Consider the following 144,179-nt stretch of genomic DNA (forward strand, 5'->3'; position numbering starts at 1 on the left):
AGGCTTGCCCTTTCTTCTTAAATATTATATCTTCAAATGGCATTCCTGTCTTTCTTGTTGAGGGTTACAAATACTTCAGAGAGCTTTCATGGGGCTCTTCAGCTTAAGAGACAAGTGCCCGAGTGATGTTACTGCCAACATACCAAGGCACTCTGTGTTCAGTTCAGGGTAGGAACTGTACTGCTTTGGAGGCAGTACAGCGATTTAAACATCTTCCTAGAAGTTATTTGTAATTCAATAGTGCCATAAATGGCCCAAACAAAACTGCAGATATCACATGACCACATAACTCTTTTCACATGACATTTCTTTTCTTTTCTTTTTTTTTTAAAGATTTATTTATTGTGTATACAATGTTCTGCCTGCATGTATCCCTGCAGGCCAGAAGAGGGCACCAGATCTCACTACAGATGGTTGTGAGCCACCATGTGGTTGCTGGGAATTGAACTCAGGACCTCTAGAAGAGCAGTCAGTGCTCTTAACCTCTGAGCCATCTCTCCAGCCCCTCACATGACATTTCTGTCTGAACACTATTCCAAGACCACCCAGTGCACAGTGGGCCACCCAAATCAACCCTGGAGGTCAACAGAATGCCATGGGATAACACCCCACTTCCCACTTGTTCTTATGTCCAGAGAATTAACCAGCAACAGAACTTCTGGAAGAAAACAAACTGTAGGGATTAGGCTTTTAATTGAATATATGAAAAAAGATAATATGTAGTAGTTATTGATCATGGTTATTGGTAAAATTCTTAATAAGATGCAATACAATAGATTAAGTGAATTTTCTGAGAACTGACTTTCATTCATCACTTTTAATATGTGATAGCTTTCTTTGCTGCTACAGTTTAAAAAACTATAGCATGTATAAGATATCTACTGGAAATTATTCAGATAAGACCCCTTTAAACATTACAATGATTTAATTAAAAGTCACTTCTATATTTTATGTATATGGGCATTTTGTGTGCATGTACATATGCACACTAGAAGAGGGCACTGGATCCCTTGGACTCTAGTTATAGATGGTTGCATACTCCATGTGGGTGCTAAGAATTGAACTTAGGCCCTCTGGAAGAGCAGCCAGTGCTCCTAACTCCCGAGCCACCTCTCCAGCCCCTGACAATGATAATTTAGTTGAAGTGGAATAGTCCTTTCTCTGCCAATGGGGAAAAGCAGACTAAAGCTGAAACTGAACAGAGAATTTGTGTGGTACATGGAGTTAAGCCACTGCCAGGCATACCCTGGAATGGAACAAACCCTGGGTTAATAAGTACTGAATGAATAGAACATGTAAGTTTTGAGAAATGCCAGAATGCTGGTCTTTGGACTTCCTAATGGAAGGCTGCATCTGGACTATCCCATGAGCACATGACCAGACCCTGATAGAGTCCTGGCAGGTTGCCAGCATGTGTCTTTTCTGAAGTTCAGCTACAACTTGTTCTACAATCACAGACCTTGCTGTTTTGTGGTCAATACTGCTGTTGCAGCCTTTTCATCCTGAAATGGAGTCTGCAAAGACCTCATTATGCAATAAGGTTGCTAAATCCTGACTCCTGTACTCAGAACAGACTCAGTGGTAACTAAAGTTCAAACAACAAGCCAAACAGATGGCAGTTCTGCAACCAAGTCTTGTGGAATGGTGCTGTGAGGTCCTGAGGGATGCCCTGCCTGGCCAGGGAGGCTTTTATGCCTTTCTTGGTGTTGACAGCACACAGGGGTCATAGTATTGCCTCTGTCATATTCACACCCACTTAAACCAGCGGTTCCTGAAACACTTCTCTTCACTGGACATTGTTAATCAGCATCCTGTAGAAACACAGGAATAGATATGTAGGTGGGATACCATAGAGACCGGTAGAGCCAAAGTGAACTATAAACTTCTGGATCATGGCAGTAAACTGTTTTAATACACCATAAATACAACTACCAATTTACTCTACAAATCTGTATTTAATAGACAGGTACAGGCTTGCTGGGTGCAAACTTTTAAAACTCTTGATAAAAATACCAGCTTTGATTATCTTTGTTTATGGCAATTTGACTAAGTGAACAGAAATTAGTTGAGTGTTAAATCACATCTGTGGTGATGACATTTAACAGCTTCCTAAAGCAGCCCGTGGAACCATAGTTCCCGTTTTCACAAGCAGGGCTGTATACTCCTGTACAACCCACGGGCTGCCTCACACTGTCTCAATTGTGGTCTGAAGGCACCCCGTTCGAACGCTTGGTCTCCAGAGGGTGGTGCTGTTGGGGAAGACTGTGGAACCCGGAGGAGGTGGGGCCCCTCTGGAGGAAGGAAGTCACTGGGGATGGACCCAGAGACCTGATAGCTGTTTCCACTTCCTGTTCGATACGCCTCCTGCTCCCATGCTTCCCTGCCTGCTGTCATGTCTTCTCTAGCAGGGTGAGAGATACTGCTCTGGAACTCTACACCAAAATAATCCCTCCTGTACACCGCTTTTGTCAGGGTGTATTCCTGCAACAACAGAAGAGAAATAGACACTGCTGCAGCTCTGGGGAAGCTGTGCCAAAGTTAACTTCTTCACTGATGAGCAGAAAGCCCTGCTGTCTGTGCCTGAGGGAAATGTTTGCAATGACAAATGATTGACTGACAACCAACAGCGGATGGTAGCCATAATGCTGACCCATGGAGGGACTCGGAAGAATACAATAGATGCTGTCTCAGAGGCCATGAGAATGGGAGCTGAGAGGGGAGATGATGGGTAAGGAGCGGCAGTTTAAATCACTAGAACCAGCTAAGCCCGAGGCCACGATGTCACTATCCTTTTAGTTATATGGGCTGATCTAGTTTTCCCTTTTGCATAGACCACTCTGAGTTGTGCTTCTAACACCCAAAGACGGACATGACTAACATATCCTTTCTTTACATACTTTTATGTAACACAAACATTGTACACACACACACACACACACACATACACACACACACACACACACACTGAAAGGTACATGTACTTTGTTGCTGTGTTAATTGGCCAGTTAACTCACATTGGATGCCAAGGAATGCTTATTCTTTAGGCAGTAATGGACTTGGAAAATCATAAACACAAGGAGATTATCATCCCCTTTTCGAGAGGATGGAGGGGATGGAGCCAACAAGAACTACACTTTCAGTTGGAGAGTGAGTGGGCCAGCACCACCTTAGAACTCAGGGAAAAGTTTGTACAGTCTTATGGACCAGCAAAGGACACAGGCCAAGAATACTGCAGCAAAAAGAACAGAGGATTGTGGTGATATATTATGAACCCTAATAAAGCTTGCCTGAGAATCAGAGGACAGAGCCAGCCACTACATTAGACATAGAGGCCAGACAGTGGTGCACACACCCTTATTCCTATCACTCAGGAGGCAGAGATCTGTCTGGATCTCTCTGAGTTCAAGACCACACTGGAAACAGAGCCAGGCGGTGGTGGCACACACCTTTTATCCCAGTACTGGGAAGCACATGCACATTTAATCCCAGGAAGTGACAGCAGGGCAGAGAAAGGTATATAAGGTGTGAGGAAACAGGAACTAAAGCAGTTCAGCTGAGATCCCTTTGGGTGAGGACTCAGAGGCTTTCAGTCTGAGGATTCATGGAAACAGGATCAGCTGGGGAGTTGGCTAGGTGAGGCTGGCTGGGGCTTCTTGCTCTGCTTCTCTGATCTTTTGGCATTCACCCTGATATTTGGCTCTGGGTTTTTTATTAAAAGACCATCTAAGGGGGTTGGGGATTTAGCTCAGTGGTAGAGCGCTTGCCTAGCAAGCGCAAGGCCCTGGGTTCAGTCCTCAGCTCCAAAACAACAACAACAACAAAAACATCTAATATTTGAACAACAGAGGATACATTAGAATTAAGAGTGAAAGGGCCTCCTTCCAGAATCACATCCACAGGAAACTTCCCTCACAACCAGGGTCTTAGTCTCCTCACAACCAGTGTCTTAGGCTGCTACAACAGAATCTCACAGACTGGATAGCTTAAGCCTAGGAATTCTGGAGGTCAAGAAGGCCAAGATCAAACACCCTCTCCCCCCAACTGCCAGTCAAGACTATCGTTCCTAGAACAGCTGTTCCAGAATGAAGAAAGGATAAAGGCTTTCCCAACAGAAGATGAAGGAGTCATCTCCAAGAAAAGACACAAAAGCATAAAACTCACAGGGAAGGTAAGTAACACACCCAATTGAGAGCCCGGCTGTGTGGTATGTAGATCTGTTACTGCCATTTACTTTCACTTTAAAGGTTTAAAGATAACACTATTAAAATGTTAAACATTTACCACCATTGGTTAAAAGATGCACAATATAAAAACATGTCAGGTATGGCATTAAAATACAAAATGTGGGAGGAAGAGGATGTTTTTATAAGTGTCAGAGTGTCTCTGGCTTATAAAACAGCCTGCAGTTCACATGACTGCTGATGGCCTCCGGGTGAGCACAAGTCCAGATGTCTGGTAGATACACAGAGGATACCACTGAAGACCATCACCTGCTCACGCGGGACGTGCTGAGAAGTCAAAGGGACAACACATCTGCTGAACGACCAGAGCCACACGGAAGGAAGTCCTCACCTACCAGTAATGGGGCCTTTTAGAAATGTGCAAAAAATGTACACATATTATATTCCCGAACAACTAATGAGCCAAAGGAGAAATTAAGGAACTCAAATTCCATGCAGTGGGAGACTAAAGTTGAACATGTCTGCACTAACACCATGATCTGCAGCTTCAATGTAATCCTATGAAATTCCCGGTGCTGTTTTTCCCAAGGATGTTTTTCTAAGAAATAAAAGCAACCTTACTATGTACATGAAACCACAAGACTCACACCAGCCGAAGACATGCTGGGCATAGAAACAAAATTGGAGTTATTACTGCTCTCTAACTTCAAGATATACTACAAAGACATAGCAATGAAAATGGCATGGTGCTAACATAAAAACAGATGCATAACCCAATGGAAAAGAACAGAGACCCCTCCCCCCAACCTCCCCCAAAATAAACCTACACAGGTGTGGTTAAATGACTTGACAAGGAAGCCAAGAACACACGTGGAGAAAGAGCTGTCTCTTCAATAAATGCTGTGGAAAAAAAATGGATGACCACATGCAAAAGAATGAAGTTGGACCCTTATCTTACAATGTATAAAAATCAACTAAAGGGCTGGAGAGATGGCTCAGCAGTTAAGAGCACTGGCTGTTCTTCCAGAGGTCCTGAGTTCAATTCCCAGCAACCACATGGTGGCTCCCAACCATCTGTAATGAGATCTGGCGCCCTCTTCTGGCATACAGGCATACATGCAGACAGAACACTGTATACATAAATAATTTTTTTTTTTTTTCTGGAGCTGAGGACCGAACCCAGGGCCTTGCGCTTGCTAGGCAAGCGCTCTACCACTGAGCTAAATCCCCAAGCCCATAATAAATAAATCTTAAAAAAAAATCAACTAAAAATAGACTGAAGATGTAAGCATAAGTTCTTACTCCATAAAAGTATTAGATAAACGCATGGGGGAGTGCCATGGCATTGGTTAGAGCGATGGTTTTTCTGGTCAGAATTTCAAGGACAAAAGCAACAAAAAATGCAAATAGGCCCATCAAACTGCTTCAAAATAAAAGCTCTATAGCCAAGGAAATAGTCAAGAGTCAGACTGACTACAAAACAGGAGAAAATATTGATAAACAGTTACTATCTAGAATATGTGGTATTAAAATTTGACATCGCAATGAAATAATTCAATTAAAAAATGGGCAAAGGACTTGAACAGACATTTTTCAAAAGAAGCCACAAAAACGATCAACGGGTATGTGAAAATATACTCAACAGCATTAATCATCAGGGAGCTGCAAATAAAACCATGAGTTAGCACTTCAAATCCATTAGCCTGGTCATTATCTAAAAGATAGAGGTTAGGACTGGTGAGAGTATGGGGGGGTGGGAGTACACACCGCTGGAGGCCATGTACATGTAAGGACACTACGGAAAATAGTATGGAGCCCTCTAGAAAATCAAAAAGAATGTTATTATGACCCAGACATTCTTCTTCTAGGTACGCATCCAAAAGAATTAAACCAGTATGTTGAAGAGACACCTGTACCAATATTCATTTCAGCATTATTCACCAAAGCAAAGGTATGAACTCTGCCTATTGTCTAGTGTCTATCCATGGCTGAATCAATAAAGAAAACAGAAGGTGCATGTGTCTACACACAAATATACTATTTGTGCCAATATGGGTGAACCTTATGGACATTATGTTAAATGAAAAAGCCACACACAAAAGAAAAATCACTGTACAGTCTCATATGTCTGAAGTGAAATGCACACAGCAGTAATTACAAGGCGCTCAGACAAGCATCAAAATAAAAACGAAGCAGTGGAGAGTCAGTTATGGAATAAATGGGAGAAAGTATATCAAGCTATACATGAAAACATGAAAGAATATGGGATTTCATGCAGGAGGAAGGAACTTAGGTGTTCTGTGGTACAGCATGGTGACTGCTGTTAATACCTATACATTATATATTCTTTTAAAAATATTTTCTTGGAAGTGTTTTCACCACAAAGAATAAGTTTGTGAGGCCTAATTCAGTCACTCTACAATGTTTACATATTTAAAAAAATCATGTACAAAGTACAATTTTTACTTTTCAGTTAAAAAAATTAAGAGATAAGGCAACCCCTCCCCCAGTGGAAATTGTAATCCGTAACAGAGGCACTGGCTGGTCTGAAGTCAAGGCTCGGGGGTCAGGCCATGCATAGAATTGCTTGTGTAACATCCTCAGATCTAGTTCTCATACAGACTCAAGGAAACCAGGCTCCTGGTATGAGAGCCAAGGAAATGGTGGTGGCAAGCTAGTCTCTAGTGAGAAAATAAGGTGTGTGTGTGTGTGTGTGTGTGTGTGTGTGCGTGTTTGTGCACACATACACTCCGACATGCTCTCAAACAGCGTGGGGATGGATGATTTATAGTCTGTAGCATTTTGTTACAGCAACCTGAGCAGAACAAGACACTCCATGAAATAATTCCAGCTATGAAAATGAGTGAACAGATGATTTTAGGACACCAAGAAGCCATGATTTGCTCCTTGCTGCTGCTGCGACCAAGGCAGAAGGACCCTTCTGGTCTCCTGCTCGCCAACAGGCAGCGCGCACGTGGCTCCTCGACACCCCGTCTGTGTCTGCAGCCCCCACACAGTGGTAGGAACAGAAGGCACGAAGGCCCCTCAGGGCTCCTATGGCTCAGTGTCACAGCGCTGTGCTACATTCCAACAGAACTCAATTCCAAAGCCAAAACATTTTCATGAAAATATATTTAATCTTATTCAAATTAGAAATCCCGTCTCTCTCCCCAGTTACTTTCAAACAAAGGCCCCCCTCTCAAATGTTGAAAATGGTAGGAGACGATCTCTCTCCTGTTGATTGGAAGGTACATAATCAAACACTTCCGATGGCTGACCATCCACCAGGTCTTTGCTCACCAAGAAGGAGGGAGGACATCGCTGCTACGGTTGGAAGCATGAAGAAGTTCTTACCTATGGCAGTTAACACTGGTGTGATGGAGAGAGGAACGGACTCTCGGGGGAGGGTTTCATTGAGCAGAGATGAACAGAGAGTAATAAAAAAGGGGAGGAGACACTTCTGAGGACACTGGCTAGTGTTCAGCTGAAGATTAGTCGGTGAAAATCAATGTCCGGTGATCAGTAACTCAAAGACAAGGTAGTTCTCTTTTTGGTACTACTAACTTTCCCATGATCCTAGGTTCCAAATTATAGAAAAGGATAAAATGATTAACAAATCAAGAATGTAGACACTCCTGGCTCTGTGCCTCCAGCAATGGCAGTGCCCACTTGCTCATCTTGGCAGCACCCTCATTAGAGGTAGAGGTGGCTGCTTTACCAGGCCTCTGCCAGCTGGGGCCTGGTACCTCGTTGGGTCTAGCACCAACGGTGGGTCTCCTGAGAGGCCAGCACCTACTGGGCCATCTTGCGGATCATGTAGTTCAGGATGCCTCCATTATGGAAGTAAGTGAGTTCCACATCAGTGTCGAACCTCATCACGGCCTGGAAGGTCTTCCCAGTGTCCAGCTGTAACGGCAAGGAGGCAGAGTGCTGCTGAAGGAGGGGTCGAGACACCTGCCTCAGGGAGAGTCCACCTGGCTGCCCACTAGCTTCAGTGAAGGTGTGGTCCATATGCCCAGGGCCAGCAGCATATGGAACCCGTGGTCTCTGCACTCAGCCAGGCCTACTGGATTAGCATGTGTATTTCAACAAGACCCCTGGGGATTTATGTGCCCACTGAAGGTTGAGAAGCACTGCAGAATTAATGATGTGGGTAAGAGGCATGTGGGAAATAAGTAGTCTCCCAGGATAGCAGCTTGAGTGACTGTGATGCTTTCTCCTAAGTCTTTTCTGGACATGCTCTAGGGGTCATTCTGGGCTCTCAGCAGCTGCCTCTGTAGTGCTGTCCCCTTGGGACTCTGGTGCTGGGCACTTTATTCTTGCCTCCCTAAGGACGTGTCATCACCTCCATATTAGTTACTTCCTGTTGTTGGGTCAAACGCCATGACCAAAGCAACTTAGGGAAGAGAGTTTATCTTGGCCTGTGGTTCCAGAGGGATAAGACATCAGGTGGGGAGGCATGGCAGCATGTGGCAGGCATGGCTGCGGGAGCAGGAAGCTGAGAGCTCATCTCCTCGACCACCCAAGTGCCAGGCAGAGAGAGGGAACTGTAATTGTGAGACTCTGAACTCTCTGCCCCCAGGAACACATTTCCTCCACGAGGCTGCACACCTGAGCTGCCCAGGCACCCACTGGTTACCCAGAGTTCCAGTGCGGGAGACTGGGGGACACTTCTTACTTAAACCACAACCACTGTGCTAATTAAAGCTTGGGGCCTCAGATGAGGCTCATGGAAAGAGTGCATACAGGATCTGTTGATCATATTTTCATTAAAAAAGAAAAAAAGGGAAACGTTTAGATAACAGGAAAGTGTTACCTCTGAACTTTGATCACTATTTGGGCTGAAAGAGACTGAGAGAATGGGGCTAGCTGGGGACAGGAGTTCAGAGGGAATCGATGAATACTGTGACATAGGAAAACTATGATAATCAGCAGGTATTACCTATGCTGTGAGGAGGTGGACAGTACCGGTAGGCTTCACATCTAATGCCATCCCCAGTTAACCTCTCTCCCTCCACTGATTTCTTTCTATCGATGGATTATGAACAACAGGCCCTTGCTTCAGGTCTTGCCTGCAGAAGTTCTGCTTACCTTTATCTGAACCTTCATGCGTGGCTTAAGGTTTTCAGGAATGTCAATAGTATACCGTTCCCGACCCGTGAGGCCCAGAGAGTCCGCAGTTTCACCGGGGAGATATTCAAGGGGGATCACTCCCATCCCGACCAGGTTACTGCGGTGAATGCGCTCATAGCTCTCTGCCAGGACAGCTTTGATTCCCTGATGAGCCAAGAGAGAAGTTTGGACATAGTTCCAACTTTTTCTTTAAGAGGTACACAGAAACTTTATAAATTCTTCAGAAATACTCACAGCTAGATTCTCAGTACCTGCTAGTTGTTCATCTAAAATGCTATCTTCTAGTTATCAATAACTTAGTAGTGAGTCTTCTACCCGATTGCCTACAATATACCAGCACTCTATAAGCACTTCCTTGAATTCTCTCCTGCCCTCCACCAACTTGGAGGCCAGCAGATGTGGTTACTGTCCCCTTTTGCTAAGGGAGTTTTACGGTGGGATACAGTATTTGAACCCACATGGTCGGACCATGCATTTAACCACTTTGAGATACAAGAGTCCTCAGCTAATTTGTATCTGCAGCGTATATCACAAAGCAATATAAAAAACCATTTTCTTTTCCTTGGGTTTTCTTTTACTGTGGGCACATATCAGCAGATACCAAGGGTTTAATCAAGAGAGAATGCACTACCAAGCAAATGATTAGTGTGCCTTACTTTCACAATTTCTGTTCCAGGACCAAACTGCACTGAACAGCTTTGCTATGACACTTCCTATGAAGGACCTTTTATCGTTAGGGTGTAATTGGCAATATACAGCAGTAACTAATAGAGCAGAGAACTGGATTAACTAGGCTTTCCTACTAGTTATAAATTCCTCGATACCACCTTGGATCTACTGCACCAGAACCTTGCAGGGGTGTGAAGTGCAGGAGTGTGTGTGTGTGTGTGTGTGTGTGTGTGTGATTTCATCTAAGTTTCAAGAATCTGGTTGTTAAGTGGTAGGTATTGATGCTGCTGCATATTAGAATCACCAGGGGAGGTTTTTAAAATCCCAATGTACAGATCTTTACTAACTGAAGTGGGCTTTCCCAGGAGAATACCTAAAACGTCCCCACATGTATTTCAAAGTCAAGAAACTTTTACTGATATAAACTGTGCAGCCCCTCTGGCGGTGAGACAGTTCATTGGGTAAAGGTGCTGCCATCAAGCCTGAGGTCCCACAAGGCTAGCATCAACTGCAAATTATCCTTCCTGTGACCCGTTGCTGTGTGGGTACTCATGTGTATGCACTATATGTGCACATGAGTGAACATACTAGATACATGTAATTTAGAATAAAAGCACCTACTCTTACTTTAACCCAACTCCCTCCAGCCCCCATCCCCCAGACAGGGTTTCTCTGTGTAGCTTTGGAGCCTGTCCTGGAACTCACTTTGTAGACCAGGCTGGCCTCGAACTCACAGAGATCCGCCTGCCTCGGCCTTCCAAGTGCTGGGATTAAAGGCATGTGCCACAGCTGTCCGGCTTAACCGCACTTCTAAAGAAGCCCAACTCCTCACTGCTCCCTTGGAGTTTGCATTTACTCTTTACATTCACGGAGGACAATAATCTTAATAAATTATGTGTCGGAACATGGTCCAGGAATGGAGTCACGTGAGGAGAGTTCTGAGTGCTTGTGAGAACACTCCAAGAAACAAGAGCCTTGTGACCTCAATTTCTGCTCTTGGACTGTGTTTTTGTGCTCTTCCCAGGTGTATCAGACAGGAGTGAGTTTATTTCCGATTACTCATCATTGCTTTCTCTTATTAGTCAGTTCAATCAAATGTTTAAATTATCCTTTGTCTATCTCTGTGGAAAAACGTGTTTTTGCCACATGCAGCTTGTCCTTGTGGTTGTACACAGCGTGAACTCATGAGAGCTTTACTCATGTGACCTTTCTTCACCCTCACAGTATAAACTCTCTGAGGCTCTCAGGAAGGTTGGCTACTGCATGAGACTTTAGTCCACCTCACTCATTGGCTTCTATTCTCCCAGGTCCCACTGCCTCTAGAGCGGTGACAATTATGAACGTCATGCTATTTTTTCCCTATATATTAAAAAAAAGATAGCTGCATATGCATTTCTGAATGTGTTAGCCCTCACAGGCTTTCCTTCCAAGTTATCTACAGATACCCTCAGAGCTGATGGCTGCTGGTCCCAAGCCCACCTGGCATGTGTGAGCCAGTTCTCCTTGGGCTTGCCCTTTGACGGGAAGACGTCTAGATCTACAGAGCAGCAGGCTGGGTGAATATCACAAGCTTTCCACAATCTGCTCTTTCTTAATGTCTTGGAAATAAAGCCACGGCATTTCTTCCCAAGCACCCTCCCTGCTCCCGCCCCAGTTGAGAGGCGGCCCCACTAGGAAGCCTCTGCTCCATCGTACCAGCAGGAAAGGGCCTTTGGCTGCCCAGTCTCGGGAGCTGCCTGAACCGTATTCTTTGCCAGCCAGAACAATCAGGGGAAGTCCAGCCTGCTGGTACCGCTCCGCAGCATCGAACACATCGAGCTGAGAAAGAGGAGAGACAACTCAGTCAATGACAACCTAAAATCCTGCCCATGGGCTTGCTCTCTCGGCCCCCAGTTAACTCTCATCTACTCATTTCTACCCAGTTGAACTTCACTTCTGACTGAACGTAACCGCTGTCCAGTTTTATAGATTCAAATCCTAGAACATCAGAGGCAAAAGGGGAAGTACATCAGATTTTCTTTTTCTTCTCTTCCACTGACTAAACCATTTGAAAGTTAAAAGGCAAAACCCATGAAGCCTGGGTTTGGGCCCAATACTAGAGGCCCAGCAGTGGTCCGTTCTGAGAGGTAGCAAAACGCAGGGTGCTATGTTTAGAAATGATGTCAAATGCAAAGTCTTCTTGCCCTTCCAGGTGCAAGCCAAGGCAGGGGCAGCAGAAGCATGCACAGAAGCATGCACAGCAGCATGCACAGAGGCATGCACAGAAGCTTGCAGCAACAGGCCAGGAGAGGTGAGCTAGTCTAATAAATGAGAAACATCTTCCACAAACACATTTGCTTCCCACTGGACAGTCTGTCGAGTTGAGAGTTCCCCAGACATCTGATGGGATCACTGGTGACTGTGAACAATTATTTATTCGCAACTAAGTGGAACAGAAAATAAAGCCCCTTAAGAGGGAGTCAATTGAAAGGGGCCCAAGACAAGACTTTAGTTAAACTCTAAACTAGGGTTTAACTCAACATGTTAATAATTCTGGTAATGGGTGGGACTGAGGTTCATTTCACGTTGCCACCTAAATCTGGAAAGATTCTGTATGTCATGGTTAGCTAGGACTCATGAATATGGAAACTGCTATGTAACAGGAAGTGCCTTCCTCTGCCCAAACAAACTGGTGGGATCCAAAGGAAACAACCTACCTGCCACTACAGAGATGGCCATCTGTGTGAACTAACAGTGGGAGTCTGTGTCTTAAAATCAAGACTGTGCACTCAGAATCCTGCAGGAAGCAGCCCCCGTTACTGTAGGCTGCTGCTCCCTCTAGAAGTTCGTACAACCTTTCCTAACTTCTATCTTCATTACAAAGGCTGTGATGTAACAAGGTCTTTGCAATCACGTGGCTAGTGTTCGGTGTGCCTTTCAAAACATACTCCTTGTGTTGTTTCTTAAGGAATTTCCTTCCTCTCTCTCTTTTCAAAGACTTACTTAATTTGTGTGTATGGGCCCAAATGTATGTCTACCACCTGTGTAGAGGGACCTGTGGTGGCCAGAGAGGCGCCTGGCCCCCTGGAAGTGTTGCTGCAGGCGGTTGTGAGCAGCCTGATGTGGGTGCTGGGAACATCCCGGGGAGCAGCAAGTGACATCTCTCCAGCTCCCGTCTCCTTCGCAGGACCTCCCATCAATCAGATGTGTGAGTTCAGTCCATCTTCTTGAACTTCCCTTTCTCACTCTTCTATATCTCCAGAGACTTTCTAAAGAGATCAGCCTTGCCTTTGAATCTTTTAATGTTTTCTTCGTCTGTCTTTTTCTTTAATGAACAAAGATCTTGGCTTGTGATTGCTCTTGCTAAAAAAAAAAACAAACAAAAAAAACCCCAAAAAAACCAAAAACAAAAAAACAAAAAAACCCTCTTCTTGGGGATAATTGTTTTTCTTAACATTTTCTGCTTTTTGCAGTGTCCCTGTGTCCTGCCTCCTTTCCATCTCATCTGCTTGTTACACTCTGTTTCGGACTGTTGTGCTGGTTAATTTTACACCAACTTGACACAAGATAGAGTCCTGTTAGAAGAGGGAACCTCAGTGGAGAAAATGCCCCCACCAGACTGGCCTGTGGGCAAGCCTGTGGTGATCTTCTTGATTCATGATTGATGTGGGAGGGTCAAGTTCACTGTGGGTGTGGCCACCCCGGGGCAGGAGGGCCTGGGTTGGATAAGACATCAGGCTGAGCAAGCCAGGGGGAGCAAGCCAGTAAGCAACATTCCACCATGCCTCTGCATCAGCTCCTGCCTCCAGGTTCCTGCCTTGGCTTCCCTGATGATGATTTATAACCAGTAAGTCAGAAAAACTCTTTCCTCCCCAAGTTGTTTTTGGCCATGATGATTTATCACAATCACAGGAAGCCAGTTATTGAATGTAAGACAGTTATTGAATGGGCCTGTCTCCCTTTCATGTAATGCCTTCCCTTTGGTCTTCAATGTGTTATCTTTCTCATATAATAGCTTATTATCCCCATTCATTGTTCATCTGCTGTCAAGGTCTCTCCACTCTTAGCAGAAGATGGACACCCACTCCTACCCCTGAAATAGTACCTTTTCCACCTTTAACTTAGGAAATTAATCTTTCATTATCCGATAAACGAGCACTGTGACTTTCTCTGAAGATGCCAGGTAAGACAATACTGATGTCCCTCAGGGCCCAGCAATAGTTGCCTCTAGACCTATAATCAGACTAAAAGCTAAGCAGGCCCCTAGTGAGGAGATAGAAAATGCAGAACAGGTGTAACAGCTCCTTCTCCAGCGCCTTGCCTGCCTGCATGCTGCCATGCTCTCCACCATGATGATAATGGACTAAACCTCTGAAACTGGGGGCAGGAACGGCAAGCTGGCCTCACCAGCCCCTGAACAGATATCTCCAACCTAGAGAACATATTGCTGCTGGTGGTGCTTCAGGAATTCTCGGCTGCTGGGTTAGTGCGCAGCCCTGACAACTGCTCCCATTCCATACAGCTGAAGGAAAAAAAATAACATCGTCCTATCACACAAGAATGGAATATCATGGACAAGTTATGTGTCCTAGATAAGTAAGTGTCCTACCAACTACACCTCTAAACTCAGGAACAGGAGTTCTTGAGTTTCATCAGAAAATTTCTGCTGCAACACAGGCCTGCTGAGGTGGCCTGAGGACCCCCATGACAAATGAGCATCTGTGAGATTAGCAGGAATAAGGAAGAGATGAGCTGGCTGTTGGTAAGTACGTCTCATCTCTCTATCTCAAATGAAGTCTTTGAGGCATTCTTCATCCCTTCCCTGGGGAGCTAGGAAATGACTGGACTCCCCTGTCTATGTGCAGTGTAATATAAGTGCCCATTAAATTTCTTCTGCAATTTAGGGAACTCTATCTGATTAGTTGTTTTGGTCAGCTTTAGGATATTGGTCTGAAAAAGGGCCATAAATTCTGTTTTCAATTTTGTTTCTGTGCCTTTTATGCTTTAATATGCCCCTGCAGACTTGCTGAGCCTGATGCTCCAGCTGGGGAGAGAAATGGTTCCAGAGAAGAGTCATCCAACCTCTGAAAGAATTTCAACCTAAGCAAGAGTCTTGACCTTTAAAGACTTGAAGCCTAGTTGGGACTCAGCTAGTATGTGGTGTCGTGTTGAAGGTTCACACGTCTCATCCGACCCCTTTCTTCAGCAGATTCCTTCTGCATTCCCCCCATCAGGGCTCACCCGACTCTAGCTGCAGAGTTTGACATTTGATTCAGAACAGGCTATTAGAGAACTCACTTCCTTGGGATGAGAAGGGACCACTGAAGCTGAGCCAATCATAACCATCCCATGGGTCCAGCTATGCCTGCAGCCCAAGATTCCCCTGGAAGTTCCCATTACACAAGACAGATCCCACAGTTAACAGACTTTGGATTTTAAAGATAACTTGGACTTTGAAAGTGTTGAAAAATGTAAAAACCGGGATTTTTTACATTGGACTGTGTTTTATATTGTGATACTAACATGAGATTTGGGGAATAAGCAAGGAAGGAAAGGTTATGGCTGAATAGTGTATGTTTGTGTGTGAAAGTTGACAATATCATAGTTTTTGCCAACTTGACACAACATACCTGGAAAGAGGGAATATAAATTGAATAATTGTCTCCATCAGATTGGCCTGTGGACGTGTCTATGAGACATTCGCCTGATTAATGTTGATATGGGGAGGCCCAGCCAACTGGGGATGGTGCCATCTCCAGGCAGGTGGTCCAGGGTGTATACAGAAGCAAACTGATCAAGCCATGGGGAACAAGCCAGTAAGCAGCACTCCTCTATGGTCTCTGTTTCAGTTCCTGCCTCCAAGTTCCTGCCTTGAGTTCCTGTCCTGACTTCCCTCAGTGATGAACTTTGTTACCTGGATTTGTAAAACAAAATAAACCCTTTTCTCTCAAAAAAAAAAAAAGGAAGAAAGAAAGAAAGTGCAGAACAGAATGTAGATACAAAGTATAGATAGAATACTTATAATAGATATTTAGAAGTTGGCAGAATTCTCACATTGGTCCCCTGACCTGTGTGAGAGGGCTATTGTGGTTGGAAAGACTAAATGGAAGCCTTTAGAGCTGCCTCCACCAGGGAAAACAGTGACTCAAAATCAGTATTGCATCTCTAGAAAAAATAAAGAAATTAGTGCCACCATCAAGGACTTGAAAGATGCAGGGACGGTGGATCCCACCACATCTCCCATTAATTCTCCTATCTGGCCAGTGCAGAAGACAGATGGATCATGGAGAATGATAGCTGACTATCAAAACTCAATCAAGTACTGACTCCAGTTGTGGCTGCTGTACCAGATGTGGTGTCCTTACTTGAGCAGATGAATACATCTCCTGGTACATGGTATGCAGCTATTGATCTAGAAAATGCCTTTTTCTTGGTACCTGACCATCAGAACCACCGGAAGCAATTTCCTTTCAGTTGGCAAGGCCAGCAGTATACCTTCACAGTTTATCTCAAGGATATATTACTCTCCAGCTCTGTGTCATAACTTAGTTAGAGGGATCTTGAATGTCTGTGTCTTCAATGAACTATCACATTGGTTCACTGTATTGACAACATTTTGCTGATTGGACCAAGGGAGCAGGAGGCAGCAACCACTTTTGACTTGTGCAGCCTGCATAGCATCCTGGACTTGTTGAAGAGCCTTCTTCTATTATTCTAGGCCCCACACAAAGCTAGCAGTACCTATGCACAACAGAGGATGGGAAATGAATTCAACCAAAATATGAGGGCCTTCCACCTCGGGGAAATTCTTAGGAGTCCTGGTGTGGGGCGTGCAGGGATTCCTTTTAAGGTGAAGATAAGTTATTGCACCTGGCCTCTCCCACCACCAAGAAAGCAGCCCAACGTCTACTGGGTCTGTTTGGATTCTGGAGACAGCACATCCCTCACTGGCCCATAGACCAAGTGACTCGGAAAGCTGCTAGTTTGTGTGCAGGCTGGAAGAGGAGAAGGCTCTTCAACAGGTCCCGGCTGCTGTGCAGGCTGGAAGAGGAGAAGGCTCTTCAACAGGTCCTGGCTGCTGTGCAGGCTGCTCTACCACTTGGACCATATGACCCAGCAGACCTGATGGTACTTGAGGTGTCAGTGGCAGAGAGGGATGCTGCTTGGAGCCTTTGGCAGGCCCCGATGGGTGAATCACAGAAGAGACCTTTGGAATTTTGGAGCAAGGCTCTATCATCATCTGTAGACAACCATTCTCTCTTTGAAAAACAGCTCCAAGCCTGCTATTGGGCCTTAGTAGAAACTGAATGTTTGACAATGGGCCACCAAGTTACCATGTGACCTGAGCTGTCCATCATGAGCTGGGTGTTATTTGACACACACAGCAGCAATCCATTAATAAATGGAAGTGGTATATACATGATTGGGCCTGAGTAGGTCTTGAAGGCACAGGCAAGTTACATGAAGAAGTTGCACAAATGCCTTTGGTTTCTACTCCCATTACAATGCCATTTGCTGCCAAGCATGCACCTATAGTCCTATAACTGGTTGACCTGTAGCCCTAAAGAAGACTAGGGCCTGGTTTACTGATGGTTCTGCATGTTAGATACCACCCAGAAGTGGACAGCTGCAGCCTTTTAACCCCTTTCTGGAACAACCATGAAAGACACTGGTGAAGGGAAATCTTCACAGTGGGCAGATCCTTGGGCAATACACATGGTCATATATTTTGTTTGGTAGGAGAAATGGCTAGATGTGCGACTGTTCACCGATTCATGGGCAGTAGCCAATGGAGTGGCTGGATGGTCAGAGACTTGGAAAGAACATGATAAAAATTGGTGAGAAAGACATCTGGGAAAGAAGTATGTGAACAGATCTCTCCAAAAGGGGCAAAGTATGTGAAGATACTTGTGTCTCATATGAAAATGTTCATCAAAAGGTGACTTCAGCTGAGAAAGTTCAATAATAAAGTAGATAGCATGACCTGTTCTGTGGACAGTCAGCCTCTTTCCTCAACCATCCCTGTCATTGCCCAGTGGGCCCATGAACAGTGTAGCCACAGTGATAGAGATGGGGGTTAGGCATGGGCTTGACAGCTTGGACTGTACTCACCAAGGCTGACCTGGCTACAATTGCTGCTGAGTGCTAGATCTGCCTACAGCAGAGACCAACACTGAGCCTCACATATGGCACTGATCCCTGGGGTGACCAGCCAGATGCCTGGTGGCAGATTGATTACACTGGGCCACTTTGTTTATAGAAAGGACAGGAGTAGATGTTTATTCTGGTTAGGAATTTGCCTTTGCTGCACATAATGTTTCTGCCATAGCCACCATCCTTGGATTTACAGAATGCCTTATCCACTGTCATGGTATTCCACACAGCATTGCTGCTGACCAAAGACCAGCATGACAGGGGATCCATGATCATGGAATCCAGTGGTTTTACCATGTTTCTCAATGTCCTGAAGCAGATGGCCTGATAGAAAGATGGATGGCCTCTGAAGACACTGTTACAGTGTCAATCAGCTGGCAGCAGCCTGGAGAACTGGGACAGGGTTCCCCAGCAGGTGGCATATGCTTTGAATCAGTGTCCAATATATGGTACAATTTCTCTGATAGCCAGGATCCATGGAATCAGGAGTGGAAAAAAGAATAGTTATCATTATCACCCTAGTGACCCACTAGGAAAAATTTTGCTTCCTGTTCCCTCAAACTTAAGTACTGCTGACCTAGAAGTTTTGGCTCCAGAGAGGGGAGTGTTCCTGCAGGAGCCACAACAAATACTTTATTGAAGCTTAGACTTCCGCCTGGTCACTTTGGGTTTCTGATGCCTTTAAGCCATCAGGTTAAGAAAGAAATAACAGTGTTAGGAGGGGTGATTGATCCAGATTACCATGGGGAAATTGGATTGCCTCTCCACATGGAGGTAAGAAGGGTTATGTCTGTAATCCAGGAGATCCTTTAGGGTGTCCCTTGGTGCTACCATGTCCTGTGATTAAAGTCAATGGGAAACTACCACAGCCTGATCCAGGCAGGATGACAAAGACCCTTCAGGAATGAAGATATGGGTCATTCCTCCAGGAAGAGAGCCAAGACCTGTTGAGGTACTTGCTGAGGGTGGTGCAAATATAGACTGGGTAACAGAGAAGGAGTTATAAATACAGGCTAGGGTTAGGTGGCCAGCTGCAGAAGTGAGCATTATAAATGACAGTGTTTCTGTTGCATTTTGTTAAGAATGTGTTTGTACAGATATTTGTGTTTTTTTCCTTGACTTTTTTTATATGATGTAACGTAAAATCAATTAAGAGAATATCAGTGGTTGTCATGTTTAAGTTTGAGATACTAAAAGAATGCCCCTCAAGGGAAATGCTACCTATTCTAAATATGTGTGTTTGCAATTTTGGGTGGGATAGTTATATAATGTTAGGTGTAATCATGACTGGTTATTGTTTTCATTTGGAATTTAAGCTTGGCATAAGGTGATATTACTGTGTGTCAAGCTGACCTGGGCTGGACTTGTGATGGGTATTCTTGTGATGGGTGTTCTTGGGATGGGTGTTCTTGTGATGGGTGTTCTTGGTTGTCAACTTGACTACATCTGGAATCAACTAAAACCCAAATGGCTGGGTGCACCTGTGAGGGATTTTTTCTTAAGTAAGTAATTTGAAGTGGGAAGATCCTCTTCTAATCTGGATCTGTGAGGTGGAAAGATAGACCTTTAATCTGGACCACACCTTCTGCTGTCAGCCTATATAAAGGGCATAGAAAAAGGAAGCTTGCTCTTTCTTGGCCTGCTTGCTCTTGCTCTTATTGGCAAATCCATTCCTTCACTGGCATTAACGACTACTTCTTTGGGATTCTGGTGTATACTGAAGACCAGGTGACACATTCAGCCTTGTGGACTGAGTAACTACTGGATTCTTGGACCTTTCATAGACTGCAATTTTTGGACTAGTTGGACCACAGCCTGTAAGCCATTCTAATAAATCCCTCATATATATATATATATATATCTCCATTCTATAAGTTCTGTTCCTCGAACTGGAACTCATCCTTGACACTGGTTGGGTGACCAAGAACCTGAGACTAGATAGTTTAACAACCTGGGGGAAAACAAAATACTGTTCTGCTAAAGAAATGTAACAATAAAATGACTCCTGACGACATTCTGCTGTCCTAAAAGATCAGTGCCTTGCTCAGCCACCATCGGAGAAGCTTCCTTCTGCAGCACATGGGAAGAAATACAGAGGCCCACAGCTGGACAGTGTGCAGAGTGAGAGACCTTGGAACACTCAGCCCTAAATGGGATGTGTCCATCAAATCCCTCCCTCAGGGCTCAGGGAACTGTGCAGAAGAGTGTAAGATCCAGAGGGGCTGGAGGACACCAAGGAATCAAGGCTTTGGAAACACAGCAGGAAGGGACTCAGAGAGACCGGAAGCACACACAGGTCTGCACAGGAGTGCGGCAGGTAGAGTCCCGGTGCTGAGAGGAGACATGTACATCTCTAACCCAGGATCTATCACAACTGATGACCACTTGTGAATGAAGGACTCGTTTTCTCCAATGGAGTCTCACTGGGGATACAAACCAATCTTAAGGGCAGGCCCCATGTCTAGCAGTAGATGGCCAACACCAAAGTAACTCAATGGCATCTTTGGAGGCTGTTTTTTGTCTCATAATATTTTGCCAGGGCATTTTTTTTTTAAATTTACAGGATCCTTTGTGCATATATTACAGCTTCCGTAATATAGGGTTTTATAGGGATCGTGGGTGTGCGAACATTTTTGTCTCTGCTTCTATATGTGTTTCTTGTGCTTTTTTCCTTCTGTTTGCTTGTTTTATTTTCCATTTTGGTTGCTTTGAGACAAGGTTCCTCTGTGAAGTCTTGGATGTCCTGGAACTCACTCTGTAGACCAGGCTGGCCTCGAACTCAGAGATCCGCCTGGCTCTGCCTCCCGAGTGCTGGGATTAAAGGCGTGCGCCACCACCGCCCGGCTGTTTGCTTTGTTCTATTCCAATTTGTCTGTTTTGTGGATCTGGGTGGGAGGGGAAGTGGAGAGGAACGCAGAGAAGTTGTTGTTGTTGGGGAATTGTAATCAGAATATATTGTATAAAAAATCTATTTTTAGTAAAAGAAAAATAGAAGAAAAAAAAGGGAAGCTGGCAAGCTACACTCCTTGGAGACCTGCAGATGTGCTGCCATCCTAGATCTTATAGGCTATCTCATCTTGTAGCCTCAGAGCCACAAAAGGCTGGTACTATTTCTAGGCCACAAATTGACAGCAAGCCCCAGAGAGGTAAATAACTCACCTCAGGTGGCTCTGAGTCCAGAGCCCACCCCACATACCCACATCTACAGACAAACAACTCCAGCATGTGCGCCAGCCTCAAGCAGCTCCTTTAGGACTAGGCAGACCTCAGAGGGCCTCCATGGCCCTTCCTTTTGCTGCGGATGCAGTAGATCAAAACAAATACCAGTGGGGACACACCATAGCTCTTCTCGAGAAATACCCTGAATAATGAGGAACTTAGTCTTTAAGTACTTTAAATACATATGAAATTTCACCAGAGACTTTTTTTGAGCTCAACTTCCACAAAATGAGACTTAGTTGAACTATGGTACCCAACTGCTAAGCAGCAAGAAACTGTAATCTCTACCGGGCTAAATGGCACAGATATGGACACACGGTAAGAACTAGGAAGTCAGGCAGGCTGCCGCTGTGAAGACAAGAAAAGGCACTGTGAAGAGTCAGGCTTCGAAGCCCGACAGACACCGGTTTCTCAAGGAAGAGAGACTGTACTCACTGTTTCTCCTGAAGGAAGATGCACAGTCTGAGGTGCCTGCTTGTTCAGAAACTTGTTCAGCAAGCGAATGTTGGCAAACGTCCCCCGGGCCATGATGGCGTCATTTCCCCGACGGGAGCCATAAGAGTTGAACTCTCGTGGCGTCAGGCTAATAACAGAAGCAGGAGGAGCTCTTTAGTGACGTGAGTAAAGAGGAAACAGCTTACACATAGACAAGAGACTGCCATAAAGCTAGCATGTTACTGAATCTGCCAGGGACGGCTCTGCAGGCTGCTCTCAAAGCCTCAACTGGGAGAGTGAACCAGGGCAGAGAAGGGCAGGAATCAGTACTCTCCAGGGTCAACTCAAGAGTCTTTCAAATCTGAATAGAAAATTAGAAGGAGTTCTACAAGGAGTGTTCACCCTCTTAACTCAGCAGGAAGTTCACACAGCTACATATAGGGTGAAAACTGAATTAAAAATAATAGGGAGGCCAGTCAGAAGGATTGGAGAATGGGAGACGACTAGATATGCTCCATAAACGAAGCAGAAGTAGGCCTGAATTTGTCCCTGAATAATCAGGGCCCCAAGGCAAAGGGAAGCAACACAGTGGCAATATAACACACAGCTTTCCAGAGGAAAAGTCACCGCAGGCCAGAGGCGCAAGAGTGACATCTGCTCCTGTATCTTCCGTGTGAGAGCCAATGAAAGGAACTTTGTATGTCAAGAACAGCATGGCTCAGCAGACACAGCAGCCAGTTCACTGGCCTGTTTCTTACAATCCTGGGGTGAGTGTTAACACGACTGAATTCTTAGACCTGTATTTGGTGGTTAAGAGAGCTTCTGGTTGGGTTTCAGGAGCAGGCAAACATGCCTCAGAACCTCTGAAATCCTAACCAAAGTGTTTTGGGTTTGTGTGTTGGGGAAGAGGGGCATTATAATTGCTTTCATTCATTTCCCTAAAGAGCTCCTATGTCAAGACAATCACCCCTGGAGAAAAAAGTGTTTGTTCTGCTTCTCAGATTTGCTCCGAGCCCCCTCTCCAAGAGAACCGATTCGGAAGGGAGGACAGAAATCAGGAAGTTTTTCGTCCTCATGAGTCTCACGGAAATCAGACCTGGGAACCTCCAAACTCATTATCTGTATTTAGCTGGCAGCAGATGACGACACAGAGGTTCCTATAGATATCGGCATGTCTGATGGGCGAGGGGGGATGGGGGGGTGGGTGGTGGGGGGGGGTGAGCTGCACACTCTTGAGGCAGTTCTGTCCACACTGTCTCAACAGGACATGACAATGAATGTCAGGTTATATCACTGCTGGGTCTCCAGCAGGCTCTCCGTGGCTTGGGAGAGGGCTGACGCTGGAGCCTAAGGCATACGCTGGCTTAGGAAGCTGTCGCTCCTGGTCACTTGTGATTCATGGGCTCTCCTATGGTGCTAACTAGACAACAAAGCAGGAAAATAAACTGGAAAAGAACCTCAGTAAGGAAAGAACACAGTGTGATCCCCCAGGCACCACATGAGAGGAGAAACGCCAGCTGCATCGGGTTTCCTCCCTTGCCTCCGGCCTCCCCGCCTCACCCACACTCACCCTCGGTTGGTCAGGTAGCGAGCAGCAGGACTGTTCCTTGCAATATTCCCCGCCGGAGAGATATGGTCCGTTGTTACTGAATCGCCTAAATTTAGTAGCACATAGGCATCCACTATAGACTTGGGTGGCTGGAGATCTAATGTCTACGGAAGAACGCACAAGCCAGCATTTGCCCAGGTTTCCCAGACAGGTCACCAGGTGAGCTCAACCAGATGAACCAGACTGAGAGCGCTACATCAATGCATGGAAAATTCCACTTAACTGGCTCACAGCAACATTGTTCACAATTAGAAGTAAGGTAAACTGAAAACATTCACATCTGAACCTTGGATAGAAGGTGAAGTATTGGCATTGACCCTCAAAGGCAATGGGAACGCAGATGTAAGGACATTCTTTCTGCACCTCCATATAATTCTTCAGATGCCAAGGACAGCTGGGATGCTGACTTCTCCTCCCACCCATCTCCATAGCAATCCATCATGGAGTGTAAGATTTAAATAAATATGGCAAGCCTTGAGGATATTCTCCTGGACCAGTCCTGCAGACCTTAGTTGGTCCTCATCTAGGTGATGTCTACTCACGAGGATGTCCTTGCACAGCCACACAGAACCTCTGGCCAGAGAAATGGTGCCTACAGCCAAACCTCCCAGCCTCCTACGGCACTCCCAGCATTATCTGCTGGAGAATGCAAAGGTTTTGTTGCAATGGGCGGCCAGCACAAGGCTGTGGGGTAAGACTATACAAGGAAAAACATCCTTTAAAGAACTTACATTAAAAAATAAAAAGCCAGGGGCTAGAGTGATGGCTCAGAGGTCAGGAGCACCAGCTGCTCTTTAATTTCCAGCACCAAATGGTTGCTCATAACTGTATAATTCTAGGTCTAGAGGATCCGATGCCTTCTTCTGACTCCCTCCCTTCTGTACACACGTGGTGCACAGACATACGTGCAGGCAAACTACTCGTACACACACACACAAATGTGAGGCCAGTGAGATGGCTCCAGGTAAACGTTCTTGCCACCAACACCAAGCCTGGTGACCTGAGTCTGACCCTGAGACGCACTGTGGAAGGAGAGAACTGATTCAACAAGCTGTCTTCTGACCTCCACACTGTGTCATGGTACACCTTTGCCATGCTCACACACTAACATCATATACACAGAATAATAAATAAAATTTAAAAATATACTATCTCAAAATACAATAAAAATCATACCAAGTTTTGGAAGAAGGGCGGTGACTTAATGTATGTAGATTTGGGATTCCACGTATACAGCTTTTCTGATGGGGCTGCTAAAGCATTCCAGCTTTTGTTTACAGTCTTAAATAAAAAAAAGGGGGGGAGAATTAATCACATTCCAGGCCGGGAAAAACGTGATATATAAATACAAAACATTCAAAAGAGGTCTACTAAAAGCCACTTTGAGTGAGAGGAGTCTTAAACAAGCCCTGGTAGAAAGGTAGGAGCTTTCTATTCGCTCCATCCCCAGGACTCTTTCTCAGATGACGGCTCCCATGAAGACACAGCCTTCCCACCATTGCTCTGATGGTAACTGTCTACCAGGATGAACTGTGAAGACGCCATGGAGGCAATACTGAGGGAAGCCTCCAGCCAAGAGCCAGTGGGGGTCTGGGGAACTCAGTCCACCGTCCAAAGGTAGCCCTCAGTAGACGATGTCAGCCCAGGTGGGATGAGTTTTGCTTGTGCAGGCTGAGGCCCCTGTTGGGGAATATTATTTTAAAGCATGTTACTTTGGTTTATGCTGCATTTGTTTAACTCTGTGAAGCTGTGTTACTGTCTAAACTGTGTGCCTGTCTAAAACACCTGATGGCTTAATAAAGAGCTGGACGACCAACAGGGAGACAGGAGAGAGAAATAGGTGGCGCTGGCAGGCAGAGAGGATGAACAGACCGAGAATCTGAGAGGAGAGAAGGACCAAGAGAGCAAGGAGGAGGACTTCAGGGGCCAGCCACCCAGCCACACAACCAGCAACAGAGTAAGAAGGAAAGAAAAGGTATACAAGAATAGAGAATGATAACAGCCCCAAGGTCAAAGATAGACAGGATAAATTTAAGTTAAGTAAAGCTGGTTAGCAACAAGCCAAGCTTTATTTGGGCATTTATAAGTAAGTATAAGTCTCCATGTGATGTATTTGGGAGCTGGATGGCAGGTCCCTCAAAAGAGTAAAAACAACCAACAACCGGCCCCTACGGGCTCTGCACCCATAGACACAAAATGCTTTTGTTTTTAATTGCTAAGTTTTAGTTACTTTTATTTCCAATATATGTGTATATATCTTCTTTTTTATGATTTCATATACATGGATACAATGTCCAGGGCATATCCCCCATTATCCTCTCATGTCCCCCTCCAACTCTAATCACATTCCCTTCTTCCCACCTACCACCCCTTCATTTTCATGGCCTTTTCTTTTCCTGATGTGCTGAGTTTCATTAGCATTGCTTGTATGAACACGGGTCAGGTGAGTTACTGGAGCCTGGATACCTATCAGTGGCTACACAACTGAAGGAAATGATTCCTCTTCCCCAGCAACCGTTAACTGAGTGGATGGGGCCTCCTGAGTCCCACCCCCGTTCATGAGGCAACCAATGGATAATGAATATATACATTTAAAATTTGGACTTCGGGCCGGGCGGTGGTGGCGCACGCCTTTAATCCCAGCACTCGGGAGGCAGAGCCAGGCGGATCTCTGTGAGTTCGAGGCCAGCCTGGTCTCCAAAGCGAGTACCAGGAAAGGCGCAAAGCTACACAGAGAAACCCTGTCTCGAAAAACCAAAAAAAAAAAAAAAAAAAAAAAAAAAAAATTGGACTTCGAGTCACATGGACACTAGTGAGTAAAATGACAGCCACTGTGTATTCAAGTTGGCTTGAATTTTCTTCATAGATCCCTTAACTTGATCTTTGCAGAAACATTTTCAGTCAGATGGCCGATAAGCTCCCAGATACTGTTTCCCAGTGAGTAGCTTGTGGAAGGGAGCAATGAGAGAATTCCATGTCCACAGCCCCTGTCCTATAGTCTTGTTCTCGTTTCAAACCACCACCCCGCCAGAAGATGTTGGCCAGCAGGGACGAGTGTAACTGAGGCCTGGAAAAGGGGACTGAACCCCATTCATTTTCTTCATTCATTCATTCATTCATTCATTCATTCATTCATTCAAGGAGACTGAACCCCACTCATTTTCTCTATTTATTTATTTGGAGGCAGGGTCTCACTATGTAACTCTGGCTGTCTTGGGACTCACTATGTAGACCAGGCTAGTCTCCAGCTCCCAGAGATCCACCTGCCTCTGTCTCCCAGTGCTGTGCTGGGATTAAAGGCGTGTGCCAACATGCCTGGCTTTTCTCCTGTTTTAAAAAGTACAACTTTTGTTCTCGTTTCCATAAGTTGGCAATCCTGATTGTAAGACTTTTTTTTACCATTCAAATGACTCTTTGAGAGATGCATTCAATCAACTGACTAAGGTGCACTCCAGTGACTAAATCCAGTGACCATCACGGTGAAACTGCCAGAGAGATGGTCTAAAGACTGCTACTGAGGCTGTGCGTCACATCCCTGTCCTGATCTGTGGCATGTGGGGTTTGTAAAAATGTGAATCATGGGAGAAGAGTACCTCGTAACCCTGCCCTGGTCAGAGGAAGAAAAGCATGTCTCTCTCTGCTTCATGCTCCTGTGGCCTCAGGTCTGCAGCGATGGCACAAAGCAGGCACTTAGCAGTGTGTGTGTGCACAGTGACGCGTCTCACCTCTTAGCAGTGTGTGTGTGCACAGTGACGCGTCTCACCACTTAGCAGTGTGTGTGTGTGCACAGTGGCGCGTCTCACCTCTTAGCAGTGTGTGTGTGCACAGTGGCGCGTCTCACCACTTAGCAGTGTGTGTGCACAGTGACGCGTCTCACCACTTAGCAGTGTGTGTGTGCACAGTGACGCGTCTCACCACTTAGCAGTGTGTGTGTGCACAGTGACGTGTCTCACCACTTAGCAGTGTGTGTGTGCACAGTGACGCGACTCACCACTTAGCAGTGTGCGTGTGCACAGTGACGCGTCTCACCTCTATTTTCTGATAGACCTCCTTAAACATCCCCGGGATGACATACTGCCGTTCCACCGCCTGGATCTCATCTCGAGTTGGCCAGATATCCTTCAGAAATACTTGCTGGCCCTGTGCATTCACTCCTGGGGAAACACGTTACCAAGGTTTTCATTATCACACAGTCAGGTCTGTTCCTCCAGGAGCTGTGCAAACAAAGACTATCTCTTCTCATAGGTCACATTTCCATCAACTGATTAACACATAACCCGGTAGTACGTGCTCTCTAATTTAAAGACAATTATGGACAGTTTGGCCTCCAGCTTACAGGTTTTGTATTTGTTAATTCTGTGGACTATAGACTGAAACAGGAAAAGTGCCCGTGTCGAACACGCTCCCTCTCATCATTCCCTCACAGCGGGCATGCAGCACCGACATCGTCACAGGTGTAGCGCGTGTCTTAGGGATGGTCTGTGCATAACTGAAATACTCTGTCATTTTCTGTTAGGCACTGAGTCACTGGCAGACCCTCAGAGGTTCCTGAAGCCAATGATGCATGAACATGGGGAAGGCTGTATAGTACTGTCCTTAACTGGGGACTCGAGGCCAACAGCACACTAATTCACAACTGAATGAAGCGTGTGTCAATGCCAGGGGCATCACGGGCTTCTTGTGTATAGAACAGTGGACACTAATTCAGTATTATGCTCCAGGGCCATCTAAAAAAGCAAAATCATCACAAAAGAATCACATAAAAGTGAAAAATGGCACTAACTGACTATGAAAAGGGCATTTGTTTACTTACAGACTTACGGAACAAGAAGGCTGCTTGTGACTCTTGTCCGACTGCATCACACTGAATGTGTGATTCTGGGTGATTCAGCTTTCACCCTGTGTTCATGTCCGCGAAGGGCCATGACAACACTAGGAATACTGACTGAGGGTCAAACACATTTTAGGGAGTAGGCATAACCGTAAATGTAGAATCCAAAACCAATGAGGGTCAACGGTATGGCATGGCTAGAGTTCCATCTCTTAAAAGCAAGTCTAAGGGATGCCTCCACATTATCTAGTCTCCTTGGGCTGGAGTGAGGGAGGCATTGAGGGTGAAAGCCCAGGGGAAGCAGACAGAACAGAGCTTTGAACTGAGGGAATTTGACTGGAGTGTGTTCCTACAGGGTGTACAGGAAAGCGAAGCCCATCCCAGGAGGCCAGAAGGAGGCAAAAGGCCTCTGAAGACTCTAGAATGGCAAACTGCTAATATGTTTGGACCTTATATCCTGTTTGCCACCTGCTGCCCCCAAAAGAATCTTGCTTCTTTCCTTTGTGTTTTGGGTGTACACTGAAGAACATTTAAAAGACTTCTCTTGTCTCCTCTTGTGAGAGCCAAAGTTACATTTTAAGTTTTAATTACTATGCTTAAGAGATCCATGAAACAAAAATGCCTCTGATCTGCAAGCCCCTTGCCCAAGGACAGATAGTTCCTGAAATGCTGGAGACTATAGTTTATGGGAGATAACAAGCCACATGTTTTCACTTCCCTAAAGAAGTTTGTTTGACCCATCTGCCCTGGATGTGCTTGATCACATGTGGCCAGGAGGCTCACAGGCAGGAAATACGTCAGGATGTATGCTTGCCCCTGATTGGATGTAGGCTGGAAGTACATCAGGATGTATACTTGCCTCTGATTGAATCTAATACTTTAGTCTCGGTAAACCATGACTCAGGGACAATCCCCCACACCTGCATGAGACAGGGTTTCTCTGTGTAACAGTCCTGACTGTCCTGTAACTCATTTTGTAAACCAGGCTGGCCTTGAACTTACTGAGATCTGCCTGCCTCTGTCTCCCAAGTGCTGAGGTTAAAGGTGTGCGCCACCACCGCTTAGGGGCTGTTTTTTCTGGGAAACCAGAGATGAGTCTGGCCAGAGCCTACCCACCTGTATTTAATTAAAGGTTGCTTCAAATTTGGCTCTAAATTGTGGTAATGGTCTTATTCTCGACCAGTGGGATTAACACTCTCTGGAGTCTTGTGTTTAGAGACAGGGTCTCACTATGTAGCTCTGGCTAGCCTGGAATTCACCTCTAGAGATCCTCCTGTCTCTGCCTTCTGAGTCTTGGGATTAAAGACATGTGCCACCATGCCCAACTCTCAAGATTCTGCACTTCATTTTGTATTAACAAAAGCAGCAAATCCTTCTAGTCCTATTTTTCAATTCATTGGAAAAAGAGAGTTATGAAACCAAAATCTTACCCAAAGGCTCTTTCTCAAAGTCAATCCTGATGGTTCCTGCGATTGCGTACGCTATTACTAATGGGGGAGATGCTAAGTAGTTGGCCCGGGTGTTAGGATGGACTCGACCTTCGAAATTCCTGTTCCCAGACAGCACTCCAACAGCTACGAGGTCTCCCTGTGTGAGGCAAGAGTTCAGTTATCAACAGTTATCAGTTCACAAAGAAGGCACTGCCTAGACTTCCCGTGTCAGACCAGTTTCCACATCATACGGACAAAGCCTTCAGACACCCTTCCCTTACTTCCCCTGCTACAGGGAGGAGGGAAGGGAGGGGTATCCCAGGGGAGATGCTCCACAGGTCAGCATGTAACATCACAGTTTTTGCTGCTGGAGTCTAAGACCAGGTGAGGCTACCCAGGAAGAGCAGAAGCTAACATGTGAAGGACATGTGACATAGTGACAGATCCAGCAGGACTTTCCAGGGTTACAAATCTATGGCAACAGAAACCATGCCAACACCATGAAGTTAACGTTCATTTCTGAGGAGATCGGTCTGAGTTTGAACCAAGTGTCAAATGACCAGCAATACACAATTTTAGAGTCCTTTGTAGTCAAAGGCAGCAAGCACTGACCTTTTGCCTGGGTGCCAGGCACTGCTCAAAGCACTTTTTTACCATCATAATTCTCAAAAACAGGTACCATCACCTCCGATTTATGGTTGTGGAAACCAAGGCACAAAACAGCTAATCTACTTGTCCGGTGTTACACAGCTAGTGATTTCTCCTTGTGAATTTTAGTTCTAAAGAGCATACCCCTGTTACCATATCCCAAATCCAAGGACTGTCTTACAACTTCCAGAATTTGCCTTATGTTATATAAACTCAAACAAGAGGTCTGCAGAACGTAGGCTCCTCTGTCGTTACCTGAGTGATCGCCTCTACTACAGGTTCCGGAAGGGGTCCACTGTTGCCAATGCAGGTCATGCAGCCATAGCCCACCACGTCAAACCTAGGTATCAACAAGGACATGGCTACTCTCAGTGAACGCCTCTGCAGGAACACTTCCCAGAGGCCACAGGTCAGAAACACTGGCAGCGGAGTGAGATTAGGACAGGGCCGTCCCAAAGGGTTTTCCTTCCTAAGAAGGTTGCCACTCACGTTTTTAAACTTGTAACACAAGGAGCTGAATGATCTAGACTATTTAAAAGCTGGAACTAGATGTGTCATTTAGTATCTCCATCTCCTATTACTGTGCATTCCCAAAGGCTTTTGAATTTCATGAAACACATGGAGAAAACAGATGTTATATAAACTAGTAAATAACACGGGAATTGGAGAAACTGTTATGGTGACTAATCACTCATTCGCCTCAACGACTAGAATGTCTGCAGCCACGTAAGTAATTATTTTCGCGCCAAAAGGCAGACTCAATTGCACAGCCACGGCCAGCCCGTTTCTTCTCAGAGCAAGTGAGGACTGGTGCCCTCTTCTGGAGAAGGAAGGGACTGCCACACGGAAGCACAGGATTCACTCTGGTATGATGAACCATCCCAGGGGTCCAACCATCCCAGGTGCCCCATGCACTCAGAAAGCTGGGATTTAAGTCTATCTACGCGGTGATAAAAGGCTGTGAAAGTTCACAGGATCCCGTAAGGTGATAACCGGGACACAAGGACACAGGACTAGGACAATGGCTATGGCACAAACAAACACCCTCTCCCTCACCCTAGCTGGGACAGATAAGGCATGACTCCACTCTCTCGAAGGTAGTAGGTGACCACACCACTTCCAGGAGACAGGCTGGTTTTGACGTAAGGCTTCACGTTCAGCCCCGCTTCCACAGCTTTCTTTGCTAACAATCCTGCGAGACGGTGAACAGAGACACAGAATGGGTGGCTAGATACTCAGATGTTAAGAACACTTTAGGAAAAGGCCTGGTTTTTTCCAGTTACATTTCTTGACCGACAGATCAAAATCTCACTACCTAGAGACAGTTCATGCATGCAGCAAGCCCAATTGAGTCATGGAGATGAAGCAAGAGGCAGGTGGACTTTTGTTCCTCTTAATAAACAAACCCCAGCCTGGCGTGGTAACTTACATTTTTAATTCCAGCATCTGGGAGGCAAAACCTCTGTGCGTTAGACCAGCCTGGGCTTATACAAACAAGTTCCCCAAAACCAAACCAACCAACCAAACAAACAAACAAAAGAAATAAATCCCAAACCACTTAGGGATATCTTATGAGTTTTTAATTTTTGGAGGAAAAATGATCTAAAATTATCTGTTTGGATTCAGATGAAAATTCTAATTGGAAAGGCCTTTTCTGAGATACACAAATTGTGTACTGATTGGAAGGGAGCACTGGCAGCCTACGGCACATCCAGACCACAGATATTCCTAAAGCAGAGGATCAGAGGCCCTAGGCCCCATCAGGACCGGAATAGAATGGTGCATGGTGCATGCTCTGACTCAGGAAGTGTAAGAGCTGAGAGGAAGAAATGAGGCAGAGAGAAGAAATGAGGCAGAGAGAAGAGGGGAGGGCATGAGGATACACGGGCCATGGGCAGCTGCTGGTGTTCCCCGAGAAAACTGGCTTGTTCCAGATAAGTATGGAAAGTTTAGGTGGCAAAGATGAACTCTAAAAAGGTTTTCCATATAGGCCCTTTAAGAAAGAACTATTGACCCTGGTCTCTGGACCCGAGGGAAGCTCTCAAGGTGATTAAACATCAGAACTAAGGAGATCTTATAACACTGAACTCTACATTTAACTATTAACTACCTCACAGCATTGCACAACAGGCTGGCACACTGAGCTTCATCAGCCAGGGGCCTATGCCCTGGTCCAGCTGCAACTGCCAATGCACCAAGACAGTGCAAAGTCTCCCTGCCGGCCTTACAGGGACCAAGTCCATGACAAGAGCTTCTTTTTCTATTCTCTCTCAGGGAGGACTCAGAGGCTAGGCGCTGGCAGAAATCCAGCTTCCTCTGCTCCCTTCTACTTATTTTCTGTGCTAATCACAAAAGGAAAGGCTGTCAAACACTATGAATTCCACTGCAAATATTTTGCTTTGGATGCTTTTTGCTGCGTAGGAATTTTCTGGGCCAATCTGTCTGTACATCTGTAAAATGTAAAATTCTACTCCCACATCCAGGAGACCCAGAGGATGGAAGCAGATGTGCTCACCTGCTCCCAACATCACGGATGGATTGCTGGTGTTGGTGCAGCTGGTGATGGCAGCAATGACCACAGAGCCATGAGCAAGAGTGAATTCGCTGTTGTTGTAGATAAATGTCTTGTGGTCATTGTGATGGTCTGGAGCAACCTGAAAACCCTTAAATCCTTGCTGTGGGAAGGGAAGGTTGAAAATATTACATGCTAGAAGAAAGAAAACAGGGCACACACAATCTGCTATAATAAGAAAAAGTGCCAATTATTAACAAAACAAATACTTCTCTGAGTAAACTTTGAAATGATCCAGAAAATTTAAACTTCTCTTTATGCTTTTTAGATATGCACAAAGGCAGCCGTGAGTCCTGAATCTCGTTCAGGAATGAAGTGAGTAACAACTACTGTCCTCCCTTCCCAAGGATAGGAGACTAAATCTATTCACAGTTCAAAGTTAGCCTGCAAAGTATACAGTTTAGTGGTCGTGGCCTGACCGAGACTACTGATTCTGATCTCATGAAAATCTGGAGAAAGGTGACTTGTATTAACACTGCTTTCAACTAATCTGATCAATAATGTAAGGTACAGTCGAACATCTGGTATCACGCTGATGCCTCATGGATAAACTCCATTTCAACCTCTCATTTGGGAGACACTCACTGAAAATCTGAACATCAGCCTTCATGCTGGGAGCTGTGTAGGCTAGCAGTGATTATGATGCAAATCTTATGTTCAAAGGTACAGATCAGTAAGGGAAATCACACATACTCAAAGAGTGCCACAGAGTTTCAAGTGAGGGAAAGATGATTTCCTGCTAGGAGATGCTCGGGGCCATGTTACAGAGAATAGTATCTGAACAGAACTTTAAGGATTGGACAGAATAGGATGTCAGGGGATGAAGCAGAGGCATGGACACACAGGGAGGCATGAACAAAAGTCCAGGCACTTAGAGCCTGTGTGAACAGGGCGAACAACACTGCAGGAGGGGGCTTACACATGAAAAGGGCATATGCATAAACGGGTTGTTTTTAGTAGGCAGGCATGTGCTGTAGAGAAGCTGCTAGGCCCATAGCCAATGGGGGAATCATGAAGGAGTTTAGGAAGGAGAAGAAATGTCCTTGGTACCAGGCTTCAGGAAGATTCATAACAAGGTGGGGTGGAAGCCTGGGCACAAAGAAGCAAGGTACAGGGTAGAGTCCAAAGGCCCTACCTTGGCTCCAAGGCAGCTTTCAAAGTCCTTTTTCATGTCAGACACAGCAACTTTGTCTTGGGGTCTTTTTGGTCCACTGCAGCAAGGCACAACTGTTTTCAAATCTAACTCCACGACCTGTTCACCCAAAACAAAAGCAATTATAGAATTCATAAAGAAAGAGCACAATCACACCAGAGACCTTAGAACATCCCAACAATCAAGAGTCAAATAAACAAGCTGACATGTTTTAAATCAGGGGCGCCAGTGATCCTTTATCAGGTCAAAAATTAATTTCCCAATATTAAGATGGGCATGGGAGTAGCATGGGGCTGGCAGGGCTCTTTGCTGCCTTAGAGAGACGGGGTAGACACCGGCTGCCTGGTCCTCCACTTGCTGCTCTGTAGAGTAGCTACCACATGGCTTTTAGGGGGAGCCGGCTTTCTACTGAGGGGTGGAGCCACAAGTCATCACTGCAGAAGACAGGTTGTTAACTCAACGAGCTCTTCCTTCCTGGATGATGCAGGAAAACTGGGACCCCAATGGGTCTAGTTTACTCTCTAAACTTTGGCTGCTTACGGAAACATGGATTCAGTTTGTACCCCTAGAAAATAAAGCAAATCACTGGATAAACAGACCCACGGACATGCTCACGCCTCCATTTCTTTCCAGGATTGTAATAATGATATCTAATAAAGTCTGTCATGCATAAGTGTCAATCAGGAGTTGGGGGAGGGAACACTCAACTCACGAAGGTTAGGTCAGCAGTCATATTAAGAAGTTACTTTGATATGTTATGTCCTTCACCTTTTCACTCTCCACTGTTTACCACCCCATTCCCTTATCACGACAACACAGGTACTAACTTCCCAAATTCTGTCACCTGCGGAAAAACAGACACCCGCAACTGCTGCCACAGAAGGCAGAAATGTGTTGTTTGAAGGGCGCTCTCATACCTGAGTGAAGTCTGGGTCTTGAGAGGGATCATTGAAATCTCGGAACATGCCTACAGCCTGAAGATACTCTTTAATGTGCTTTACTTTGTTCTCCTCTCGACCTAAATGGCGTTAGCAACAGATGAACGTGTTACTATTTCCGGGTTAGAGAGATGAACCGAGAGCCCATCTGCAGTCAGTCCTGCAGGTCACGTCATCTATTGTGCACCTACACCAACGTCTCTGCTCCTTCAGCTTCCGGGCTGCTGTTTATCAGGCACCACTCACTATTCCTACTGAAGTGATGTGTATGGAACAGATTCTGGCTCTACTCACAGACGTGCTTCATCTTTTTGGTGACAGCCCTTATTCAAGAGGATCCTGAGCTGAAGCCCACTGCTCAGGTGTACCCATACATCTGCCCTTAATTTGCCACAGTCACTCTTGGCATTACCTTGTTAAAGTAATTACCCATCACCTCAAACTTTGGTGTGCCTGCCACTGTGTGCTAAATGCTTCAAATGAATTACTTCAAACCCTGTGCTTTTATCATGATCCCACCAGACAAGTACCATTATTATTCTCATTTACTGATGAGGAAATGCTAGTGCAGGAAAATTATTAGGTAACTTCACTACAGAATACAGCTAGGAAATGGCAGGATAAAGAACCCACATTTGCATCCAAAGTCTAAAGTCTTAACCCCCAGTGCCTCATCACTAGAAATACAACCCAGAACCCACAGCTGCTCTGAGTATAATGGCCAGAGGCTATTTATTATTTAGCCTTGGGTGATTACACTGCTCTGATCCTAGGTTTTCTTTCCTATTATTTAAGCTGGTAATCTATCACTTTATCCTATCAATGTATGAAGGGGAAGACAGTAAGTGAACGCCAGCTCCTGGTACCCGACAGGCACCCCAGAGACAACAGTTACCACCACTAAGGCCTCTTGTGCCAATATAAAACAATTAGCATCTGAAAAGCAGTATACACATCTGGGTTCTGGGGTACCAGAGAGAGTTGTTGTTCTTGGCTACCACTGGTCCATTTCACATCTCCTTAAATCCACAACATACTTTATCTCCACAGAGAGGAAATAAGTCTAACACAAGAGCATCGTGTGGGCTGGAGGAGGCAGGGCTGGGATTCTCAGGGTCTCTGCTTTCAGTCCTTCCCCTACCTGTCTGCAGCAGGTATGCGATGCTAACTTCATCGACCGGGAAGAAGGCTGCTGTTGCGCCGTACTCTGGGCACATGTTGGCAATCGTAGCTCGGTCAGCAATGGATAGCTGGGCCACTCCTGGTCCGAAAAACTCCACAAATTTGCCCACAACCCCAACTTGCCGGAGATGCTATACGGTAGAAACAACAGGAACGTTTGAGGCTGGACAGCCGTGTTTAAAACACAGAACTATCTCTTTGCAATGCTCCCTAGAAGGACTGGATCCCAGGATGGCAAAGGGACATCCCTGATTGTGCTGTACCAACATTAAAAGGGCCATTGTGACATGAACGTTGGGGAATTGGGAAGAAGTGGGCAGGGACTCTACTAGTTCTCCACCCACCCTCCTATAGATCTGAGATTGTACCAAATAATTCTTATTTTATAAAAAGAGAGAAAAGAAATGCCAAAACTATGAATTATACCACATAAGTTGTTCTAAATGACATTCAGAATGAAACACTGAAGGCATTCAAAAATTACCTTCTTTCAACCTAGATAAGTTTAGTTCTTATACAATTACAGTGTTTAATAAATGATTTGTTTCTAAAGACATAATGCATAGCTCTTGTTACTACAAACCCCACAGAGTGCCCATCTCCCGTCTTCTCTGCCCATCTCCTGTCTTGCCCACATAAGCCATCAGCCAGGGCTGAGGCTCCAGCACTGGTCAGTTAACTTTACAAGGACACCAGCTTCACAGACAGCTGAGTGCACAGAAAAGTCCTTCAGCTATGTGCATTCTACCAAACTTTTGGGGTGAGCCCTGTTAGTCCATTTTTGAAAATGATTGTGACAATCTGTGGTATTCAATAAGTCCAATTCTAAATTCCATAAAGATTAAATCGAAGACAAACTTTTGGCTTTTTCAGCATGGGGCCTCTACAAAGGACCTCTATACTATATGATCAGGAAAAAATTATTTAAAAACAAAGACCATGAAACTACCTTTTTTTTTTTTTCAAGACGGGGGTTTCTCTGTGTAGCCCTGGCTGTCCTGGAACTTGCTCTGTAGACCAGGCTGGCCTTGAATTCAGAGATCCACCTGCCTCTGCCTTCTGAGTGCTGGGGTTAAGGGCGGGCGCCACCACAGCCCAGGTGAAAGTACCTTTTTTGTAAAGCAAGTGAATTACACATACACACACACACACACACACACACACACACACACACACACACACACACAGGATTCTTGTAAGAGTTTAAGAAAAAGCCCTAATAATAACTTCTAACTTGTAGTTACATCTGTTGCAATAAAGTAACTTACAATAAGAAAAGAAAGTGTAAAATTATTCATGGAACTAAGTTGCTATTTACAGATAAAAAGATCCAGGTGGGGCCAGCAAGATGGCTCAGTTGGTAACTTGATGCCAGGAATCCACAAGTGGAAGGACAGAACCAACTCCTAGAGGTTACCCTTGGTCCTCCACACATGCCATGGCATGTCTCACACACACAGAGAGAGCTAAAAATGTAATAAAACTCAAGAGAAAAAGATCCATGTGGAAAAACTGTAGCAAAAGTGTAAAATATGTGTGGGAATAATTTTCAACCTCAAGATTACTTCTGGGAAGGATAGGCTCTTCCGAACCATACATACATGCTAATTCTAGATACTCCGAAATTATAAATACACGCTGACCCATAAAAACAGCCTCCGAAGCAAATCTGAGAAGACACTGTCGTCTCTTTAAATCTTGGTGACAAGAGCTGGGCAAGAGGCAGAGGCAGGTGGATCTCCATGAATTTGAGGACAGCCTAGTCACATAGTAAGTTCTAGGACAGCTACGTACATAGGCTTGTCTCGGGGAAAAAAAAGAAAAAAAAAAGAAAAAGAAAAAGAAAAAGAAGCATGACTTTAATTTCTGGGTATTTTATGTCACAACTTTAAAAATTAAGGAAAAGAATAAAGATAACCATCTAAACTTAACCACAAGAACCCTTTTTAATCTCATTTTATTTTTATAATCTATCAACGTATTGTATCCTAGCCTCTCTAGAACACACCCACTCCATTAAGTTTATTCTGTTTGTCATTGGTTTTTCAGGAGGTTTTGTGTGTGTGTGTGCGTGTGTGTCTATATAATCTCATTACCTTGGTAATGGTGAGCACGATGTCCGTGGATGTTACCAGAGGGTGGGGCTTCCCCATCAGCTTGTAGCCAATCACCTGAGGAAGCACCATGCTGATGGGCTGACCCAGCATGACAGCTTCTGCTTCGATACCACCTACACCTGCAGGGAACAGCACAGCAGAACGGCGTTTCAAGCCCCCAGTGTCCCTCAGGCACAGACTCAAGAAACCCAGTCAGCATGTTTACCTGGCACAGCTGTATTTCCCTAAGGAACACTCATTTTTCTCTATTCCTTCTATGGAGTGTGCCCTCCCCTAGTACCTGGATTAAAATCTCTTCAGTGCCACTTAATAGAGAGTAAATTTAGGAGGCTCCATTGTTAATGAACACCTAGCTGCAAATGTCCTCGAACTTAATTCAGTTTATTGTTCCAAATAGAAAGTGAATGTCTTGTTTTCTAGGCACTGAAAAATACAGCGGTCAACGAAGCAGACAAACACGCCCTCCTCTGTGACCACGAGAACACAAACAATGAACAAGATGCGTGCTCTAGAACGAGGTGCGTGCTCCAGAAGAGTGCCCTCGACAGGAATGTGGGAGAAGACTCACCCCAACCAAGAACTCCCAGACCATCAATCATGGTAGTGTGCGAATCTGTGCCCACGAGGCTGTCTGGGTAATAACATCCATCCTGATCAAACACGACTCTTGCCAAGTACTCCAAATTCACCTGGTGAATGATTCCTGAGCCAGGAGGAATAATCCGCATATTGCAAAAGGCCTGGGAACCCCACTAGGATTGAACAACAGAAGGAACACAGTGAAGACATTTGTACTTGGTCATCTGCACACCTCTGCTCAAACCCCACAAACATGAAAAACCAAATGGTGAAACCAAACTCTGGCCCATACCTTTAAGAATTCAAATCGTTCTCTATTTCTTTCAAATTCCAGGTCTTGATTCTTCTGTAAACTGTCTGTCCTGTCAGAGAGAAAAACTAAATGTATAAATTGCAAAGCTTCACATGGCACCCATCCAATCTGCTGTGATGAATCAACCAAGCAGCCACTGCATATGCAAGCTTGCAGGCTGGTAGACATTGTTACCAGCTGGAAAACTGAGGTAAGCCGCCAAAAACATGTAACAAATTACCTGCTTCAAGTGATTACACCAAAGCCCCTAAGACAGTGGAAAAACAGGTGCTGAATTCCACTGGAAGTTAATACCCAAGTCGGACTCTCAGGGACAAACTCTCGTCAGGCAAGAGCAGCAGAGACACTTAAGGGACCTTGCTTCTGCACCTGCTTCTCCTCTATGACCCCATCAGTTCTCTCTGCTGAGCCACATGGGGGTGGCATGCTCATGTGTTTATGCTGGAGACAGAAGACAGCAATACCAAGGGCCCATTGATTTCAGAATCCCAGTCTCCTATCTTTCAGACTGGGGATTATGAAGATGGCTGCTCTCCATGAACAACTGTAAACCCAGATTACATGCAGAGGTTTATTCAAGGTCATTCAGGTAGAGTAAGTCACAGTCACAACTGCAGGTTTAGCCGAGAGAAGGAACACATAATCTGTATATGATAGCTCAAGGAAACACTAAATATACAGCTAAGACCCAAGTCAAGCTCCACTCATTAGATAATCATTAACTATTGCCATTACTAGGAAACAGCTACTATTTTAACTACTTGATTAATTTTCTCATCAAGCCTCCATAATGATATATCTTGAGTTGGGCACTACTAAAGCACACATTTTCATACGAGTAAAATGAGATATGCAGAAGTTACAAAGGCTGCTGAGTGCTGCACAGCTAGTAAATGGTGAAAAGGGACTGATATCTAGGCATCTGGATCAGAGCTCACACTCTTTACCTCCTCCATTATTGCCTCCTGCAGGCAGTCTCGGAGACTGGGTGGGGCTGTAGCAACAACCACTGCCACCGTAATAACAGGAGGCACTGAGCGCCTGGACTCCCAACTCTATCCATCATCTCACTGTGTTATCGTCACACCCCCTTCCCTCCACCTGCCGAAGCACCAGCGGCGGCACAGGAAAGCTGGATAACTTATCATGGTCAGATGACTGATCAATTACAGAGCTGACATCTGAACCCATGTCTGATTGTCCTGGAGTCTCCATTTCATACTCAACCCTTCTTTTCACTTCCAAATCAGCTATGGGAACACAAAAGCTGCATTTTCACTACTTGGGTGGAGCTCAGGGCCTGGCAGGAAAGAGAAGGAACCAAGCAATAACGAAGTGCTATTATCAACTCTGGATATACGGCACTAGATGTCATAGGAGCAGGCAGAAAAGGCCATGAACTCAGACCGGCAGAGCTTCCAGAAGGAAATGACATCAATCCAGGCAGAAGGATGAAAGGAGTCAGCCAGGGAAAATCAGACAGATAGACACTCTTTGGGAAGAAGATGTGAACTGAAGTTCCCTGAAAAAGGCCACCCTAATGCTGAAGGCTATGCACAGTGATCACTGCTTAGAACTTTTTTTTTTTTTTTTTTTTTTTTTTTTTTTAAAGATTTAGCTATTTATTATAAGCGCCAGAGATGGTTGAGAGCCACCATGTGGTTGCTGGGAATTGAACTCAGGACCTCTGGAAGAACAGTCAGTGCTCTTAACCTCTGAGCCATCTCTCCAGCCCCTGCTTAGAACTTTTGATTGGGCAGAGTTGGAATGTTGCAGACCCAGAGCTAAGATTATCTTAGACCGCTGTTAGTTCTTCAGCAGCTATGCACCACCCACCTCTATTTCTGACCTGACTTTCTTTTGACTATCAAGTAAAGCCTTTGGAATGTATTAACAGATCACTAGCTTCCACCATCCAAGAAGCTGAACACACCAGAGTTCCATGCTTTCTGTTAGCTGCCTATCTCGTGTCCCTGCCAATGTATACGGCAAATGAACTGGTGGCTCATGAAGGTATTTATGGAACCATTTCCAAGATGCAGCATGCCAGTCAGGGGCAACCTGAATCTGCACTCCGAGGCCACGGGAACTCACACCTGGCTCAAAAAAACTATCATAAACTATAATAATAAACTATACCTGAGGCAGAATAAACTATCATATTCCTTGAAGTGAGAGTTGTGTGTGTATAGAGAAAAAAAAAAAACAAAGCCAGCATGTATTACTTACCTTGAAAACACATTTAGTGAATAAACTGACCCCTCCCCCACTGTGATGTGAATATTCTCCAAAATAACTATTAGTTATTTTAATGGGTTCAATTTCTGAGACACATTCGAGCATGGGGCAGGGGGTATTCTGAAACTATAGCTCCAGAGCTGAATTCAGCTCAATATTTGTACATGCTTCATCCCCAAAGAATGATTTTGCTTTAAAGACTGGGGATGGGTTATATGACAGAGACAGCATGTGGCTAGCAAAGCCTGAAATATTTAACTCTGAACTTTGCAGAAAAAAATTTATTGATTCTACTGAGAAAATGAATGTTAGAGAAAAGCAAAGAAAGACACGGAGAAAGGGGCCCAGCTGAAGCAGACACCTATATCAGCAGGTCCTCTGGATGTATGCAGCTACTCCGCATCTCCACTGTTTCTCTGTTCCTCCTGAGGACTCCAGCCCTCCCGCTCCTGCCTGCCTCTCCAGGCCCAGGTGCATCTGCGTCAGGGGGAAACCTGAGTGCCCTGACTTCCTTCCTAAATCATTTCCTCCATCCATTCCTCATCTAACGATCTCCCCTCCTTCTATTTAGCCCTACAGCTACCAAAGTATTTATCATAAACACAGCCCCCAGCTGGTTTCCCAGTTCCTTAAACTCAACTTTCACATCATCACTAGTTTGAGTTTTCTACATGTACAGATCACTATCAGCTCACCATATTCTAATAAACTATAAACCCATTGTTTCAAAAACCCAAGTTCTTCAGCCTGACCTAAACCTTGCTTTACCAGACCCTCCGTATTCTCCAGCCCAGCTCTCAGGGTCGCCACATGGCAGCTCTCATATGACTCTTGACTCTGTCCTCTCCTAGGATGGACTTTTGGCTCCTTCCTTCTTGGTCTGTGTGCTTTAGGACCCTGACTGAGTGGCCTCTGGAGAGCCTTCTGGCTCCCAAGTCAGGGTTGTTTGCACCTTCTCGGGGTGACCACACTGAGCAATTGCATTAAAGTTATGTAGTCATTAAACTTCCTCTTTGAAATTGACTAGTTTATTGAATAAATATGGGTACAACACAGGTCTGTTAAACCTGTTTTACAGAGAAAAGAAAACCAAACACCAGAGAAGAGATCGCCAAGCATCGTTTCCACCAGTGCAGGCAAGACTCTGACTCATGTGGCTTGTGCCATCTATCCTGCAACACACAAGCACTTCTGGACTTTACCCTCCAGCATCAGGAGGCTGTGGGAGTCAAAGCAGGGAATGAAAGAGAAGGCTTGCCCCAGAATATGGTGGGCAAAATGATAAGAAGCCAGAAATGCCCAGGCTGTTCCAAGCTATAGTGATTTCAGGTAAAAACCTAACGCTATGAAAACAAAACCATATTGTGCTAAGTGTGGCTCAATTAGTCTTACTGTGGTTATTAGAATAAATGAACAGACCTAGAATTCACACTTTTAAAATTTATTTTATTACCACTCAAAACTCTCCTAAATTGGCACAATCTAATGAGCCTTTTGTGTTTGGGGACAAGGTCTCCTGTAGACAGGCTGGCCTCGAGTCCTTGATCCTCCCATCTCGATATTCAAGGTACTAGGATTATTACAAAGGTGTCAACATGTAGCAGGTTTTCTTTGGGCCGCCAACCAGCTCCCAAATCATGTCATGGAAACATTAATTATGAATGCTCGGCCTTAGCTTGCACTTGTTTCTACTAGCTTTTTTAAATTAACCCATTTCTTATTGATCTATGTGCTGCCCCAAGGCTCGTTTACCTCATCTACATACTGTCCAGCCTGCTTTCCTGCCTCCTCCATGTCTGTCTATCTGCCCCAACCAACTGGCCACTGGCTGGTTGGGGCCCATTTTCTCTCTGCCCACCAGCCCCATCCATCTCTCCTCTGCCTCGCTATTGGCCATTCAGCTTTTTAGTAGACCAATCAGGTGCCTTAGGCAGGCAAGGTGAACCGGCAACACACCTTTACATAGTTAAACAAATGCAGCATAAACAAAAGCAACACACCTTTACATAGTTAAACAAAGATTCTATGATTCTATCCCATGCCATCAACATGCCTCACTCCAGTCTAGAGAACTTCTAAAGAGGTCTCTGAATGTGAATGGCCTCAGAAACAGAAGGGATAATTTCCCCGTGAGTATGTGATATAAATTCACATTTATAGTGTCTGAGACTTTCACAGAATAGAGCCTAGAAATTTATAAGTAGTATTTCCAGAAAAAAAAACAGCTTTCATGAAACCTAGTCATAAACTGTTGTGAAATTCTTGGGGAAAAGCCAGGGGGCAGTTCCGAGATAAATGCAGGACACATGACAGCAACATGCTAGTTAGGTCCTCAGCAGCTGAAGATGACAAGGAAAATGATATTCAGACTAGACAAAGAGCTCCCAACTACTGAAAATGTACAACCCTGACATCTTTACCTGGCTTTCCCAGCTCATTTCAAGAATGGAGCTGGGAGTTAGCCCACAGCACTCCATAACAGTCAGCACATATCACATTTAATTCCTTTAGTTTTTGTTTGTTTGTTTTTCGAGACAGGGTTTCTCTGTGTCATTTTGGTGTCTGTCCTGGATCTCGCTCTGTAGACCAGGCTGGCCTCAAACTCACAGAGATCTGCCTGGCTCTGCCTCCCGAGTGCTGGGATTAAAGGCATGTGCCACCACTGCCTGGCCCACTTAATTCCTTTAAAGGGTAAGGAAAAGATTAGGTCAACTTCCAAAGCTGAAACTCAAAACAAACAAACAAACAAAACAAAAACCCATTAAAACCAACCAACCAACAAACCTACCTACCTAGCACAACTGGGGCTGGTGGTCTGACTCAGTGTGTAAAGGCAGCTGCCACCAAGCTGACAACCAGAGTTCCATGCCTGAGGTGCACAGGGTAGAAGGAGGTGACATGTCTCCTGACCTGCACGTTTGCACCACCCCCACCCCCACACAAATGCATCCAAAATAAATCAACCTAAACAGTTTTAAAAACTAGCTAATATGTGTGTGCACTAGATTTAAATTGGTATATGACATTCACCCTTGCATTTATATTTTCCTAATACCATTTCCATTAAGATCATGTAAATGAAAAAGGTCTATTAAAATAAAAGGGTGGAAGTCAACACTTAAAGGGAAGAAAAAAAATATCAAATGATAGCCCAGAGGCATTGATAGCATGAGCACTTGGGATTTGAGGCCAGCAGGTCAGACATGAAATCACCGCATTCTGCCTCCAGTCCCTTCACCTTCCAGGAAGGAACAATGAAACCGAGCCGCTAAGCTGAAGTCGCTACGACTTTGTGAGGTGACTTTATTATTACTTATGAGGTAGGACTTTAGAAAATCTTTACTCAACTTCTTGTTTGCAGATCGGAACCATCAAGCCGTGCTCATGTGATTTAAAGAAGGTACTGGAGAGAGAGAACACCCAAGGATGGTTCCAAGGCCAAGGGAAAGGAGAAGGCGGGGAGAAGTCAGTCTCCGTGTCCAACATCCGTCAGTTCCAGGACAGGTCCTATCTCTCTTCATGCTGAATTTATCTGGTTTAAATATCTCAATATGAACTAGAGAATGGCTTATTCCTAATTTCCTTGGAGGGTATATAAAACTTACTTTCTTCTCCAATAGGGAGTTGATTTTGTTTCATTTGGATATTTGTGTGTGTGTGTGTGTGTGTGTGTGTGTGTGTGTGTGTGTGTGTGCGTGCGGATTTTTAAATGACCTTTTAAAATTTTCAAATAGTTTCTTATTGTAAAAATAAAGACCAGTTAAAACTCCAGAGATGGCTGTTTGGCAGCCTGGCACCTCTTTTGACACTCGCGAAGCCTGGATCTGACTGTGATTATTCATACATACAACTCAGATTCGGGCACGCTGAGCCACAATGTGAGCATGTTCTGAGCATCATCCATAGATGTACCTGTGGGTCACAGGCTGCTCCACTTCAGGGTATGTCATAATTTATATTCTTCCCATTGTTGGCCATCTAGAAATAGGCTAGGTTTTCATTCATAATAATACTTCAATTGCTTGCTATAGTTAGGTTGACTATAGCTATGAAGAAACACCATGACCAAGGCAACTTGGGGAGCAAAGGGTTTATTTCAGCTTACACTTCCAGGTGACAGTCCACCACTGAGGGAAGTCAGGACAGGAATTCAAACAGGACAGGAACCTGGAGGCAGGAGCTGATGCTGAGGCCATAGAGGGATGCTGCTTACTGGCTTGCTCCTCAAGGCTTGTTCAGCCTGCTTTCTTATGGAACCTAGGGATGGCACCACCAACTATTGGCTGGGCTCTCCCCCATCAATAAGTAATTAAGGAAATGCCCTAGAGGCCTGATCTTATGGAGGCCTTTTCTCAACTGAGGTGCCCTCCTCCCTGATGACTCTAGCTTGTATCAAGTTGGCATAAAACTAGCCAGTTCACTGGCCATGAAGGTTTTCCTGAATTTTCAGTATTAGTTAAAAGTATGCTTGAATGCAGAAATTCTAGGATAAAGGACATTGAAATTACTTTATTTAAAAAGAAATCAATTTTACTTTTAATTGTGTGTCAGTGCAAGTGAGTGCAAGTGCCCCCAGAAGCCAGAAGGTGTCAGGTCCCTGGAGCTAGAGGTACTGGTAGTGTGAGCCTCCTAAGACAGGTGCTGGAGCTAGAGGTACTGGTAGTGTGAGCCTCCTAAGACAGGTGCTGGAGCTAGAGGTACTGGTAGTGTGAGCCTCCTAAGACAGGTGCTGGAGCTAGACTGGCTCAGGTGAGCCGTCCTCCTGCCCCAGGCACAGGAATTCCTGAGGTCTTACTACATACTGCTTTCATAATTTCCAATTACAGTGCTAATAGCAGTACACATAAATGTCCCCTCACGACACTTTGATAGTTAAGGTTTAATCTTAATTATATTGATAAGAGAAAATGGTAATAGAAACACACATTTTACTTTTCTATCATCTGCAAGGCTGAAAAAGCTTTTCATACTGCTCACCTCTTGTAGTATGAATCTTAAAAGGTCTTATTAATAAAAACAAACCCAGGGCCAGGGATTGGGGTGAATGCTGAAAGATCAGAGAAACAGAACCAACCACACTAACCTCACCTCGCCAGTTCCTCAGCTGACCCTGTTTCCTCAGACTGGATGCCTCTCAGCTGAACTGTGCTGCTCAAAAGCCTAAAAGCTTAACCAGGCCTAGTTCCTCGTCCTCACGCCTTAAATACTTTTCTGCTTCCTACCATCAATTCCTGAGATTAAAGGCTCTTGTTACCATGCCTGGCTGTTTCCAGTGTGGCTTTGAACTCACAGAGATCCAGATGGATCTATGCCTTTGGAATGCTAGGATTAAAGGCATGAGTGCCACCATTTTCTGGCCTCTGTATCTAGTGGCTATTCTGTTCTCTGACCCCAGATAAGTTTATTAGGGTGCACAATATTTTGGGGAACACAATATCACCACAACCTCTTGTGTTATTTTTTAAGGTGGAAAATATGTATCGTTCTTCATGCAACTATCTGCTGAGTCTATTTTTCTAAATGGATTACATATTCCTTTTCTTTTCTTTTTTGTTTTGGAGACATAGTCTCACCATGAAGTACCGTCTGGCCTGGAACTCACAGAACTCTGCCTGCTTCTGCCTCCCAAGAGATTACGTATTAAGATATAACCTTTACTGTATTTGTTGCAAATAATTTATTTCTTATTAACTTTGAAGTCACTGTATCTATAGACTCCCTTCTTATTTTCTTTCTTTTGATTCTAAATTTAGAAAAGTTTTTCTAGTCAAGACATTTGACACATCCAAAACTATTATTTCCTTATCATTAAAATTACTGTATGTACCAAATTAGTTTAAATTATAACTAAAATACAAACTTCTTCCCCAACTAAATACATAATAGAATGTGGAAAAATGCCTTCTCCACTTACAGACATGTGTATGCAGTCATACTTCTGTCAGACGCCAGCCTCCTTACACTGACTGCTTCTGTATGTCCAAATCAATGTTCAATCACCTAACCTACAATAGTTGGACTGTATTTCCCACTCTGATTATTTATTTATTTTTTAATTATTTATTTTTATGTTTTATGTGCATTGTTTTTTTTCCTGCATGTATGTCTGTGTGAGGGTGTCAGATCCCCTGGAACTGGAGTTACAGACAGTTGTGAGCTGCCATGTGGGTTCTGGAAATTGAACCCCAGTGCTTCGGAAGAACCGCCAGTGCTTTTAACTGCTGAGCCATCTTTCCAGCTCTACCCTGATTTTTTGACTCAACCATATCACCCGATCATGAGCACTATGAACACGGCTCTGTAACTGCTAGGTGAGCTTTAAGAGACAGTTTCTGCCCTCCACCCCCAAGATTACCAGCTAACCCCTTCTTCTTTAGCCTGAGTGCCAAAGAAACACAAGGGGACTGGGGCTGTCACAGCTGCCCTGCATTTCAGCCTTCCCAGCCAGCTCAGCCACTGTCATGAGACAGGACTGCCCAAACACCCTCATCAGGGTCAGCTCGCCATCCAACCAACCTGCAAACATGTCAGAAAGAAGTTCTCATCCTGACTGCACGGAGATCCTTGAATTATTTTTAAACAACAATAGCTGCAGTAGCTGATTCCCCCCCCCCCCCCCCACACACACACACAGGATTTCTCTCTGTAGCCCTGGCTGTCCTGGAACTTACTCTGTAGACCAGGCTGGCTTCAAACTCATAGAGATTTGCCCGCTTCTGCCTCCCGAGTGCTGGGATTAAAGGTGTGTGCTACCACACTTGGCAAACAATAGTTGATTTTTATGCTTATCTTTGCATAAGAAATTTCATGGTTTGATGGTATAAACTCTGCCTTTTAGAGAAAGAACAAATAACAGCATTTCCTCTTACCCTTTTCCTGCCTGTCCATACCACTGTGAGTCAAAGGGCAGAGGCAACTAATTTCTTTTTTCTCAGGCTTAACTTTTTTTGAAGGGTCCACGATGCACCAAGTGCACTCCCTGGATTCTGCTGTGGTACAGGCTGGCTTTCTGCACCTTCTAGTGCATCATAATGGGACTGGAAATGCACAGTAATGTTTACTATCTACATGTCATTTAGCCCAAAGACTCACTCTCGACGACTCCAATTTAAGCAAAGACTTTTGGAGAATGAGGACTAAAAGTTATTTAAAGTCATTAAAAAGTACTACAAACCTCAGTTATCTGTAAAACAAGTTAGGATTATAAATGCTACACATGTTTTGCTTAAGCAGCATTCACTTTTAAACGTTTATTAAGAAGTCATTGCTAAGTTGCAAGTTTGCAACTTTGTAAAGTTATGTTCAACTTCTTTATAAAGACATTTACTACCCACACCTTTGGATGCCGGGTGGAGGAACAGGTGAAAAGGAGAGATTTCGTTTGTCCCCATGGAAAGGTATCTCGGTCATGTTAACTTACCTTCTCCTTCCACCGAGGGATAATTTCAAGGTCACCTGCTTTAGTTATGTTAAGTGCCTATTACATGCATGCTCCAGTCCAGTGAACCAGCAACTCACTCGGCTGGACACGGGCTGGACGATGAGGGATTTCTGACATGTGTGAATTTCGGCTGGCTAGGAAAGATGACATGGACTTTGGCAGGAGAGGGTGGGATGAGGATATAGCCCAGACAGAAGAGATGGAGGCAAAACTGGTGTAGGCGTTATTCGCATGCCCAGGGGGCCAGTCACAGAACAGTTACTTGTGAAAAAAACAGGAATAAAGCTGCAGTGGATGAAAAACCCCTCAACTCTTCTAAATCCAGACATGCACTTGCATTGACAAGCTCTCATGGCAAAAATGTACACGTGTGTTTTGATTCATTCTTCAAGCTAGAGTAAAGCTACTAGATGCAGACCACTCCTCTTCAAAGCAAACAGACAGGCAATGATAGGGTTTACACGATCCATTTCTCCCAGTATCATTCACTGGAAAGTCAATTTTCTGCCATCACCTTTAAAGATATTCTCAAATATGCATGCACATTAAAGAATTGTCTTACATTTATTTATTTGTCTGTATGTGGGTATGTGTGGGCATGCGTGTGCCACGGCACTCATGTGTACGTCAGGAAATGACTTGTGGGGATTGGTTCTCTCCTTCTATCATGTGGATCCCAAGAATGGAACTCAGGTCCTCAGGCTTGGCAGCAAGATCCCTGACCCGCTGAGCTATCATTGGCCCAACATTTTTTTTTTTTTTTTTGAGACAGGGTTTCTCTGTGTAGCTTTGGAGCCTGTCCTGGAACTCACTTTGTAGACCAGGCTGGTCTCGAACTCACAGAGATCCGCCTACCTCTGCCTCCCAAGTGCTGGGATTAAAGGCATGCGCCACCACCACACGGCTAATACACGTATTTTTAAAAGATGTGTATTCCAAGATTTTGCACAAAGAAGAAAGCCAAAGAATCCCTCCTAACCCTCCTCACCTTCTGCTGAAATCAACCTGGATGGAATGATCAATTACAAGGTCAGCGGGACAGACAGGGTTTATTTTCTCTGGATTTCCTCCCAATTTCTTCACAGCATCACGCATTGCAGCAAAATCAACCACAGCTGGCACACCCCTAGGGGGGAAAAAAGCAAGCAGAAAACAGCCATGAATGTGTGTGACTGGACTTTGCAGGTTTTGCCATTGTTAATACTGACAAGGGACCATGTCATCAGAGACGTTAGCAATAGGTGACTTAGAAAAGTGTAAGTTTTTCTAAGCATATTTCCTTGAGCAGAAATCACAGAGGTGGTAAGTGGTACGACTGAGCAGAATGTCCTTGTAGAACTCCAGCGGTAAATTAACTTGAACACAAGACACTATGGGGAAGCCCGGATGTTTGCACTCAAGAACCCTGACGAGAGTGACTGCTTCCCAGATCATTCCTTCAACTTTAGACCAAATTCCAAATTCGAAGGAGTGGATATATACCTTGGAATAAGACTAATCAAGGAAGTGAAAAGTCTTTTTAATGAAAACTTTAAAATGCCAAATAAAGAACCTGAAGATACTAGAAGATGGACAGACTTCCATACTCATGGACTGGAAGAATCAACGTTGTAAAAGTGGCTTTATTACCAAATCATCTACAGGTTCAATACGATCCTCATCAAAATTCCAATGCTATTCTTCACAGAAATAGAAAACTATATTAAAATCCACATGGTCAGACAAAAGACCCCAGGCTGCCTAAGCACCCCCCAGTGTCTTAGCTTCTTTTCTCACTGCTGTGATAAGTTCTTGACAACGCCACTTATTAGGGGAGAAAGGGCTGACTGTAACCCATGGGTCTCGGTACAGTCCTTCACAGTGGGGTACAGTGGGGAAGTCAAGGCAGGAGCTTGAGGCAGCTGGTCAAGAAGACAGCAAAGAACACATGCATGCTGGTGTCCAGCTCACACACAGCTCTCCGCTCATTCAGTCTGGGTCCCTTGCCTAGGGAATGGTCCTATCCACAACTAAGATGGGTCTTCCCTGTCATCATCAATTAATGTGATCATGACAATCCAACACAGACATTCTCAGAGGCCCATCTCCCAGGTGATTCTAGGTTCTGTAAAGTTGACAACACTAACCAGCACACCGAGCAAAAAGAATAATACTGGAGGTTTCATCATACTTGATTTCAAGTTATACTGCAGGGCAACAGGTAATAATCCCATCCCCCAAACAGACATGTAGATCAGTAAATTAGAATGGGGATCTAGATAAAAGTTCACAAAGTACGGCCTCCTGGTGTTTGGAAAATGCCACTTTACATTGGAGAAAAGGCAATCCTGGGAAAACTGGCTGTCTACATGTAAAAGAAACTAGATCGCCATATCTCACCTTGTGCAAACGCCAACACCAAATGTATCAAAGGCCTAATATGAGACCTGAGTCTCTGAAATTATTAGAAGAAAAGTGGAGAAAACACTTTAGGATGCAAGTGTGGGCAAGACATCTCTCAGCAGGATTCCAGTCTCCCCAGGAGATAAGGCCGACAGCTGATAAATGAGACCTCCTAAAATGAAAGGCTTCTGCACACTGAAGGAAGCAGTCTATCAAGGGAAGAGGCAGCTTACACAATGGGAGAAAGTCTTTACTAGCTGTACAGCTGACAGTACAGCTGACAAAGAACTAACATCTAGGATATGAAAAGGTCTCAAAAACTAAACAAGCAAGCAACCCAATCAGTAAACAGAATAACGAAACAGAAAGGCAGCTCTTAAAAGAAGAAATACAAATGGCCAAGAAACACATAAAAGTGTTTAAGCCCTCACTAGCCAAAGGAAAGCAAGTTAAAATTTCCCTGGGCTTCCACTTCACTCCAGCCAGAATGGAAGTCATTAAGAAAAAGAATCACTATATAGTGAGGACATGGACAAAAGGGAACTGTTGACACTGGGTGGGAATGTGACTTAGTCCATCCACAATGGTAGTCAGTACAGGGGTTTCTTTAAAAATTGAATGATTTTTAGACGTCCCATACAACCCGGCTCTGCCCTCCTGGTATTTACTCAAAGGCTCCAAGTCAACACATCACAGAGACGCTGCACTTCAGTGTCCCAGCAGCCCTGTCCCAGCAGCTAAGTTATGCGAGCAACCAGATGTCTGAGAAAGAGCAGTGGATATGAGCAGTAGTATACCACACAGTACCAATGTTTTTAAACCTGAAGTACACAATTAAATCACGTGCAGGAAAATGAACGCTACTGGAGATTCTCTGTGGAGTGAACTACGGCAGTCAGAAAGACAAATATCTGTGCTCTCTCATTTGTGGTTCCTAAATTTTATGTAGATAAATAAAGTTGTCTATGTGTAAATCACATGAAAGTAGATGTGAGGCTATTTAGGAGAGCAAAGGGATTACAGGACGGGGAGGGAAGAGAGAAGGGGCCGTAGGAGGTATGGGGACAATATGCTTAATGGCCAGTACCTACTTCCATGAAAACCCCCTTACGTAACAATGCACCATACACAAGGGTTACACACAACTTAAAAAGAACAAAGCAGTACTTAGAATTCAGAAAAATGGGCTGTCAATCAGATTTATACTGAGTCAGTCCTTCTATTTTTAAAATATAAAATCTGGGGACTGGAGGGACGGCTCAGCAGTTCAGAGCGCTGGCTGCTCTTCCAGATTTCAGTTCCTTCATGGCAGCTCACACCTGTCTATAACTCCACTTCCAGGGCTTTTGATACCCTCACACAGACATATATGCGGCCAAAACACCAATGATCGTAAAATTATATATATATAAAATCTGGTGATTTTCTTTTACATAAAGAAACTGGGTCCACTAAAGGAATCAGAATATCATCATTGCCAAACGAGAAGATTGTCTGAGCAATTGCGCTGTCACTGGCAGCAGGAATTCCAGCAGCAGCAGGCTGCAGCTGAGGACCGTAAGGCAGTGCCTTTTCTCTCCTCAAAGACAGTGCAACTGTGTGTGGGCACAACAGCCCGACACTGGATCCTGCACGAAACTCCCCACAAAGCCCTCCTGCGTGCTCTCTTCTACCACCCCAGTGCGCTCCGCCCAGGGGCCTCAGTTCTGAGGCTGGACGCCCCTGTCACTGGCGAGGTGGGATGACGGCTAGAGACTCAGCAGTCTACTCTTGTTCCAGGGGTTAGGGCCTCTTGCTTTCCTTTCGTCTCCCTGACATTGGGAGACGAAGTTTTTGTTAAAGACTTTCTGGAGAGGCTGACGAGGGGGTGGAGGAGAGGGAAGCGGCAGGCTCACGTAAAGTCTTGCAGGATGACGCGAGCCGGTCTAAACGGCACTTCTATGTTCTTATGCTGCATGACATTCCAGTTCAGAATGTTTTCAATGTCATGCCTCTTCACCAAAAACTCATCACAGTTCCGGACGGCTGCCTCCAGGAGAACTCTGATAGAAAACGGTAGGCGTCCTAGGAGCAGAGATAGAAAGCATTAAAATGAAAACTACAGGGCACCTTTTGTTCAGAGCCCTCTCTAAAGCCAATCTTTCGATAAACTTTATACAAGACATCGGATTATTCTTCCAACAGGGGAAGAGGGTAAAGTGATTGACAAGTTTAGGGCTGGAGAGATAGCTTAGTGGTTAAGAGCACTTTTCCAGAGGACCCAGGTTCAATTCTCCAGCACCCACGTGGCAGCTCACACCTGTCTGTAACTCTAGTTCCAGGGACCTGGCACCCATGGCAAAACACCAATGCACATAAAATAAAAATAAATAAATAAATTTTTAAAAAGTGATTGACAAGTTTAAAATGGAAAATGGTGAAAACTATGTACAGGGAATGGATTTAAGAGACATTCAGTAATTGAAAATACTCAAGGACTAGGCTAAAACAATTAGTTTACTTATTTATTTAAATAGTTGTTTACTTTGAATTCAGTAACAGAAAGAAAAGTTCCCATTAAGTCATCACAGTTCAACATCAGTCTAGACTTTGTGTGGTATATAACAAGCAATATGAATTTTTATAGATACACAGAATAATATTTCTTAAGAAACTAATGTTCAAGAAGAGAGAAAATGACCCATTTACAATTAAACATTACTACTACGAACTAGAAAAGATAATAAGATGTTTATTTGGAAAAGTGTGTGTGTGTGTTTGTCTGTTTAACCCACATTCACTCATTGTCTGCTCTGGTCTCTTCCAACCCCCCAAAGGCCAATTAGTTGCATAATCAATTATACAAATGTGAGACCAGTTGCTAACAGAGCAGTTACATCATAGAGTGATGCACTCACCATATCTTGAGTCCTCCAATTTATTCAAATTGAAGAATCTCTTTCCTGGTTGTGCAGGGTCCAAGGGCTCAGCAAGGTGTGCAAATGGGTTCTTCATGATTATTGATGGTCACGTGTCCCTGATAAACAAAAATAATTGGGAGGGGTTAAGGGGAGAGTGGATATGATCAAAATATATTTTATTCATATATGAAATACTTACGACTTAATAAAAAATTAAATTTTAAAATAGAAGATAATCTAATTTTTATTTTGGAAGCTGGGCTCTTGTAGAAATTATGGTACACACTTACATAAATAAATCAATTATTAACTTTTCTAAGAGTGACAGTCTCAAAAGTGTTGTTTCTTGTGAAGCTACCATGTCTGAAAGCCAGCTTTGGCTTCTCAAAACATCAAACAGCCCAAGTAGCTTCTGTCTTACTCCAACACCTTCCAACATTCTTCCACAAACTTCATGTAGGAAAAGGGGAAACAAAAGATGCATCTCACAGAAAGTCTTGGCCATATGAGCAGACCTTGAAGCTGGACTCATCTTTCAGTAGACGCCAGAAGGGCACACAGGTGAGTTTATGCTTCCTATCAATCTTGTGATCCTTCTGCCTCTGTCTCAGGACAGCCACTACAGCTAGTGGAACTATATCAAGCTTCAACTGTGGAAGTAGGGATTGGAGAGCCTGTCTTCTGAAACAGTCCTATGTGTTTCTATTCTGAAATCTCTGCAGCATTTTAATAAACTTGAATGCCACAGTTAGAAGCCTTCCTGCTCTGCCCTGGCATCTGATGGTAAACAGTGTGCTGACATGGGTAAACCCTCTCTTGCTCCCGTCCTCTTTGGGGCTTCAGGTCAGGCTCCAACTCCCCACATATGTTCGTGGGACCAGCTACCCCAGCTCAGGAAGACTATTCCCAGGTCCACCATACATATACATGGTGCTTTCGTTCAACAACACAGCCGAGAGCAAAACACACTGAGGTGGGTCTCACCCTTCAATCAATCTAGTCTCCAATATTTTTTATTTTATTATATGTGTATGATGAACGTTTGCCCGCATGTATAAATATATGTCCACCATGTGTGTCTGATCCCCTGCAGCTGGAGTTAAGGCCGGCTGTGAGCTGCCATGTGGGTGCTGGGAACCAAATCTGGGTTCTCTGCAAGAATAGCAAGTAATCTTAACCTCTAAGCAATGTCTCTAGTCCCTCTCCAATATTTTTAATTTCAATGTAAAATAGCATTTCCCCTGCTTCATCTCAAGGTTTATATGAGTAAATATTATTCAATCAATACATTTATAGAATGATCACTATAGCAGGATGGCATTACTGTACAGGATAGAACTGTTTGTGAGGATGCAAAGTATGGTGTCTATAGATAGACGGTATAATTCTTCACTAGGGACACAAGAGCCCTTCTGTGCCTGGTTACCGCAGGAGGAAGGCTTGGGTTTTATGTATCCTTTAGTAGCATTTACATTTTAAACTGTGAGTACATACAAGTTTTTAAAAAACTAGTTACAGATTTGAAGAGAAACAACTGTTTGTGCACCTATCCAGAGTGCAGTACAGAACTAGTACGCAGAACCAAAAAATCTTGAATTTAAATTGACTGGAAACCTGTAACTTTTTGTGTACCCAGAGGATGCCACAAATATAAGATTTCATATCTGAACTCATGTGACTGGGTACAACTAAAACACAGGTGTGCTAACAAATAGTGTGTAAGACTAGCTTTAGATTTATGTGTATAAAGGGCATATGAAGCATAAATGAATTTCATATGGAGACTTCATTTCATAACTGAGAGATCTAATTGTGCACATGCAAATATTTCAAAAACCGAAATATTCTGAAAAGATATTTTGACACAGGGTCTCACTATGTAACCCTGACTGGCCTGGTACTCTCTATGTAGCCAACGGTAGGTAGTTTTGCACTTAGCTAGCAATCCTCCTTTTGACTCCTAGGTACTGGGTTTACAAACTATGTGCCACCCTGCCTAGGAATATGTAAAATCTGGAACACTTCTGGTCTGAAGCATTTGATAATTGGACTAAGTAGTCCCGGGGAGAAGCTGTTAGAATCACCAGTACAGCAGGGCCAAGGCACACTATCTTAGATTGGGTTTCTGTTGCTGTGACAAAACACTGAACAAAACCAAGAAAGAAAGAGTTCACTTCCTCTTACAACTCTGAGGTCATAATGCATCATCCAGGGAGGTTAGTGAAGGAACCTGAAGGAAGGAATCGAAGCGGAGGACAAAGAGGAACACATGGGCTTGCTCCCCATGGTGTGCTCAGCTTGCTCTTTTATACAACCCAGGACCACCTGCCAAGGGATGGCATCACCACAGCAGCCTGGGCCCTCCCACAATGGTGGTTTCTGTGCAATAGCCCTGGCTGTTCTGGAGCTCACTCTGCAGACCAGGCTGGCCTTGAACTCACAGAGACCACCTGTCTCTGCCTCCTGAGTACTGGGATTAAAGGCGTGCGCCACCATCACCTGGCAACAGACTTGCCTACAGGCCAATCTGATAGACATTTTCTTAATTAGGGTCCCTCTTCCCAGATGGGGTGGTTGAATGAGACAGTCCCCCCCCCCCCCCAGGCTCAGATGCTCGAATAGAACTTGGCCCCCAATTGGTGGTGCTGTTTGGGTAGGTTTAGGGGGTGTGGACTTGCTGGAGAAAGTATGTCACTGTGGGAAAGCTTTGAGCTTTAAAAGCCACAGGTCATTCCCAGTCCCCCACAGCCACCTCTGCTTCCTGTTTATGGCTCAAGATGTAAGCTCTCAGCTTCCAGATCCAGGTGCCATGTCTCTAGACTGCCATCATGGACTCTTATTCTTCTGGAGCCTTAAGCCCAAATAAACTATGTTTTCTTTAAGTTGATCTGGTTATGTGTTTTAGCAGAGCAAGAGAAAGTAACTAGTACACTAGCTAACTCTAGTTTATATGAAGCTGACAAAAAATGAGTGTACACACCAAGGTATCTGTACAAGAGGAGCAGGCTGCATGGGGAGAGAGCGGCTTTAGCTTTTGTTCTTGTTTGCTCTTTCTGACAGGGTCTCACTGTGTATCCCTTGCTGCCTGGAACTTGCTATGTAGATAAGGCTGGCTTGAACGCATAGAGATAGATCTACCCGCCTCTGCCTAAGAGCTTGAGTTAAAGGAGACCAGCACCACCATGCCCAGCCTTGTGGTTTTAGTGTAGTGAGGGTTCATGTAAGATGAAACATCACACAAATGCAAGAGATTTGTTAGCCCACCAAGTCTAAAAAGCATCAAACCACCAAATTCCAAAACACCATCAAACCACCCAAGTCTAAAAGAACCATCAATACTCTTTTTTAACAAGAAACACGAAAACTTGTCTACAGGAGTCGGTTGCAGATCTCTGGACCCTGAAAATGAGATCAATCAACTTGAAGAAGGCATCATTTACAGACACCATACTGCCACATCCTTTTGGATTTGTCATCCATGCTATAGGCCTCACGTTTATATTTTTCACCCCAAACAGTACAAGTGCAATGATAAAGCTGTTGTTTTTCCTGCCTAGCAAAAAAAAAATAGATCAACAGAAGAGCACCTCCAGGGGTTGCAGTTGGAGGAAGTGCTGGAAACCACTTAAAGGACTGAGCAAAATGGGTCACACTCACGTCTTCAGACAGTCTTAAGTTCTGAATCATTTCTGTTCCCATGTCAAGTCCTAAAGGTGCTGGGTGCCAGGAACCAACCAAAAATTTATAATAAGATCAGCTGCTAAAATTACCAATACCTACCACCATTCGGCGAGGACCAATCAGCTGGTTTCCTCAGCACTGCTCTCAGATGCCCTGGGTGCAACACCAGTCCCCACATGATTCCTGCTACTCCGCCCACCCTTCCTAGTCAGGTCCTGTCTTAGGATGGATGCAGTGACAAATATGGCTCCTGTGGAGAGTGGCTTGTATGAAGAGCTTTTACTGTCAGCCTCCTTTTTCTTTAGGAAGCTGGTAACTCTAATAGTATTACGGTCACAAAGCAAACCCCACTTGTAGACATCAGAGGGGAAAGGAAGCACTTCCTACCACTGAGTGGAAGCAGGCACCAAGCCAAGTACCCCCAGCTTCTCAAACAGTGGGCTGCAGGTCTGTATGGGGTCATAGAACTGCATGTGGGGGTTAGGAAAAATTTAATGCAGTTACCAAAAATGAACTCAAAATCCAATGTGTAATGAATCTGAGGTGTTTCTGGCAGTCTTCACCCATGCTGTGCTGAGTGACTTCTCTGCAGCCTTGGCTCTGAGCACACACGGGCACCGAGTATGTGATTACATCACGCCACACCAACCAGCGTTGCCCAGGACCTCAGCTCAGATTCAAGACTACTGTACATTATGAACTGCAGTCAAATGTTTCTGTTCTTATGGAAACATAGTGACTGAATTATGGAAAACAAAGACTTTTCATGTTTTTTTTTTTTTACCATCATTCTTGTAAGTATTAAATTAGTATATCTGAGTTATATTGTATTAAAATGTTTGACTTTAAAAAGTGCAATTTGATTGCTAACTTGAATTTCATTAAAAAAAACATTAAATGAATTTTGGATTGGGATTTCAAGAGTTTTTAACAGTGTCCAAAATATTCCTAAGCATGTGTTTGCCATTTTATACTATGCATTTATGTGAAGCAGCATTTTCAGCATTGATGGTTAAAAAATCAGGATACCAGTGAACTCTAATTCTGCAGGATCAAGTATTCAGCCGAGATTTAATTCTTCATATAAAACAAAACATGAGCATCCATACCATTAGTGTGCAAATTTGCTTTTTTCTTTAATAGATACCAAAATTATATATATATATACACACACTATATATACATACACACACACACACACACACACACACACACACACACACACACATATATATATTTACTATACATAACATTTGGAGTCTATGCCTTTTTCTACACCTATACTCGAGGTCATGTAAAATCCCCCCAGCCAAAAGGGACCTGGAGGTAGGAATGTGTAAAGCAGCCCTTATACTGTCTTCTGCAGTCCTGGCAAGAACTCCATCAGTGGCATTCCCATGTCTCATCTGTAGGAAGGCAGCTCTGAGGGATGACACACCATATTTATCATAGGAAAAGGCAGGATAAGGTTTGAACTCAGGCTGCTTCCATTGCCCAACTCCACTTTATGGGTACGAGGACTCCTGCTGTGACAGTGATGGTGGCATGACCAGGCTACCATCTGCCCCTAGCCGAAGATAACTATCAGAAACCTTTGAGGACCAGCTCAGTAATGAATGGTGGAGTTATTCTTTCTTCTGGCACCTATTCTGAGCCATGTCTTATTACATGTCCCTGCCCATCTTTACTGAGCCATGGGTCAAAAACAATAGTAACTGTGTTAGAGCAACTAAAAACTGGTTTTGCTTAGAAGTTGGGAAATAATGCCTCTCCATAAATCTGGAGGACTTAAGAATCCAGGAGCACTCCAAGGCTCCACCCACATTATCACTCTTGGTGCAAACCTCCTCGAGGTTTCAGTGATTTGGTAATTTCACAAGAAATCCCCAAGTGACCACATTTCAGGGAGGAAGTGAGGGAGAAGACCTTTGGTTTGGGAATAGGTCCAGATCTAGCACAGACTCTAGGCATGGTCAATGCCTTCTAGGTCAGCCCTTCCCCTGGTCAAACGCTAACCCATTCCTAATCCTTAAGTATTACCATACTCTCACAATCTCCCAAACGCCCCAAGATCTGCAGCTTTGTCCAGGAAACTGAGCAGCCGGCTAGGGGGGCCCTACCTACTTTTGAGCAAACACAGGCCCCAGCTTTCTGCTTCTCTGTCTGTGCTCTCTCCCCCGTGACTCTGCTCCAGCTTCCCTTTTCTGTTTTATCTAGCTAATCTGCATATAGTAACATTCTAAGACAGGAATGGACCCAGATTGTGAACTGTGGATTTGGGGGCAAGGCCAGCACATTATTCTAGTTTCTTCTGTTGGGAAAGTGGGAAGAGTCAGCACACAAGGCAGTAGGTTTAGGCTACTGCCTTTTCCGTTTCACAGAATGGGATGGTATTAGAGGCAAGAGGAAAAGCAAACAATAAAAAGGTGAAAAGAAAAAAAAAAGACTTAGCAATGCTATCTTAGGAGCGAAGCTAAAACAGTCATTTAGGGCCAATCCTCCTTGGAGGCTTAGCTGAATACTTGGGACTTTGGAACACTCATCTCTAGCTACCTAGTCAACTGAAAGCCCTAAGAGTTCTTATACAACAGGATTTTATAAAGGGATGCTTGCACTAAGTAGGAAACCCTTCACTGTACCTACGTTCTGAAAGTAAAGATAGTTATCTGGTAGGATGGTGGTTCAAAGCTAACGTACTACGAAGTGATGACTGCATGAACTGCACCTCAGGATTCTCACAGTTCACTCTGCACAGGACAGGAGTGTACAAACACCAAGTTTTTAGAGGAAATCACAAAACAAACAAACAAAAACCTAAACACCAGGCACAAGGAGCTGCATCTGAGGTAGGTATATAAGGGGGAGCCTTGCAGGTGAGGAGTTCTGAGTCTGGGCTCCACAGTCTTGCTGGTAACTGTCCTCTGGTCTCAGTGCAGGATATCTGTGGGGATCTGGAGCTTTCCCTTGTGCATATCCAGCATGGGTTAACCTCCATCACACCCTAGGCACACCTTGATCTTGGTTATTTGCACATATTGCCAAACAACACTGCACCTTTGTACACAGAGCTCTAGCAGGCCCCTAATCTACTTAATAAATTGTTAGCTGTGAGTTTCTAGAAGCAGGACAGCTAGGCGAAAGGATCTGTATGTCTCTGCTTTTCCCCAAGCACTCAGGAAAGGCTGTATTAGTGTAATGATCCTTCTGTGGAGCAGTGAATGGAGCTGCACAAAACAGGCAAGATAGTTTGTTCTTACATTTTACCACGCTGAGAGAAAAACAGCCAATCTTTACATTTCCTTAACAGCTAGTAAAGTTGAGTATTTCTCATTTGTCTGTTGTATGTGTGAATTTCTTCATTTGTAAACTGCTTATCCAGGCTGGGTGTGGTGGTGCAAGACTTTAATCCCAGCACTTGGGAAGCAGAGGCAGGTAGATCCCTGTGAGTCTGAGGGTAGCCTGGTCTACAAAGTGAGTGCCATGACAGCCAGGGCTAGACACAGAGAAATCTTGGCCTGAAAAACCAAATATAAATAAATAAATAAATAAATAAATAAATAAATAAATAAATAAATAAATCTATCTGCTTATCTGCCAGTAAGGCCAAACTGAGTGACAAACTGAGGTTCGGTGACCAAATGCTCTCATCTCCAAGTGATGTAAGTGAGATACTAATGTGGGCCAGAGTCGGTTCTGTAACCTCAGAGAGAATGGGACTGCTCTTGCCCTCTCTCTCTGGCCTTGAGACCCAAACTCTGTTAGATTTCCCCGAACATAAATGAAGCTCTAAAACGTGTTGTACAACTGACTCTGTGCTTGAAAACCTGAGAGCCTCACCGCCTACAGCAGGGTAAGAGGCTCACCAGGTTAAAATGTGGGCGAAACGCCCGTCTAGGTGAAGGTGCTGTGCTCTGCGTGGCCCCAGACTCAACTTCCACATCCAAGCAGCACTCTTACAAGAGGGTTGTATGAGAAAGATGGATGGCTGCTTGTGAACGGAGGCCAAAGCATCTCTCTTACTTGAAAAGCACGCTGAGCCATATTCTTGGGAGCCTAAGTACCAGAGGGTGCCTGCCTGCCGATTTTGTCCACCAAAGGCTTGTTTGTCTGGAAGAGGTGATAAATCAGCTAACTGCCAGTGGTCAGGGTTAAAAAAAAAGTTGCCACTTCTCGCTCTGACTGCAGCCTCTAGATTATCTAGGCCTATGTTATATCTCACTATCAGAGCTGAATCCTGTCAAGCTGCCTCATGTTTAAACAGGACCTGCAGTCAACACTGCACTTGTACCCTCACAGGAAGAAGCAGAGGAGTGGTCTTGCCTCACAGAACCCCCATAGCACTGGGTGAGGGCAGAGTTTGGGGCTCTGGGGTTTGTTTGGGGGCAGTGCGTCCACTTCCTGGGAACTGCGCATTCTGTCCAAGCCTGACAGGGCAGGAATCACCCCTCTGGGGTCTGAAGCACAGACAGCATACCTGAAGGGTTGCTCACTTGGGACTTCCAGAGGAAAACAAGAGCAGATTACAGATTACTAACGTCTGTGTGACGACAGGAAGAGGCTTCCTCAGCGTGTCTCGCCGTGTGGCTCCTCTCTTCCTAACCCTTTCAAAACGCATCCAGCCTGCATGTTCACAGCTCTCAACGCCAAGGTCAGAGTCACCACGCTCAGGGTTTACTTCAGTTCACTGGACAGACAGCCATGCCACTGCTTCTTCTTCTTTCCATTTAAAGAGAGATGACTGGTCCTATTCCCAAACTGATGGTTCTGTGTCTAAACATTATGCTACTTATAAACAACTTTTTGTTGTTGTTAAAAGAAAGATTCCAAGGATGTCTATGTAAGAATAAGCGGAGGTCAGATGTCTCCAAGAAGGCAAAATTATCATGGTTTGTCCCCGGCTCTTCCATAAGCAAAGCACTAGAAAGCTTTGCTGTTCCACGTGCTGTGGGTGCCTATGGGAAACAGATTTTGTGATACAGGGCAACTCTGATCCTTTCAGCCATTTGTAAAAGTGATTTCAACCAAATAAAAACCTCTTAACTTACAACTAAAAGCGTGGGTCTTGTAGGACATTTGTAACTAGGTAACTTAGACAGAGAGGCCAACACAATTGTCTACCTTGGGAGAGAATAGAAAGCCACAGTGGAGCAGACGAGGTCTTGGGGAAAGCAATGGCTCTGTAACAACAATCAGCTCTGAGGCAGGGCCGATGGCTCAGTGGTTAAGGGCACTTACTGCTCTTCCAGAGGACTCGAGTTTGAGTCCCAGCAACCTCTTCTTACAACCACCTGGAACTCCAGTTCCAGCTGACCTGATGCTCACTTCTGGTCTCTGCAGGCCATGCACACATTTGCATACCAACACACAACACACACACACACACACACACACACACACACACACACACTTAAAAATAAATCTTGGAAAAAAAATACTGGGTGTGGTGGTGCACACCTTTAAGGCCAGCACTTGGAATGCAGAGGCAAATGGATCTCTATGAGTTCAAGACCAGCCTAGTCTACATAGTGAGTTCCAGGACAGTCAAAGCTACATAGTGAGACCCTGTCCCTAAAGAAACCAACCAACCAATCAACCACCACCAACAAAACAGTCACCAGCTCTGGTAGTACCTTTCTCCTGAGCACTAATTATATGCCAGGTGCAGGGCGGCCGGAGAGGTGAAAGAATCCCTCTCAGAAAGCCTGCCCCCCCGCCCCCAGGCTCTCTTCTTGCTACATTCGGAAGTTAGTGCTCTATTTCCTCCAGCCTATTTTAGATACCTGACCAGATTGAGCCATATATTTCTAGACTTCTTAGTGGATGTTAAAGAATTAGTTTTTATTTAGGTAGCTAACATTCCTGCGCTTCACTTTCACATAAAATGCATAAAATAAGGTAGACTGCAGATCTAAAATAAGGTTGGCCAATAGGCTAAAAAGTCATCTCTAAGGGAAAAAAAACAACAATTTCTGACTTGTGCATTCAGTGAATATTTCTTTTAATTATCTATTGCATGTCAGGGACTATTGCAGGTCCCAGGCAGACACCAGCAAAGAGACAGAGACAAAGCTCCCACCCTTATAGACCAGTACACACACAGACTGAACAAGTAAACAAGTGCACAAACAGAATGCGGGGTGGGCGGTAGGCAGCTCAGAGGCAATGGAAGGAGCATCAGGTGACCCAAGACTCCTCACTGAAGCCACCCAAGCAGAGAATTGAAGGCACAGTTTCTACATGCAATTCTCAGTTCAAGGTATGAGCAATCTGCAAGACGGTGAGATCCCATGCAAAGGCCCTGTGAGAGGCCTCTGGTGGGGCGAGGGAACAGCATGGAGGCCATGGTGAGCGAGGACAGAAGGAAGGCACAGAAGCTGGGACTGTGGTGGTGGTGGTGGTGGTGGTGGTGGTGGTGGTGGTGGGCTACTTGAGGGTTTCCAGCCATTGCAAGGGTTTTGATAAAGACTATACATTCCTGGCTGGCTACCTGGTTTAAATTATAGGCTTTCAACATAAGACTTCTTTAAAATATTTGATGAGACATGAACTCAGTAAGAAAATATTAGATTATAATTAAGATGTGACTATTTCCTAAATTTAACCTAAGTCCATTACTAAGTAACACTGGAAATTCTTGGGACACATCACAGAAATGATCGTGTCTCACTTAGCAGATGTGCACAGGCTCACAAATACGGTCAGGATTTGGAGGACAGGGACAAGTCACAGCAGTGCCTGACAAGCTCTCTCCTTCTGAGGGCTTCCCAATCCTGGAGGGAGCAGTGTTCATGCCCAGATCTCAAAGACATAGAATATAAATTAACCCAATTAATTTATTTTAAGTTAGTTGAAGCAAATCAAGACAAGAGAAGACTCATTTTTCCTTTCAGTATCAGTGGGTGGTAATAACAGTTTCATAACATGTTGCTGAATTTCAGCATTTATAGATTCCTGAGACACCTAAGAACAACAGCCACCCGGGACGTAGACCACTCATCCAGAAAGCAGAGACTCTGAGACAGAGCTCCTCAGGTTCTAGACAGCCTGCCTCATCCTCTGCTTGGGAAGGTCACCTTCAGTTCCTCTGGATATGTGGGTCTTCACCCTGTAGTTTCTTACCGTCATTAGTGGGCTTAGTAAGTGATGCCTGCAGAGACTCCAATTATGCTCTTCTGCATCTAAGTCGTGTGTGTGTGTGTGTGTGTGTGTGTGTGTGTGTGTGTGTGTGTGTGAGAGAGAGACAGCAAATACATGCATATGTGTTTGTGTGTGTGTGTGTGTGTGTGTGTGTGTGTGTGTGTGTGTGTTTAGACAGGGTCTTGATGCACAGGCGGGCCTTTCACTCTCAATCCCCTTGCCTCAGCTTCCCAAACACTAGAATTTGAGCACAACTGCCACCATGCCTGGCTTACAGGTATGTTTTGAGGCAGAGCAGAGGAGAGCGTGACATATAGCGGGACCAGCTGAGACTCATTCTTTAAGAAATCTGAATTCCTCAAGCCCCTGAGTTTATGTGGGGATGAACTTTTTGACTTAAATTTTAGGATGAGAAACGATGTTATCACAAAAGGCTGTATGTGCAGACTCCAGTGATCTCCCAGGGCCACGATTTCACCATTGCATTCACCAGTTTTGGAGGCCCAAAGTGGTCTTGTCAGGGCCTCAGAACTGTCTGGACTCAGAGATGATGACTCATGCTAATGAAGTTCCCGGAAGCTCACTATCTATAAAGCCCCATCTCAATGATTTTCCATGAGCCTTCTATCTCTTTGACCGGTGTATTCCTGCCCCAATGGCAGCATCACAGCAAGGCGGGTGGGTACCCTGAAGCCAGAGGCAGACATGTTGAGATAGGGACTGCCATGCAAAATGTCGTCCCTCAGACTCTTGTTCCAGCTCAGTGAATCACATGTGGCATGGCTTACACATGACTCCCACTTCGTTAGGTCAAAGATGTGCTGTGGAATAATGTTTTTGTACACTGTGAAGATGTGTCTTTGTCAAGGTGCCTTCTGATGGGTTTAATAAAGAGTTGAATGGCCAATAGCTAGGCAGCAAGAGGTTAGGCGGGACTTCCAGGCAGAGAGAGAAGAGATGAATCTAAGCAGGAGAGAGATGCAGGAAACAGGAGGTGCAAGATGGAAGAGAGGTAAAAAGCCATGAAGCAAAACATAGGTTAATATAAATGGGTTAATTTAAGTTATAAGAGCTAGTGAGACAAGCCTAAGCTATAGGCTGAGCTTTCATAATTAATAAGTCTCCATGTCATTTTTTTGTGAGCTGGAGGCCCAAAGAAAAATCCACCTTCAAAGATGAAACAAATAATAGAGTGACATTAAATCTTGGTAACTGTGCCTCTTTGGACTATCGAAGGAACATCTAACCTGTGGCCTATGGGTCACATGTGTCTTAGGATAGCTACGAATGTGACCTAATACATTTGGAGATAACACCACCATATTACAACATCTCCTAGTATGGAGACGGAACTGATGGAATTCACTCATGCATTTGCTATTTAAAGGGGTGAGGAAGTCCCCATCCTCAGCTACTCTTGGACTCAAAAAGAGGCTGGAGAATAACCACAGCAGCCAGAAAAGAATCTCAAGCCTCCCACTCTGCAACAGTGGGCACAGGGTGATGAAGAAGCATCTAGGCAGAGCACCTCATCCATCATGGGAGAAGGCTCCGAGGGACACCACCATGCACCTTCCCGAATCACACCGAAGTAGCAGACTGCCGAGAGAACACACTGGCAGAGAAACACTGGACTTAAAGACATAAAAAAAAAGTGATGTTGTCCGAATCACAAGTCCTTCTGGGTGAATGAAGTATGGGGCACAGGAGGGAAAACTAGGAGAAAGGGACGGTCAAGGTCGAGGTCGTGAGGGACCCCACTCAAATTTACACTGGAGACAAGGGGCAATGTTTGAGGCTTTTGGGCAGCTCCTCTCGGCCATGATAACAGACTGGTGTCAGGGAGGCAGGTGCTTTACAGTCACCATACTTGGAAATGGGGGCGGGGCTGGTGAGGGAGTGCAGGGAGGAAAGATCCAGGGGAGTTAAAAGCAGACCAGGGCAGGCGAGGTGGACTGAGGGGTCTAGGGCTATCACTGTCCCTCTTTTGGTTGAAGCATCAGTCAGGTTGGCAGGCCGGGAGCCCAGGGGCGGGTGGGGCCAGGACCCAAGCTGGGAAGAACAGTAACAGCAGGAGGCATTAGAGACCAGAAGTGGCTGCCCCCCAAGGATGTGTGGGTCACCACTGCAGCACCAGGCATCTCACGAGTGCTGACAAAATCTTTAAGCAACCTATCCACAAAGGCACCACTCTCTTATTTTATAGGTGACAAGACAGTAAGGAGGGTCAGGTCACCTGCTGAGGCCTCTGGGTGGTAAGCTAGCTAGGAGTTAAACTCAGCTACAGTCAACTCTCTCACACCCAGGGTGCAACCTCTCTGTGACAGGCAGTCATTTCACATACAAATATCCAAAATTAATAGTGCTTAAAAAAAATGAAACTCACAAATAATAACACCACCAGCACTAGGGCAACTGGTGTAGGCAACACCATCCTGAGTGCCGAGGCTCGAGAATGGAACACGGACTCTCCCCTTCCGTCCACCTCCCTGGTGCAGCTCTCCAACATGGCAGATTCTGGGCAGTTCTTGACCAAGTCTATTCCCTGCTCCTCTTCTCAACCAAAGATTCAAACTAGCGAATCACGTAAGAGGCTAACTTAGGGTGATGCACCTTCCTGAACCACGCCACAACCTGTAACCTGTTCTGTAATTCTATAACAGTCCCAGGAAGGACGAGGAGGACAATGAATAATTAAGTGTTCCATACAAGTCATTTGGAGGAACGGTCCAAGGCAAGTCATACAAAGACAAGCTTGCCCCAGTTGCTCAAAGGTCGGGAGAGAATGAGAGAGAACCGGAATAGGGACATTCACATACATCTGCAAACTCATCAGAGTGCCTGGGTAAACGCTTGACTGCAAAGTCATCGGAGTACTTAGGTAAACTCTTGACAGCAAAGTCTGGGAAACAGTTGGCTCAGAGAATGAGATGTCATTCTGTAGTTAAAATGCATTCAGAGGTAAGAACCAGTGCTAAGTCGCTCTGACATACAGGGCCCAGCAAGACGGTTTCATGTCCATGCAAGTTGGTAACAGTTAATCCCCGATTCTTTGGTTTCTGATCTGCACTTTAGTCCAACTGCCCCTTAGGGCTATAGACAAGAATTCTTTCTAGCCTGTTAAACCTCACTTTGTTTCTTTGCATGTCTGTACATCTTAGCCCACATGGCAAGGGGTGCTGGGATAATTGAGTTAACACATTTAGCACAGTGCATTCTGGGAGCCCTATGACATAAGAGAATTGATGAGATTGTTACCCCCTTACGTTATAGAGCTTGGTAGGCTAGAAAAGTAGACTATTTCTCTTACTAGAGATTTAAATTTACACCTTAAAACACATTTATTAAGCAGAGTCAAGAAGCACTCTTATCCAGCAAAAGTGACCCCGTAAGATGTATTTTTAGGTATTTTTCCTGGGGTGGGAAGAAACATTGTAAGGCTGGATAGACTTAAAGTCTCCAGATATATGTTAAAAAATAAAAAATAAAAAAAACCTAAAAACAAGCAAAGCAAACAAGTGGTCCATCACAATTCTTTAAAACTTTCAAAAACTCTATGCAGATGAAAGAAACTTTACTTAGCCATAGGTAATGTCCAAAAATGTATCTTTTATACTCATTTCTTTCCTCCAGTGTTTCTTTCTAAAAATATTTATTTGTTTAATTACTTACTTATTTGAGAGACTGGGTTCTCTGTGTAGCCCTGGCTGTTCTGGAACTTGCTCTATAGACCAGGCTGGCCTTGAAATCAGCGAACTGCCTGCCAGTGCCTCCCGAGTGCTGGGATTAGAGGCCTATGCTACCACTGTCCTGCAAAAAATACTTTTATTTAATGGATATGAGTGGTTTTGCCCGCATGTATGTATATGCACCATTTGGGTGCCTGGTACAGGTGGAGAGGTCAGAAGGCATCAGAACTGGAGTTACAGATGGTTGTGAGCTATTATGTGGGTGCTGGAAACAGAACCCAGTCCTTTGGAAGGTCAGCTTGTGCTCTTAAAACACTGAGCCATCTCTCCAGCACTTCCAAGGAGTCTTATCAACTCAGTTTGGCATGTATTTCTTGAGGATCTTCTTTGTGGTAATTACTAGGTACCACAGGAGAAAGGAAGATAAAAAGACATGCCTCTTATACAAGGATTACAACCTAAGAGAAAAGACAAACATACGCACATGTTTAATTACAGTAAGATAAGGGGAGGAAGAAAGATCGGCAGATAAAAACAGCCACAACTGGGATTTGAGGAAGGCTTTAGGAAAGCCAGAGTGGACTAGGGCAAAGGGAGAGCAAAGGCAGACTCCGGGAAATGCAAGCAGGGCTCAAGGACTCCCAGAGGCTCCACCTGGCTCACACTAGGCAGTTTAAAGACAGTAACAAACAGATGGCAACAAAACACAACAGAGACCTGTGTTTTTCTGCTGTTGTTAATTTAAGTAGCTGAAAATGGAGATGGCCACTCCCAGCAGAGGAAAAGGAAGAGAGGCGGGCGGAAGGGGCTATGGATGAAAACGAGACTGGCATGTTTGGAACCTGCGATGCCAAGTCACTCTCTTCTCCATGCACTTGTGTGCCCCAAATTTCTTAATAAAATAGTTAAATATGAGAGAGCGAGTTAATGGGGGTGGGGGCAGAGGCCGAGACAGGGGTGTCGGGAGGAGGGGAGGGAAGAGAGGCTGATTGACAGGAAGATGGTCAGCTTATGGCACTAAACCTAGGAAGAACCTTCTAGGTTCTCAGTCAAGAGGACAAAGGGTCACAGGAGACTCCAGGGGGAAGTCCACACAGCACATGTGATTCCAGCAGTCGGTGGGCCTGCTTTTAGTTCCCCTGCCTGGTTCTCTTAGTTCTCCTTTTCCCACTGGGAAAAAGATCTGCAAAGCTCTGCTGCCAGGCAGGCTGTCGGTAACTCAGCCTAAGAACGGAGCAACTCTGTCCTCAGTGTTTGTGTAAAACAACTGCAGAGGTTGTTTAATCATAAGCCAGTCGAGAATCTGTGCTGGAAAGCACTGACAAGCAGGGTTGAGGAAAATCCAAAACCCAAGGTAACCACATGACTAAGAGAAAACCACTCAATACTGTGGCAAACCTAGTTTCTTTACCCAGGCGTGTGTGCGCGTGCACACACCTACTTGAACACAGACACACACACACACTCACCCACTTGAACACACACACACACACACACACACACACACACACACACACACACACGTATGCACATGCACACACTCACATTTTCCCTCCTCAGAAACAAAGAATCAAAGGTAATCTTTTCAGACCTTTTATTTTAAAAACCACACACCATATTTTTGCAACACCAGTACAAGGGTTTGCATAAGGGCCCACCAAGGAATAGTTTGATTTCGGGACCTCTAACCTCTGGCAAGAGCTTAAGTCAAACACTAGGAAAGAATAATGAAATGTTTTCACTTGAGAGGGTTTGCTCTGAATATTTTGAGTTAATATATACTAGCATTACAGATACTATTTCAGAAATGTGATGTGACAATGTCACTTGATGTGGTGGTTTGAATAAGAATGACCCCCATAAGCTCATATATTTGAATGCTTGGTTATCAGGGAGTGGCACTATTTGAGAAGGACTAGGAGGTGTGGCCTTGATGGTGGAAGTGTATCACCGGGGGTGGGCTTTGAGGCTTCAAAAGCACAAGCCAGGCCCACTGTCTCTCTCTTTCTGCTGCCGGAGGATCTGATGTAGAACTCTCAGCTACTTCTCCAGCACCGTGTCTGCCTGAGTATCATCATGCTCCCTGCCATGCTGATAGTGGACTAAACCTCTGAAGCTGCCAGAATAGTGTCTTTTCACAAGAATAGATATGGGGGGGGGGGGCGGGTGTTGCTGCTCTCTTAACAAAGAAATCACCCATCTCCCTTTAAAGGCATAGGTTGTTGGGATTTAGTTTTTCTTTTTAAGTTGCAAAAACAACATATAAAGAATGTTATAGGATAGATGAATATCTAATTAAAAAAAAAAAAAAAGAAGGAAAAGGTTCCAGGCTTGGTTTTACCTGACTCCACTACTCAGAAATGGCTACTCTTAACAGTTTAGTATTTTTGTTTTCCATTTCTGAGGCAACTTCAAATTCACGGGTGTGAGATCACATATGAATACACTTATGTATGTATACAGGTAACAAATATGCATGTATCTACAGTATGTGTACAAATATGTACATATATATCACATATAATAATAGTTATAATATACACATGTATAAGGAAGATTTGTCCCTGCCCCTGAAATGAGGGTAACTGTTAGAGACGCTACTGTTTTGTGCCTACAGTCAATATCCACACTGTATTAGAAGGCAGGTGGTCCATCCACCCCAGTGTAAACCTGAGATACCTCCAAGGAGTCGGGAGTAAGGATTTCCACTTATTGTGCATGCATGCCAGATGGTTCTTCTGTGAACAACCTATTTTGGGTTTTTCTGTGATTGATTCTAAGTCCTCTGTAGTCCCTACTTCCACATATATCCAACTTGGAGATTCTAGTCCCAGAATTCCTGAAGAATCTTTTCTTATAAAGAAGGTATCTTTGAAACAGCGTTCCTCTTTATATTCTAGTACAGGGGTTTGGAAACTATGGCCCAGCACCTGTTTTTGTAAATACAGTTTTATTTAAACACAGCCATGCTCCTTTGCTTGTATATTGCCTGTGGCTGCACGGCTGTAATTTTTGCTGTCTGCTCCTTTACACAAGAAATCTGCTGATCCATATTAGTATATTCTAAACACAGTTTATTTGTTTTTCTTCCATCAAACATTTTGAAAGACTTGAATAACCCACCCCATACCTTGTATCTTTGCTCAGGCTAAGGGGTCTGGTTTTGCTTAAAAAAAGAAAACAGAAAAGAAGCCAAACAAATCAAATGCACCTCGGCTCTGACAACAGCAGCAGCGTGCTGGTCAATGGTTAGCAATTTGTTCCCCAAGTAGAAAAAGCTCAGACATGGAGCGCTGGATGATTTCCACAGTGTAAATATTCTCATCATGGCCCATTTCAAGCTACAGAACTGTAACACTGCTGACCACAGAGCTGAGAAGACATATGCACAAATGCTAGCATAAATCCCTTTCAGGAAACCATGGGTGCTTGGGACATCTACTAACAACAGCTTAACTGTGAAGACAGAGACACTAAGGTTCTGAGAGATCAAGCATCCTCTACAAGGCTAGTCTAAGAACTGACGTCAGGTTGGAAGGGATTCTCCCATCCAGACTCTAGCTGCCTCATGAAGAAGTATTTCCTCCTAAAAGGCAGAACGGGCAAAACATGACAAAAGATATTTGCCAGGCACATGGTAATAAATATTGGTTTTAACTGTCATCTTCACGGTGTGGGCCTCTGGTTTCCTTCACATATGCTTCTGAAGCACACTTTACTAGGGGGTATTGCTCTTCTGGTAGGACCATGTTTCATGTACACATGCAGACAGGGAATTGTCTCAACTGACCAGTCGTTACCTATGCTCTTGACCCAAAGTTCCAGACAGGCCCCACATCATTCACACTTGTTAATTTCCTTATGTCCAGAAGAATTGGGAATGAGATAAACATCTTCTCAAGGGATAATTAAGGGAGGCTCCACCATCACTGTGGAGTCATAGGTAAAGAATACAAGTGCTCAGAGTTTAGATCCTAATCCCCCTCTCCAACCTGTGGGAACAATAGCACGTGCACAGATCATTTCCATCAGCCAAAGGGCTTAAATTGGTCCATCAAAACATGCTGGAGATGTCTTTCTGTATAAATAAAATGCTGACTGGCCAGTAGCCAGGCAGGAAGTATAGTATAGGCGGGACAGAGAGGAGAAGGCTGGGAACTGGAAGGCTGAGTCAGGAGTCGCCAGTCAGACACAGAGGAAGCAAGATGTAAAAGTACTGGTAAGCCACAAGCCACGTGGCAACTTATAGATTAATAGAAATGAGTTAATTTAAGATGTAAGAGCTAGTCAATAGTTAGCCCGAGCTAATGGCCGAGCAAATTTTAACTAATATGAGCTTTTGAGTGATTATTTTATAAGTGGGCTGCGGAACTGCGGGGGCCCAAGCAGGACTAGAGAAAACTCCAGCTACAAAAACACCATAGCCTCTTTGGGTAGAGGATAGAGAAGTTTGTTTGCGTTGATATATGTAATTGATAATATATGTTCAATTTCTGTCTCAAATTTGTATAGACAGAACATAAACCAAAGGAAACAATCTAATAAAGGATCCCATCTATTACACAAACACGATGATGGACAATTGCTTTCTAGTGGGGAGGAGAAAATATTGTTGTGGAATATTAATTTAAGATGTATTACATTTGTTTATGCTACGGAGTATTTCTTTAATGATGCAAAGATGTGATACATTTGCTTAACTGAATAAAATTAACCTGGGTCAGGAGGCTGAGTCAGCAACTAGCTGACAGGAAGTGGCAGGGAGGAACCAGGTGTAGCTAGGGTTCTTAAGTGGGGGCTGGGCAGAAGGACACCCTGTTTTGGGGGGAGACGTGAGCTGAGAGAGAAGGTTAGCTACTTGCTATTCAGCCTCTCTGAGAGAGCAGGATTTCACCTCAACCTTTGAATCCTGAGTTCTCTGGAGGGATAGATTTAGATGAAGTTTCCTTTAGGGGCCCTGACAGAGCCGGTGCCTGAGGGACCAGAATTCCTGCCTGGCTATGGCCACTGCAGCTGAACCGCTGCTGGTAGCTGTGGAGTTGCAATTGCCAATTAGGACAGCAGTTGCTTAAGGGGCAGTTACTCGATTTAATGAAAAACAACAGAGGACCACTCGTAGTGACAGCCAGGAAGGTGGAAGTGAAAGAATTCAAAGACGGGAAAGCATATCTCAACAAATCCAAGTCTAGACAGAAACTACAAACAGAGCTGAACATGGGGCGGGTGGGGGGGGGAGGGGAGAGAGGCAGGAGCATGCCACCCTGATATTCTATTTATTTATTTGTTGTTTATTTATTTATTTTGGTTTTTGAGACAGGGTTTCTCTGTGTAGCCCTGGCTGTCCTGGAACTCGCTCTGGTATGTTGCCTGTGGCTGCTTTCACACAGCAGCGTAAGAACTGTACGCTTGTAACTTTTGCTGTCTGCTCCTTTACACAAGAAATTTGCCGATCCACATTAGTATATTCTAAACACAGTTCTTTGTTTTTCCTCTATCAAACATTTTGGAAGACTTGAATAACACACCCTGTACCTCGTATATGGCCTCTAACTCATAGAGATCCTCCTACCTCTACCTCCTGAGTGCTGGGATTAAAGGTGTGCACCACCACCACCACCACCACCACCACTGCCGCCTGGCTCACCACCCTGACATTTTAGAAATGACCTCTCAACTACTTGGTAATCTTACACCAACCCCTATACATTTGGCATGGTCTCTCTATACACGCTTCTCAGAACCCACAGATCCGGTTTGTCACCTCAATCCTGCAATTCTGATGCTTACGTGGGTCAACTCAGCAGGCACAGAAACAACCAAGGCACACATGAACATTACTGAGTTTGCAGAAGGCTGCAGCCACCATCAAGTGTGGGGATCTAGGACTTAGTTCCCAAGTGAGGTCAAGAGTGGTCCTGCATATCAGAAAGTAACACTTAACACTCTCCATGGTGCTGGGTGGAAGGTCCATAAACAAGGTAGGGAACCCAGTGAACTATGCCTCCCAAGCCTCAATAGTTCTAAAGTGTGGTGCAGAGAACACCTAGGTATCTGCAAGGTCAAAAACACTTCCAAACAATACGAAGATGTTACATTTTCAGGAGCATATCTGAAAGTCTCCAGAAGCGACATGACATGTTATACTGCAACAGACTGAATGCAGAAGCAGATGTAAGAATCCACCTGTCAGCCGGCGGTGGTGGCGCGCTCCTTTAATACCAGCACTCTGGAGGTAGAGGCAGGTGGATCTATGACTTCAAAGCCAGCCTGGTCTACAAAGCGAGCGAGTTCTAGACTGTACACAAAGAAACCCTGTCTCGGGGGGAAAATGCACCTTCTTCTTCTAAGCAGAGATTTGCAGAAATGTAAAACAATGCCACTCTTAATAACTTTGTTTTGTAAAATATAAGATTTTAGAAAATGTTATTTTAAATATAATTGGTCTATTCTGAATTATTAAGCATATTAAGTGTCTGTCTATAAGTTTTATTTATACACGGCAAATATCAATAGGTACAACCCACATAACAAAGGTTCCTTAAGCACTCAAACGGTCCTAAGTCCAAAAGTTCAGCAACTTCTTAGAGGCTGGGTTTCTCAATCAGTCACCATGGGCTCTGAGCCCAACCGTTCCACTGAGGGGGTCTCTCGCCCTCATCCCACTTCCCTTCGGCCCTGGTGGAGACTCCCTAATCTGCCCGCCACAGTCGCAGTCTTCTCTATCCCGTAGGCCAGGCCTAGCCGCACAGGCAAGGCGAGAACTCCCGGGGCCCCGAGAAGAGCCACTCCCAGTCCAAAGCGAGGCAGGCTGAGGAGCGGGCGGAGAGGTCACCCCAGGAGCGAGCTCCGCGGCCTCCCCCAGCTCGTCCCGTGTCCCCGCGGTCTGCAACGTGTAAAGGCCTGCACGGACGCCCCGGAGGCGCGTGGTACTCACCGCTCACTATGGGGCTCTGCGAGCACACAGCCGGGTGCTACCAAGGACCCTGGCCGAACTCTGCGATCCTCCCGATGAACGGTCCTCCCTACACTCCTAAAGCAAGGCGGGACCGTGAGTGAGCGGGCCGGAACCAGCTGCAGCAGGAGAGGGGCGGGGCCTGGGCCTCACTATGCCCAGAGGGGCGGAGCCTGAACACCTCCTCCATTCAGAAGCGGCGGGCCATTGCCGAGGGGCGGAGCCTGGACCCCCCACCCTTCGGAACCTTCAAGCCAAGGCAAAAGGGCGGAGTCTAGGACTTATCCCGCCCCAAGGGCCTGAACTTGAAGGTGCGGCCAAGGGGCAGAGCCTGGGACGCCTCTTCTTTCTAGAACCTGAAGGCAGGCCATGATCGAGGGGCAGGGCCTGGGATCTACCCCGCCCCGAGGGCGGGCCCTGGAGGCTGAGGTTGAATAGCGGAGCCTGGGCTCTCCAGGCCCAGTTCTTAGATCCGGAGAATCTGGGCCTCGGCCTGGGGCCGGAGCCTAGGACCTGCTCCGCCCCTCTGTACCGCCCTGGCGGGAGTGCCTGAAGCTGAAGGCCTAGGAGCTTTGGCCCTCGATCCCCCTCGGCTCCGCCCCATAGGCGGGAGAAACTGGACCTAGGGCTGCGACCAGCATTGCTAGTGGCTCAGTCCCAGGAAGTGGAGAGCTGACTTGGAGGTTTTCCCTTGCACGGGAGAAGGATGACTGTCCCTCATGTAGCGCAGAGTGTGATGTGTAACTGCCTGACTGGCGCAGGGAGTCCGAAGAAGATAGGCATCCTTTTCCCACCTTTCTTTAAAAAGCTTGACGGCAGGTACAGGTTTCTTTTTCTGAGTGCCTCAGTACACTACATAATCAGTCATCTCCGTGCCTCCAGGTCTGCCCCTCCACCTTGTCCTTTTCTTCTTGTTCCCACCCCAATTATTGTTTTGTTTAGGGTTCTTCGTGGGGTTTTAGTTGTTCGGGGGTTTGGTATAGTTTTGAGAAGAGTCCCGTGGGGCCTACGCAGGTTTAGAGCTCACTGTTCGGTGGAACTCAGCCTGACCTTGAACTCCCTGCACCCACCTTTCAAGTGCTGGGATTTCAGGTGTGCCCCACCATGCCCAGCCTTTTTAAAAAGTCAGTTTCCCTGTTTTTTACTTGGACAAGGCATGGGAAGTGGACATCAGGAATACTCTCTAGAAATAGACTCTCAACATTTCTATGGCTTACTCAGGCAAAAATTTCTATGTATAAAGCTTTTTTTTAAAACCTATAGCGACCCTTTATAATACATGTCCACTGATCTAGTCCTAGCAACGAGGCTGGGTGGGCCTTCCGTATGTACTTTACAGGCAGTTTAGCCTCTCAGGTCAATGTGAATTCAAAGACATGATTAGCTCTAGATGAAAGGTGGTAAGGTTTTCTTGCCCAAATTTGGACAATCAATGTAGATTTCTACATTGAGTTAATGTAGTCTTGCTTGAATGAGCAACATATAGGGTGAATGACCAGTAACTCATATGTCAAACACCTGGCTAGGAATGGGAATTCCGCTGCTTTAGGCTGCTCCCTTTGTGTTGAAGGCCCTGAGTTCCAGGGACTCATAGGCTGGGCTTCAGTTCCAGACTGTCAAAGCCTGAGGCTCATTATTGCTCCAGGTACTCAAGGAAGAGGCCTATTGCTCAGGATTTAGAGTGCCCAGCATGCAGCAGGTGGAGTTAGAACTCTTTTTTTTTTTTTTGGTTTTTCGAGACAGGGTTTCTCTGTGTAGCTTTGTGCCTTTCCTGGAACTCGCTTTGGAGACCAAGCTGGCCTCGAACTCACAGAGATCCGCCTGGCTCTGCCTCCCGAGTGCTGGGATTAAAGGCGTGCACCACCACCGCCCGGCTGGAGTTAGAACTCTTGAACCTAGGTGTAAGGACCCTTGCTGTCCAAGAGATGAAGCTCTTGGTCTCTTGTATGCACTCCCTACATTCTGTTCTCCAGAGCCCCTCCCTGTCCTGGAAACCCTTTAGCCACTCTCTGGTGGTCCAGCTCAGAGCTCTTGGAGGGCTCTGGAACCCTTAGCTGCCTTCTGTGTTAGTGCTCTGAGCTTTGGCGGCTGAGTCCCTTGGCTCATGGTGACTCTCTGGAACTCTTCAGCTACCTCCTCTCAGCCAATGCCAATGCGGCTGCCATCGCTATCAGATATGGACGTCTCAAAGTCTTATCTTCCCTCAGTACAACCTGCCTAGCTTGATAAAGACTGTAAGTAGGCAAAGAGATTATTTATGGGGTGCTGTTACTGTGCCTAATATCGAAATCCCAGGAGGCAGCACACCGGAGAGAATCCTTCCAGACTAATGAGACAGTTAGGGGAAACAGCCTGCTTACATAACCAGAAGACCGGCATGGCATGCTCGCAAATGGGTTGTGATTCCACCAGTTACAGCCCTGCCTGTGCATAGCTCTACTAACCCCAAGTGCTAAATAAACAAAATCACAAGCTTCACTTGCAAACCAGTCACAAGCCTCACAGTGTACCAATCACAGTTTTGTTTTGTTTTGTTTTGTTTGTTTGTTTGTTTTTGCCAGAGTCAGTAGAGAGTTACTCCCTTGTCTAGTATGGAGAAATAACAGCTTCCCAATGAGCAGGATCATAGCATTTACTGGCTTTGTCTTGCAGAGAGCGGTCTTCCAAAGCCGGTGCAGTTTGCTGAAGAGGCCATGGCTGGAGCAGGGGCTCCCAGAGCAGAGGTTTTAGCTTAAGCTGCAGTCAGTGGCTGCAGTGCTCACTGATGCTGGGGAATAGCTGCCTGTTGAGTAGCAGTATCTCCCCAATCTTGCATTTTGGAGGGTAACTTCTTAACATATGAGCTATAAAAAGGAAGGTGAAACAGCAGGATATTTTAAGACAGGCTATTTCTCCACCCTGCAGGGACAGGAAGTACTCAAAATAACTTCAGGAAATCCCTGAAACTGACCAGATTCACACACACACACACACACACACACACACACACACACACACACACACACACCTCTCAAGCATATAGAAGCAGTAAAAACTGTTCAGAGTCACTCTCAGACAAGCCAAGCTGCCTGGAAGAAGCAAAGCCAAGCTGAACTGCCTAGAAGAAACAGACCAGCAGAGCTGCCGGGAGGAAATTCAGACCAACCATGCCACCTAGACACGACACTTTCCAAACCACTGAATTGCTTGTACACGTGCGTGTGTTGTGTTTCAGGTCTCTAGCTTTTGTGAGTTGTCATCTGTGTTAGGGTGGGATTTGGTGATGCAGCTGTCTTTGAGTCCTTTCTGCTCCTATAAGTGACCCCGCACACATATTTCTGTAAGTAACACAAATAAAACTCATGGATTTACCAAGTTGGACTTTGACAGTATCTGTACTTTGGTCTCTCATCAATTTCCTGTCCTGAGTGAGTAGCCATTTGGTCACATCTCCCCGGGAATGGTGGCTCAGCATTTTCCCATGGCATCTGTGGTGCATTTAAAGCAGCCACAGTGCCCTGATGACAGTCTTGCCAATTGCTAAGATGAGCTGCTTGGTAGATAGATCCCCATCCAAGGCAGTTGGATACAAGGAACATGTTTGACAGCTGTAAATCTAAAGACCAAATCTGTCTGGCCCCCAACAGCTTAACTTAATAGGAGGGGCAGTAAGCATTTGAAATGTGCTTGTAATCAAGTCATAGTGTTTGTCTTTAACCATGCTTCGTCTCTAGCCTGAAGTCCATGGGGAAGAGCTGGTCTTTCTCATCTGTCTGGCCAGTCTACATAATAATTGAAAGGGACTCCCGCACAGTGGGAGCTCCCTTCTAGACCCCGGATTAGGCACAAACCACACCCAAACACTTGTTCTCATGGAGAGATCCTTTATTAAGCAAGGAAGAAAAGTTAAAGTGGTTGCTTTTTGACTCTGACAGAAAAACGGCAGAAAATGACCTTGTAAGTGTAATTTGTAAAAGTAGAAAAAAAGAGAGGAGGTCTGTGTTAGAATGGGCCAGGATGCAGTAGTAGAGGAGATAGGGGATGAAGGAGAAAGGAAAAAGGACAAAGGAAAGGGGGAAGAGTATTTGTCCTGGAGAGACAAAGGACTGCCTCTGGATAGAGAGGAGACAGATGTGGCACATGGGTAAATGGCAGTTTATAAAGGTAAAGGGGGAAACCCCCGTGTTAGGATGAGGTTGTAGCTGGAGTTTTCTCCACCCCTGCCCAGCCCCACGGACCCCACAACTGCTTATAAAGTGATCGCAGGCCTACCACTGTCTAGCTCTCACATTAAACTCAGCCCATTTCTATTAATCTATACCTTGCCATGTGGCTCATGGCTTACCGGTAACTTACATCTTGCTACTCATCGTGGTGGCTGGCAGCATCTCCTGACCCAGCCTTCTTCCACCCAGCATTCTCCTCTCTCCTTGTCCTGCCTACACTATCCTTCCTGCCTGGCTACTGGCCAATCAGCGTTTTATTTATCAATCAACCATAGCAACATATATTCACAGCATACAGGACATCCCACAGCATGAGGTGTTTAATTTTAATTGGGTATGTTAATTAGGTGAGCCAAAGAGGGCCTCTGATTGCTGGACCCCATGATAGCTGGACCTTGGTATTCAGCCTCAGGTGGAGGAAGTGGCCAAATAACGGAATAAACCTTGGTGGCTAGCTTTAGGAATGTGATCTAACAGTCTTTAGCAAGGCAGAGGGGATTGGGGAGAAGGGCAAGGCCTGCCAGAGCCACATGCTCCAGTGGGCTGGTGTCCCTTCAGTAACACCGTTTCCAATGGAATAGAGCCCCATGGTTGAATCTGCACGTGTCATCCAATTCTTTTAACCATCAATGAAGAGTTGGCAGGTATGAAATATGCCACAGTGGATTCAGTCCTCAGTATATCTGACTTTCATGCTTCAATATATGCCTCTCCCATCATGATACCCAATGTTACCCCATACTGTTTTTAATTTTGAAGGGGACGTATAATTTATTGTATTCCAACAGAAGAGGACACTTTTCACCCACTTCCCAAATTCTTGAGTGCCCATCATATTAGATGTTCACCATGAACCCTGAAAGAAAATGTCAGTGTCCTCCTGGGAGTTAAGGAGAATATGAGTAATATGACAGTGTGTGGAAGGCTGGGAGTAGGGTGAGGACAAGTCCAGCTGACTTGTCTTGAGGCAGCCCTATCTTGAGGTTCAGTGACAACATGGATATAACTGATAACCAGTGAAGAAAATAATCACAGATATGAAGAGAAAGGAGACAGATAAATATGCCTGGCTAAGCCTGAGAGGAAATAGTTCCCATACCCTTCTACTCGGCTGCTCTTTGACATGCCATCAATGACATGGTATTTGGGAACAGAGTGGCCTCTCTTCCATTGCCATCCTTGCAGCTACTCTGTGGTATTTGAGGTGATTAATCTTAGAAATTTTAATTTCCTATAGGCTTTTCCAACTCTGTGCTTTCATGATTCACGTCTTCATTTTTGGATCCTTTTTTTTTTTTTGAGGCTCATTCACTGTTCTCTTCTTCGCCTTGGGTCACATGTTACTGTGTAAGCTGGTAAGTTTTCTTTTGTTACTATGCAAGCTCCCTACCACCTCCAGCTGGATCCTGCTATGTCTCCACCATATTAAATGTATTATTGGAAATAAATTTCAATCCCCATCCCTACTCACTTATGTTACTCAACCTTCAGATCTCCATACTCTTTATTTCTAGTCATGCGTAGCATCATCACCTGGATGTCCCAGAGGCACCTGTCATTCATCATATCTCAAATGAGAATTTAGTGTCCTCTCTATCTCTGTTCACCCAACCAGTTTCTATGTCATCCTGGATCTTATATATTGAACTTAAATTTCATGGTTTGTTGAGAAAGCTGAACATTCAGGGGCATGAGAACCTTGTGATCATTATTACATAGAGTCTGCCTACTAAATATTTCTGTCATGGTGCAAAAAGTTCTAGTACCCTAGAAGAATGTGATATTTTATGACTTTCTGAGATGAAACTACTCAAGTGTAGTGAGTGCTCAGTTCTGCTTTACGGGCCAGCAGTAGAAGGGCCTTAAGAGGTTACCATATTTGAGCTGGAAACATTACTTTCCAGAGCCTTCTATATGAGAAGAGTAATAAAGATTTTGTTGGTGTCTTAGTTTGGTTTTTGTCGCTGTGGTAAAACACTGGCCAAAAGCAAGTTGGGCAGGCTAGAATCTATTCCATCTTATACTTACAGGTAGAAGTCCATCACTGAGGTGACAGGCAGGAACCTGAAGGTAGGAACTGAAGCAGAAGCTGTGAAGAAATGCTGTTTATTGACTTGCTCCACATGGCTTGCTCAACTTGCTTTTTTTATACAACTCAGGACCACCTGCCTAGGGCAGCTACAGTGTGCTGCTCCCTACCACCACATTGATCATTAATCAAGAAAATGCTCCCACAGCCTTGCCTAAAGATCAATGTGATGGAGGCTTTTTCTCTCTTGAGAGTCCCTCTTTCCAGATGACCCTAGCTTGTGTCCAGTTAACAAAAAACTAACTAGCACAGTTGGAGACCTGTTAAGCTAGAAGGACTGCCTCTTTCTGTTCCACACTGATGTTGTGGAATATTAGTTTGTAATGTGTTAAGTTTGTTTATGCTATGGAACATTTGTTTAATGATGCAAAGATGTGTTGTATACTTGTATGTTTCATTTGTTTAACTCTGTGAGGCTGTGGTACCTGTCTAAAACACCTGATTGGTCTAATAAAGAGCTGAATGGCCAGTTGCAAGGCAGGAGAAAGGATAGGCAGGCTGTCAGGCAGAGAGAATAAATAGGAGGAGAAATCTGGGGGAGAGAAGAGCTAGGAACAAGAAAAAGAGGAGGAATCCAGGGGCCGGCCACCCAGCCACACAGCCAGCCACTGAGTTAGAATGAAAGTAAGATATACAGAAGTAAGAAAAGGAAAAAAAAAAAAAAAAGGTAGAAAGAAAAGCTGGCTAGAAATAAGCTAGGCTAAGGCCAGGCATTTATAAGAAAGAATAAGCCTCTGTGTGTATTAATTTGGGATCTGGGTGGCAGGGCCCCCCAAAGAAACAAAAGAGTAAAAAACAAACAGCTACACACTGACTTCATTGCAGTGATGTGATGTGTGGCTTGGGGACACATTCTGGAAAATGCATCATTAAGATCTCTTGAACATAGGTGCTAGAATGGTATGCAGCCATAGTTATATGGCAGCCTCTTGAGGATTAAAACATCACAAGGTGCATTACTGGACATGTATAACCTGGACTTACTCAGTTTGCTGAAGGAGCCTAAGAACTCTATCTAACTGACTTTGTATCATGCTTTGCCGTGTATAGTGTACTTTCACGTCCCTTTTGTAGGAAGGAAGGGGCATCAGAGAAAGACAGTATATACTACTTCTCAAGCCTCAGAGTGCCCTGAAAACACATACACTCATAAAGAGGCCGAGTTTGACACAAAAGGTGGTTAGAAGTTCACACTAAAAATATAGTTTCCCAGGTACCCTGTCCTAATGCGTCTGACTCATTACCTTGGGGGTGGAATCTGTACTCAGATTCTGAGGTAGCTAAAATGTTGCCACACACAATTCTGTTCTAGCATACATCTCTATAGAGTGGCACCAGGGTCCGGCTATCTGGGAAGATATACTCCACGAGGGCAGGGAAACATGCCAGTTTGGTCTTGTTCCTGGAGCAAGGAGCCTGACCTATCACGAGGCAGCATGGGTCTGCTGACTCTGGCCTGCTGTCACCAGCTCTCCAGGGCTTGCTCTTTGACTCCTGCTGGCCTCTACATTGTTCAGGTTTCTCTTGCATAACACAGAGGAATGAAATGTGTTTGCCAATGAATGAAGTATAAAGTCATCCTCCTAAATTCCTTATTTGAGGAGACTTAAATATCTAACTTTTTTTCATTATATGTATGTCTTTTTCCATGCCAGAAAAAAATTGAAATGAATATTTTTTTATTCTTCTAAAACTCAAAAAGCTATAGTCATAAGGAAAGGCAGGGCTCAGTATCATCTTTACACCATATAAAATTCAACCCTGTCCCTCATCTGCCATGTACTTAATTTCCTGTTCTTTCTTACTGCATAAGTACCTGGATCATCAAGAGGCCTTCCCAGAACCCCCAGCTAGCCACTGATAATAAAGCAGAATTTCCCTCAATATAGCAAAAAAAAAAAAAAAAAAGAAAAAGAAAAAAAAAAGAAAGAAAAAGAAAGTGTTATTAAATGCCCATCCAAACAACAATTGTTTGTGCTTTGTAAGTTACCAGTACTGTTTCACAAGGAAAACTGAGGTTCAGAGTGGCCATGTTAGTTTCTTCAGGTCCCCAAACTCCTAATGGTGATCTTGGTTTGTGTGAAGACTCATCTAACTACAGAACTCATGCTTTCAACCTTTATGAAACAAAATAGTCAGATGCGCTGACATTATGAAGTATTACTACTGTTACTTACAGAAAGAGTCAGGAATTCGATATTCTGGGAATGAACTTCAGTCCCCATGTAGCCTACAATACCTTATGAAGCCATTTTCAGGCTTGTTCTCTCTGATTGTCATACAGAGATCCTAGCCATAGCCCTGTCATTTAGGAGCACCCAGGTAAATAGTCCTCCTGGGTGGTGGGGTGTTGGAAACAAAGGACAGCTCCACTGTGAATCTCAGGATTGTTATATAATTACTAAGTGCCCAGTGTCCTTCATGGATGTTAATTTTCTAGATTCCTTTTAAATGCATTGCCTTTTTCTTTTTTTCAAGTGAATAGGAAAATGTCAGGATTGATCTACCAAATCTACAGAGGCGATGAAATACAATGCCATGACCCAAGGCAGCTGCTGCTGATTTATGTTTCCAATTAAATGATTTGGTAGCTTTGACAAATGAAAAGAGAAAAACCAGCAAATTTGTTCCTTACTTGGCTCCTTTCTATTTCCAGTTCATGAAAATGGCTTCCACACATAGGTTTAAGTGCTGGGGAAAATTAGTTGAGGACTGGTAGTGTAGTTCAGTTAGCAGAGTGATTTTTAATGTGTAAGAGCCTCTATCATCACTTTCCCCTCATTCTTGGTGACCAGCAGCAACAAACCACAATTCAGAATAAACCATCTTGTCTATTCCAAGTTCATCCATGAAAGGACCAAGATTAAGTGAACAGGATAGCGGTCGTCTGCTGCCCTCTGTTGACAGAATATGAACATGTAAACACATTGTCACAGGGAAAAGCTGAGTGTGGTTTTAGCATCAAGAGAGTAACAATTAAACAAAACATTAATGGGAGCTGGAGGGATGCTTAAGAGTGTGTACTGCTCTTGCAGAGGACCTGAATCCAGTTCCTAGCACCCACATCAAGTAGCTCACAAACCCCTGTAACTCCAGCTCTTGGGGGATACAACATCTCTGGCCTCCATGGAGTACTTCACTCAAGCATACACACACACACACACACACACACACACACACACACACACACAAAAAAAAAAAAAAAAAAATCTTTTTTTAAAGAATAAATATTAACAGATTAATGAACTTTCTGTCCCTTAAGTCTGGGTTCACTGACTGTCCCAAAGGTCAGAGTAGAGATAAAAACATTTGGTCAACAAATAGACTTTGTTAAGAGCTTGGTATTATGTGTCCCAGAATGATTATGATTATATTAATTAGTACTTTGGGGTGCCTGGGGGATTTATTGCTGTTATTATCTTCCCAGAGCCCTTTGTTTACCATTTTAATGTTTACCCAAGCTTGGAGAGTGTTCATCTTTGGCATATCAAAATCTACTGTTGATTGTGACTTTTGCTTTTTCCTGGTAATACCCGGTTCATAAAACACTGTAACCACTTTACTCCCCCTTCCACTCCGATGCCATTATCGCCTTGTATTTTATGCTCTTAGATGCTAACTCTTCAAGGCATCATTATTGTGCTATGTGGTTAGTATTTATTTGGACTTACACATACACTTTCTGACTTTGTTGTTCTTCATTCATGCCCAGCTTTCTTCAGAGGTTCTGGGCTCCTCCTATTCAGTTAATTGTATTTCTGAATATTTTCTCTAATATCTGTTTACTGCTGACAATCTTCCCACGAGATTCCTTTGAGGGGAAATGTCCTTCTTCCTCCCTTCCTCTGCTCATCTTGTTCTCCCTCTGCCCCTTCCTTTTTTCTGTTTCCACAGGCTTAGCCGAGGCTGGCCTTGTGCTCAACATGTAGCCGAGGATGACTTTGAACTTCCAGCTCCGCAGCTCCTTCCTGAGTGCTGGAATCACAGGCATGCACCACCATGCCCAGTATATATGATGCTGGGGATCAAACCCAGGACCTCATGCATGCTTGGCAAGTGCTCTACGAACTGAACTACAGCTCCAGTCCTCAACTATTTTTTTCCAGCTCTTAAAATGGCCAGACCTTATGGGCAGGCTTCTGGGAATCCGGTGCCTGCAGTGTGATATCTTGCACAGCCTTTGTGCAATGGGAATGAGCTTGGACCTGCCTAGACTCAGTGTGCTGGGCTCTGCTGACTCCCCTTGGGAGACCTCGATTTGGGGGATGTGGAGATGCGGGGTGGCTCGGGAAAGAGGGCTGGGGGGGTGGGGGATTGAGGAGGGGGGGATCTGTGGATGGTATGTGGAGCGAGTAGAAAATTTATTAATAAAGAAAAAAATTTGAAAAAAAATGGCCAGACCTTTGGCTACTATAGTGTTTGTTGAGAAGTCCTCCGTTAGTCTAAATCTCCCTTCTCTGAGGGTTGATTTCTGTGGATATTTTTAATAATATGTTGTCTTATTTCACTGTTTAGTTTGATTTTTCTAAGAATTTATTAATTTTTCTGCTGGATTCCTGTCCTAGTTTGCTTTCCGTGTCTGTGGTAGAGCCCTGACCAAAAGCAGCTTGGGGAGAAAGGTGTTTACTTGGCTTACACTTCCATAACATAGTCCATTCCTGAGGGAGGTCAGACAGGAGCCTGAAGCAGAGAGAAATGCTGTTTACTCACCTGCTTTCCTGGCTTGCTCAGCTACCTCTCTTATGCAGTCAAGGCCCAAGTGCCCAGGAATTGCCCTACCCATAGTGGTCTGGGCCCTACCATATCAATCAGCAATCATGAAAATGACCCACAGACATGCCCACAGGCCTCTCTGATGGGAGCAGTTTCTCAACTGAGATGACTTTTTCCCAAGTATGTCAAGGTTTATGTCAAGTTGACAAAAGCTAACTATGATAATATTTATAAGGTTTGAAAAATCTTCTTCATAGTCAGGCATGGTAGTGCATGCCTTTAATCCCAGCACTCAGAAGGCTGAGGCAGGCAGATCTCTGTGAGTTCGAGGCCAGACTGGTCTACAAAGGAAGTTTCAGGGCATCTATGGCTGCATAGAGAATCCCTGTCTCAAAAAAACCAAAACTAAACCAAACCAAAACAAAAATTTTCATGTGACATGAAGACAGTGGACATCTGGTTGGGTACACTGCTTGCTGAATTCTCAACAATGGCCTGCTTAACATTTCCTAGGTTAGGGACAAGACACAATGGTTCTTCAAAAGTTAAAAAAAATCCTTTCTGGTAGTTTTTTTTATTATAGCTACAATGAATTACCAGGCATCTAGAAATTCAGAACAATACTAAGTTTTGTCTTATGTTTGGTGAAACAGAAATGTGAAATGGGCTCCAGTGGGCTGAAGCCAATTGTTGGCAGAACTGTCTAGAGTGTGCAGGGAGAATCCGTTTCCTTTTCAGCTGCTAGTAACCACGTGTGTTCCTTGCTGTGGCCCCTTCCTCCAGCTTCAAAGCCAGCAGTGGCCATCATCACGCCTCTGACCTCCATCTCTACACATGTGCTCTATCTGTGCAGTCTTGTTGCCCTTTTATAGGCTCTCTGGGATTATATTGGACCCACTCCAGTGAGATTATCCTTATCCTTCACACCTCCTGATGTAATTTAGTCACAGCTGTGTAAATCCTTTGGCCATGTTAAGTGTGGTCAGCTTAGTGTTCCCAGCTGTGACACAAACCCATTGCATGTGCTGTGCTTTTTTAGATCCCGCCACTTCACTATGGGCAAAGGCAGACAGTAGTGCCCTAGGGTGCCTATGCTGCTTTTTTAAATTTTTTTTTTTAAAATCTTGCATGTAGAGACTCCCATGACTCAGGCATCTTGCATCTTCTTCAAGATCCATGAAATAATAACAAGTTTAATCAACTGCAAGTGAATAAAATACCAAACCTTGGTGGGCATCTGGATTTTCTTTCTTCCTTCATCAATACTTGAATACCTTTCTTTATTAACTACTTGGTCCTCTTTTGGTCTAATTCTTCTAGGAAAGATAAAATAAACATTTTATTTTTGTCATCAATCATATTTACTTAATTACTGCTATTTTTCAGAATAATAATCTGGATCCCTGTGAGTTTTGGAAAAGACCAATGTGCTTTTCTTAGTATGATGAACTCATAAATCTAGACTTGTTGGTTTCAAATATCTACACCATTATTTTGATTGAGGCTTCAATTAATCTAGCTTTACTCCGTGGGACTGTCTTCAGGTTGGCTCCTGAGTCTTTTGATAACTTCCTTTCCTCACTCATTTTGTTTGATGCATTCCCCAGACCTAGAACCTACCAATTCTCCAAGAAGCCCCATTTCCCTTTAGTAGGACATGGTCTTTAGAGACGGTAGTCTGAGCACTGTGGCATTCACTGCTCTCAGGCTGATCTCTATAGGAACAATACCTTCAGTTTTTGTTTGTTTTCAACATAAAAAGTGCAGAAGCTTTGTTTTTTATCTTTGTAAAATTTTACAAACTGAAGGCTGGAGAGATGGTTCAGAGGCTGAGAGCACTGGCTCCTCTCGCAGAGAGTCCGAGTTTGGTTCCCGGTACCCATGTCGGGTGGTTCATGACCAGCTGATAAACTGTAACCTTGAACTGTGGGCAAAACCAAACCTTTCCATCTTAAATTGCTTTCATTGAGGTTTAAAAAAAATATGACAGAGCCGGGCGGTGGTGGCGCACGCCTTTAATCTCAGCACTCGGGAGGCAGAGGCAGGCGGATCTCTGTGAGTTTGAGGCCAGCCTGGGCTACCAAATGAGTTCCAGGAAAGGCGCAAAGCTACACAGAGAAACCCTGTCTCGAAAAAAAGAAAAGAAAAGAAAACAAAACAAAAAATATGACAGGAGGAAAATTAACTCATACACTATCTTGTCTTCAATTTGATATCCTTTTAGAAAATATATATTTTCTTATTCTTAGTTGAGGAAATCAATGCATTTTGCTAGACTTTTCTCTAAGAATCAAAACATAAATAAAAAAACCATTTCTTAGGCGTCACAGTAGTTCATATGTATCAAATCTCAAAGAATATTTTCTGCTGAAGAAAATTATTCAGACACATGCTTAACATTTTAGATATATTACCCATTGGGTTTTGCCATGTTTGATGGAAATCTGTAAGGGCTAGGTTACATATAAATAGCAGTGTTATTAACAATCACAAAATTAATGAGACCAATAATGAGCTCAAATGTGTAAAATGCCAGAGTTAGCATAAGCACCATGATGCCTCTGTGCATGGCATTTTTATTTTGCCACAGGGAAAAGTTCTGTGAGCTAATTCCCCAAGTGGAGCCAATACATTATTACTGCAATTAAACTGCTCATTATTTTAGTTGTTTTTGCAACTTTTAGAAAGAGCAAAAATGAAGTACTCTTGAAGGAGACATTTGTTGTTACGTAGTAAGTAAAAGATTTGAACAGAGGTAAAATTAGCAGCAATTCTTTCTTCATAGCACTCTGTCAATTGCAAGGGTAAAACATATTTACTGAAAAATACTTTGAACAGCCCCCCCCACACTGTTCAAAACTACACACAATCCTATATTCCATCAATGACTTATGACTGCCAAAAAGTGGTTCAACCTATCTCTGTAAGTGAGGAGCATGTAATAGATGTTTTAAACAAACATAATGTCTTAGTCAGTGTTCTATTACTGTGAAAAGACACCATGACCGAGGTAACTCTTATGAAAGAAAGCATTTAATTGGGGGATTGCTTAGAGTTTCAGAGGTTTAGCTCATTATCATCATGGTGGAAAGCATGGTGGCATGTAGGCAGGTGCTAGAGCAGTACCCGGGAGATGCATGACGATATGTAGGCAGAGAGAGAGAGAGAGAGAGAGAGAGAGAAGCCTGGGCCTGGCACGGGCTTTTGAAACTTCTAAGCTCACCCCCAGTAATACACTTCCTCCAATAAGGCCACACCTCCAATCCTTCCCAAATAGTGCCACTCCCTAATGACTAAACATTCAAATATATGAACCTATGGGGGTCATTCTTATTTAAACCACCACACATAGCATCAGAAACTTTGGGTGATTGAAAGCTAATTGAAAACACAATTTTTGCATTGTTATGGTATGGGCAAATAATAGGATACTACTCAACAATGAAAAGGAACAAATTGTCAATACATGCATCACATGAATGAATTACTACATAATTATTCAGTAAAAAAGTCCCATACAAGTACATTCTGTGTGATTCTTTTATATAAAATTTTAGGAAATACAAATTAATCTGTAGTAACAGCACCAATGGGTTGATCTGGAGTATTTGGGGGACCACAACACAACAGAAGAAGGAATTTCAAAGAGTCATGAAAATGTTTTTGGAGGTGAGTGATACATCTATCATTTTGATTATGCACTTTCATAAAACTGTGTAGGTGCATATTTTAGTTAGGTTTCTTTTTAGTTTGGCAAAACACCAACCAAAATGAACTTAGGAGAAGAAATGGCTTATTAGCTTCCAACTCTCAGGTTAGAGGTCATGACTGAAGGAAGCCAGAGCAGGAATTCAAGGCAGGAACCTGTAGGCATGAACTGAAGCAGAGACTGTGAAGGGATGCTGATTATTGACTTGCTCAAGGCTTACTTAGTTTGTTCTCTTATGTAATCCAGGACCATCTGCGTAGGGGTGGCACTACACTCAGTGGCTGGACCATCCCACATCAATCATTAATCAAGAAAATTTGCCTACACATCAGTCAGTCGTTGGAGGCAATTCCTCAATTGATGTTACTTCTTCCCTGATGACTTGAGATTGTGTCAAGTTGACAAAAAACAAACCAGCACAATTGACTCCTTGTCAACTTGATACACAAATACTTGACTAATAAAACCTTAACTTTTCTTGTCTATCTATAAGATCAAATTATTAAACACAATATAACTTTAAAAGTCTTATAGTCTTTAAAATATTCAGACACCTTAAAAGTTCAAAGTCTCTCAAATGCAGGCCCCTGTAAAATACAAAAATTAGTTATATTCTTTTTCCAAGAGGGGAGAACAAGGGAACAGTTACAATCAAATCAAAGCAAAACCAAAAATCCAACAGTGTAGATAGTCCAGTGTCTGACATCTGGGGTTCACTCACAGTCCCTGGAGCACCCGAGGGCTTGAGTAGCTCCACTTCTCTGGCTCTGCCATCCACAGCATCCACAGCTTGTCCTGTAGGCTCAGGGTGGCTCCATCCACACCTACTACTGCCCTTGGTGGCATCCTTGTGGCATCTTCAATATTCAGGATTCTCCCCTGAAACTGAGGCTTCACCTGCACCATTGGCTTCTCCTGATCTCCCTTGGGAGAGTCCAACTCTGCCACAGAATGTCAAAGTCAGCTCCTGTTCATGACCCCTTCACACCTGTAAAACCACTATGGGGTAGGCAACGCTCATCCATTGTTTTCCACATTCTGCTGTCAGTTTGCTGCAGCCTTAGCTTTCCTCTAGACCACAGTGTTCTGCCTTCCGGTCCTGAGCAAATACTTGTAGAAGAGTTCAACTCAGTGATGCTCAGCTACTTCTTCAGCCTCAGCTGAGAAGAAATCATAGATCCTTAACTAAACATACCATAAACAACTCTGATAGAGTCTTTGAGGCACTCAACTTCTTTCTGAAATGTCACAAACTAGGTCTCCACTGTCTGTAGTTCTCTAAAAATTCTTACCTTGTGAGCTCCCACTGGGTAGCTTATTAAGCACAGCACACTTAACAGTTTTTCCAGCCCCAAATTCCAAATGCTTCACAACCTTTCCCCAAACGACATGGTCAAGTGTCACAGCAATGCCCCACATTCCTGGTACCAGCTTCTGTCCTAGTTTGCAGTTATAAGTTATATCCTGTCCTATATTTTGGTTATAAAGGAGAGGAAAGGCTTTACTTGGCTTTAGAGATATCATTTAGGGAAATCAATACAGGAACTCAAGGCAGGAACTGAAGCAGAGGCCATGGAAGAGTGCTATTTACTGGCTTGCTTCCCCTGGCTTGCTCAGACTGCTTTCTTATACAACCCAGGACCACATTTCAAGGGGTGGTGCTTCCCATAATGGGCTGGATCTTATCACATCAATCATTAATTAAGGAAATGCCTCCTCAAACATGCCCACAGACCAATCTGATAGAGGCATTTTCTCAGTTGAGGGTTCTTCTTCCCAGGTGACTCTAGTTTTTGTCTTGTTGACAACCTAACTAGCACTGTTAGTAAAAACAAGCATATAGAGTTTATTACTTTGTTGTAATCTCTAAAAAGATTTAACATGCTTATTTTAATTTCCATTAAGTTATAATCCTGGCCCTATTACTGAAGACAACACTTACATATTTTATTGAACAAGGAGAAGCTGAGCTAGTGCCTAACTAGAGCCTTCACCCCATGGACTACCAGAGGAAAAATGTAACTGTACTGGCTGGTTTTGTGTGTCAACTTGACCAAGTTAGAGTCATCAGAGGAAGGAGCCTCAGGTGAGGAAATGCCTCAATGAGATCCAGCTGTAAGGCATTTTCTCAATTAGTGATCAATGGGGGAGGGCCCAGCCCATGGTGATCCCTTGGCTGTTGGTCCTGGGTTCTATAAGAAAGTGGGGCTGAGCAAACCATGGGAAGGAAGCAAGCCAGTAAGCACCACCCTTCCATGACCTATGCTTCAGCTCCTGCCTCCTGGATCCTGCCCTATTTGAGTTCCTGTCCTGACCTCTTTTAGTAATGAACAGCAACACCGAAGTATAAGAAAATAAAACCTGGGGCTGGAGAGATGGCTCAGAGGTTAAGAGCACTGACTGCTCTTCCAGAGGTCCTGAGTTCAATTCCCAGCAACCACATGGTGGCTCACAACCATCTGTAATGAGATCTGGTGCCCTCTTCTGGCCTGCAGTCATACATGCTGTATACATAATGAATAAATCTTAAAAAAAAAAAAAGAAAGAAAATAAAACCTTTCTTCTCCAACTTGATTTTTGGTTATAGTGTTTCATTACAGCAATAGAAACCCTAACTAAGACAAGTTGGTACCAGTGACTTGGGTATTGCTGTGATAGGCCTGACCATGTGTTTGTTTGGAGGAATTTGGACTTTGGTACTTTGGGTTTGGAAAGCAGTGGGATGCTTTAAGCACTGCTTAATGGGTCATACAAGTAGAAGCGTGGAAGAGAGAGGTGCTAAGAGTGATTTGAACTGTCCGGGGCTCACTCAAGAGGTTTCAGAGGAGAAGAATTTTAGCATGTTGCCTAGAGATCATTCTTGTGATATTTTGGTAAAGAAAGTAGTTGCCTTTTGCCCTTGACCAGAGTCTGCATGAGGCTAAAGTGAAGAGTTTTGGATTAATTCCACTGACAGGAGAACTCTCAAAACAGCTTAGTATAGACTCTGTCGTGTGAATATTAGTGGTAACTTGAATGAAAATTTATAATGAAAAGTAGCAAGCTGAGCAGGGTAAATTACAAAAAGTAAATTTTGAGGAGAAAAAGAGCACCAGGAAGTGGAATGGAGCTAAATCCTGTGTTCAAGGAGATAAGTTGATTAAGAAATGGAATAAAAGGGGTAGTGACCTCAGGACGAGATCCCACCCAGTTAAGTTTCCAATTTGTGCAAAGAAACTAAAGAAAAGTTTAGAGTCAGGTGTGGTGGGGCACACCTTTAATCCCAGCACTGGAAAGGCAGAGGCTGGCAGATTTCTGAGTCTTAGGCCAGCCTGGTCTACAGAGCAAGTTTCAGGACAGTTAAGCTTAGGTAGTGAAAGACAGAAAGCTGGTGAAGATGTAATTGAATGAGGGGGCCATGTCCCAGCCCTAGTAATTAGCAGAACTTGGAAGCTTCAGCCATGTGGTTCTGGCTTTAGAGTTAAGGATAGTAAAAGGAGTTATGGAATAAAGCCACTGAGGCTAGGCATGTGTCAGGGGTGTCACTGAATGGAGGCCTAGTAGAGAGGCTATTGCTTGAAGCTGTGAAGTTGAAACCTTGATTGCTTTGGAGAACCCAAGATGTTAGAGATGCCAGGGTTGTGGGAAACCTGCTGAGAAGAGCTGCTAACAGGGAGTGGAACCAGCCCAAGAGAGAGAAGTGTGTTGCACTCAAACCATAATGGAGTTGGAGATCTGAAGAATATTTTGACATCAGACACAGAGATGCAAAGTGTGGAGTTTGCCCAGCTGGTTTTTGGTCTTACTTTTGTCCAGTATTCCCTCACTATTCTCCCTTCCCTGCATTTTGGAATGGCAATGTATATCCTGTGCCATTATATGTTGGAAGTATGTGATCTGCCTTTTGATTGTGATTTTTACAGGGGGATTACAGTTAAGAGATTGCCATGCATCTCTGAAGAGACTTTGGACTTTGAAACAAGTTTGAGACTGTTATAGACTATGGGAACTTTTAAAGTTGGACTGAATGCATTTTTTTGTTTTTTGCATTATGATATGGCTATAAGCCTTTGGGGGCTAGGGAGTAGAATGTGGTGGTTTGAAAGAAAATGTGAGTAGCACTATTAGGAGGTAAGGCCTTGTTTAAGGAAGGGTGTACTGTGGGGGTGGGCTTTGAGGTCTCTTTTACTCAAGCTTTCCTCAGTGTGACAGTCAGTTGACTTCCTGTAGCCTTCAAGATGTAGCACTCTCAGCTCCAGCACCCCATCTGCCTGCATGCTGCTGTGCTCCCCGTCATGATGATAATGGACTGAACCTCCGAAACTATAAGTGAGCCACCTCAATTAAATGTTTTCTTTGTAGGAGTTGGCACGGTCTCTCTTCACAGCAATAAAAACTCAAACTAAGATGCTGAGTTTTTTTTTTTCCATTTGTTTGCCTGCTTGTTTGAGAGAGAGAGAGAGAGAGAGAGAGAGAGAGAGAGAGAGAGAGAGAGAGAGAGAGAGAGATAAAGGATATGGAGTTAAGAGGGTGGGAAGGTGGGGAGAATCTGGATGTAGTTGAGGGAGGGAAAACCATAACCAGAATATATTGTATGAACATTTTTTTCAATGGTTAAAAAAGTTAAAGTCCTATCTCAGATGACAAGTCCTCAGTGGATTTTTCCTTCCTTGTCTTCATAATTTTTCCACTGTGTGCCTTGAGTGGACTTCCTTCCCACTTGCTGTTCATGGGAGTTGACTTCTTGAAGAGCTCATAAGGGTGTACTTGCATACGCTGGTTTCATAGAATTATCGCTAGTACCCAGAAGTTTGGGCTAATTTCTTAGACTGATATTCCCCACACGCTGAGCATGCTACACTCTGAGTGCCATCACCTGAGGCACTTCACTCTCTCAGGAGATGGCTGCTAATTTGATTTGGATGCTCAGATGATGCTCAACTCTTCATTTTGGGTTCCTGGAGATCTTCCACTCTCTTTTTACTAGAACTTCGCCAGATTCAAGCTTGAAAGAATATCCCGGCTCCCATACCCACTGCAATGTGTCTAGGCATTCAGAGTGGGAGAATTCAAAGCTTCTCACTTCATCATTCTGACAGAAGCTCACATTTACACACAGCATTCCTGTTGGCTTCTATTGTCAACAGTCCTTGGAAACTCCTGTTGTCAAGGCAATGACTTTATGTTGCCAAGCCAACAGTCATCTCTCCTGGCCTCTTGACAGCAGGGGCCTCATTTGCCTTCTAATTGCACTCTTCCTTTATATCAGTGGCACTACCTCTGGATATTCCACTTATTTCATTGGCTACACTCATCAGTTTCTTTTTCTCTTCTCAGATACTCTAAATGTTGTCTGAATTAAAATGGAGTGATATGTACCAAACGCTAGCAAAATAACACAAATAAAGGCAAAAGGTCATCCTGAGCTGACAACAAGAAATATCAGAAGAGACTACCAGAACTATGACTTTGCACTAGGCCACAGTATTACAGGACTAATACTCCTATAAGAACATCTGCCCAACAGCTGTCTGTCCTTCCCAGATTGATGCCATCTTTGTTATTGATTTTTGTAGTCAAGGATATTTATTACAAAACAATCTAAACAACTCTCTTTGTCTCTCTTAGTTAAGGTTTCTATTGCTATGAAGAGACACCATGACCACAGCAACTCTAGAGCATAGGAGATCTCAAAGCCTACCCCCTACTGTGGCACACTTCCTTCAACAAGGCTATACCTCCTGATAATACCACTCCCTATGAGCTTATGGGGCCAATTACATTCAAATTACCACATTCCATTCCCTGGTCCCCATAAGCTTGTAACAATATCATAATGCAAAATGCATTTAGTCCAAGTTCAAGAGTCCTCATAGTCTATCACATTCTCAACAATGTTTGAAAGTCCAAATTTCCAAGTCTTTTCTGAGATTCACGCAATTTCTTAACTGTATTCCCCTATAAAATCAAAATAAAAAAGCAGATCACATACTTGCAACATATAATGGCACAGGATATACATTACCATTCCCAAACAAAGAGAAGGGAGCATGGCGAGAAAATACTGGCAAGATTGAAAACCAGCCGGGCAAACTGTATCTTTGTATATCCAAACTCTGTATCTCCATGTCTGATGTTAAATTTCTCTTCAGATCTCCAACTCCTTCCAGCTTTGTTGACTGCAACATACTTCTTTGTCTTGGGCTGTTTCTACTGTTAGCAGTTCTCCTTGGCAGGTATCTCATGGCTCTGGCATCTCTAACATCTTGAGGTCTCCGAGGGAATCCAGGCTTCAACTTCTCAGCTTCAAACAATGGCCTCTCTAGGCCTCCATTCAGGGACACCCCTGACACGTGCCCAGTCTCAGCGACTTTCCTTAGTGGCTCCCTGACTCTAAAGCCAGAACCATGTGGCCAAAGCTGCCAAGTTCTGCTGTTTACTGGGGCTGAAACATGACCCCCTTGTTCAGTTACATCTTTACCAGCTTTCTGGTTTTGATTGTTATGTTTACTACCTGTAGTGGTTTGAAAGAAAATGTCACACAAAGGGAGTGGCAATATTAAGAGTGTGGCCTCCTTGGAAGAAGTGTGTCACTGTGGGGATGGGCTTAGAGGTCTCTTTTGCTCAAGCTTCCCTCAGTGTGACTGAGAGTTGACTTCCTATTGCCTCTGAGTCAAGATGTAGGGCTCTCAGCTCCAGCACCATGTCTAGGTGCATGCCGCCATGATCCCTGCCATGATGATAATGGACTAAACTTCTTAAACTATAAGTGAGTCATCCCAATTAAATGCTTTCTTTATAAGAGTTGCTGTGGTCATGGTGCCTTTTCACAGCAATAAAAACCTAAACTAAGACACTACCTAAGCTTGGCTGTCCTTCAACTTGCTCTATAGATCAGGCTGGCCTCAAACTCAGAGATCTGCCAACTCCTGCCTTCCCGGTGCTGAGATTAAAGGTGTGCACCACCATACCCAGCTGTAAGCTTTTCTTTAGTTCCTTTTCACAAGTTGGAAATTTAGCTGGGTGGAATCTTGCCCTGAGATCACCACTCTCTTTATTCCATGTCTTAATTTGTTTACCTCCTTGAACCAGGACTTAGTTCCAGGACACATTCTGGTGTTTCTTTTCTCCTTAAGTCTTACATTTTGTGATTTACCCTGCTCAGCTTGCTCCTTTTCATTATAAATCTTCATTAGAGTTACCACTAATAACCACATGACAGATTCTATATTAGGCTGTTTTGAGATTTCCTTTGCCAATGGAATTAATTCCAAACTCTTCACTTTAGCCTCAGGCAAACTTTTTGGACAAGGGCAAAAAGCAGCCACATTCTTCACCAAAATATCACGAGAATGATCTCTGGGCCACATATTAATATTCTTCTCCTCTATAACCTTTTGAGCAAGGCCCTCACAGTTCATCAAATCACACTCAGCATTGTCTTCTATGTTCCTACTAGTATGGCCCATAATTAAAGCATTCCACTGCTTTCCTAACTCAAAGTACCAAAGTCCAAATTCCTCCCAATAAAAGCATGGTCAAGCCTATCACAGCAGTGCCCTAGTCCCTGGTACCAACTTCTATCTTAGTTAGAGTTTCTATTGCTGTGGAGAGACACCATGACTATGGACACTCTTATAAAGGAAAACATTTAATGCGGTGGCTTACAGTTTCAGAGGTTCAGTCTATTATTTTCATGGTGGGACATGGCAGGGTCCAGGCAGACATGGTTCTTGAGAAGGAGCTAAGAGTCCTACATCTTGATCCACAGGAAACAGGAAGTGAACTGAGATACTGGGCATAGCTTGAGCATAGAAAACCTCAAAGCCCACCCCCACAGTGACATACTTCCTCCAACAAAGCCACACCTCCTGATAATGCCACTCCCTGTGAGCTTATAGGGACAATTACATTCAGAGTACCACATTGTCTTATCTTTAAAATCCCTGATTTATTTTGCCTCCTTGGATATTTCTACATGTATTTCCATTACAAGATTCACTCCCAAATAAATGAATTGTGTTAGGAGACTCCTTCATTTGTTACTTAGATTGACATCTGCTTGACCTAATGTTGGAGAGCCTTAGGATTCTTCTGTGGGACTTCTCTTCTCTTTCCCTGGTGATCTTACCCAGAATATTTGTTGATTACTGCCAAAATTACCTCTCCAATTTAGACTCTCTTAATATCCAAAATCATGTGATATTTTTCCTACTGAACTCTTCTCACAAGAAGGAACTCAAATTACATCCAAATTTAATGGGTCCAGAGGAAAACCTCACCCCTTCTCCCTTCAGGAGCCTTTTCTTACTTCTCCCCAGCCTTCATTATCTCAGGAAACAGCATGAGCCTCCTTTGCTTGAGTTGAAACCCTAGGAATCATTCTTGGCTCATCTGTTCCTAGAGTCTTGTCTAAGGATTGTCAGTTTTCCCTTCAAATTATCTCCTCATCTGTTTACCCCACCCCCATCATTACAGCTACCTTCTTCCCTTAGCCCATCCACAACTCCTTTCTACTCACTCGATAGCATCCTACCTGGTCTGTCTGCTTCCAGTCATTTCCCACTACAATCCACAAAATATTGAGTTTTCCTTTTAAAATATAAATCAGGCTGCATTGTTCTACATTAAGTCTTCCCTATGGCTTCACATGGTATCTGAATACAATCCAAACACTTCATTTTCAATGAGCTCTTACAACGTTTGAGTTTTGCCTCTGATATATCTCATGCTATGGTCCTTCCTGGCATGTTGGCTTTGCCTGTCTCATTGGTACTCACTCTTGCCAGATTCATAGTCCCCCCTGAGGCTTCTGCTCTTCTTCCCATGGCAGGCTCTGCTCATCTTTCCTCCAGTGTGCCCCCTGGCATAACTGATTATATAACTTCTTTGTCATTTCCCTCATGGTTCATCTCACAATACTAAAAAAAAAAAAAAAGATTTTTTGGTTTATTATCACCTTTCAGAATAACAAACAGGAACTTTAAAAAAATTAATGAACTTTTAAGAGTAATTTGGGTTCACAATAAAATTGAAGAGAAAATACAGAAAGCTGTCATGTGTCACCCCTAACTACCTCCCCACTACTGACATCTGGAACCACAATGCTGCCTTTGTTGCAGTTCATGACCCAACATGGGCACATCAGTGGGTGCACAGCTCACACACTTTATATCAGGACTCACTCTATGGGTGTGGGCAAGCGTATAATGACATATATCCATTGTTACATGTCACACATATAACGATTCTCATGGCTCTAAAAAAATCCCTCAAACTTTGTCTATGTGTCCCCTTCTTCTCCCCACTCCCTATGGATCTTTACTGTTGCTCTTTACAGAGGCTAAAATAGGTGGAATCACACTCTATCCAGCTCTTTAAATTGGCTTTTTGTTTCCATTTAGTAATCTGTATGTCTGTTCATTCATGTCTTTACATGGCTTGATAGCACATTCCCCTTTAGAACTGAGTGATATTCCAATGCTTGGATATACCACAGTCAAGTCTACTTTGGTTTGCTTCCAAGTCTTGGCAATAGACAAAGCTTCCCCACTGTCTTCGTTATCTGTTGCTTATAGTATCTTTTGAGTTTGAGTAATGTCAGGCTTCCAACTTTGTTCACCTTGGAGTAGGCTCTTTTGGATCGTTTACCACTCTACCCAAACTTTAGAATCTGTTTGTTGATTATAAATTCTCAACTGATTCACACTTTTTTATGTCTTCAAGGTGTATTTTATTTGACTTATTACATGCTCTGTTCATTTTGGCTGAAAGGCAAGTCCGATAGACTGGGTTAAAAGCTTGCGGTAAGTAGGCCTTTGGTAGTGTGCTTGTGAGGGGAAGCCTTCTGCAGTCTCATGGTTAGGCTTTGGTCTCTTGGGAAATCTGTACCTTTAGACTGGGCATCTTAGGATTTTCTGCATTGAGTGGGGTTGAATGGTTAGACAGAGCTGAGCTTGGGGATTTTTTCTCTTCTCTGCTGTGCTGGCTGGTCTTCTTGGGTCTCTGCCAATAGTGTGTGGGGCTTAGGGGGAGCTGGAAAGACCTGGGAAGGAAGGGACTTTCTTTTCAATCTTGTTGCTTCTATCCTGCAGAGTCTTCCTGAGGAGCTGTAATATTTCTTGTTTGTGAACCTCCTTGGTTTTGGTTCCTTGTAGACTCCTTAGGTCTCAGATTTAGTGAAGACAGGAATTATGGGAAATCATAGCAAAACCTTTTCTTCTTATAATGACAATGACCCCCAGTAAAAAGCTACCATTTGTTGAGTGCCTATTTAGTGGTGTTTATTTTTCAAAATATCATCTGACTTAATAGCAAGACAATTAACTACATGAAGAAAAAAACTCATGAGGAAGAAAAAAGTGACTACCTCAAGGTTTGTATTTTGTATAAGTGGAGGAGCTGGATTTGCTTTTTGGTTTTTTGAGACAGGGTTTTTCTGTGTAACATCCCTGGCTGTCCTGGAACTTACTTTGTAGACCAGGCTGACCTCGAACTCACAGAGATCTGCCTGCCTCTGCCTCCTGAGTGCTGGGATTAAAGGCATGCGCCACCCCTGCCCAGCTTGGGTTTTTTTTTTTTTTAACATTTATTTTTATTTGTGTGTTTGTATGGGGTAGGCTCGGGGGAGGTATGTGTACATGTGAGTACCAGGGGGAGCCAGAACAGGGCACTGGCTCCCCTGTGAGCCACGCAGCATCGGTGCTGGAACAGAACTCCAGCCTCTGCCAGAGCAGCAGCTTCTCTTAGTCACTGAGCCGTATCTCCAGCCCTGAAGAGCTAGGTTTTAATCTCGGGTCTGAAGAGGATATACATCCTATATAACACTACAGACACAGAGGGTCACACAGACATCAATCATCACAAGAGTTTCTAGAACATTTTCCAGCTTGGTACTTTTCAAGGGTGGTGAATTTTGCTTTAGAGAACACAGAGTTACCGTGTCAGAAGGAATGTGTTCCTCAAGGTGAAGCCTTCTTGTTGGGGGTGGAGTGTTGAGACTGGTTCAGGTTCTGTATGTGGCATTAGTTTCTGGAGCATACTCATGAGACCTGTCGGCCCTTTGGACCCCCCATTTGTTTTATCACATGTAGCCTGTTCTAAAAATGAGGATTGGCATGGTGACATTTCCAGGATTCCACTAAGCCTTTAAAACATCGTTTCAAATGATTCTCACATTTTAAGTTATTCTCGGTTAAATCTATGCACCATCCTGCTTTGTGCTTTTGTATCTTATTTGGGGGGAAATCCGGTTTGGCTTTCTTCAAGAGGTAGAGATGATGATCTAAGCAGCTCCTTGGCTTTGTGTTATAGATTCATAAACTCCCGGAGGCAAGAAAGCTTAAGGCTGGGAGATGCATTTAATTACCGACAGTGGAGTTTTTTGAGAGACATGATGAAGAACGTATCTCCATAGAGTTACAAGGGAACATTTCATTCCAAGATAGTATTTGCTATATTAAATTGTGCCAATAGATGGAGAAGTTGTTCCATAGAAATCAGAAAGCCTGGCTCCTCTGAGGAATAAAGAAATTTAGGTTTCTGGCAAGTTGAAATGAATTTCCTTAATAAAAATGAGAAGTAGAAAAACTAGGTTACTTATAAATTTTAACAAGAAGTAGTATTAACTAGGGACAAGAATTTCACTAATTTCAATTAAGTGTACATGAAACTTACTGCTTATACTGTTTTTGAAATTTGGCCATTCTACTTTTAACTATGTGTGCATGTATGTATATATGCATGTATACCTGGCCTTAAACAAAAAGGATATAAAATAATGTGCATAATTTTATACTATAGCCAGGCAGTGGGGGCACACAACTTTAATCCTAGCACTTAGAAGGCAGAGGCAGGTAGATCTCTGTGAGTTCAAAGCTGGCCTGGTCTACAGAGCAAGTTCCAGGACAGTCAAGGCTACACAGAGAAACCTTGTCTCAAAGAACCAAAAAAAAAATTATACTAAAATAAAGATAAAATACAACCAAATAACTAAGTTTAGAAAAAAAAAGTTGGGTAACAAATATGTCCTGGAACTTCCTGAAAGTCAGTGGGGGAATCAGCATCATTTGTACAGCCCTATGTCTGTAACATAAAGACAAGCAGTGGTACCACTGGTATACTAGGACTAGAAATTATATCCCTTAGAATCATGAAGAAGATATTGGGTGTAACATAACGAACAAGGTCCTTCTACATGCTTATACTTTTCTCATGGCTGACTCCTACAGTTTTAGCTGGTGTGAACCCCACAGTGTTGTTCATTAAAGGGGATCAGGTAGAGGGACAGGACCATGCACCCCAAACACTTTCTTTAAGAGGTAGACATGATGATCTAAGCAGCTCCTTGGCTTGTGTAGTTATTTTGATTCTGTAGTTTAATTGATATAAACAATTGGAATCCATCAACTCTTGATAAACATTCTCCACCCACCCCCACATTGATGTGTGTTCTTGTACATACATGTGTGAACATATGTGTGGAGGCTAGATGCATTATGTATCTTCCTTAATCATTTCTGCACCTATTATTTTTAAAGATAGGCTCTCTCCCTGAACTTGGAGCTTACTAATTGGCTAGATTGTCTGGCCAGCAAGACCCAGGATTCTCCTGTCTCCACTTCCCCAGTGCTGAGATTACAGGCATGTGCCATACCAAAATTTCTGTATGTGTGATAGGGGTCCAAATTCAGGTCCTCATGGTTGTGTGGCAAGTATGTTGTTGTTGTTATTATTATTATTATTATTATTATTATTATTATTATTCCAACTGAATCATCTCCATAGCCTTTGATATTATTTCTTTAACTGAAGTTTTGGTAGAGACAGAGGGATGCTATGAGGACCGAAGAACATGTCACCTGGCAAATTTAGCCCTGAACCTGTATCAATAAAAGCCATCCATGCTCACTCTGAACTATCAACACCTTCAGCCAAATGACACAGGGTGTTTTCCTCGGTTGACCCAAGTTGACATCTGTGTATAATCTGCTAAGCACACTGGTGCCTTTTTCAAAAGTCATTTAAGTAGCTCACCTTGTCGTTCCCTTCTGGACAGACTCACTCCAGCCTCGTGTTTGCTCTTTGACTCTGTTCCAAATCTCCAAAGCGTCGACATCCTGTGGTATGTGCAGCCTCTCTCTTGCCATCTTGCTTGGTTCTCCACTGTCTCCCAAGCTCCAGAGGGCATGGCTTCTCTGGACCGTGAAGCATAAGCCGGGTCTTACTGTCCCAAGCCTTTACAGACCACTACTGTGGCAAGCATACATTGTTTTCTGCACAGTGTTTGGGGCTGGAAGCTGACCTGAGAAAGTTTTTCCAGCCACTGGTTTTATGCACACCCAAGCTTTCTGCCTTCAAACACAGAACCACTGCAAACCAGGCAAGATGTGACTGGACACTACTGAGTCCGTCTGCTCAACCCCCCACACGAAGGTCCCTCCTCCTCCAGACTTCCTCTCACCTCCACTGTATCCATTCCAACACAAGAAAGAATATCTCAAACATTTTGTAGTCTATCACCTGAGGATATGCCAATAGGGTGTATTTTGGCCTATATTTCTGCATGCTGGTTGAAAAAAAACACATGCCCCGAATTCTGTTTTGTTTCCATTAACCTTTCTCTGAGAAATTACTGACCCTGAATATTGGAGCTGCAAATGGATTCTTTTAACAAGTACCCTGTCAGGAGGCAACCTCTGTGTGTTATGGGCTTTTAGCCTGCAAATGCTTTTCCTCCATTCATCCGATCCCCTAAGAAGGATTTATTTGAGTGACTTTTCATGTATGAGGGTTTTAGAAAGATCTCTATCTCTGCTGTTTTAAGAGACCCACATTTGGAAAAATTTACAGTTTGCCTATTTTTAGGACTGGTTCTGGCTGTTTAAGATGTTGCTTGCCTCTTACTCCGATCTGTTTGAGATCTTCCCAAATCAACGACTCTTTTGATTTCTCTCCAGGCTTTGCCTTTACCTGGTGTGTGCTCAGACTTGAGTGAGATATTTGCATCCTGGAATAGTTTGCCCGTTGCTGTCATTCTTGAGAATACCATCTGAAGCTCTCCCCTAGCTCAGGGCAAGCGGAGTTGTCACTGTCTTGGGTCAGAGGCTGTGAGAAGAGGCGGAGCCACGGTGTCGGCTTGATGCTAGATTTCACCAGACTACTGACGTCTGTGTTGCTGTCAGTGCACAGGTCTGGGTGGGAGACAACTTCTGGAGACCAAACCTTTCAGGCAGCCCACGGCATGAGCCTTGACTCATTCACCATTTTCAGGAGATGTTGCCAATCACTCAGGGCCTGGGAATCACCAAGCCCCGGCCAGTCCCACAGGGGCTATCTGGCCCTCTTACTAGATTCTGTTGTGGTAAAAATAAAGATTTTTTTTCAAAAGCTCACTGTAAATAATGCTCTGTTCCTGTCTATTAGCATATTAGTCAGGGTTCTCCACAGAGACAGAACCAATAGAATATGCACATAGATGTATGAGAGGGGGTATGAGGGGAATAGGTTCACACAATTTGGCAGATGCTAAGTCCCACCACAGATTATCTACGTGCTGGAGACCCTGTGGTGTGGTAGTGTGGCTTCGTCCAAGTCTCCAGACCTCAGAACCAGGGAGGCTGATACAACTCAGTGTGAGGCCGAAAGCCTGAGGACCCAGTGAGAGGTCACAGTCCCGGAATCTGTAGCTTGAAGTCCAAGGCAGGAAGAGCCTATGTATACTAGCTCTCAGGACGGATAGGAGGAGGACTAACTCAGTATACTAGCTCTCAGGATGGACAGGAGGACTAACTCAGTATACTAGCTCTCAGGATGGACAGGAGGACTAACTCAGTATACTAGCTCTCAGGATGGACAGGAGGAGAAGGACTAACTCAGTATACTAGCTCTCAGGATGGACAGGAGGACTAACTCAGTATACTAGCTCTCAGGATGGACAGGAGGACTAGCTCAGTTTCTGCATTTATTCTGTCTACAGGCCCAGATTTCTGGATGGTTCCCACACACATTGAAGACAGGTCTTACCTCCCTAGCCCACACAAACTCACATGCTAACCTTCTCTGAAAATGCCCTCACATACCCCACATCCTGCTTCCCCATGTTTTTTAGGAATTCCTCTTCCAGTCAAGCTGTCAGCTAGAATTAACAATCAGTATTAGTGACGACATTTTGAAAATCATTGGAATTTTGGATTTACATCTCTCTGTGTGTCTAAAATTAGGGGTCAGTCAAGATACAGAAAAACAGAAGAAAAGACATTGGGAATGCAATAAACTGAAAAGGAGCCCCCAAAGTCTTGCTGGAGAGTCACCCTAGAAGAAAAAAGGAATTGCATTTTGGTCCCCCAAATCTCTCACTCTCTAAATTACCAACAGTGTCCTAACCCTAAACTTTATTGTAACAAGTGAAATGAGGCAGCCTTGTTTCTAGGCAGCAGGTTGGATTGCCATGGAGTCTCTCTGGAATACCTGGGCCTTTGTTAAAAGCTAAGCAGAGCTGACACCAGATGGTACCTGTAGGGCACATTGCAATCTCTTCACACACATTACTTATACTTGCATTTGTGGAGTATAAACCATGTGGTGAAACTAAACACTGCCCAAGAGGCCCTATGGAAGACCTTTGAGCACAACAACATCATCTTGGTTTCTGTTACCCTGGGATAAATGAGAGCCAGGAGTCATGGCGGAAGAATGTGGACAGATTGGAAGTCAGGAAGATGGCTCTAACTTGGCTGGGGGCATGTGTGCTTGTGTGTGTCAGCAGTAGCTAGCAGATTCTTCCAGATGGGATGGCTTTTCACCATCCCCTCATTATATGGGGTGGGATTTAGTTGCCAGTTTGGGTAACATTGGCTTTTCTGTGTGCCAGGAATAACTTCTAATGAGCATGTTAGATCAAGGGAAAAAGAGGACCTATTATACCCACGTGGTACCTACTGAACATGAAGCTGAGAAATGGTTCATGATTGGAGGAGACTGGGGTGAGATGGGGACTGAGGTATGGTGGATAAAGGGAGTTGAAGAAAGAAGAACCAACAGTCTGTTACAGAGACAAGCGGAAATGAAAAACAGACTAGGAGAGAAGAGAAATGGGAAGAAAAGAGGGCCAAAATTCAGGAAAGAAGACCAAACACCGCCAATTAAAGACAAAATGTAGCTAACGTGATTTCTGGTCCTAATAAAACTCAGAGAGTGGCTGTGCCTTGTCAGTTCTATGTCCCACAGTCCTGTGAACCCGACCTGGGTCCAACACTGGGTAGGGCAGCAGGGTAACAGTGCAGCAAGAAGTGGTGGTTAGGTGTACCTGTCCTGCCCTTGCAGAGGGAGCCTTACAAGTGCCCCCCCCCCCCCCAGGGCTGTTCTCCCAGTGTCTAGGCCGGGGCTGGTTTGTTCTGTTTGCTTGGAGGGAGAGCAGTGAACAGGAAGATAAGGAGGGGAGAAGCAGAAGATGAGCATCCACCCCCCTACATCTCCATCTCTCCATTTATAAAATGGTAAAATCTAATAGTGGATCTATTAGTAATAAATCTAATAACCCAAACAGTCCTCGTGGGGAGCTGGTGAGATGATTCAGCAGGTAATTGCTGCCAAGCCTGATGACCTGAGTTTGATCCTGGATCCCACATGGTGAAAGGAGAAAATTGACTCTTGAAAGATGTTTCTCCATGCACTAGGGTGTGTATACATCCGTACACACTACACACACAGTACAACTAACTAATTAACTAACTAACCAGCTAAGTCTTTGTGATGATTAAGGGAGTAATATAGCAAGGATCTACTCAAAAATGCTATTTTTGTATTTACAAAGTACACACAATATCAACTCAAAACAGCTTTAATAGTTAAAGTGCCAATTAAAAAACAGTACTCAGAACTTGAAATACACACACACACATACACCGTACTTCCTGAGAGAGGGGTGGAGAGGGAGAGAGGTAACTGCTTTGGGAGAATAGATTTTCCTTTCCTCTTGTGCTCGACTATATTTCTACAGAGAGCCTAAATTACCTTTTGAAATAAGACATGTTACTCTTTATAAAGCTGAATTAGTCCTAACAAGGTCCATTATGATCCCTACTTTTCATAGCTTCCCAAGTGTGAATTCAATAGGGTCTAACATTAGTCCTTTCCCCAACTGTCCCCGAGTAAATTCATGCCAGGTGGGAGCGCTGGTGGCCACCCACTGGTGTCTTTCTGCTCAGAGGGAGAAGCACACTGACGTTCTTGGCAAGAGCGAAGCAAGTTACTCTACCCTAGATTTCTCACCTGTGCTTTAAGAATGGGACCTGATGTTTGTAACAAAAGACTTTCTCACAACTGTGCTGAAGAAAGAAGCCGAGGACTGCAGGTGGCCTTGGCTCCGGCACAACTCCCCAAGATCTGAAATTGGAAGCCCTGTTGTTTGGAAGGCTGTCTCTTTGAGCGTGCTTTTTAAGTCTGTAGACATGACCACACCGTTTTGGCTTTTAGCAGAGCCGCTCTTCTGAGGGGGGCTCAGTGGAGCAGCTGCTTTAGATTGCAAAGTGTCACTCTCCAACTGAGTGTCCATATGAAGCACCCGGGGGTGGGGTGGGGGGCTAGCTGAGAGTACCCAAATGCAAGCATTTGTCAGCCAGTGCTGCCTTCTCTGGGTTTGGCTTGGAGACGGGAGGTGTCATGGGGTGCTTGCAACACCTCTCTGCCAGAATCCATACTCACCAGTACTGCGATGTGGTGGGATCAGGGTGGGTTTTGGTGGAGATAATACTTCTGGTGATCAGACATGAGGGCGGAGTTTGAGAAGGAAAAAGATGGTGGCATTGGCATCCATTGAGGTCTTCCATACAGGTGGGAATTACTGATAGAAGTATCAAGTCAGACATTTGTGTAGTAACCACCTCTACATCAACTTAAGCACTGCTTCCTATATTGAGCTGCTTTGGCACCTCTTGATTTTGGGCAAAGGTTCAGCCTTGCCCATGTTGCCAGAGGCTGTGTGTAATAGAGGCATCACATGCCGTGACAAGCCTGTAGAAAAAGGAGTCTTTGCTGATACAGATCAAACAGGAGCATTTCCATTGAAAAGTGCAACACTGGTTATCTTCCCGCATCCCAGTAGGAACTTGGCAGCCCAGAGTCACACTCAGCAGCTGTCCAGGTATGTTGACACCCAGTGATGCTGACGGATGTGGAACCTCATGCCCCATAACAGGCCCGCTCTTAGGTGGAGATGCAAGCAGGGGGCCTAGGATTGGAGCTGCAGAGCCTGAGTGCTGGCTCCCTGGGTTGTTCGAGCCTCGGGCATGACTCTGATCCTGTGTCAGCCACTGACAACTGAAAGCTGAAGCAGGGATTAGTCATGCCCTTTCTTCATTCTTCTTCTGGCTATTGTCAGCTCCTCTTGAGGAGCCTAGAAGGCAGAAGGCAGGAGAGGGAGAGGAAAGTCAGGCAGCTGCTTCTTCTGTTAGCAACTCTATTAAAATGTATCATGGGGGTGGGAAACAAGTGGTAGGAATAAAAATTGTATCATCTCCTTACCTTTGTTTTCTCTGTGACTTACCGCTGAGGCCCAACGACTTTCCTTCCATACACAATGGACAGAGTCTACGACCCTGGGTTAAATACTTAGTGAGGAGATTTTGTGTTCATCTTAGTGTGTGTGTGTGTGTGTGTGTGTGTGTGTGTGTGTGTGTGTGTGTGTGTGTCCGTCTATCTTTTTGTCTAACTGGACTGGCAAGCAGTTTGGTACTCAAGGTTTTCTACTTCGCCTTTTGCTCTTCAAATGTGCAAATGGGGTGGGGTGGGGACTGGCTGACAGATAAGTGTGTGTAGAACATTCACGGCATGTCTCCTGTGCACCAAACCTGGAACAGCCATTCACCTTACCGAAAGTGCATCTCTGCCTTCATGGATTTAATTTAATCAGGGCTACAGAAAATTAAGCAGACAATGAGTGTCTAGTGCAGTAAGTGCTCTGACAAGGGAAGTCTCTGGTGCTTTGTAGCTTGTTGTTCGGCCCTTGAGAGTGACAAGGGCCATATTCTGGAGGAAATGTTTGCAAATCGTTGTAGTTAATCTCGATTGTCGACTTGACTTTCGAGTCACCATGAAAACAAGTCCTCTGGGTCTTTCTGTGAAGAGATTTCTGCATTAGGTTGATGGAGATGGGAGGCTCACCCTTAGTGTGGGCAGGATCATTCCAAGGGCTGGGGTCCTGAACTAAGAAAAGGAGGGACCTGAGCAGTGGCCTCCACAGCTCTTCTTCCTGACTGTGGCCCCAATGGGACCAACATTCTCCTTCATCTGCTAACATGCTTTCCCCACTATCATGGACTGTCCCCTCAAACTGTGAGCCAAATAAGTCCTTCTTCCCTTAAGCTGCTTCTGGTCAGGTGATCTGTGAGAGCATGAGGAAAGGAAGTAACACACTTTCTATCGGGAGTGTGGAAACAAGGAGAAAGGGTCGGGGGCATGAGTGTTCTGAGCAGAGGACCACTTGAGCCACACTTGGGAATTCCCTTCTACAGTGAGAGAAGAGTTGAAAAGTCATAGACAAGATTTTGCTTTATAAGTATGATTTGAAAGATGGTTATTAATAGCTTTTTGCATATTCTTTCTCATATAAAATTGAATAAAGAATATCTCTTCTGGTTCTTCCATTTTCATGCCTTTTAAATTTCTCTTTATGATCACTACACACTGAAAAATAACAATGGTCTAATTATTATTCATCTGACAAATATTTTAGTTCCATTCATGTCAACATATTCAAAACCTTTATATGCTAATGTGTAGAAAGTTTGTATTAACCTATTTCACACTAAGAGAGAATTCTTGTCTGTATGCCTACCTTATGGTAGGTGCTGGCATTACAAAGACAGATGAGTGGAACCTCTGCCTTCAGATTCTGGCAAGAATTACATGTCAGGCCTGTGTTAGAAATGGAGGTGGTGTGTGTGTGTGTGTGTGTGTGTGTGTGTGTGTGTGTGTGTGTTTCTTGCATGAAGGTTTTGGGCAGCTGTTTTCCATGACATTGAAAGAGAATATGACCTTGATTCAGAATTTGTGGCTTTGGAGAAAGAACACTTGGCTAATTTTTATTTTTATATTATCTGTGAAAGAAAAGGGACTTGCACATAAGACGACACTAACATTGACAAACAATTAATAGGACCAAGTCTCTTTAACAAGGGGCACATAAAATCGACAGATTAATTAGAAAGAAGACTTACCTTCTCATGAGACCCTGCCTCGCAAATAGAACCGATCTTGTTCTACATACTGTTAAGACTTTACTGTGCCAGCTCTTCTCTATGGGATTCTTAGGATAACTCACGCTGGTTTTTAGGCTACAAACCACCTGTCCACATTGTACAAAAAGACAAATTAACAGTGACATAAATCTAATGGGTTGTTTATTTCAGAAGTAGTGAAAGCTAGAAAACCATGGCAACTAATGTAGTCAGAGATACGCGAAAGTGACTTATACTCTTGGCAAAAATGTGTTTTTAAGAAAGTGTGAAAAATACTGAAACAGTCACTAACAGTTCTAGGCAATTTAACTTTTTCTTTTTCATGCATGTGGAGGAGTATTTGTGATTTTTCAATAACACCTCTAGTTAGACTTCTAAGTTCAGCAGAGGATGCCTGGTCAGAAGCCCAAGGATGGGGCTAAGGAATTGACTCACTGGGTAAAGGACTTACTGCACAAGCATCGGGACCTGAGTTCGAGTCCTAGCACCTATGAAGAGATGCAGGTGTAGTGATGCATGCCTGTAATCCAGAACCAGGGAGATGGAGGCAGGAGGATCTCTGGGGCTTGCTGGTCAGCTAGTCTAGCCAAACAGCCAGCTCCAGGGTCAGAAAATACAATGGAGAGTGATTTAGAAAGACACCTGACCTGAAAGACACGGCCTCCATATGCATGCACACATGTGTGCACACTCTCAACATTTACTTACATATAGACCACACATTCCAACATGTGCATGCATACACACTGTTACCGCTTTGAAAGAGAACGGCTCCCATAAGCTTAAATTTTTGAATATTTGATCCTCAGTTGGTGGAATTGTTTGGGAAGGATTGCTGGTGTGGCCTTGTTGGAGGTATGTCACGGGGGGGGGGGGTGGACTTTGAGGTTTCAAAAGTCTCATGCCATTCCCAGTCAGTGATTTCTCTCTGATCTCTGCATATCGATCAAGATGTGAGTTCTCAGCTGTTTCTGCTGCCATGCCTTTGACTCACTATCGTGGATTGTAACCCTCTGAAACTTTAAGTCCAATTAAACACTTTCATTTATAAGTTGTCTTGGTCATGACGTTTTGTCACTGCAATAGAAACGTAACTAAGACAGACACCATATACCCAACATATGCATTCATATATATCACAGAGACTTCCCCCACATGAACTTGTATGTGCATCTATTTGCCCACATCCAGGCATACATGACCAAGAATATGTTTTATTGTGGAAAGAATGGTAATGAAAACATCCCAAGAACCTACAAAGAACTCAGTGTGTACTGTGTGTCGTCAGCTCCAGGCCCCTCCTTGAGAAAGCTATCTCTTGAGACCTACATGGATGCTATTTGATCACAGGAAAAATTACTGTGTCAGTTCCCTTATTTGCAAAATCCTCGCTGTTAAGGCTGTGTTTGTGGATGGCAGAACTGCTGTGATGTTAATAGACTGTTTTTAGTTGTATTATAACTCAGTGGATGCTTAATCAAAACAAGCAACATCCATCCATCCATCCATCCATCCATCCATCCATCCATCCAATAAATAGTGGTACCAAATTTCTGCTTCAAAACAACTGGAGAAATAGAATGTACTACATGGAATTAACTTGCTGTCTGGTAATTGCTGATGGACTATATCAAAGGTTATCCAATCAAAGGCAAGGGGAAGGGCTGACCTGCCTCCTCCTAATTTCCCAGCTTTAATTCACTTCTGGGATAAGGCGTGTGTCTTCAGAAGGTCTTATTTAAAATATGGCCAACTTCTTCGGTAGAAGCAAACTAATTCTTTAGATAATGAACTTCTATCCTGAAGCAGGGTGAGCACATGTTCAGTTCTCAGAAGAACCCAAGGGTATTTTGCAGAATATAGTACATTGTGATAGGAGGAGTAGGGAAGGCGTGGGGATTTGAGGATTGTTCCAGGTAGCATTGGAACCCTGTGATGGAGCGGGACAAATGAAAGCATTAGTCCCCACAGTGGAAGACTAACTGTACCACAACACTTGGTTTCTAGGCTCCACGGAGGGGCAGAATGGCTCCAGTTTATACAGTGGAACAAAAAATTATCCCAAAATTCATTGGCTTGAAATAGTGACAAGACTTATTTTGAATGTGGATCAACAGATTAAGTAGGGCATGAGGAACCCTTGCAGCTCATGTGACTACTGACTTACTGCCACTATGGATTAGTTTGCACTTTCTAGAATTCAATATAAAGGGAATCCTATAGCCATTGTTGCTTATGCCTGGTTCCTTTCGCATGATATAATTATCTCCATATTGCTGTGTGTATTGAACACCTGTCCTTTCTATTACTGAATAGCTTACCATTGCATGGATATATCCCACTTGTTTATCTCTTTATCCCTTGATAAGCCTTTGGGTTATTACAAATAAAGCTGCAATGAAAAAAAATGCTATAAAAGTATTTGTGTATGTTTTTATTTTGGGGAAGAATAGCAGGCTGTGTGGTAGGCACATTCTTACCTTTAAAGTATGTTCTTAAGCTGCCTTCTAGATTAGTTTGTATATATATAACTCTTCTAGAGTTACATATTTAAAAGTATCATCAAGTACATGTTATCTTTGTTTCTACTTCTACTCAGATGTTTTTCTCAGCCTATCTGGCAGATAGAGAACTTAGGATGTTGGTATTATGGCACAGTCCAAGTCCAAAGGTCTCAAAACTAGTGTGTGTGTGTGTGTGTGTGTGTGTGTGTGTGTGTGTGTGTGTTGGAACTCAGTCTGAGGCAAAGGCTTCAGGACTCAGAGAGCTTCTGACAGAGGTTTCCAGGTCAAAAGGCTGCAGAGCCTGGAGTTTCAATGTTTAAGAATGGGAGAATAAAAGTATCTTGGTCTGGGAGGCCAAGAAAGGAAGAGAGAAAGGTGGTCGGCAGTCGTGGGAATGCGGGTGGGGAGATATTGGTCTGTTCCATACAGAGAGTGATCTACGGTAGCTGTGCTTCAGTTTTGAATTAGTTTATTAAGCACATTGCAAGCAAAAGTGAACGAACAAACAGCAACAACAGAAGCCCCAGATACAAAACATCATCAACTAGGGTGCTTGCAACATCCAGGAGAGACTACTGTAGTAGCCCAACAGAGGGCGCTAACAAAGGCCAATGTCAGCCAATCATCTGCTTACAAACTTTGGTTGAGACTGACTTGGGAAGCCCCTTTGAAGCAACCAGGTAGAGTTCTGATTAAGAGTCACAGCTACAGCAGTGTTCCCTCTGGTGAGGCTCCCAAGTAAAGGAAGAGCGCACAGTCAAAAGGATGCTTACAGTTATCCAGCAGAAATGCCTGAGGGAAACCTTGAAACCCTCCCACTGGAGTTTCTTCTGGAGTTCCAGGCAGAACAGAGCATTCTCTTTCTGGATGAACTTCTGCCTTTGCTTCCCCACGATTGGAAATAGCTCATCTTTTAACTATTCTCAAGGATACAATGCTTTTACTCTTGGGCTGTGTCTTAGTTTGCTTCCTATTGTGAAAACCACTCCCAAAAGCAATTTAGGAAGGAACAGGTTTTGTTAAATATTGAGACACGTCAGGGTAGGAACTCAAGCAGAAGCAGTGGCAGGAAGCACGCAGGATTGCTGCTTACTGGCTTGTCCTCACCGCTTGCTTGCTCCTCATGGCTTGCTCAGATTGCTTTTTTATACAACCCAGGACCACTAGCACCAGGTGGCACTAACAACGGTGGGCTGGACCCTCCCACATCACTCATTAATGAAAAAACGCCTCCACAAGCATTCCCTTGGGCCACTCTGATGGAAGCAATTCCTCAATCAAAGTTTCCTTTTCCCAAGTGACTCAAGTTCGTGTCAAGTTGACAAATACCAGCACAGGCCGTTTTTGCTGTTCTGTTCTTCTCTCTCCACATTACAGAGCAGAGCATCAGGGTGTTGCTGAAATTCCTTCCGGGGTGGGGGGCATAAAGCAATGTCTACCCACATTCTGAGGTTCCAATGACAAATGGAGGCACCGATTCCATCAAAGTTCACTCTGGGGTACCGATGAGTTTATTAGTTTTCCTTACAGAGCCTAAGTGAGAGGTTACTTACAGGGTTGTGAGTACTTCTCCACCAACTAACTGTCCACTCCTGGAAAGCCTTACCCAGCAGTGCTGAGGGCTTCCATGTAGCCATACGGATGGAGCCCTTACTGTTGGTTACGCTGTGGTGCTGCTCCTCCTGGCTGGCTGCCGCGGGCGGCGGCCATGCCGGCAGAGGAGAGTGCTGATTGGAAGAATCACAGCCATGGTTACCTTTTTAGAGCTTTATTGGGAGAGAGGGGGGAGAGAAGGCGGACAGAGAGAGAGGGGCAGATGGAAGGAAGGAGCGGAAAGGAAAGAGAGGGACACGCAGAGGGCCCATCCGCTTTTTAGGCTGGGATGCCATCGAAGGCTGATGACGTAATTAAGGACCGAATCCTTACACTTACTCTACACTAGCTCCTCCCCCAGGCCACAGGCGAGGTTGCCAGGTGGTAGGGGGCAGCTGGATACTCAGAGAGAATCTTGCGCCATGCTCTGTGCCTCTATGCAAGGGGTTGTAAACCACCAACAAGCCCAGATTGTTGTAAGGGGGGGGGGCACAGCTGAACTCCCCAAGGTGGTGGGTGCTTGGCTTGGAGAACAGTCACTCATGACACAGAGGGACAGCCCATCCCAGGACAAGAGGTCTTGGGGAATATTTGAAATAAGCCTCATGGAATCTAGGACAATCACCCAGTGTCTGCAGTCAATAAGTTTAAAGAACACATGAACATATACCAATATAATGTTCATGATGCGGGGGAGAGAGAGGGGAGGTGGAGGGAGAGTATGAACGGGAATTTCTGTCTGTGGATAAAATGCAGATCTTTGTCCATTTTGCTGGCCCATATACTCCAGAGATAAACTCACAGGCATAGCCAGAAATGATACCAGATATCCTGGTGTCTTTTAGTCCAGCAAGGTGACACCTAAAGTTAACCACCAGAATGTTCTTAAGAATTTTATTCTTTGAGTTCTTACATTTAGATCTGTGATCCATTGTGAGTAAAGTTTTATATATGGCATGAGATGGGGCTCAATTTCATTCTTTTTTTCCCCATGTGGCTCTTAAGTTGTATTTGTACTACATGTTGAAAATACTGCTTTGTGAAGAATAACTTTCAGGATTACCTGTGCATACTTGATACATATTTTTTTTCTATGTGACACTGAAATCTCTGTGGAGCTAGCTTAATGGCCAACTTTATTAAAGAAATTTTAGGGCAAAAGCTGGGCTGGTACACCCCCGCCCCACAATAGGCTAGGTTTGGTCCTCTGTTGCTATTACACTAATTAAAAAGCTCAGTAATGGTGACAAGCAGAGGAAGGAGATTGATTCAATGCAGCCATGTTGGAAAGAGGAGCAGATAAAGTCCATCATTGGGGTATTGGGAAGAGCTATTGTTTTCAATAAAGGATGAATAGGAGCAGAGAGCAAGAAATGGTCATAATAAGGCTGTGCTGATGTAGCTGTGATCACTGCCCCTACTCAATTTCTGCAAGGTGGTCTGAAGAAGTCCTAGCCACTTGAGAGAAGAAGGTGGTTCTTAGGAGATGATGGTTTCTTTCCCATCACTGTCGTGGACACTTGCTCTACAGTGGGCATGGTCTGTCCGATGACATTCTGCCACACTCTTCCAACTCCTCCTTCCTTCTCTTCTCCCTTCTTTTCTTCTTCCCTATAACCTTTATCGCTGCCTATCCGTGCATAATGTAGGGCAACCCACTGGATCATGGGCAACCTACTAGAGGTTATACCTTCCAAAGAAAAATCTCCTTCCTCAGCAATGGCTCCTTGGTGAGAGATGAGGTCTCAAGAGCCCCTCTCCTATCCCTGCTGGAACCTTGACTCACTTGATCTTATGAGGATTTCTGCAGGTAACCACTACTATGAGTTCATGAGGGCAGTGGCCTTGTCATGTCCAGAAGACAGTATTTCACAGCACTCATCTCCATCCTCTGACTCTTACATTCTTTTTGCCTCCTTATCTATGGACATCCCTGAACCTTGGGTGGGGGCAGTTGTTAAAGATGTCCCATTTAGGGATAAGCACTCAACCATCACTAATTCTCAGTATTTTGCCCAGTTATGAGTCTGTATTAACTGATGCCCACTGCAAGGCTGTGGGAGCAACAAAGGTCAATGACCAAGGATGAGAGCAACAAAGCGCTGTAGATATAAACTTAAATTTTAGAAGGCAGTTTTTCAATATGACCATTTGCCAAAACAACAGTAGCAGGTTTCCCTGCTAGAGTCTGTGATCTCCCTAGCCATGGGCTTTTGACCAGGTTCATAGTATCAGCCATGAATTCCCTCCTGTGGAGGTCTCAAATCCGTTCTAAAAGTGTCTGATTATCCCAGTAACCTTCATACCACCATGGGCACATCTTGCTTGGCAGGTCGGTATTGTAGCATGCAGAGTCCAGTGTTGTGTAATACCACTAATTGCCTTCCTTCCCCAGCAGCCTGCACAGCACCTTCTGGCTCTTTGAAAGCCATCCAGCAACGAGGAAGGTTTCAGGTCAGCTCCAGACTGGTTTCTCTATGTGCTGCAACCAAAGTGTGTGTTATCTTCAGCAATAGGGCCTTACCACCAAGTTATGGTGGAGATACAAGAGAAATGCCAATAGCCCATGCTGCTTTGGGAGCCTCTGGGGCCTGCCTGACCAGTAGCTGGTAGGGAGGTATCTCATGTCTGGTTATGAGATTTTTTTCTTTAATAACTCATTTATTCTGAGGACAGCATTGTCTACCCATGTAGCCTACCTCTGTTCAGACTCCTCTAAAATATGTATTTTAGAACTAGTTTGCAAAGTAGTGAGTGTCTGTAAGGCTTTTTAATACATCTTTAGTTTTGTTACCCCATCACCACATGAACCCTAATGTCCCCCCTCTGCTTTCATCTCGCATGGGTCCTACTGCCCTGTTTCCTCTTGAAGGCCTCTCCCCTTTCCTTCCCCACGGACCCTTCCTGGCTTCCTTATTTTTTTTTTCACTAGTGTGCTCATTGCTCTAATTGAAATTTCTCATGGAGAATTTTGGAGATGCCCATTGCACTGTTCTGGAAGGAGCTCTCTCTATTTCATTTCAGTCCACACACGTACCAGTAACAAAAGTCAACAAGTGTCAGCAAGATGGTTCAGCCGTTAAAGACATTTTTCTGCCAAGCCTGATGACCTGGGTTTGATCCTAGGGAATCCACATAATGGAGAAAGCAGCTTCCCACAAATTGTTCTCTGACCTCGACATGAACACATGGCATGTATACACCCTCCCCCTATAAAATAAAGAAACGTAGTAGAATGTTTTCTTTTTTTAAAGTCAATAAGAAGGCTGATGGTTAGTTTCAGGTATTAACTTGAAGTTAGTTTCAAATGCTAACTTGTAGCCAGGGGTAGGGATGTGGGTCAGAGGCTAGGAGCGCTTACTCCTTCTTTCCCACGTCAGGCAGCTCAAACCTCCTGTAACGTCAGCTCCAAGGGTTAGGATACCCTCTTTTGGTTGCCTTGGGCATCTGTACACATATAACATTGACTCACGTGGACACACACACATATACACATAAATAACAATATTAAAAGTAATTACAAAGTAATTCAATGTTTAAAAAGAAAAAAAAAATTAATCTTGCTACCACCGGTAATTACCTGGGAAGAGAGTTCGACTGAGGAATTGTCTTTATCAGGTTGGCCCGTGGGGTATGTCTGTGGAAGAATTGTTTTAGTTGCTAATTGTGTGGGAGAGCCACCATTTTGTGCATTGGGTCTTGAACTACTTAAGAGAGAAGGAAGCCGGCTGAGCGCATGCGGAGTAGGTAGAGGGAACCTGTGTGTGTCTCTCTCCACTCTGGACTGTGGATGTGACGCTTTAGGTTCCCACTGTGACTTCCCTGGGATTGTAATTCCAGGACCGTTCCTCCCCCACCCACGCTGCTTTTGTCAGGGTATTTTATCACAGCAACAGAGCTGAGACTGGAATAGCAGGGACAGAGCTCTGTAGAAGAATGCCTTCCTATCATGCACAAGCCCCTGTGCTGCATCCTGTGTATCCCCAGCGCCTCCCAAAGGAGGGGCCAGAGAGGAATAAAGAGGCAGCAGAAAGATGGTTGTGTGCCCCAAGACAGCGGACAATGGCACAATGTGGCTGCTCAACAGGAATAGCCTGCACAGTGAGCTGTTGTCCCAGCTGGAGCTTTTCCTTACCAGGGAAACAGGAAACGGGCAACCGGTTAGAGCCGGAAGAGGAAAGTGAACCCCACCAGTCAACAGCAGTGCTCTAGTGCAGAGGAGTTCAGGGCAAGAAGAGTGTATTGTCTTAACTCCATGAAATTTCAGAAAAAATGGCCAGATCCTGTAATTCACTTTTGATTCATCTCATAGTAGAAAATGCATTAGACTTTGAGAGTTCTTGTACAGACTTGTATGTCATGCAAACTTGCTCCGGGGCAGAGAAGACCCCGAGCTTCAAGTTTTCGCCCAGTGGCAGCTCTCTCTTCAGACCCCTTCACGGACCGACAGTGGCTGAAGCTCCTCCCCATGCATCTCCTCTGCAAGTGCAGTGTCCACGGCAGTGGATGCGGACGGACAGCGCCACGTGAGCCAGGGAATCCTTTACAGAAGACTGGATTGTGCATTTATTAGCTTCAAATGATCCATCGAGAAACTTCAGACTGTGAGTCACTGGGTGGGAAGGCTAGGGTGAGTGACAAACGGAGTTATTTCTGACCACAGAGGCTCTCGGTTTAAATCTAGGTCAATTGTTACATCTGCTGACATGCCCTCCTTTCCCCCATCAGAGTGAGATTTCTGTGCTTGCCAGCATCCTGCCTCCTACCTCTCCCCTCCTCACGGCGTTCTAGGAATCCATTATGTGCTGGTCCAGTATAGTCAGTGGTTCTGAATAAGGGGCAAGTTTACCATCTGTAGATCAACTGAAGTTTTGGTTAGTACGCTGGGGTGGGCTACAGTGATGGTACCTGCCACATACCATCACTAAACATCTGTCCATGTATAGGACAGCTGCCCGTACCAAATGATTATCCCTTTACAAATGTCCATTGTGCTGAGATTGGCAAGTGGCTGCAGTTTAAGATGAGAGTGGGGAGCTTGTAGCTACATATGTAAGATAAGAAAAATGGCTAACATATCAAAGAACTGTGTGAGAAGTGTATTTCTTAAGACCATTTGTAAGTAGCGGTCTGAGGGCTTAACATTTTCATTTGAATTTTTTCTTTTCTATGTTGGTCGCTGAGAAGAAAATCCAGGAATGATCAAACAATCCATTTATTCATAAGAATAACTGTCAAAAATAAATGAAGAAAGCCACGCAGAGAGGCACTAGAGGCCAGTTGAAAAATGAAATCCATAAAACATCTCTTCGGAAAGGCGAGTTCAGCCCTCTTCAAGGATCTGCCATCAGAGCAGGCACAGCCTTCCATCAGGGTTGTTTCAGCCCTCAGAGTAGCTTTGGGATGTGGCTCTGATTTGCCCTTCTCTGTTATAGGCAGATTCTCAAGACAGTGCCAAGTGCCACATGGACAGAGAGAGAGAGGCAGAGAAGGCAGAGGGGTGACAAAATGTCAACTGGGCTTCCTGGCTTTGATAGAGACAGCAGTGATATCCAGTCAGGGCTTACTGCCTGATGATGCTAGGACCCAATGCTAAACACCAGGTTTGACAATAGCAGTTTTAATGTAGATTGTCTAGGAGAGAGTGGCAGAGGTTATGGGAACATAGGATCTGACAGGTTGCAATAATGTATTTTCCAGCCTGTTTCCTGTAGCTGTTGACAACACTCTTTAAAAATAATCTTTTAGCTATTTGACAATTTCACAGATGTACACATTAATAATATCTTTCTTGAACTCTCCCTTCCTACTTCCTGTGGTTATTCCTCAACGTGTCCCCCTCTATCTTCGTGTTTCTCCTTTTGTTTCTCTTGTAACCCACCTGAGTCTGATTAGTTCTGTGTGCTGGAATGTTGGTTGTTCCAGCTGGCTTGATCTTATGCAGGTCTTGTGCAGGTAGCCATAGTTTCAGTGAGTTCCCAAGTGCAATGGGCATGCCACGCCCAGAATGCAGCACTTTTCAGCACTCCTCCCCATCCTCTGGCTCCTACATCCTTTTCATACCTTCTACTGTGATATTACCCAAACCCACGTGTGTGCACATGACTGTGTGCTTGTATGTGATATAGATGTCCTCTTTAGGCCTGAACACTCAACCTCAACAGTAAGTAACTTATTAAGCACTCTGACCAGTATGAGCCTTTGTAGTAACCTTTTCCAACTGCAGAAACAGATTCTCTGGCCAAGGCTGAGAGCTGCATTAATATACGGGTATAAGCATAAATACTTAGAAAACAATTTGTCAGCATAGGCTTTTAGTAAAGCAACAATACCACTCTTCTAACATAGACTCCGAGGCCCTGTTCTCTTTCTTCAGGTAACAGGCTTCTGTGTCTGGGCCCTGATAAGCAGCATGCATGACAGCATTTAGAGATGGGGAGTTGCCATGAACACAATCACATGGTGGTGTTGGCATACCTCCTCTGAGACAAGGATCCTGTGGAAGACAGGAGATTCCTGATGGTGGCCAGAAAGAAGGAAGGAGATGTCGACTTTCAGAAAGATTGATTGGAACTCAGTTCTTATTCACATTCGCTAGGGATTTTGAAGGGTTTTTAGTAATCCAAAACTATAGTCTGAATAATTTTATTGAACTGCTCATGAATGTTATATTTGCCATGCCTAAACATGTAATTAGTGTTACAAACCTAGGAGTTTCTACTAAAATCACACACGCACACGCACACGCACACGCACACATATCTGAGAGGAGAAGAAAATACTTTACCTGATGATGATAATAAGAAAGTTTTGTTCTCAGAAACTTTAAGCTGTTTGTGGTGGTTGGGGCATGCCTATAATCCCAACACTCAGGAGGCCGAGGCAGGATGATGTTGAATTCCAGGCTACACCGTAAAACTGTCTCAAACAAACAAACAAAAAGTTGAGTGCAAGTTGAAAATGACACTCCGAGAATTTACTGCAGAGTTTCTGATTCAGGTCTGGCAAGGAAGACATAATTTTTAACAAGCAATTCAGGGACCACGGGAAGAAGTGGACTAAAAAATAAATAGAAAACCAAGCTCATGGAACTAATTATCAGGGAGAAGTTATCAAAAGCCCCATGACTGATGTCTTCAGAGGGTCTTAAGGACTTTGAAGAGATGCTTCATTGTACACACAAGGCTATATCACTCCTACATCGTGAGCTGCAGAGTGATTCCGGCATGAGGTTGTTTCTGCTCGGCACTACTGTTGGTGGGAAGCACATGGGACTGAATGAAGCCCGACTCTACTCTCATGGAGAAAAGCTTACGCTCTAAAGACAGAGTGTTAGCAGTCACATCTCATTATGCTGGTGGGCATCTCTCTGCCTGAAACAGAAGGGTCCGCTATAATCAGCAGACGTTCTTGTTTGCAATTAAGAGAATTTACTTCGCTCAATCAAAACACAAAAGGGATTTGTTAAAGAGGAGAAAGAGACTATTAAAGAAAGTAGAAATGTTCACAAGAGCACTGGGTGGACCAGAATGCTCTGTGGTCAAATCCAATGCTCTGATGCGCAGGGGACTGCTTCAGGTTGACCCTACTACATTGCTGTAGGAATGGACTGACATGCTGCTAGGACACAAGGAACTTGATGTCTTCTGCATAATGCTTTCTCTGTCATTTGGCAAAAAGGTAGAGCTACCATACAGAGCTCTCCTCTCGAAAGTTAGTATTTCATGAGGAGCATCTGCACAGCACAGGGAATCTGTCACAAGCTGTTCAGTGATAACGTTGAAACTGGTGTAAATGGTGCCTAAGGGATGGTGATTAGGTTTCACAGATTTTTTTTTTTTTTTTTTTTTGGTTTTTCCGAGACAGGGTTTCTCTGTGTAGCTTTGTGCCTTTCCTGGGACTCACTTGGTAGCCCAGGCTGGCCTCGAACTCACAGAGATCTGCCTGGCTCTGCCTCCCGAGTGCTGGGATTAAAGGCGTGCGCCACCACCGCCCGGCGGTTTCACAGATTTTTAAAATGGTAACTTGAAATGGTACAGGAAGAGAATTTACATCATGGACATTGGCAATTTCCAAATCAGGGCTTTTTCCTAACAGTGCAAAAAAAAAAAAATCAATTGTGAAATATTTACCAGATTTCACTGCAAAGAATGCTGGTTACTTTGTTCTCATAACCCTCCTGAAGACGTGCCTTTAAAGGAGAGAAGGTCTCTAAGCATAGGATTGTTGATTAAAACAGTCATTCACAGCAACATTTACTTCCTTGGTTAAAGCATCTTTGGTACCTAATACAGAGTGAAGTAGAAGCTCAAGTCTGCATCACATTAAGCCAGGATTTACAGCCGTGTCTCCCTTTGATGGGCATCCTTTCAAGCAGCTCTGTTTTTCCTAGAATGACTATTTATTAAAAGATGAAAGGGAATCATGTTGCCTTTGACATGCCACTGAAGCAAGGGGCCATGAGCATCCTCGCCGAGTGTACTAGTCCTTTAGTATAGGGTCCCCAGGCATTATTCCCCAAAAGGAAATTGAGAGAATAGACTCCAAAGATAAAGCAACCATGGCAGAAATGGTCACCCAGGAAATCTGAGAGATTGTGGAGGAAGAGAGAGAGAGAGAGAAGAGAGAGGGGAGAGAGGGGAGACAGAAAGGGAGAGAGAGGGGGAGGGAGGGACAGAGAGTATTAAAATGAGGGACTTAACTAGCAGATTCTGGAGAAAAGATTTTGATGTTAGCATCTCCTCTGGGAAGGAGAGAAAGTGGGTATGCTCGGGTGGACAGGCAGACCTGCCTCTAGAGATATCAGAGAGGAAGAGGATACAGATCCTGAGTGGTGTGTGTGTGTGTGTGTGTGTGTGTGTGTGTGTGTGTGTGTGTGTGTGTGTGTGTGTGACTCACTTTCCCACTCACCTTAATATTTTTTATTTTTCCTTTAGTCTTTTCCTGTCTATTCACCTCTTATATGTTGTTAAAAATCCTATTGTATATTCTACAGGCTATATTCTTCTTAATCTTATATAAATTATTTCTAATCACCATTTGTTGTAGGAGAATTGTTTATATGGCCAACCTGCTGTGCCAATAAAGCCACCTTGAATCGAAGATGGAGTCCAGGATTGGCTGACCAGGAGTAGCCATAGAGATGTTGGAGGACTGAGGAAGCCGGATAGAGAGGGACAGGAGGGGAGAAGGAGAGGCTGAAGGGAATTTCCAGGGTTTTCAGGTTGGGAAAATGTGGAGAGTAGGGTCAGCTGATCGCCCCTCCACTGTTCCTTAGATTTATCAGGCTTTTAATCTCAATTTCTGACTCCCGAGTTTTCATTAATACTAGCACAATTAGGTAAACGTTATATCTACTGTCCAATGAGTGGCATTAGTAAACCATGCCAAGGCAGTGAACCCACCACCTCTCTGCTGCCATCGCTATTGCCTGCTTTGTCTCCCTCCCCGTAAGCCCTCCGTGGGAGTCCGAGTTTTTCCATTGAAGTCTTTCAACAGCAGCCTCCAGGGGCTGTCCACTCCAGCCCCAAATGCCTCTGGGGTTAGCTGCCCACCGCCAGCCTGTGCCCTCACTTCCCACCATGAAGGCTTTCCCTGGATCCCTTCCCGGGGGTTAACCTTGGCCAGCTTGGCTGCCTTGACACCCGCTCACACCCTCTGGGGTTTTTGCTGCTGTTGCCGCTGCAGAACACGCTCAGGCCCTGGCTACACAGCTACACGAAAGCCGCTGTGGGTGCCCTCAGCCAGGCGAGCCCGCTGTAGGGGGCTACCCACCCCCTTCACAGCTTTGCCGGCACTATAGTTTCTGCTGTGGACAAACTCAAAAGTCGTCAGATCTGGTGAGATACCTGGGAATTCTTAAAAGGCGAGTTAGGCTTTTTTTTGCTATTAGAAAAAAAAAAGAGGGGAAAATATTTCCCATGTTAAGCATCAGAAATACCACAATGCAGGGAGTTAGGACCCTGTTTAGTGTTACTATGGATGGCTTCCAAGTGGAAAAAATAAATGAGGGGATAAAACCACTTAGCTGAGATTGACATAATACCAATTTTAATTACTATTAGTTTGGTAATTCATATTATATCCTTAAAAATGGTTTGATAACTGTGCCAAATATGAAAATTTGACTGATAAGATATAAACCTTAGAAAGACTTACTATTGGTAAAATGCACGCTTTAGAAAGACTTACTATTGATAAGATATAAACCTTAGAAAGATCTATTAATGAAAACAAGAAAAATATTCAGGCACAGACAGGGGAATTTAGAGCAGAACCTACTGCACCGTTGAATTTTGAAATTGAAGAGGAGCAGCCCAAAGCTATTAAAAAGCCAACTTTAGTTTATCCAGTTACCAAACAAGAATGACCACCAGATGAGAGGCATCCCCAAGGCTATGCAGAAGTTGACTGGAATCCTGTAGAAGTTTTGGATTTGAAGATATTTAAAGTGGCAGTTGTTTTGTATAGTATGCACTCACCCTATGTGAACCAGATGTTAAATTCATGGGCAACTTGGAACAGAATTATTCCACAAGACTGGAAAAACTTAGCTACAGCAATATTGGAAGTTGGCCTCAGTTACAGTGGAGAACATGATGGAAAGAGGAAGCTGGGGCCATAGAACAACGAGGTAGGACTAGAGGTATGGAAATTTCCCAAGACCAGCTTCTTGGTGAAGACCAGTATGCTAATTTGCAAAGACAGTTCAGATTTGATGACCACACCCTGGCTCTATGTCATATAGCAGCTTTGAATGCTTAGGACAGGGTTGAAGAATCAGGAAAGAGGACTGAATCAGCTCAAACAAAGCCTTCACTGATTTTTCACAAATACTGACTTCAAATGTAAATAAAGATGTGGTCATCCCTAGACAACAGGAAATAATTTTAAGAACATTATGCCAACATTCCCAAGAGGTGGGGTGGGTAGTTTTTGGTTATTTGATGGATGTTTGTCATCGCTTGTGGGGGTTGGTTACAAGATGTTACTGGTCATGGTCAGGGAGGAAACTAACCAAAGGAAATTAGATTCAGGGATCTCATTCTGAAAAGAAAAAAGGGGAGATTTAGAAATGATCAGATAAAAGGGTAGATTATTGAGTCTACTTTCAAACTAAAAAAGCAACTACTAGTCTCAAATATTTTACATTAGTATGGATTTTTGTGTATTAATACAAATTCAAGGTTACTTTTATTATGTTGTATATATTTTTATTTCTTGTTTAATGTATTCGTGTTTAATGTACCTATGCAGCTCATTTAAAAATGTAATGCAAAGTTCTAGTCCCTGAAAGCTATTTAGGATAATAAAGAAGTACAGGTTAGTAGTTAGTCTTCTTCTTCTTCTTCTTCTTCTTCTTCTTCTTCTTCTTCTTCTTCTTCTTCTTCTTCTTCTCCTCCTCCTCCTCCTCCTCCTCCTCCTCCTCCTCCTCCTCCTCCTCCCCCTTCTCCTTCTCCTTCTCCTTCTCCTTCTCCTTCTTCTCCTTCTTCTTCTTTTGGTTTTTCGAGACAGGGTTTCTCTGTGTAGCTTTGTGCCTTTTCTGGAACTTGCTCTGAAGCCCAGGATGGCCTTGAACTCACAGAGATCCACCTGACTCTGCCTCCTGAGTGCTGGGATTAAAGGTGTGCACCACCACGCCTGGCTAGTAGTTAGTCTTCTATAACAATCAAACTTATAGTCATGTTAGATATGTTTTCAAAGTCAAATAGACATATTTTAAGTTGTCTTCAAACACTTCAGAGAACTATAGACTATGACATTTAGAATGTTTCGGGGGTTGGGGATTTAGCTCAGTGGTAGAGTGCTTGCCTAGCAAGCGCAAGGCCCTGGGTTTGGTCCTCAGCTCTGAAAAAAAAATGTTTCAATAACATAAGGCTTCTCATGATAATGAGACACGTCTGCTCCTGGCAGCACCAATTTACTTCAAAAGAGGATGAAGGGCATCAAAGAACCTCCATAAGGCATCTGCTTTTATTGTGGCAAGGTTAGCCACTGGGCAAAGAAACTGTCCTTGCCTTGACTGCTGGCAGAATATCATCCAAATTGGATAAGCAGGACATTAAAGAAGACAACTGCTGAACTTTGCCAAGACAAGGTAGGGTAATCCTTCAAATTTCCTGCTTCACAGAAAAGCCTGTCAGATATTCTAGGCCTGTAGGCTGAAGATGGATGCCCCATTGTTGCAGACAAACCTTGGGTGACTGTCCATACAGCTGGATATCTCTGTCATTTTAGTTTTGGAAGTTGCTTGCTCTGCACTTCCTGTTTAATCAGGTAATATTATATCCTTCTCAGAGCTCCGATGGGGTTGAAGATTAGATAGTTATAGTTACAGTTTTCCTTAGTTTTGATAAAAGTAAATCAGGTACAAAACTTTGGACTCATCAAGATAAGATAGATAATGGAGTATTTTCTTTGAATTTGCCACATACAGATAGACTGGACATTGTAGATGTAATTCTTACTTGATAATTGTTCTTATTGTACATAGTTTTACTATGTTAGAGTTAAAACTCCTCTTTTTTGTTAAGATCAAAAGGGGGGAAATGTTGTGGGAGAATTGTTCACACTGCCAATCCTCTGTGCCAATAAAGCCACCTTGAATCAAAGACAAAGTCAGCGGTTGACTGACTGGTATTGGACATAGAGATGTTGGAGGGTTGAGGAAGTTGAATAGAGAGGGACAGGAAGAGAGAAGGAAGGGCTGAAGGGAGCTTTCAGATTGGGAAAATGTGGGCAGTAGGGTCAGCTAATTGCCCCTCTGCTATTCCTTGGATTTATCAGGTTTCTATCTCAATTTCTGACTCCTGAGTTGTTATTAATACTAGCACAATTTAGGTAAATGTTAGAACCATTTAATATAATTCCATGACATTCTAGTCTATATGTTTGTGTGTCTATGTGATGGCTAATCTACATTGTCAACTTGATGGGACTTAGAGTTATCATGAAAACAAACCTCTGGGAATTCGTGTAAGGATGTTCTTCTAGATTAGGTTAGTTGAGGTAGGATAATCCACAGTCTGTGTGGGTGGCACAGTTTTATGGGCTGGCGTCTTGGATTGAATAACAAGCAGGAAGAAAGCCAAGCAGCGACATTCATCTCTCTACTCCCCGAGTGTGGTTAAAATGTCGCCAAGTTGCTTCAAGGTCCTGCCACCAGCCACGACTTCCTTGCTGTGATGGACTGTATCATCAAGCCACAGTAAACTCTCCTCTTCCCTTAAGCAGATCTTGTCAGGTGTTCTGTCACAGCAGCAAGACAACTAACTTATACAATATGTAGACATAGCATACGTATCTATCATCTCTTTGTTTAATCCATTATAAATGTCTGTGATAATCAATGTGTACGTTTTTACTATTTCTGTGAGATTTACAGGGTGTAAATAAATAAAAAAAAAGACTGTTGAGATGGCTTCCCAGGCTGATTTCTTCAATTGTCTTTTTTTTTATATGTTGTATCCCAGGCTGGCCTCCAACTCATTATGCCATTGAGGATGAATTTGAACTTCTGCTTCTCCTGTCTCCACCAGCGGAGTGCTGGTATTATGGGATTATTACTGCCAGTTTAAGTGATGCTAAGGACTGAATCCAGGGCTTTGTGCATGCTAGGCTGGCTAGGAATAAACTTTGAAGACAGAAATGATTGAATTGGTATTCTCACTCTGCCATTTCCCACCTGTCTTATTTTGAGCGGTAACTGTGACTTACTCCATTGTCAGGTGGGCAACTACAACTACCTTGAAGAATGTTGTATGGATTAAGTAGGAGGATGCATGGGAAGCTTAGCCCACAACCTGGCCCACGGCAAGTACACCGAGTACCTCATGTACCTTTGCACATTCTCAGAGAGGCCTCACCTCTGATGCTAAAATGGCAAGCAGACCCAGATCCCTAGGTACAGGTATACTCTGACGGTTGCTTTACATTCTCATTTCCTGTCCTAGCTACTCTGACCTCCGGCTGGGGCCACTCCTATGAGTGCAGCTTAGAAGTGTGGCTGATTTAATCCCTTGTTGTGTGACACTATTCCTGGGAAGACATGAACAAATGTCTACTCACCCCGGAGAAGGAACCCATAACAGACCAAAGTATGGATACCATCAAGTCCAATGAGTTTTATTCGAGTTCCTTACAGGAATGTGGGTGAGGGGTTACCCACGGAAGCAGAAATGACTCAAAGACAGCTGCAGCACTAAAGCCTACCCCAGCATGGGTGACAGCTCACAAGTTGGGGACCTGGAGCACACACACAGCCTGCACACAGCTTAACAGGCTGGAGAGTGTCCTTTCCAGGTGGTTCAGTAGTCAGAGCATCTTTCAGTCAGTCTCTGCTTCTTCTAGGTGGCTGGGGTTGTCTGAGAGTGACTCTTAACAGTTCTTACTGCTTATGCACGCTTGGGGAGGGAGTGAATCTAGTCAGTTTCATGGACTTTCTGAAGCTTTTTGAGTTGTTTACTGTCTTAAGGAGCTTCCCTGCAGGATGGAATGTTTCACTTCCCTGTAAACATCCTATCTTAAAACATCTTGTTGTTGGCCGGGCAGTGGTGGCGCACGCCTTTAATCCCAGCACTCGGGAGGCAGAGCCAGGCGGATCTCTGTGAGTTCGAGGCCAGCCTGGGCTACCAAGTGAGTTCCAGGAGAGGCGCAAAGCTTCACAGAGAAACCCTGTCTCGAAAAACCAAAAAAAAAAAAAAAAAAAAAAAACATCTTGTTGCGCTCCCCTCCCTCCGTTATAGCCCATGTTTTAAGATGTTAAAGCCAAGATGGAAGGCTTTCACCCCAGGAAACTGCTACACAACATCCTTGTGGGGCAGGCCCTGACCCGTGCATGGGGGCAGCACAGCACCACCCACCCTGCCCCCTTTCTTTGCAGGTGCATTGCTCAGAGAAGTTTTCTAAAAAGGAGGGGATGGGGATGCAGTGAGCAGTGGACCATAGCGGGGGGGGGGGGGGGGGGGGGGTTTGGGGGGGCTGCCAGTGTTGACTTTCCTGCTTCCCAGAGACAACCCCTCGCCTCACATTCTCCCCATACTCTTGCCTTCCTGAGTTTTACTCCAAATCCATCACTAGCTGTGACATTTTGTTTAAGGCTCTGCTTCTGAGGTAACATGGGTGAAAACAGGAGGCATTGGACTCTGACTTCAGCAAATAACATATCTCCCCCTTTCTCAGAAAAGCATTAAAGAATTTATGACTATTAAGTAAATAGTACCAAGACCTGCTGTCTTTTTCCAGAAGACAGATATTTTAATAAGCGAAGAGAAAAAAAAATGAGAATTTCAAAAGCTTATTTCTCCCCTTTGAGAGCACAGCTTAAGAGATTGGCTTTCAGCCTGGTGGTGGTGGTGCACACCTTTAATCCCAGAACTCGGGAGGCAGAGCCAGGCGGATCTCTGTGAGTTCGAGGACAGCCTGGGTTACCAAGTGAGTTCCAGGAGAGGCGCAAAGCTACACAGAGAAACCCTGTCTCGAAAAACCAAAAAAAAAAAAAAAAAAAAAAAAAAAAAGATTGGCTTTCGTTTTCACTCAGGTAACCTCAGTTCCATCTCCTCCTTTCATTTCCCAAGTGACGGGCTGGACTGAGCTATAATTTCCTTCTCTTTACCCTTCCATCAACGATGCCCTCGTAAAGGACAAATAACATCTGTAGAGCTTGGCATCTGCCAATGGGTCTTACATTCCAGAGATGTGGATCCAGGGTCCCCATATTTCAGGCCATGTCTATTTCCCAGGGCATTTTTGTCTATTTTTGCTCACTGTGCTGCATGTAAACCAGGAGTTCGTCCCCAGAAAACTTGTTAAAAATGCATATTTGGGGTCCAGGCCAGATCCGGTCAGTCAGAAACAGGATGCGGCCCCGTGACCTGCGATCTAACAAGCTGTCAGGTGACTTCGGTGTGTGCTAAAGCTTGAGAACTGCTCACCTAAGTCAACCAGGCGCAGCGGCTGCTGTCTGGAATCCTCCTAGCCCCTAATGCTTCAGGAGTTTCCTGCTCGTCCCTCAACAGGCAATTTGGTCACCACCTCTTCCACTGAGACTTCGCTGCCTTCATTAGACAGCGTTTACTTCTCCTGGGTGAACCTTTCCTACCCATCTCTTCCATGGTGAAGTGTAATACGCTGTTTCAGAATGACTCCAATTTACTTGTCTATCTCTCTGTCTAGGCTGTGAAATACTCTTGGGTGAATAGAGACTGTCTAAAAGGTTTTAACCCCCATCTTTCTATAACACACACACACACACACACACACACACACACACACACACACACACACACACACACTTTTTTTTTTTAATAAGGAAGAAGACCACAGAACCAAATAAGAACCATCATCCAAAGTTTAGTGGGCATTTCCACTAACTGGAGTCTCTAGCTGCCCTTTCTTGTCCTTTATGTTGAAGGCAAAGATCTATCCTTAAGTAGGTCCTCAAAAAAGAGGCCTGACTCTTATCAGAAAACAGTTTCTGTAATTACAGTTATGAGATTCCCTGTTGGCTCAGTTACATTCTTCCCCCCTCTCTCTCTGCTGAGGATTGAACTCAGTACTTGTACATGACCCAGACCCTCCATCTTTTTTTGTTTAATGTAGGTTTTAGTGCACAACAACCTCAAACTCATGATTCTCTTGCCTCTGCCCTTTAGTGCTGAGATTATTATTCATTGAAGTGAAGTTGGAGTTTATTAATGAAAGGTTTTAATATAGACTTAAGCACAAACACCAAGAAAGGTGAAAAGAGATGCTTCAGAGCAGGATCCTGGAGTGGGTGTGGCTTCTCAAGGGACATCCACCAACCCAGCATTGTCTCTCCTTTTAAAAATGGATTGATTGAAGTTGTGGTCAATTATCTTTTCCTTTCATTTTGAGAGATGTAGACTGCATGAAACTTCAGCTTTTCATTAGCAATTAATTATATTGCTGGGATTAAGTTGCTGACCAGCAGTTTAAGGGAGGAACATTTATTTTGGTTTACAGTCCTAGGGGACACAGTCCATCATGGCAGGGAGGGTATGAGAGCAGGAGCAGGAGATGGCTGGTCCCAAGGTATCCACAGTCAGTGTGCTGCTTAGTTTTTGTTGACTAGATACACACTAGAGTCACCTTGGGGGAGGGAATCTCACCTGAGAAATGGTTTCCATCAGATTGGTATGTGGGCATGTTTGTAGGATAATTTTTAAATTGCTAATCATGTAGGAGGGCCTGGCCCCCTGTGGGTGGTGCCATCCATAGGAGGGTGATCTGCTGGGTTGTATTAGAAAAGTAGCTGAGCAAGCCAGTGAGCAGTGTTCCACCATGATCTCTGGTTCAGGTCCCGCCTCCAGGTTCCTGCCTTGAGTTCCTGTCCTGACTTCCCTCAGTGATGGAGTGTTACCTGGAGGTGTAAGGTGAAATAAACCCTTTCTTCTCCAAGTTGGCATTTCATCATAGCAGTACAAAGCAGACAAAAACATAGCAGTCAGGAAACAGAGCGACAGATGCTCTGCTCAGCTTCACTTACTTTTATTATTACTTTTCAGAGTGTGTACATGTGCCAGTGTGGGTGTGAGAGAGTGTGTGTTTGTAGTGTATGTGTTAGAGGTGTTTACTTGTTAATGTATGTGTGTGCATGTGAGAGTGTGAATGGGAGTGTGTGTATGTATGTGTGTGTTGTGTATACTTACTGGTGCAGGTATGCACAGTGTTAGTGTGTGTGTGTGTGTGTGTGTGTGTGTGTGTGTGTGTGTGCGTGTTTGAAGGCCAAAAGTCAGCTTCATGTGTCTTTCCTAGATAACTTTCTACCTTTCTTTTTTGAGACAAATTATCTCACTGAACCTGGAGCTATAAATTCAGCAAGGGTGAGCTGCAGGGGTCTGTCTGTTTCTGCCCACTCCAGTGCTGGGCTTAGGCACACACTTTGCCTGACTTTTTATGTCTTCTCGGGGTCTGAGCTCAAGTGCTCACATTTGTGCAGCAGACACTTTATGAAATGTTTTCTTTTTATTCAGCCCAGGACCTCATAGTGGTCTTCCCACTTCTAGGTGGGCCTTACTTACCTCAGTTAACCTAACCTAGACAGTACCTCATAGTAACGGCTAGAGATTTGTTTCCATGGTGATTCTAAATCCCTTCATGTTGACAGTCAAGAGTAACTAACCATCATGGCCCCTTAAAGGAAACTTGACATTATCTGTTGAGGACCAGTTGTTTATATAGATTCTGGGATGGACCCATCTGATTTTACTCTGAGTCAAGCTTAGATTAGAGAAGTCTCTTCCATGAACTCAGAAAGGAGGCTTCAGGAGAGCCAGGGATGGGGAGAGAGAACACTGCTTTTGATTTTCTCTAATAATGTCTCTATTATGGTTGGGGATGAAATGTCCCCTACAGACTCACATGTTGCAGGCATGGTCCCAGTGTTTAGAGGTAGACGCCTCTGGGAAGTGGTTGGGTTACAGTATCTCCAGCTGCATCGGGGGATCATCCCCATTAACAAATGTGTCATTTATTGTGATATTGGGTGGTGGTGGAAACTTTAAGAAGTGGGTCTAGTGGGGGAAGTAGGCCTCTGGAGCTGTGCTCTAGAGGATGGTTGTGTTCTTTGCCTTTCTCTCTCTCTGTCTCGTCTCTGTCTCGGTCTCTCTGCTTTCTGGCCATCACAAAGTGAGCAGCTTTGCTGTGCTGTGGACTGTCTGCCATGATGGTCTACTTCACTCCAGTCACTGGGACCAGGTGACTAAGGACAGGAGCCTCTGAAACTGTGAGCCTAGACAAACATTTTCCTCCTTAAGTTGATTTCCCTCAGGTATTTTGGTCATAGCAACGACAAGCTAACTAACACAATCTCCACAGCTGGAAAGAGGTTGCATCGTGGCTTTCAGTATTTATAGCCTGGAAAGAGGCTGCTTGTGTCCATTGGCAAGGGGGAGAAGTTGTAAACATGCCACTTTCGGTTCATGGTTCAGGCTCCATTATATTTCCCTTATGTAGCTGTTGTGGCCACGTCACGAGATCCCCAAGCAAGACCACCACAGAACTGATATCCGATGCAAAACACACAGGGGTTTATTGATAACAAGCAAGCTCGGGCTTGGTTCGAGTCCAACACAGCGGGTGGAGGAGGACAGCCCTGAGCTCTCAGAATGAGGGGTTTTTAAAGGGAAAAACCGCAAACAGGGTGGTACAAGCCTTGGCGTCAAATGATTGGGTGAGGGTGTGTAACCTTTGAATTTACTACTTGGGGGTTACAGTTATCATTTTTGGGAGCAGGCCTGGACAAGTCCCAGGCTTTGTCCTTGAGCTGCCATGGGGGCTGCCTGGCTAACATGTACTGACTGTGGGGGCTGACTCAGTGGCCCAGGCTCTGTCCTTGAGCTGCCATGGAGACTATCTGGCCTCACACGTTCACATTGACCCATGCACATAGCTCTAAGTTGGTGAGGGGTCCCAGACAGTAAACAATTGACTGAACCTTGAGCAGTCAGAGTACGTGCAGAAAGGGAGCTACTGCAAGGACTATGTCTTTTGTTCACGGCCCTCCCAGAAACTGCTTGCTTAAGTCTCAGGAAACTGAAATTGAGGCCTGATCTCTGAGAGAAGACGGAGCAGCCTGTTATGGCATCTGCTTGGTCCTTTCATAGCTACTACAGGTGGCTAAGACAAAAGTATATAATACATCCTAAATAAACTGTGACTGAACTTTTGTAATTGCATATTCTAGCATTTGTGTGCAATATACTACAGTAATATTTACCTTTCCATCTGTGATTTAGGTGGACCCTAGACTTTCTTGGAAAATCTTAAATTGAAAATAAGCAAGAAGCCTGCAGATACATTGCAGTTTTCTCTCTAGATTGGAGCTTTTTTATAAACTGTGCGAGGAAGCCCCAGATGGCAAAGTTACAACTTTGTAGCTCTGAGGCTTGAGGAGCAATGATCAACCACAGTAGTGGGCTATCTTGCAGCCCAGATTGATGCTTTTATTGTGGTCAGATGAACTTCTCACTTGTCCTGCCTCTTTGTTAATTGAGACAAAAATCACTATAATTACACCTATTGAACAATAAATCTTTGGCCAATATCCTTTGGATATAATTTGAGTAACTGAACATCCTCTTTTGAGTGTCACTTTAAGGACTGAATAGGAAGGAAATAGATGGCTCTGACAAATCCAGGGCATCTCTGAATGATCGTGAATTGTATCATAATGGACTGTGATGAGAGGCCAGAACTTGGGGGAATGCTTTATATTCAGGGGAGCTCATCTGGGTCCTGCCAGTTAGGAATTATGGGACACTGATTTTCCTCAGTAAAACTCTTAATTTATTCCCATAATAGTCCGATTAAGGGTGTCTGTAGAGTGATGCGATTACCAGCTCAGCTTCTTCAGGCTGATGTTAGAGATCCCATGAGCCACATATTCTGTCTCTGTGCTGTGCTGTCTGGGACCTTGGAAGTGCACTGGGAGTGGGAATGGATGCCCCTCTGGTGTAAGGTACCTGGGACTAATAGAGAAGCTTGCCTTTTGTCAGGCATAATCAGGAAGATGAAAGTTTCCTCCGTGTCACAGTTTCCGCTTCGACTTCCAGTATTCTGCAATTAGAGGCCTGGACAGAGGATGGGGACATGAATAATGGTGTCGCCCAGCAGTAGCACAACACTGTGTTCATCACTGCTGAAGGGCAAATACTAACACTCAAAATGATCCCAGGAGAGGGAAGGGAAAGGAAGGGCAGGGCAGGGGAGGAGAAGGGGGAGGGAAGGGGAAGGAGGGGAAATGATGATTTAACACTCAGCTGGGATGGGGATCTCCATGGATGGGGAGTCCACATTTTCTGGACTTTAACAAATATACTGACACTTCTAATTGGACAATTAAGGGAACTGATTAATCACAGTATTGCTGTAGATATTTTCTAGGCAGGCATTTTATTTCATTTACATGTGCTCCCTGTCCTTCAAGGGAAGTTTATAGGACAAATATTGAACAGAAGCCAAACTCAGATGTGCCACCACAGCAATCTGCTTTTCCTTTATTCCGTGGACTTTGTATTGTCCTCTACCGGTAACATGATTACATCAGAGCATTGGTTTATGGTTTGAAGGATGGAAGCTGTGGATATGATATTTTGTGTTTCTTAATCAGTACAGAGTATTCTGAAGCATACTGGAAACCTCTAGATCAGCTCAGGATAAATACAAAGACTTCACAGCAGAAAAGATAAGGACAGTAAGCAAAGAGTCTAGTCAGGGGAAGGGAAAGGAAGGCAGGTTCAGTACCAAAGGGTGGGGGGTGGGAGTGTAAGACAGGGAAACCAAGGCAGATGTCATGGATCAACACTTCAGGGCAGGTGATGGGGGAAGAGGTAGGAAGGACAACTGTGACTAGGGATTCTACCAGATGTTCACAAACAGATCCCAAGTCTATGGGCGTAGTAACTACTTTTGTGTAGCTGAGATCTAATACCTATCAGAGAGTGTAAAGGAGGAAGATTTATTTCAGTTTATGTTTTCAGAGGGTTCAGTTCATCATGGTGGAAAAGTGTGGTAGAGAATAAAAGTCCACACCATGGCAGTCTAGAACCAGAGAAAATAGGAGATATAGGATAATATACGGCATCCCAGGACATATTCTCAGTGTCCCAATTAGACCTCACCTCTGACCTTCTCACCTCTTCCCAATAATACCATCAAATTAGGAATATATTGAGGGGTTAATTATTCATTACGTCAGAACCTTTATGAATGAGCTTTCTCTGGAAACACCATCACAGTCACACACCCAGGAGCTCACTTTACCTCTCATCTAAGCATTTTTCACTCTAGTTAAGTGGGTTGTCAAGGTTTACCAACATGGTAAGCAACAGGATCCGGTCCAGGCACAACCTTCTTAAAATGTGAGGCTGCTGCTGTTATCTGTGCCCCTGCCACACTGGGCCTGGGCTGAACCTTGAAATAAAGCCACACTGAGCTAGCCTGCACATGCTGTTTCTCAGGCATCCCTTGATAGAACCTTGTTGGTAGAGAATTACAACTGAGAGGGAAACAAATTCCCCCTGGCAAGAAACTTGGCTTAGAGATGCTCATTTGGGGGAAGCTCTTTTTTTTCCTTTTCTTTCTTCTTTTTTTTTTCTGAATAAACCCACTGCTATAAAATCAATGATTGTGAGTATTAGAAAGGACCAAGTAAATAAATAAAGCTCTATATATTTAGTGCAAGCAGCAATGCCCTAGAGGGTCTTCAGGGGAAGAAGAGAGTGAAAGAAGGGTCATAATTTCCTGCATAAAGAGAGTTAACTGTTTCACTAGTTCAGATGGAAGTGTATCTTTATTTAAACGTAGATGTCACCAAACTCTTGTCAAGGGTGTCCCTTGTATTGGGCCCACGAAGCATCAAAAACACTAAGGACAAATAGTAGCACTGGTTCCATTCTCTGAATATAACCAGTGAAAAATAAACATGCCTCTTGACGTGAGGGAACTGTCCTCTGATTTGTAATAGTCCATCGTGTTCTGCTGCTGGACTTGGAGAATTCATAAAACATCGACCTTGAGAGATCCCCAACAGTGGTGAAGAGAAAATAAAAAGAAATGAGACTACTTCATAATTTTGTCCAAGAGCAGAAAAAAAAAAATAAAACTAACCACAAAGATAACACTACCTACTGTCTTGGCTAATCTAATGATATCACAGCATTGGCCTGCTCACTCTTCTTGATTTATAGACAAGATTTATTCAGATACCCAGGCTAGAACTGCCTCGGATCCCAGATAGCATCTAATTAATGGCAAAGCCCTGCTTCCTTTAACCCTCCGCAAGTCACCCAGTCCAAATTATACAATTAATAATTTCTTCTCCCTTCTTACTGAAATGCTCTGTGGTTTCCTGTGATGCTCATTTTCAGTTACGGTCATGAACACTACACACAGCTGGCTCATTGGTAAGGGTGTTGCTGATGGAGAGGACATTAGTTTTATCTATACATTGGTTTCTCAGTAGCTAATCTTCCCAACCAATCTTTCTTGCAAAGAGAGCCATAGTGTTGTGGTCAGGTCTTAGTCTTCAGGAAGCCTGGGCTCTCTCCTAACCTTGGAGAACTTGTGATTTTTTTTTAAATTTATAAATGTTAGATCTAGGTGGGCATGAGAACCAGTTCTGTTCAATGATATCTGAACATAAATTGACTGTAGTCTGTTTAGCCAGAAGTATGTATTTGAATGACTATATTCATATTTAGTTGTGGGAAAGCCCCCACTTTTTGTAATTTTAAACCTTTCACTTCCAGCAGATAAGAAAGGCAGATAAGAAAACCTGAGAAGCTCTTTGTACACCCCTACCACTCGCTTACTTCATTAGGCCCACATCAGGATATTAAAACATAATATATTTTTGGTTGTGGGCCGGGCGGTGGTGGCGCACGCCTTTAATCCCAGGACTCGGGAGGCAGAGCCAGGCGGATCTCTGTGAGTTCGAGGCCAGCCTGGGCTACCAAGTGAGTTCCAGGAAAGGCGCAAAGCTACACAGAGAAACCCTGTCTCGAAAAACCAAAAAAAAAAAAAAAAACAAAACAACATAATATAGTATTTAAGGTCCAGATCCATATTACTTAATGTATTATATAATTTTTCAAGGATTATTTTTAATGTGTTATTTTCATTGAGCATATTCAAAGCAATGTCTTTCTTTTTCCTTTTTTCCCTTCTTTCCTTTTTCTTCTCCTCCTCTCCCTTTCCCATCCCCTCCTCCTGTTCAGTAGTTTGACACCATTCTTGAAGTTTTGTTCCTTTTTTCTTTCATATGAACTGTAATTTGGGTTCACAGTGTTCTTTCCCTAAAGCTCTGTGGCTTTGTTGGATGTTGCTTTGTTGCTTTCTTTACCCCCTAGAAACTGCAGAGTTCTCAGTTCAGTGAGGAGATGGGCAGATGGACAGGAAGACTGTCCCGTGCAGCTTACCCTAACTTCATATTCCTCTTCATTGGTTCGTTCTACAATGCCAACAAATGACCAAGATTGCTCAAAGGCGTTTTCTTCCTACCTCTTAACATTAAGAGCCAAAGAGGTGCCTGAAAAGAAGTTACTACCAGCTCACCTTTGCACTGTAGCCAAAGAACTTCCTCTCTCTAAGAAGTTTTACTTAGGCCAATAGATTCTGCAACAATGGACAGGAGGGCAGAAAGCCAATGGCTGTACAAGACCACAGGGGAAGCATCCGTCACATTGTGTTGTTAAACCCTGGGCCACGTTAGGACAGGACCGCTAAAAGCAGCAAAGCAGATCGTACTGTGTCAAATGGCTCTGCATGGCTGCTTAAACATAGGCACTCACATTATCTTCAGGGACAATTGGAATCCGACACAAAAGTACAGAAATATGTACAGGAATTTTCAGCCCATGAGGAAAGGAGACCTCAGGAGGAACCAGGAGAAACTTGGCTGTTTTGCATAGCTCATTTTTGAGAAAGTCATATTTAGCACAAGAGTAATTATAGCATAAGTAACAGTTCCTTCCCACGGCCCCCCAGCTTTAAAAATACTCTTGTCAGCCTTCAGTAACACAATAATCATTTCTTTAGAGAGCTGGGAGGTGTAATGTAGCCCCAGACACTGACATGAATTTTAATCTCGACTAACTTCCCATTTTGAGGGTGACATATTTGAAGACGGCCGTGACAGCAGCTCTGATAATGCTAGACATGGGGGCTGTGACATACTGGGCCGTAAGAATGTCACCAGTCAACGGCCTGTATGGAATGGCGCTAGCCAACAGGCACCACAGAACCTCGCTTACAAAAACGGTACAAGTGGGAAGGCCTATCAGTGTTTGATGCAAGTGCCACAGTGAGGGCAGTTGCCGGTACTGAAGCCACCACTAGAGAGTGATCGGTGTTGGAGTCTTCCTCACAGCTTAGTCTGCTTGTCTTCCACAAGCCCCCCAACCAGTTCAGATCCGAGAACCATCATGGATTAGAAGCTGTGGCTGCCACCACCTTTGAAGTAAACCTCCGTGCCACACACAAAGCAACCAGAGGGCCAGTAACCTTGGTTGATGTATTTGTCCACGATGGGGCAAATGGGCTTGGAAGGAGCGGCTTCAGACTTATCCCAGACAGTCACTGCCTCCTGCCCTTCATCCGGATCCACGTTTACATTGATATTTGTGCCCATCTCAGATGCCCCGTGAAGATAAGACACAGCACCAATGCCACAGCTGTAGTTATCCACTCAAATGTGTTTCTTGGTGTGCCGTGTGAGGCCACATAGGCTCCTTCACGTCATTATGTCTGTAAAACCTTTTCCCACACAGAATGAGCTCAGGGCTGTGGCACAGGGATAGGGAGTGCAGTTTTGCCATCACGCCTCAAAGGCTTGCTCTCATCAGTAGGTTATGGGGAAGTTTGCCGGACAAGCCGCAGCGTGATGATCCTGGTGACCAGAGGGGTTTACCTGACTTCTGGCAGCTTGGTTGGCCTTTGCCATCTCTGCCAGTCTCTTCTTTGAAGTCTGTTCTGGGGGCAGGGGGCAGGGGGGCAGGGCGGGAAACCTACCTCTCTGGAGGTCTCTTTAGCTCCTCAAGGTTGATCAAGACTGTTCGTTTTTCAACCACAGCCTAGAAAGAGCCAGTGGCAGAGTGCACAGAAACAGGATTCCTCTTTTCAGTGCCACCGAGAGACAATTCTGACTCTTTCCAGTCCCAGTAGTCTTTCAAACGATTTTTTTTATTAAAGGGACTTTTTTTTTTTTTAACAAGATGTAAGCTCAATTTCTTCTTCAATTTTCCTTTTTATCTGGAGGCAAAGAGGCAGATGTTAAGTACGGAGAAGACTGCACTTCTCACTGGTCTGAAGATGGTACCCCACAGAGGAAGCTTGCGAAGGCACAGCCGTAATGCTGAAGCACCATGATAGAAAGGACATTTGTCCTAACTGTACAGGAATGAAAACAATTGGTCAAGGTCACAAACCATTAGGAACCTCATCTGCTTTATGAAAGATGAGTGCATGAATAGGGAAAAATAATTCCAGAATAATACCAAAAAGCCATTGAGAAACAAACCAAAAAAAAAAATCCTGCTTTTACCATCTCAGACTGCTTGGCATCCTCTGCCTCTTTGCCACGGTAGAGCAAAGCTACGGTTGCCCTGGCAATCCAATGGATTCCAGAAATAAGAGCTTCTAGTAGAAGTCACTGTTTGTCATGCAGAACTTGATGTAGTCCTGATCCCGCCATGGAGGAGTGTCATCAGCCGCTCTTGGGTGGAGTTGTCCATCTTCACACCAGGGAAATATTTCTGGCTGTTTTTGTTCATTTTTGACCCCATCCCACCCCGTTAGACTGAGCCTACCATTTTAAAGATGCTAGCTGGGACAGAGGCTTGCCTCAGGATTGCTTACTATACCAGAGCCCACAGCTGTACCACGTGCATTTGCTACATCACTGGCTTTAGGGAGAATGCCAAGACAGATGCAACAGCAAAGCCAGTGATGGGTGTCCACAGGTAGTCCACCAAAGGGCCAATAGTAGCCACAGCAGCAAGAGCACTTAGCAGCTGAAGGAGATAGCATTCTCTCAAGCAGTGTTTTCTAACTTAATAAGAGAATTGTTGAGCAGTCTTCAAGACGCAAACAGGACAAGGTGTCAAAGATGCTGTGCTAAATAATGTATATGGCAGAATAAAACGACATGGCCAAGCTGAGCCAGAGAGTCATTGCTGCACGGTGTGTATGGCTTCACTTTTGGAAGGCACAGAAGAGGGGGCTCTGCAGAGGACAACGGGGCATGACTTCATTCCAGAACTAACAGGAAAAATAACTGCAAAGCAGCGAGTCCTCCAGGGGCCAGTCCAGCATTGCACTCTGCCTGCCGGGCCATCCATCTCCTGCTCCTGCCTCCACAGGCCACGTGAGGTAGTGGGGCATGTGGCACTCGGCGTCCCCCTTGTCTTTCTGGTTTTTGACATCTCACTTGGGAAAGAAGTTTTATGTTAATCTGATATTTTTTTCTTAGAATGTATATTTTAAAAATAATCTTAATCTCAAAAAATATTTTAAAAGCTGTCTTGAAAATTCTGTCAGTTTGCTTCCTGAATAAATTATAGTCAGTTAAACTGTTGATGAAACTTCCTAGAAAAGATAATTTTTTTTCTAGTTCCCATGCTGCATAAGTAAAGTCTAGTTCTCACTAATGCTTGTCATTGTGAGCGTTATAAACGTCAGCCATTCTGTTGGGAAATAGTTCTGTCTCGTTGTGTTCCTGATGTATTTTCATGATGGTGGACCCTGCTCAGCATCTTCTCACAATCTCCTTGCCTATGGATATAAGTGGTCCATGATTTAGGGTGGTTCAGCAGAAAGAGTTTTCAGCTCTACCATGGTAGGAAAATGATATACATCCAGTAGATCCTGTGTTTGGATATTTGTATTTGATTTCCAAGAGTAGCCATAAGTGGTACAACACTTTCTTGACATGAGAGGCAGTGGCAATAAGACCCAGCTCCCAAAGAGCATCTCCAGCGCCTGTGTGAATAACTGGTGCCATTCTTAGGGCTGTGTCATTACGTCATGGTCAGTGGGGTGGGTCTTTCGAATGGATTTCAATATGGCATTGTCAATTTACAATAGGTGTTACCAGAACTTAACCTCACCATGAGCTGAGGGGCATCTGCGCTTTCTCTTGTGAAATACCCTTTTAACTCCATATATATACATATATATGTGTGTGTGTATGTGTATATGTATATTTGTCTTTCTTGCTATTGTTTAGCTAGGTAGTTTGTTCTGGGGATCCCTGTCTCTGTCTCTTGAGTGCAGATATTACAGGCAGCTTCAGTACTTACACAGTTTTCTCATGGGTTCTGGGGGTCTCATCTCCAGTCCTCTCCCTTGCCTGGTGAGCACTTTGTCCACCAAACCATCTCTCTATCCTTCATTCTTGTTTTAAGGGTTATTTTTATATTTGGATATAGTCTTTTAGTAGATAAATGCTTTATTTTAAAGATGGGAAACTGGAAATTATGACCAAATAGAAGTCTAATTTAAAAGACTTCCATCTGTGATATACATCCAAATAAAAGGTTTTGGTGCTATATAAAAAACTTGCTAGATGAAGACCATTACATATGTACCCCCATTTTTCATTGCTGGTGCTTTCTTTGCCTCTGTGAGCAAAGGATTATGGGCATTCTGATTTTCATGTTGTGATTTTTCAGTTTTGCTGAATGTTCTCATGGGTGGTAACACTATGTTGTAGATCTCTGTAATGTGCATATATACCACTATACACATGCCAAAACCTCTAGAACACCCGGCATGTTTACTATATGTGTAGAAGTTTTTTATTGCTGCTCTGACAAATTTAATACAACTTTGCTGCCTGTTCCAAGGTCTGCAGGAGTGAAGTTGACCGGGCTGCAGTTGAAGTGTGAGCAGGGCTGCAGTCCTTGTGGAAGTCTGAGAATCATCTCCCTGGGTTTCCCAGCTTCTGTGCTTCTTGGCCATGACTCCACTCCTCCATCGCCAGCAATGTCAGTCAGGCTAAGCCCTTCTCATGATGTCACATCTCTGGTTGCCTTCCTTCTGCCTCCTTCTTCACTTCTAAGGATCTTTGTGATTATGTTGGGTCCATCTGGGTAAGCGGGGATGTTCTCCTATGCTAACATGAGTTGATTAAACCAGTTACTTCTCTCTGCAATTCCCCTTCGCTGTATAATATACTCAGATTTCTAGGAAGTGAGATGTGGATGCCTTTGGGAGAATTGTTACTTTGCATGTGGAAGAGGATTTTGTGTGTCCTGTCCTATTACTTTCCACTTTATTCCTTTAAGTCAGGGTCTCTCACTGAATCTGAAGCTAGTTTGGTGGCCAAGAAGCTCCAGCAATCCACCTGTCTTGACTCTCAGTAAAGCTGAATTACAGGTGTGAGCAGACATGCCTGGCTTTTTATGTGGGTGCTAGGACCTGAACTAAGGCTCTCATGTTTGTGCAGCAAGTGCTTTTATTCACCAAAATATCTCCCCAGCCCCGGGGAATGGTATTTTGTCAACTATGGTGCATATCATTCATTCCTAACATGACTCTATTTAGCATTTTGACTAGTCCATGAAGTCTGGCCGTAGTTACATTAAGTAAGAAGACTTTTACAGTGTCTGAAGGGGGTTGATAATGGACCAGAGATGAGCTAGGCTAATTAACCTATTATGTATGTAGGAGCTTCAGGATTTAGAGATGTTATTGCCTGATATCACTCACTTGAAAAGTGTCAGGTCCTAGATATGAACTCAGGTCCTCTGACTTCATGGCTACACTTTTGACCAAGTCCTACCATCAAGGGATTAGAGAACTAAAATATGGGAGGCTGGCAGGACAATTAAATATATATATTTAAATATAATAGATAAATAAATATATAGAATATAAATATATACATCATAGCATGTCAATCATATTTAGAAATTTTATATATAATATAAAACATATATATCATAGCATAAAGAATGTCAGTCATATTTAGAAAGTTTATTGTGGGTGCGATTAAGATGGATCATGCAGTGTACAATGTACTGTGGTGGAGACAGGATGGAGAATTTTGGTAAATTCCTCAATTGTGA

At 44.1% G+C, this 144,179-nt stretch overlaps 1 protein-coding gene across 1 annotated transcript; it reads right to left on the reverse strand.

The window, feature by feature from the left end:
• Positions 1-7,296: 7,296 nt before the first annotated feature.
• Positions 7,297-75,715, reverse strand: Aco1 (aconitase 1). The gene is made up of 21 exons (XM_052718387.1): positions 75,545-75,715; positions 54,101-54,219; positions 53,099-53,267; positions 49,810-49,947; positions 39,122-39,191; positions 38,819-39,002; positions 38,230-38,369; positions 36,093-36,264; positions 34,931-35,031; positions 33,996-34,112; positions 32,804-32,963; positions 31,345-31,480; positions 30,544-30,628; positions 29,641-29,797; positions 27,409-27,533; positions 24,556-24,660; positions 23,341-23,483; positions 21,771-21,918; positions 11,679-11,801; positions 9,273-9,458; positions 7,297-8,087 (listed from the first exon to the last, which is right to left on the reverse strand). Exons 2-21 carry the CDS (start codon positions 54,195-54,197, stop codon positions 7,974-7,976), a joined length of 2,670 nt encoding a protein of 889 aa, XP_052574347.1. The 5' UTR covers positions 54,198-54,219; positions 75,545-75,715; the 3' UTR covers positions 7,297-7,973.
• Between the last annotated feature and the right edge of the window lie 68,464 nt (positions 75,716-144,179).

This window comes from Peromyscus californicus, unplaced genomic scaffold (genome assembly GCF_007827085.1).
Source record: "Peromyscus californicus insignis strain IS unplaced genomic scaffold, ASM782708v3 Scaffold_5__1_contigs__length_169319896, whole genome shotgun sequence".
NCBI classification, from domain to species: Eukaryota; Metazoa; Chordata; class Mammalia; order Rodentia; family Cricetidae; genus Peromyscus; species Peromyscus californicus.

Bases quoted from the DNA above. Each gene is read 5' to 3' on its own strand.
- Aco1 (XM_052718387.1), bottom strand. From the start codon at position 54,197: ATGAAGAACCCATTTGCACACCTTGCTGAGCCCTTGGACCCTGCACAA. The intron at 31,481-32,803 runs GTGAGCACATCT...ACCGTCTCGCAG, and splicing joins ATCCGTGATGTTGGGAGCAG to GATTGTTAGCAAAGAAAGCT. The intron at 30,629-31,344 runs GTGAGGGAGAGG...GTTGATACCTAG, and splicing joins CCTTATCTGTCCCAGCTAGG to GTTTGACGTGGTGGGCTATG.